At 39.9% G+C, this 144,179-nt stretch overlaps 2 protein-coding genes and 1 pseudogene across 2 annotated transcripts; 2 read left to right on the forward strand and 1 right to left on the reverse strand.

Annotated features, from left to right (window-relative positions):
- Positions 1-25,637: 25,637 nt before the first annotated feature.
- On the reverse strand, positions 25,638-27,638 carry LOC137280808 (serine/threonine-protein phosphatase 6 regulatory ankyrin repeat subunit C-like). The gene is made up of 2 exons (XM_067812012.1): positions 27,623-27,638; positions 25,638-26,443 (listed from the first exon to the last, which is right to left on the reverse strand). Exons 1-2 carry the CDS (start codon positions 27,636-27,638, stop codon positions 25,638-25,640), a joined length of 822 nt encoding a protein of 273 aa, XP_067668113.1.
- Positions 27,639-46,878: 19,240 nt separating this feature from the next.
- On the forward strand, positions 46,879-57,875 carry LOC137281333 (acetylcholinesterase-like). The gene is made up of 4 exons (XM_067812508.1): positions 46,879-47,172; positions 52,709-54,163; positions 54,548-54,735; positions 56,040-57,875. The coding sequence occupies exons 2-4, from the start codon at positions 52,716-52,718 to the stop codon at positions 56,144-56,146; spliced, it is 1,743 nt and encodes a 580-aa protein (XP_067668609.1). The 5' UTR covers positions 46,879-47,172; positions 52,709-52,715; the 3' UTR covers positions 56,147-57,875.
- Positions 57,876-61,401: 3,526 nt separating this feature from the next.
- On the forward strand, positions 61,402-117,472 carry LOC137280809 (uncharacterized; annotated as a pseudogene).
- Positions 117,473-144,179: the final 26,707 nt, after the last annotated feature.

A 144,179-nucleotide genomic window follows, 5' to 3' on the forward strand; every position in this document is an offset into this window, starting at 1 on the left:
ACTGAGGTATCGTGAGGAAGAACATGTTTCACATTTTGTTGAGCGTGGTCAGACCACTCCTTTTCTAAAAGCAGGTAACAACTGCTACCATCTTGAAACGTATTTCGTATTTTTCGGAAGCTGATGACATGCCGCTCTTTTGGGATATGTCTCTTGGCACCGATTGTTGATACGTTGACAAATAATTGTATCGTGAGCAGACCATCCGTCAGCTGAGAGTGAGTGAGTTAATATTTAACGTCACATCGGCAATATTGCAGCCATATCGTGACGAGAACATTCTTGAAAAAAGAAAGTGATGTATATTTTAAAAATACTGTCGACAAAGGACAGTAAAACAACTAGAATGTCACAGTAGGAAATACAACTTGCGTGAAACGTTAAACCTAATATGACTATTCAGACAATACAATATAAAACAAGCTATAGATCACCGACAACTAAAGGTAGATCACCATACTAGGGGCCATGGGGACTTACAGTACTTCTGCTACTGCATGGTCCCTAGCTGGATTACACCATCCCCTCCGCTTCTGGTGATTGTATGCAAGATTGGCCACAAATTAATGTGACAATGTCAGCTGAGATGACTTCAAAATACAATTCGGCTTTGACATGAAGTTTGTCTACTATAAACTATTCATTGTGAAAAGCAAACGCTGAAACTAAAAGTTCCCTTCTTCACTCTCCAGAACCCGAAACAACCCAGATTAGATAGGAGCGAAGCCTCGTAGTCAAACAACACAGACAAATATGCTGTGTATTAGCTGCACGGGAAACCTAGTCCAGACTATCTCAGTCACATTACATCATTTGGATAACAACTGAAACTGAACCAATATACGCCTACAGGCACACACATATCGGCTGAAAAGGTAATGGCTAACCAAACAGATTCACAGAGCCATAGTGTCCTGTCTCCATGTCAACGGTGAAAAGGACTTGTCGAATCCACACGTTTCACTTTACTGTATTGGACGAGATGGCACTATGGATCGGTATTTATGTCCAGCATTGCCAGTAGGATAGACATCATTTCTGATTCCACCTGCATCATGAATGGAAACTCGATTACAGTAAAGGATTACACCTTTATAAAGACATGCAAGCATCTCATGACTGTGCTAAATAATTGTGGAGTATATTACAAGGACTCTACAAGAGATACATTGCGTGGGAAATGCTTAGGGGCAGTGTCTTTTGTCATCACAGTGCTTACTTTGGTACTCGGATGGTTTGAGGTTGTACGTATAGGATGGCTAGTCAACTGGAACAACCTGACTTCACCAAAGGAAGCAAGCAAAGTCATGTTTTTCATATCACATTTTTACACCGTATGTTTCCAAACTGTCGTTATTATGTCTTGGAGAAACTACGCAATGGCCTACATTGAAAAACTGGAGAGATCGAAAATCCGGCTGACAAGAAGAGCTCACATGACTCTAGGGGTGATTCTGGGCTTATGGGTTATGTCCGCCTTCTTTGTAGCAGTGTACGTCCCATACGACATCGTATCCAATATCAGAGATGATAAGCTTAACGTCAGGTTAGTGAGTTACCTCAGAATGGCGCCGTTTGTGCCAGGAACAATCTTATGGGATATTGGTTTGGTTCTCTACTGCCTCCATATGTCGCTTGTCTATGTACGACTTGGGGTCACGCTCAGCTTTCTAGCACTTGCTGCTTATCATATCGGAATGGAATTTGAATCAGTCAGGCAAAGGCTAAGAAGAAAACAGTACGACGTAGAGGTCCTGGAAATGATTCGTGAAGAATATGAAGACGCTGTCAGTGTGGTGGACACGATTGAAGCAATGTTTTCTTCAGGGACATTTGTTACTTACTTGTGTTGTATCCCGCTGCTTTGCTTCACCATATATAGTTTGCAGAAATGGGATCCCTCGGCAGATGGAGCAGTGATTTTTGCTAATTCTTTTTTTGGATCAGTGCTTCCTGCTGCGGTTATTACACTTGCTGGAGCGTACATCAATACAATGGTAAGTGTATAGTTACATTGTTGAACAATATTAACGATTTGATATTGTCCTCGACCTTTGTACATATGCCACCGTTTTGGCAAATTGGGCAACACATTGCTCGGTGGATTCTGACCCGGTTATGGGCCGCACAACTGCATATATTCTATTGTGACATTACGACAACGTCAACACTTTATGCCTGTGATCGTTGTAGTAATCACACCCCTCACAGTAGTTACACCCGATGCAGTACTAAATGGCATTTGGCATTGTAAATGAACACGTATATTTGACAACAAACGTATCATGTGGACCAGCCGTGAGTGAGTGAGGTATAATATATTGCCACTTTGGCAATATTTCAGTGTGACTACAGCAGTTATCGAGGTTTCAGTCAGCTACATGAGATTTGTATGATGACATACAATCAGCCATACACCATAAACAGTTGCAAGGCATAGATGATTACGAAGGGTCACTGTTGACGGGGAATCAACTATTGCAGTAACCATAGACTATTGCAACATAATATTTCGAAAAGTTATTGCAACAGTTCTTCTGACCCCACAGACACTCCGGGCTGCACAAAACAGTGGTTGTCGGACGAAAATGTTGAAGTTTTAGATTTTTTATTTGAGAATATAAGGGGACTATTAAAGGACAGAAAAAGACAAGACAACGTCATCAATATCCCCCGCAAGGGCAACATACATTTTGTGACTATTTGAAATAGCTATGACCATGTCACATGTGTTGGCGTGCATACAGAAATGTGGAAGAAGAATATCAAAAGTTCTGCTCTGGAAAAGAGCACTACCACCAAATTCAGTTAAAGTCAAACTTGTTGAGATGGGAAACGCAAAACATATATTAATCAGAGTTTGACAACTGTCAAGACGCCAATTTACCACCAGACCTACCTATGGGCTAAGTCTGTTGAAGAAATAGTGATATGGTTCCGCTCCGAAGATCACCGCCACCAAATTTAGTCAAAGTCAAACTTGTTACCATGAAAACGCCAAAAATAAAAATAGAAATATTCAGAAATCGAAAATTATCGAAAACACCACCAGATCGATCTATGTATCACGTCTGGCTAAAAATATTGAACGTAATTAAAGTGATCCACAAAAGACAAATGTCCACTCATGTCCATTTTAATACACCTCCTTCTGAAAGAAGTTGTCAAATATTGGGATACCCTGTCACACGTAGTCCTACAATCTTTGATCGGTATTGTACCCAGGCGAATACAGTCGTGTTATTGCAGGTCTCACAAAGTATTTCAGTGACACTTAAAATGTAACAGAACCATATCTCAATATATTCACGTAAGTAAAACTTCTATTGCTATCGTCATACATGAGATATTTGCCGAAACTTTCTCAATACTCCCTGGGAATATTATAACATACATTGTATACGTTCTCCTGCGATGAGTCTAATGCACCTGCACGTTCTTACAATACACTTTAGGGAATATGTACTCTCCACATCTTATATTGGTTATTTTCAGAGCACCTGCTTTGTGGATCTCCTGCATAGAATAAGAGTGTCAGTCATGGATGAAAAGTCATTTCGAGCAGTGAGTTACTGTAATGGTCATTTGTTACTAACTATGCTCAGAGGTACAGAAAGTGTTCTTGACTTTGCTATAAAAGATTTAATCCAGTAGAATACACATGATAGTAACACTGAAATTATATCTATATCCAATTGTACATATATATTATACCAACTACATTTTGAAGAACCACCATCTAATTCTGCACTACCATTATGTTCCACATAAAGAGTGTTCATGTTTTTTGTGATTTTCTTTTCTAACAGTTGGGGATGTTTACGTCGCAGGTGTTAACATCACAGGTTGGAATCACAGTTGTGGGCCTGTTCCTGGTAACCAAGGCAACAATACTTACAGTTAGTGGATTTAAATTGTTCTACGACTTACTAGCCACCAACACTTAAAATGTATATGTTACAATATCCAAGGGAGAGATTTTGCTTCCATTAAAAAAAATGAAGAAACTATAAAGGAAAGCAAGTACCTGCGCATAGTATAAAATTATGAAAAAAATGATGAAGCGTTATGGAAATAACCCTAAATAAACATGTAGCAATGCACTTGCACGGAATGTGATGTTAAGTATCGCACGTGACACGTTCACTTCGTGCACGGTGAACTCACCCACTTTCTGTATGTTTCACACACCTGCTCGAAAACTGACAAACGATTAATTATTCACTCACCTTCAAATGTGTGGACAACACGTTAACTTCACCTTAAACTTCGTCATCGTCATGCCACTGCTTACAGAAAATCAGCGTCTCAGCTCAATGAGTATGGTGGAGACTGGAATGGCCCCAAATGAGAAGTGTCCAGAGAATTTGGTGTCCGTGGAAAAACGATCTCATCTCTATGAAGACATTTTGAACATTACGGCAACACGAGAGATTTGCCTCGGACCGGCCTTCCACTAGTGACTTCATGTCAGCAAGACAACCACATTTGGCCGATCCATCTCAGGAATCGATTGGCTTAAGTCCAACCAGTTCCAGGACTGTACGGAAGCGCCTGAGGGAGCACAAGAACGGCAAGGACGGACAGCAATGCGTCCAATTTTGTCCCATCGTCACCGACAGGCACATTTTGCCTGGGGCAGACGGCATCAACGGCACAGGAGACAGGATTGGGATGGCGTTCTGTTCACTGACGGGTGGAAATTTCCTGTGGACATCACAGATGGCAGAGGACAGGAGTTCAGACGGCGATGCTGAATGGTATCCTGATGTATGCATTCTTCAACGCCGACAGTTTGCTAGCGAAAGCGTTATGGTATAGGTCACCATCACATTTCATTGCCCAACAGAGCTTGTCTTTCTCAGTGGTTATGTGACTGCGGTACAGAGGTGATATTACTGGGTCTCATGTGCAGTCGTTAATTCAAGGACAGAGACATAGCGTCACGCTTCAGCAAGATTATGCCCATCCACATGTCGTTTGTGTTGTGACTGATTTCCTGAGACAGAAGAACATTCCTGTACTCCCCGTACTAGCTGCCTTGCTCCCTGTTCCCACATTTTAGGATGAAATGGATGGAGAATAAAGCATTCACTATGCTGTCGTAAAACAAGACAGACATGGAACATCATATCCAAAGCTTTCTTCAGTAGGTTCGTGTCGTCTGTGCGTCGTCATCAACACCAAAGGTGGACACAAGCGTTGCTGAATGTGTGAACTGACTTGTAACACACATCTTTTCAAGGGATGGCTATTATTACGATTATATCCTGTAGCGATAGTGATGAAAAAGATGGAGCAAAGCACCACAAATCATGTTATTATCTTTTTGCATTAGAATAGGCATCACATAATGCAAAATTACTTTGTTTTGCTAGTATGTGTGGTTTGTACTAGAAGAATTACAAAATTGGACACATCTCATTACAGCATATCTGCACAAACGCCACTGAGTCATTGTCAGATGTACTCATGATCATAGTTCTGTGGTGCACGACGTGAAACGACACGCAGCTTGTCAACTGGAAAAGAGGTCGTTCACGTTATAAGTATGTGAACGACGCATTCAGATGTAAGCGTCATTAAACACCTCGGAATCGACGTCAGAACCGGCGCATTTGAACAGAGGCCTTATCGAGAAGCCGTCTAACTGCTCTCACACATACACTGTCTTGAAGGGTATGGTTCTCGCCGTAGGGTTCACTCTCTGGAACCGCTGTCTGTCGGTCTTGATGAGGTGTTTGGTTATTGGTGGGCGACCATTACAGGGACGATCTACAAGCTTGCTCGTGGTCGTTTTAGATGCCAAATGTTGTTTTCTTTCGACATATGGCTAAGACGCCTTATCTGTTTGTTTGTTTTGTTTTGTTTTTTGTTTTGGATTGGTGGGTTTTTTGTTTTCATATGCAGTTATTGGTCTACAAAAACACCTTGATACCTTGAATGCGTATGGTATGAAATGGAAATTGCAAGTTAGTTTACAAAAGAGCTAATATTGTGGTGTTTAGAAAACATGGTGGTCTACGAAAATATTAAAAAATGCTACTTTGGAAATGACTTAGTTAAAATAGTCCCACAGTGTAAATATCTTGGTGTCCTGTTTACATATAATCTAAACATGCAAAAATCTGTACAAAGTGTCTGTATTAAGGGTAAAGCTGCGCTATGTGAGCTACTGAGGTCAATGAAACCGCTCGGCAATCTATCTTATGAGCTGTATTTTAAAATATTCGATGCGAAGATAAAACCTATTTGTGTGTACGGCGCAGAATTGTGGGGCTACCAGAAGTTTCATGTTTTAGAACGAATACAAACAACAGCCTGCAAAAGATGCTTGAGAGTTCCAAATAATACACCAAATGCAATGGATACTGGTGATTGTGGCAGATTCCCAGTCCATGTAGAAACGTTTACAAGATGCATTAGATATTGGTTATCACTACTCCACATGTCAGATAATAGACTTCCCAAAAAGCTTACAATATGTTATTTTGTTTAGATATACAGAAAAGACTTCGCTGGGTGTCATTTATTAGAGAATCACTATTCAAGCTGGGTCTTGGATATGTATGGATATATCAAGAGGTTGGCCATTGCCCCTTGTTTTTGAATATGATAAAGATGAGGCTTAAAGATGTTTCCATACAAGAGTGGCATTCAGTTTTAACCGATAGTCCTAGATACGACAATTATTCTTTGTATAAAAACAATATGTTCCCAGAAAAATATGTTACAAAACTTTCAGCAATGAGGCGATACTTAGCTTTACTAAGAACTGGAGGCGCCCAATTACAGGTAGATATAGGATGTAGAAATAATATACCCTAAGGAGGATAGGATTTGTAAACTTTGCAACTTAAATGAAAAAGAAGATGAATTCCATGTTATTTTAAAATGCACACTGTATAATGAAATTAGACAACAAATTATTCCTCAGAAATACATCAAGAATTGTAATTTTGTAATGTTTTGTACACTTATGTCTGATTGTAAAAGTGAAACTGTGTGGAACGTATGTAAATTTTGTAAACACACCATTTCTATTAAATAGGAAAAGATTAAAGACCAAAAGTAAACTATATATGCCAAATGTGTTATATTTCCATTACCAATGTATATATGTATGATAGTATGTTTATTTGTATATGGGCCTGTGGCCGTGAATACAATAAACTGAATTTACTGTTTTGTTTTGGTTTGGTTGTTTTGCTTTTTTTTAGTTTTGTTTTTTGTTTTTTGGGTTTTTTTGTTTCTTTTTTTTTTTTTAAAAATTTAGTTAATTTTACTGGCCACGTGTGAATATATGCCATTTTTCTCTCAATATTCATCCACTTCACGTGGGGTTCTTCAGCTAGGTTGAAATCTGTTAATTGTGTACAGAGTCATTTCATACCAAATGAAAAAAAATATGTCACAATAGCTGTTGCGTCTGACTATTTACGAATCAAACATCTATCTCATAATTAATTTATCAGTACGGTAGGGAGTTTACTGGACCTTTGCACACCATGATTTACCTTGTTGTTAAGACGGGCCAATACTATTTCAAAGACAGCTATGATGTTGTTATCTGATTCAGATGGCTGAGGCTATGGTCAGATATGTTGTGTTTTAATGTTTAGGTAGCAGAGACCATCATGACACGTGATCTTGTTATCTGTTTCAGATGACCGGGACTGTCATCACGTATGTCGTTATTGTGGTGCAGTTATCGCCCTACCCGACTGGGTCTGCATTTCCAAATGGAACCACAACTTGTACTTGTTAGTGCAATCTGGACTCTCTGGTTCTGAACCTGATCTTTCATGAAAAGATCCCTGGTTTAAAAGCTACAGCAACGTTGTACGTAATTCATATCTTAATTCTATACACACATTGTTGATATGTCGCAGCACCTATGACTTAAACCCACGTTTAGACGTTTTTTAACATGTTTTAATATTTTGACTTTTTACATTCATGTTTTTGTATGATCGTTTTTCCCTTTATTTTCATATCATAGTTAGGTCTGTATGGATATGTTGACCTTTCATCTTCAAATCATGATAATTTCAACACAATATTCTTTCCACACTAAATATTTCTTACTCCTCGATAACTTGGACCTGATGTAATAACCGATCATATGGCTTCCTCTAGTGACAACTACTGCAAGATTAGTATCAGATGTCCTCCGATGATATGCCCCTTCTAAAATCCATGAGTTTACTTGGTAGCAAGCTCGACGTCTCGAGAATTTGGCGTCATGGGGAAAGGTTCACAGGTATGTCAAAAGTCGATTTCTTTTGTTCATGGCCATCGGCTGATGGCCGAGGTGGTCTTTGCCTCTAGAGATACAGCATAAACTTGATGTATTGAGACAAACACTTGATGTATTGGGTCAAAACCTTGATGTATGGGGACAAAACCTCGATGTACTCAGATATAACCTCGATGTATTGGGACAAAACCTTCATGTATTTTGATAAGACCTTGATGTATTGGGACAAAACCTTGATGTAATAGGGCAAAACCTTGATGTATCCGGACAAAATCCAATACATCAAATGAGACGAAATCACTTAAAGTCAAATTCAACAGTCAATAAAGAGGATGTTCAGGGATGTTACTAGATGTTAAGCATATGCTCGTTATTGAACACTTATGTATTTCTTTAGACTTTTCCGTGTCCACACTTGTTATTTTCGCAAGACCAAAGTACTTTGCCATGTTTGTTTTTGTGAATAAACTACAGTTTTGTCTGTTTGACCACATAGTAAATGAAATCCAGGCTTGGATGAATTTATTTGTTGTTAATGGTAACATACTAATACTGTACATGTGAAGATATGATATGTTGTGATGTTCCCCTTGTATGTACATGATAAATAATGTCATGCTGCTGTTGTGCATATGTCACGGACGTCGGTAATATCGGACAATTTATGTCCATTAAACCTTTTGTCTGTAGGCGTTCATAAAAGGAAGCTGTTCTTCTAAAAAGCTGGTGTGACTTTTCTGGGTTCACAGATTGTAAAGCTTGAATATGATGAAATTGCATTAGCGGATGATTGTCAACGAAACATACTGAGTTCAAACAACACACATTACTAAGTAATATATATGCGTAGTGAAAAATCTAACGCTCCCCCCAAAATCGTTCATGTCTGTATTAACGTAAAAAGCATTTGTGGTGATAATGTCAATGGCTGGAAACTCCAATGCACATTTCTGTCCGTATATGAGTTGTTTGTTCTCTTCAACCGATTGTCAGTGTCACGTGACACTTGTTCGAGCGTTGTACGACGCCATTGTGTCTTACTACAATTTTCGTAATGGTTTTTTTCTGTACATTCACAAGAGACCAACATAGTTCCCATTTTGGCCGATGTTAATGAAGTGGGTGGGTTTGGTTTTAACCCGCGTGTAGGAACGTACCAACAATATCACGGCGTTGGACACCAGAGATGGGCTTCACACACTGAACCCATGCTAGGAATCTAACCCAGGTCTTCAGTGTGACATGTTAAATAAATGTGGTGTCTCTTCTGTTAGACAGTTGAGTGGCTCTTGTAAATGTGACAGGTCGGATAGCCCCAGTTCCAAAACCAGGCACATGACCTGCAGTTTAGGTTTGTCGATGACGTAGGTGAAACAGATGTATCGCTAAAATAATGATGTTTCGGGGGTGTTTTCTACACCACTTTAATTTTCTGTTTTTAATTTAGTGGACAAACATGTTGACTGAATTTCGACTCCAGTTCTGCCAATTTGTATCAACATTGTATTTCCGCGTTGCTGGATCTTTCCAAAACCCTAAATCTAACCTCGTTTGTTGCTACAAAAAAATATATATGGGTTCGACTGTTCCCAGCTCTAATTACTCAAACGACGTGACTGACATTATTCAACTAATGATACTGTGTCTGCACTGCCTGTTTCGTGAACAAACAAAATCAACGTATCCCATCTACAATGCGTGTCACTGTGTATAAAGTGTAAAATGCTAATGGCTTTACTTTCAGATCATCAATTCAGGGACGGTCACTTTACGATCGTAACCGTTAAGATGTGCACCAAAATGTAAATATGAATTGTAGGTTCTGTATGTTTTTCTGAATTTAAGAAAAATGCCAATCGTTGCCACGAATACGGCGTCTTTGGCAACATAACAGCATGGTCCTTACCTTGTCGGAAGAGCGGAAGGTCGCGAGTTCGATCCCCGGTCGCATCATACTAAAAGACGTTAACATCATAACAATGTTATTTTAGTATTTGCTGGTCCCTTGCCTGGCGTCCGGCATTAATGGGTACAACAAGGATTAGTCGGTTTGGAATCAGTATAATGTGTCTGAGTGGGGTATTCTTGCGCACGATAGATCAGTGAGCTTACTCTATAAAACCAGCTTCACTCTGGACAGTTGAACTGTGACACTTACACGCGCACGTCGTCATACGTGCGAAATGACGTTAAGCCCATTTTAACGCTCACATCCTGTCGTTCACGCCTTGCGTATGGTTTTGGCTCAGGGCTTCATCCATGACACGGCCCAGAATATGTAGAGCTCATTTTGAAAATGAAAATGTTTGAAGCCACATCCGCTCTCTGGCTCGTACAGGGGTCACTGACCGTGAACTAGCAATGAACCTTACCAACCTGATTGTGAAGGGACCGCTGTCTTAGTAACAGATAGTTATACAAATCTTTTTTTAAGATTTTGACCCCGTAGGCCCGTCAATTGTGTTCTTCACTATTATGACTAGGTATTCACGTACGATCATTTAGGAATCAGAAAGTATAATGGCGTCTGCTTTATCACTTTATTTTCAAACCGTTGAACAGTACACCTGAACAAATCAAAACCAAAATGCCCTGTCTAAAACTATGGTTTTCGTTTCATTAGAAAACAAACAAACAAAAAACAGGCTCACTCCATGAATTTTTTGTGTGTGCAAGATATTCTTCCTCAAGAAGAACAAAACGTCGGAAAGTGGGAAAAAGCCAACGCAGATATATTTACTTGATGTGTATATTCGTGGCAGTGATAAAAACACTCCAAATACAGAGACACCTGTTTATTTTCCATATAAGTGATTTTCTTACCATCTTTCATTGATCAGGTAGTACTTCGTATTTGTGGAGAAAGCTTATATGAACAGCACCATCCTGCCACAGCCATTTCCGGACGAAGTATAAATTACGTACAACTACACAAAAGGGGCACGACTCTCTCTTTGAAAACACGTGTCAGGTATGATTTATCAGCGTGAATTTTGCATTTGGCTCACGATCACAGAAACGACAATCTAATAACGCTCTCTTCTCTCACATTCCAATGGCTTTTGTGACTATCCATGCAAAGTCGCATTGGTTCGGACTTGTATGGTGTCAGGGCTTGTGGGAAACTGCAGGATGACAATGACATAGGAAACGATAGTCCCTACCATCTGGAAAAGGAAATAAATAGTGACATGATATTTCAGAAGAAATCACATTATCCTCATTATGCGATCGAAGTCGCAATGTCGAATGATTTGGTAATAAATAATGAAAATTACCACTGACTGGATTAAGTGATCAGAGTTGGTGAAATGCATAATATGTCATATTTCTTATTTTCATCTTGCCAGTTACTGGATTGTCTGTTGAAGCCACGATTATTCGCAGCCTGTGGCCATACAGTTTGAAACCTGTGTACGAGACATAAAGCAAACACAAAACAGCCGAGAAAACAGAGAAACAGATAAATGATAAAACGTAGGCATGCTGCATTCAGCAATGATTATCATTGATGACGGGTTAACGAATTCAAGGCAGCTGAACCAATGATTGATATCGTGAGCAATAAACATATTCACCAGTGTCATAAACCTGTCATTGAAGGACAGTAGAAGCACTAGACTATCACATACATGAACATAAAACTAGCATATAAAATTTATGGTAATTAGAGGAGAGAGTACAATATAAAAGACGGGCTACAGATCACCAACGACTGAAGGTAGATCACCATGTTAGGGACCATGGGGACTTACACTACCTTTGCTACCTGCAGCCTAGGTGGATTTACACCATCCCTTCAGCCATTGGCGATAAAAGACAAATCTAGCCAGGAATTAAAAGCACACATATTCTTCGACTAAAACTGTGGCATGCTTAGATATTATTTAAATGTGTTGGGCTTTACGCACCCTCACAGGAGGACAATAATTGTACAATGCTTCAGCCCCCTTTCCAGGATACAGCCACTGACAATCTAAGCTACCAATTGAAACTAATAATAATAAAAGAGCATCTATTCAGTATTCAACACAGTCGAGCTTGCTTGACTGTGATTCTCTCATCACACGGGATGCAGAACGGAGGATGTTCACCTTTCAGCAAACAGTTATGAGTTGATCTGGTGTGGCCAATACGACATCGTCGCACGATGACCTCTTCACATTTGGACTGACAACCCAAGTGGGTATAACCAGTGAAAAGGTTTTACTGCATGTAAAAGTTTTAGACCCACTTGAGTGTCCCACTTCTTTAGCATCAGATCACGAATTTAAGATCTAATTATAGTTGCACAATCTGTTGATGGAGTAAGAAGTGGTGTCACAGATTTGTTGAGTGCCGCCTTGGCGGCAAGATCGACCGTCCTATTCCCAGAGATGACTACGTGGCTGGGTACCCAAAGAAAGACGTATTGGCCAGTAGCAGGACCATTATACAATTCAATAATGTCTATTAAAAGTGGATGTTTACACGATGTTTAATCGCCTGAGTCTGAATAGAGTATGTGGTGTTTACGTTTAGGGTGTCTTTGAATATATTTAAGAGCCGCTAAGATGGCATTTCCTTCAACTGTAAAAAATAGAAATGTTATCCGCTAATCTAGAAGATGTTGTACTCGATCCACTGACTATGACATATGCCACTGCGCCAATTTTATTTTCAAATTAATCAATGACATATTCTTCTTTGTATTGTAATTCGTTAGTTTCTGATTTTTTTAATGTAGTAAATGTTATGTCGACTTATGACCTAACCAAATGCCAAGGAGGAGACGGGAAGGAGCTATATTTTCCAGCTCAATGGAAGCAGAAATAAATGGTTTAAGTCTGTGCCCTAGAGGAGGAACAAGAGAGGACTTCTTGTATAAATCCTCATAAAGGGGGCTGATGACACAGTTATAGGCAGGGCTAGATTCATTCAAATATAACTTGGTATTGTATTGTAAGACAATTTCTTTACGGCGTTGGAGAAGGAAATTCCCCAGACGTCCATATGTAAATGTGTCATCAGACATGGTTTAGGCAGGTGAATCAGTAGCTGGTATATGTAGTGTATATTATCATCACCCGTTGCATTGTCATGATCTTGCTTAACAGCATATGCAGCTCATGCAACGAAAAAAACTCATCATAGTCTTCATCATTATTTCATTCGAACTTTTGTCTTTTCTTGTTGTTTCTGATAGCTCTGAAACTGAGGGACATAATTTGCCGATGCAAGCGTTTCGCCAATTTTATTTGCAATTTTAGTTTTGTCAGTCAGTACATTATCACCATCTTTAAGGGGATCTGCCACTCTCTTTTGAAGATTCTGTTCTGAAGTCAGTTTTACGCTGAACAATATTCTTAGTTTTGTCAGTCAATACATTATCACCATCTTTTTTGAAGATTCTTTTGTGAAGTCAGTTTTATGTTGAACAATATTCTTTGTGAGTTGACTTAGGCAAAGATTGTTCTCCGGATACCGATGAAGTCTGACTACAGGACTGTGACTTTAAAGAGCAACTGGGTGTTGACAGAAGATGTCAAGGTTTGAGTAGAGTAGGGGTGTGACAAAATGAGCATTATTTCAGTGGTGTCTTGTCTACCATAACTAAAAATCGTGGCCAGTTGTCGATTGAGTTGGGAAGCCGTTGGTCGTCATCATCACATCATCAAAGTTGACATTTGTTCCGTCTTTCTTGTTTGTTTGTTTGTTGGTTGTTTTTTTTATTGTTTTGGTTGTTTTTTTTGTTTTGTTTGGGTTTTTTCTTTCTTGAATGTTACTCTATAGGTAGTGTATAAGTTTCACCATCCCCACCACAGAGTATCGCAAGGACAATTCTAAACACAAGCGGGTCTCTGACTTGCAGCACCAAGCATACTCGGATGATATACTCCAGCAGAAAGAACTAAAACATGAACTCTTTCACCAGATTGGCCCATGAACCACCTTCTTCTTGACATAAGACTCTCGGCAAAGTTCATGATACAAATCAAATGTTGTTGCTTGAACTGAAGGTGCCAAATTTTGTGCAATTACATAAAGTCAGAGCACAGGGCCTGGTAAGACCACCCGATTGATAGAACCGGGCCCATTCTACCACCCTTCTATGTAGGTGAAGTCAGGGCCAAAGTGGTATTTTGGGCACAGGAACACTATTCGGAAAGACAATGACTGTTTGACTTACCGTAAGTACGGTTCCCTTGCTGATGGTGAAGAATCCAAGAGCTGTGATTCCCACGTCGGAGGTGGAGACCCGAGAGAGGAACGTTTGGTACTGCATACACACATTTAGATGCATAGAGACAGACATGTTTGTACCTAAACTATCCCCCCAAAAGCAACGCACAGGTGTTTCGTATTCTTAAAAGAAACTATTAATTATCTATCGTGTTCAAACAACCGTAAAAAAATGCAACAAAGGTGTTGATAACATGATTTTACACAGTTGCACAAGTAAAATGTCGATTTTACCTGAAAATATTGATTTTGATGATATTTCTTACAAGGACCAGGAAGGCATCGCGACAACGCAACAGAAACCACCTACCAATTGAAAGTGTGCAGCAAAGAGCATTTACTTTCTGGCAATAAAAGTCCAGATTACTTTCGGAAAATGTCATTCCTTTTGAGGGAGTTTCTACGTGAAATCAATACGTCACGTCTTGACTCGACACGGAACATCGCCATTGAGAGAATACATGTTGGAGATTAGAAATCTTCTGCTGCCAGGCGTCAGAATGTTAGTTTGGGCAAGATATTGTGGCTTGCAGCTCATTGCAACCAAAGAGGTATAACGAATAACCGTTCCCGTACAGGCAGACCTCGAGTTACCACTACACCCCAAGATCGGTACATTCGGGTACTACAGTTGCGTGGTCGTACTGAGAACACAGCAGCCTCCCTTGACTTCAGAGGATATTTGACTGTACAGAACCTTCTTCTAGACTGGTGTAGAATGTCAGGCATTAAAGTCTATTTGTGGACCAGTTATACATGTTTGAAAATACAACATCTTCGCAACAGATTTCTCGTCAATGCGTTTCTTTTTTGATAGCATATTTAGCATTTAAACATAGCAACACTGGCGTATATGTTAAGTTAGCTTTACAGTTTCATTATGTTTTATTGTCTTGCCAGTTATTTATGGAGGCCGGACTGGGATACGAAGCTGTCCAAATCTCAGATTCAGATAGTCCCCAGGTTTTTAAAGACCATCATTCTAGACACCTATGGTGGGTCTACGTATTTACATCAAAATTTGAGTGAGTGACCCTAATTTTATGCCGCACACAACAATGTTCCAGCTATATGGCAGCGTTCTGAAATAACCGAGTCTGAAACAGACAATTCAGTGATCAACAGCATGAGGATCGATCTGTGCAATTGGGAACCGATGAAATATGTCAACATATGTCAAGTCAGCAAGACTGATCACCTGATCCCGTCAGTCGCCTCTTACGACAAGCATAGTCGCCTTTTAGTGCAAGCATGGGTTGCTGAAGGACTATTCTACCCCGGACCTTCACGGGTCAAGGCAATATGTAAAGTAATTTTATGTAAAACGTGAAATCGTGACTCACATAGATATTTGATAGATCAGACATGAAAAGCCTTCATTTTATAAGGTTCGACCAGATGTGAACTCAAATACATGTTTAATGGTAAACTAACGTTCATCAATCAGATAAACAGCACATATGACTTGTACAAAAGAGCCACAACACAGGAGGGGCTTCCACTAAGTAATTTTACAAGGGCTACTTCATGGACTGTTTCAACGTACACGCTTTCCGATTCAAATCCACATCAGCATTCAGAAAATTCCAGTGAAATCATTCCTTCTCACAGCAAATGAGACAGTTAACATTTACTTACAGCCCTGGTGGTCATGTCATCACTCCAGTCTATTCCAACCTGATAAAGGACATCATCCATACCTTTTGACTGAAACAAAATATACTCGCCAAGTCGACAAAGGCAACAAAGAAACAATATTGTATGCATACTTTTCCAAACAGATGTTATGAAACATACGCAAATAATATTTGTTTTTTATAATTCAGCAGAATGCCAACTACCTAAGCTATTAATTACTTTTCTTCGAAATGGCTACTTGGCTAGAATTTGGAGAATCTCGTTCTATGGAACCGGGTATCATCTTTGGTGTCTTATGAAGACTTGGATCTGAGGCAGTTCAGCCAGAATCTAATGCTAAATCATGCATAGTTTAGTTATCATTCCTATCAATAATAATATTATTGCCGTATTCTCTTCCATTCATAGGGTACAGGTGATCTGACATTTGCATTATATAAAAGCGAGATGAAATCGGGAAAACCTTTGTACTTACTGCAGTGTTAATTAAGGTTCCAGCTATAGTAAGAATGGTGATGTAAATGCATGCCCCCATTAAAAACTCTATTTCAAGGGGAAGCCCCACTCTTGCCAGTTGTACTCTAAGCACTCCATAGAGGAACACGAATATATTCGGGAGAAGCAGACTGTAACAAAAGAAAGCAGGCCATGTCACAATCGAGTCCAGTACTTTTGTCAAAGACACTGTATGTTCATATTGCAGTCTTATGTCTTTGATTATGTCAATGGTGACGCAGTGACCAAGTTGTTTCAAGTCAGTCACGTTCCTCTTCAGCAGTTGAAACTCCTGTACAATGTGATATGAAGCAAGCAGGTAGAACATCAGTAGGGAGTACATACTGGTGATCGCAAACATGTTCAACAAGGTGTAGAGCAGTTTGACGATGTCCCAGATAAACATATCGGGGTTAAACGGGGCCATTCGACAAACTGTGATAGTGTCCATTTCATCTCCAGGCTTCAGACCTGACAAAGACATGTAGATATACGTAGAATATCCCACAGCAATGACCACAACAACCCCCAACATTATTTTGTAAATCTTGACCAATCTTCGCCCAACTGTTCCTTTAGCTTCATGCAACTTCTCAAGGAGCAAATCCCAGTTATTTCTCGCAGACATAATGCCGACAACATTCAGTACCAAGGTGAATAAAATGGTGAGGCAGTAAGTAACCTTTACAATCTCCGTTCCTGTACCTAATTTGTTCCATGATATGACGTAAAGTAGCCGTACAAAGTTGTACATGTGTAGGGATGTGATAAAACCGGAAAGAAACATCAACATGACTACAAGAACATTGCGACTTTTCTTTGATTTCGCCTTCCACTGATACTTCCATGTATATATCCCAGTAAAATCAAACACCGTTCGAAACATGGCAAACACATCTCTCAGTGGAACTTCCTGTATGCTAGCAATAGTTGTGGACGCCATTTTCCATCGACATACGACTGTACTGTATCTGTCACGGCACGTGCATGGAGTATATATGACACGCATGTCATCCTGACATTCCTCTTATTTGTAGAATTTAAATTAGAAAACATCTCAGGTGTACTAGATAATGACTGAAAGTCGATAGCCACACATTTGTGCTTGAGTATTGAAGCTCAATTATTAGGCTCGAGTGTGTTTGCCTTTCCAGGAGAAAGAATATATTACATAACAGTGTGTAATTCAATATTTACAACTTACTTTTACATTTCATTATAGTGTGTACACTGTGAGGACAACACTTAGGGTTAGTCTCGTTTAGACTGTTTATCAGCTCTTGATTGGAATTCATGATTCTGTTCTCAAGGTGATGAATTTGGCTAATTGTCATAATGAAATATAACGCTGTCGCCAAACACGGCAACTATTAACTTTTAGTGGTCGCAAAGTTTTAAAAAAATGCACTATTCCGCGAAAAAAGTGCTCGTTATTTCAAACGCAGCCAGCGTACACAGGTCCGTCAGTTCTCATGGCCATTGATGGTAGAGTAGTAGTACAAGAAATGGCCTCTCTCAGCAGAAGCATTGTTCGAAATATGTCAGGTGGTGACTCCCTTCTAACATTGCATTCGACATACATCTGTTTCCTGTATTGTACATGAATTGTACACGGGATTTTCGTTCACATTGTAAGTGGAATGCTCAACATGTGTGTTGAAAGGTTATTTTGAAAACCATTATAAGGAGTATATAGTAAATACGAACCATGCATAATGTTTGAGAATGGGTGCGGCAGGGTAGATTGATAATTTGTGTAGTTGGTTTAAATGAAGGTGATGTGAAGTAAAAGTTAAACCATAAATGTAAAACAATGTTGATGTACCCATGGCATCACGTTCAGTGAGTAAATTTCACGAAGCGGCTTAAGAATGTGCTTAGGCAGTGCGTAGGCCTACGAACGTTTCGAGAACAGCTGGCAAGGAGCACTGTGACCACATGCATCATGTGACCACATGCAAATCTAGATATTTAGGCTCAAAACATACAATAATATCACATTTAGGAATGTGTTGCCAATTACGATGCATGTGGTTTTTAGGAAAAAGACACCTAACAGGATTGAGCGGACAGACTCGCAAATTGGTTCACACACAGAATCATACACCACTTGCACAGATCGATACTCATGCTGTTGGTCACTGGATTGTCCGGGATTCCCTCACATACTGTCAACATATGGCTTAAATATTGTTAATTCCGAGGTAAGCCCAAACGTAAAGCCCAAATCAAGTTCGTTAAGAGGTAGCAAGGACAAATAACTCTAAATGAAAGTGAACAAATGTAGCACTTCCTGTATTTTGCGCTGCGCATTTATCAACGGAAGTCAATGCAATGCATCCTTGCAACCCCATTTATGAAAACAGAACAATTTTCTCTTCATCATCAGTTGCAACGTCAACAGTATTTTGAATCATATTATGTTGAGGAAAACATTTTAAAAATTACAATATTATTGCGAGTGCTGAACACTTTCAAACAGGACATTGTATATTCAACTCCGTCCTTGTAAAGAATAAGTGCATGAAATACATCTCTGATGTCACTGATGCCAAGTCACCATGTCCCAGTTCTTAGATATTGTTGGATTTGTTTTCTTCGTATAAGGCTCTTCAGTCACCATGAAGACGTTTTCTATCATATGATAACACTAAGTGAGTGGTAGTTATAGGCGCCGACTGTGTGTTGTTTCAAAATGCCAATCGCCATATTCGTAACCTTGAGAACTGAATAAAATGCTCTGATTTACAGCAAGTGAACGGATAAAAGTATATTTAAGTGCTGTTTACACAGTACACCCATTCTAATGAAGAATATAAGTAACTTGTAAACACTAAGCGTAGCATTGATCCCTTCAATATTAACCTCCTACTGATTTGAATCTGGAAGGCAAACACACATGGACATGATCACAACTTACACACAAAGCTGTGGCTTTCTATTTCAGTCATTATCAAAAACACATTGACAATACTTTTTGACGTTTTATTCATCCAAGATTGGACGCGTCTGGACTCCACATGTGTCATATACTCCATAAAGTGGTGCAGTTATAGTTAGTTAGCAAATGGATTCCACACCTGTAGTAAGCATGCGGGCCGTATCAGTGAACGATGTGTTTGCCATGTTTCGAACTTTTTCTGATTTTAGTGGGATTTATACGTGGAAGTATCAGTGGAAAGCAATGTCGAAGAAAAGACAAAAGTTGTTTGTAGTTCTGTTGATTTTTCATTCCTGGTTTAACATAGCCCTACAGCTCTTCAACTTTGTACGGCTACTTTACGTCATATCATGGAACAATGTAGCCACAGGTACGGAGATTGTAAAGGTTACGTACTGCCTTACATTTTTATTCACTTTAGGACTGAATATCGTTTGCACTACGTCTTCTAGAAACAACTGGGACTTGCTCCTTCAGAAGTTACAAAACGTCAAAGGAACTGTTGGGCAGAGATTGGTCAAGCTCTACAAAATCCTGCTTGGTTTTGCGTTGGTCATGGCTGTTGGACATTCGGCTTACGTCTGCATGTCACTGTCCAGGGTGAAGTCTGCAGATGACTTCGACATTCTCACAATATGTCGGATGTCCCCATTCACCCCAGACATGTTCACCTGGAACATCTTCACTCTGATGTATGTCTTCATGAACATGTTCCTGATTACCAGAGTGTTTTACCTACTAACGTTCTACTGTCTTGCTGCCTATCACATCGTACAGGAATTCACTCTTCTGAAACAGAAAGTGACTGACTTGCAACAGCCCAGACACCAAGCTACTCCAAGTATAATTAACGAACTGAGACAGCAGTATGACTACTCACTGTCTTTGACAAAAATGCTGGATTCTCTTCTCACCTGGCCAACATTCCTCGGTTACAGCATTATGCTGCCCACTGTATTTGTGTTCATATATGTACTACTCAGAGTACCATTGACGAAAGACGAGTTTCCCTCTGTGATAGAGGCTCTTGTCGTCACATGTATTTACATTGCCATTCCCACTGTAGCAGGGACCTACATCAACACTGCGGTAAGTATACACACGTATATTATATATGTCATCGCACATGGTAATGATACCTCTGTAAGCAGAGCACATATTATGACAATTATAATTATTATGATTATGATGTAATTCCTGCGGGTTCGAGGAACATAAACAAACTTCGAGGGTACATGAGCCCACGGACCCCTCGTGACCAGTGAACAACGTATTTATCTTACCGAACACTTGAATTTGAATTTTGAACTGTTTGAAGCACTGCTGAATGAGAGGCGAATCGCCATTTTGCAGAGTAAACAGGTAAACAGATTTAGAGTTATCTCCCTTCCATCGATTTTCAATCGCAAAACATCGATAATTTCCGTGCTTCATGCGTGATTCAATGTTATTCGAGACAAAGAAATAGTACCATGAAGCACCAGACGAGTTCGGAATTCCCAGCGGTGTACATTGAAAATAATACATCGCCTGTAAGCGGGGTACATTGAAAAAAATACATCACCTGTAAGCGGGGTACATTGAAAATAATAGAATAGCGCTTAGCCAATCATAAACGACATTAATGTGTGAGGTAAAATAATACTCTTTGTTCATTGCCATGGACACCTTTACCTTAAAATACCCCTAACCTTCTTTCTAGACACAGGTGACCATACAATTTCACCAAATATGTCAGCGTCATGGTCATATTGAACACTTTTTTTCACCATAACTCAGCCATCTGTATCCACCACTGACTGAAAGTTGGTTATTTGGAAGTGAGACGTAAAGGTCAATATGTAGTTTCTATAACTTTGGTTACTAGTTGATTCGATGTGAGTTCCGATTTGAAACCACTTAGTATAACCGTTTCGCTGCCTCGCCCTGACACAAACGCACGTTTATTGCCATAATGTGTAATAATAACACGTTTTTGTGACAACCGTGACTTATCGTGACTGAACCGTGGCAAATATTTTCACCGGGGAGCACTGTCAACTAAATCTCAAATAAAACGTCTTTCAAAGCAATCAGCAAATGAGCCGAATCAGCCCACCAGCAAAGAGTCATGAGGCAGTTGGATGGGAAGTGGCACTGGGAAATCTCCACTTTCATTATAGTGCATTAATCAGCACAAGGTAGTTGATGTTCCGCTGAATGTTAACAGATGAAAATATTACGTTTTTATTAGCTGGAGCTATTCCTCTTCGGAATAACGTTGTACTGTATTGTTAATCAAATATGAGATGACTATTGATTAAGTGTTCACATAATTCAACAACAGACACTGCTCAGAATTAGATCAACGTAGATGTAAGAAAGTTATAGCGATGATTAATACACTTTACCAGCGTCCATATATTCCCATCACAGGACTAAATCTGCATGTGCATATATCTTTCAGTCAAAAGGAACGGAAGATGCTCTTTATCAGATTGGAATAAACTGGGCTGATGGCAGGAGCTCCAGAGCTGTAAGTAATTATTATATTGAAAAATACTCACAGGCAAAAGTTATCGCTAATCTTGTCAATCAACCTTTGATTTGAAACATATACTACACATGCTAATATAGGAGAAGAAACTCCAAGTGGAGGGGAGGTTATCATCATAGAAAAGGCCTCCGACATCGGATCTGTAGGTGGGTGGTACGAATTCCACGGAATTCCACGGAACTCCGAAATTTTTTTAGTCGCTACATTTGCGCCCAACGTGGGAATGAGCATGTTAAAATCAAATTTGAGCAAAATACGCCTTGAGCAGTACCCAAATATGCGGTTCGGAGCATTTTGTGAACGGGGGACTATGTAGCAGGGCGCGGAGTCATCCCACATACGACATCCTTACCTTGTCAGCTTGCTGGCGGCGTTATAACGTCATTGGTCATGTGGACAAGGTGTCCGCCTTCGGATAAGAAGGTCCGTAGTTCGAATCCTAACACTGTTATGGCCGTTACGTACAGAAAACGATACACTACAAAACAGGCTGATCGCGAACAACTGGAGTTAGTTCACCATTATATGTACCAAACAGTATTACATGACTATGTCTCCACAATAGGTATATAACATTCAATGCATTTAAATGTATGAATTCAGTACCAGACGTTCCTGTTGCGTGTCTCAACTTCCGATGTGGGAATCACAGCACTTGGATTCTTTACCATCAGCAAGGGAACCGTACTTACGGTGAGCAGAAAAATAAAGAAAACCCAAAACTGTTATACATTCCAAGCACAGTATTGTCCTGTTACAATACACTACCACTCTGTTGCTTTCTGTCCGTGTGTGTTTTTCCTACAATACAGAGGTAGTTAACTAATGCACATGGGTCAGACAAACAGTGGCATATACTATCAGCAATTCCCAACGCTGTCGAGGTAATCATGTCCATCAGCAATTGCTGTTTGGGTTGAAATGGTCATAGGTTCACTGCAGTTTGTGTTTTGTTTTGTTTGGTTGGTTGTTGTTTTTTTTGTTTTCCCATTTATTTATTTATTTATTTATTTATTTATTTATTTATTTATTTATTTATTTATTTATTTATTTATTTATTTATTTTCGACCATGTGCCTGGTTTCCCATCTTCCCCAACACTTTTCACGCTGCATGACAGTCACGTCCTGAGCGAACAATGTTTGGCATTATGAAAATACGATCTATAATAGACATAAGGCCTTCAGGAATGGTGGGGTAGTCTACTGGTTAAATCCTTTACTCCTCATGCCGAAAGCCCTGGTTCGATTTCCCAGATGGGTACAATGTGTGAAGCCCATTTCTAGTATCCCCCACCTTGATCCCCTGGGATATTGCTAAACGCGGCGTGAAACCAAACTCACTCACTCATAATACATTCATTCGAATTTTGTGTTATTTGTTGCGGTCCCCATGACAACTGTGAATGAGATAAATGTAGTAGTTATGGTACCACGACGAAACTAGACAGTCATTTGTACCTAACACGACCCCACTGAGGGAAAGTCATCTTTTGTTACATAATTTTCGGATGTATGCTAAGATGAATCTCCATCATGACGCTATTTTTTTCCTTTTCAGATGGTTGGCACTATCGTGTCCTATGTCATTGTCATCCTGCAGTTCCCTGCCAGCTCCTACCAAGTCCGATCCAATGCAACATTACATCCATAGTCACAAAAGTCATTGGACTATGAGAAAACTGAGCGTTAGTGGTTTGTACCTTTCGGGGTCGTTCATATTGTGATGGTAGTCAAGCTGTCAAATAAAAGTTCTGCTTGGGTTCTCATGTGATCCTACACTTTTCTTGATACCAGATATATACGATATGATAGGTATTGCATGTGCCAGATTGTGGAAAAAGTTGTATTTGCCTCTTAGTCGCCGGAAAAAAGTATCACCATTTAGAATTTATGTTCTGTTGTACTCTGTTGTATGTTTCTATCAGTTGGTCATAACACTTTTGTTACAGCATGTTTGTATGCATGACATTTTTGTCTAGAAAACAGTAATGGGCAATATAAGCCGATGATTTTGATCGTGCAATTGTGTTGTTGTGACTATATTCCAGGTGATAGATATATATAGGCGAGCTAGCTATACCCTCTCATCTCACATTACATCTCAAGTTAAAAGAAAACCAGCACGAAGTGCGACGATCATTATACCCTGGGAACTCTACGCCTTAAAACTGATTTACTGTTGCTACCTGGTGGATCTTACAATCAATGTCTTTATTGTTACGATCACTACCCTTGTTATTTTGTAAGTTGTTCACTGGTTAGTAGAGGGACATGCACCCTCGATGTTTGTTTATGTTCAATCAGCCCTATGAATGCAGGAAACATACACAAGCATGGGGAGCCCTCAACCCACAGACCCAGAGGGACCTGTGAACAACCTATTTATGCACGCCTCAATGTTAATTCCGAACTGTTTGAAGCAAGGGACATTTCAGCCAGCCTGTGTAAATCAAACGATTCGAATTTTGCATCTTGCTGGGGGTTTTGTTCGTAGATATTGTCTTAGTTAAGTCGCCGCGGTGTAATTCCCTTTTTTAATATTCACAGACACTGCATTTCAACGTTTTGTCAATATGTATCTATTGGAATGCGAGGCAACTCTTTTCGCAGCCTTCACCTGATTTTGCAAACGGCACAATGAAAAAACAAGATCTCGAGTTATCTTCGTTCCATTGATTTGTATTAGCAAAATATTGTTGACTCAGTGTAAATCGAGATTAAGACGTACTATCATGAAGTACTGAGTGAGTTGCCATTGACAGCTGGGTACACTGCAATGTACCTTGCATGTAAGTAGGGTACAATGAAAATAACATAAGAGCGCTTAGCCAATCAGAGAATGGCACTCATGCGTGAGGTAAGATAAATTACCTTGGACTCCCTTCACTGTTTCATGTTGCCATGATGATGCCTATGTATTGATTTGTGAATTTCCCTGTTCTGGAATTCTGTTATTTACAGCACATTTCAATCGTTTGTTCATTTCTCAAATAGTTCATGTGTGGACTGATTCTCGGTTAACATTTTCCCCTCAACTTGGGAATCGGAAATATGATTTTCCGTTAAGTGACACTCACCTGTGTGTGATATAGTGTGTCAGGTGTCATATTAAGACTTGACACATGTGTTCATTCACGCTGCCATCAACGTTATACACATCCAAATATTTGAGAAAAATGTAAGGAGGTACTTGAAGGACATAAACGAGATGGGCACAAGGTAATCTTTTGTGTAATTAGTACAGACAAATGTCCTTCCACTGAGTACTGATATGTCCTGATCATTGGTTGCACAATTCAAGAAATGTTGGTCGCTGCGAATGATGACATATCTTTGTTTATACTAGTATTTTCTGGAAATATGTTTAAACTTGAAGTCCAAAATACATGTACAGTTCTTCCTTCTACTAAAACAGCTTTTCTACTGGTTTCAAAACAATATAGTTTTACTGGATAGTTAGCAGACTTGTATTCTGATGGGTTTGGGTGCCCGACCACCTTTTAATCTGTCAAAGTTAAGTGTCACACAACCTGTGTGCTTCATTCACCTCTGGGACAAAATCAGTTCTTGCACTGATCCATGGCCGTGGTGTTTCGCCACAGCAGAAGCTGTGAATCCATAACCGTTCCTTCCATCCCTATCCACAACGTTGCTCGAGAGGAGATACTTCACGATCTCCATATCACCTCCAGTACATGCATAATGAAGGATGTTGTTCCCAACGAAATCATGTAGCTTCAGATCACCACCCCTGTCAACAAGCAGATCAAACACGAGTTTGTGTCCTAGCTGTGCCGCCCACATGACAGGCGTCCTCAAGAACTTGTCGATGGAGTTGATATTGACAGGGGTCTGTGACAGGATATACTTCACTATATCTACATTTCCTCCGTAACATGCCGAGTGAAGGATGTTGTTACTGAAAGCATCTTTTAAAGTCAGATCAACTCCCTGGTTAACAAGAAACATGAACGCATCAACTCTTCCATACGATGCTGCCAACACCACTGGGGTCCTCTGGTACTCGTCTCTGCTGTTGATGCTGGCTTTGTGTTCTGAGATAATGTACTTCATGATTTTCACATCTCCTCCAACACTTGCATAGTGAAGGATGTTATTACCGCCAGCATCTAATATTGATATGTCAGCTCCTGTAGCAACAAACAATTCAAACATTTCACTGTTTCCTTCTTGTGCTGCGCACATGATTGCAGTCTTCCCGTTCTGTCCACGATGGTTTATGTCCTTATCGTCACTTGACAATATGTGCTTAAAAGCAGTCAGATTATTCTCTGCGTCATGGACGTTGTGTCCACCTTGGTCCTTGTCTGGGGATGGTGTCTGTGACTCTGTGGACAGAATGTACATTTAACAGCAAATTTACATCCAATACCTCGTGTCCACGGACTCACTTGTGAGCAGTCTTTAACCATGGCATTGGTACGATTTCACATGCACTCAAGCATCTGTTTCGTGAAGATGGGAATGGGAGTTTTAGTGGACGGTGGGTGTACTGATTGTGCACAGCTTTATGGTTACATCGTCACATCATATTTCTCTTGCTCTCTGTTGGCGTAATGTAATTTTCATTTAATCAATTCACTGTGCATATTCCACGACCTGTTGAGAACTAGTGATTTGGCCCTATTGATGAGAAATGTGAAATTGCGTTTGTCCTCACTTTGGCAGCGCACCAAATGCAGGAACGATTATTCATAAACAGATTTAAATTGTAATCGCACGCGCAACAAACTAGCCTGTGCCAGGGCTGTGTTGCTGACTGCCACCGCGGAGTATTCCTGTGCCACGTACTTCCGCTTTTAGTCATAATTTGTGAAGGTTGGATGCATGACATAGTCCTTTCCGCGAACACCTGTTTCACACACAAAGTTCCCTTTACACCCAACTGCTTTTGCTTCTGAGGATAGTTAATACTGGAGACGGTTTCACTAAGTTGGAATTACTCGTACCCTTTCTTGAATAAATATGTTATATTAAGGTTTTCCTTTGAATCGATGTTCTCTGTAAATCAACTGCACCAGCAATACCGACGTTAACATATGGTGCATTTCTTGTCTTGTTACTCGTGCTACAAACCTATACACACGCACTCACACGCATATTGACTTTGACGTTTAGTATATAGCTACTACAGGAGAGCAACACTCGCACTCACACGCATAATGACTTTGACTTTTAGTATATAGCTACTACAGGAGACCAACACATGATGACAAAGACCAAGGGAGGTATTCAGCCAAGTAGATAAAACGTTCGTTTATGCCCCCTCCCAAGTCTCAGACGGGTTGCCAACATCGGTACAATTCAACGTATGGATCCAGCTTTTGTCTTTTCCGCGCTGATATAGCGACTAATGTATACTAATGTTACTAGGAAACAAATAATGCATTACTCACCCATGATATACCTGCATGCACTGTCACTGGATCCTCTACCAGGGTATATACCTACCACAACAGCTTGGCTGACTAACATAGAGTTCAAACATTATACATGCATATGCGTACCTGGCTGCATGTGCATAGTAGTCTGGGTGTATTAAGAAAACGCTGATTGTGTATGGACAGTACTATACACTTTTTGAAAGCGCCCGTGCATTCAAAACATGTATGTACGGAAAACGGCCCATACATTATTCATACACATTGTGCTATTCTCTTCCATACATTTACTCTTCTCATTCTTGTAGCGATTGTTTACAGGCCTCTTTTATATGGCAGTACTGCTCCATGGTGTTAGGTAACAAATAAAGAGTGGGTATTTTATGCACACTGCGTGTGTGGAAGTTTAGTTTTATGACGTGTTAGCAATATTCGAGAACTACGGCGGGGGATACCAGAAATGAGTTTCAAATATTGCACCCATGTTGGGAATCGAATCTGGATCTCTGGCGTGAAAAGCGAACGCTGAAACCACTAGGATACCTCACCAGCACGAGAAACTGGTGCTGCTAACAGACCAAGACAGCCTTTCAGCAACGAATGTGATGACTGTTTTATGTCATTTTCAAAGGCAGTGTGCATAAAAAAATCCCATATGATTCTGGAAGATAACTGAAACATTGCTGACGATGTAGATTAGCAAAAAGATCACCGCAGGCAACACTGTGGGGTCTTCATTATAATATCAAAGCTTTTCTCTTTACATTTTTGTGACTCCCGCCTTAACATTTTACGCTCTGTCGGATACATAGTCACTCTGGCCTTAGACGCAACTGTAACACAAGCGCCTTGACAAAGGTTGTTCTAAGCAAGTGCACTTGAAGAACAAACTCTCTGTACTCTGATCATCTGACCCCGCAGCTCCGAAAGACTTATTGTATAATGTAAACAACAAAGCTTCATAGACTCAAACTAGTACTCGGAAGTCATTTTCTGTCTTTTCTTGATATGATGAAGCCTTGCTGCATCCGTCCGCACCATTTATTATACACATATATCTATCTGTTATTATATACATTCATACATTCATAAAAACACTAAAATACGCTACACACACACACACACACGTACACACACAGAGAGAGACACACAGACACACAGACACGTCTCTGTAGGAGCAAAATAGTCATTTGTGTCCGAGTTATATCCTTCAACAATCAAGACAAAATAATACAACTTTGCCAAGCAGGATCAGTAGAGTCGCTTCCCTTAGACTATAACTCGAGCAAGTAAACACGCTTCTTCAAACACAAAGGAACTTGAAGTGTCGTAAAACCTTCAGTTTTTAGACAGTGGGGGGTTCTGTCGAGCTCGTCGTTCAGTTTGTATCGATGATGTGAGCATCGAGCGCGATGCTTCGGTGATGCAATAACTGAATCAGTGAGTGAGTTTAGTTTTACGCCGCTCTTAACAATATTCCAGCGATATCACGGAAGGAGACACCAGATAATGGACGTGCACACATTGTAACCATGTAGGGAATCGAACCCAGGTCTTTGGTGTGACGAGCGAACGCTTTAACCACCAGGGACCAGGGTACCCTCCCCCCACCTTGCTGCACTGCTTTCAACGTTACGATACATGAGTTTTGTAATGTTTGTAAACATTACGCAGAACTGCCAGAGGGGAAGACCCAGTACTGGTAGTAGTTTGTAGAGCTGGTGTACGTTTGCCGAATAGGATGGGATCACTCATCAGCAGTAGGGACCCCGTGATCGGTAGTTTAACTTTTGTAGCCCGAACTTAGATTAGTTTTGACGAAGGGGGTCTCCTCAAAGGTCCGATTGTCAGTAAATGTGTCAATTCTTCCGCTACCCGGGGAATCTAGTATCGGGTGGAGGGGGTGGAAGATCCTAGTCAGACAGTCGCAGTTTATCTGATCCAGCACCACCGGCTAGGTCCTTGTAGTATGCACCTCTGCCACGTGATGTGCTTCTGGGATTGTTTGGAATTTTGTTTTGTCTTATTTGTTTGTTTGTTTGTCCCAGGTCGAAAAGTGTTTCTGCTCCGAAATGAACATCGTAACTCGATATTCGTCGAAGTATACTGGGCCGAACAACTCTTCATGCCTCTGAATAACATCATTCATGTAAACTTTGTATCAGCATTGAATAACAACATTTATGTAAACTTTGCATCAGCATTGAATAACAACATTCATGTAAACTTTGTATCAGCATTGAATAACAACATTCATGTAAACTTTGCATCAGCATTGAATAACAACATTCATGTAAACTTTGCATCAGCATTGAATAACAACATTCATGTAAACTTTGTATCAGCATTGAATAACAACATTCATGTAAACTTTGTATCAGCATTGAATAACAACATTTATGTAAACTTTGCATCAGCATTGAAAAACAACATTCATGTAAACTTTGTGTCAGCATTCAATAACAACATTCATGTAAAATTGCATCAGCATTGAATAACAACATTCATGTAAACTTTCCATCAGCATTGAATAACAACATTCATGTTAACTTTCCATCAGCATTGAATAACACCATTCATGTAAACTTTGCATCAGCATTGAATAACAACATTCATGTAAACTTTGTATCACCATTGAATAACAACATTCATGTAAACTTTGCATCAGCATTGAATAACAACATTCATGTTAACTTTCCATCAGCATTGAATAACACCATTCATGTAAACTTTGCATCAGCATTGAATAACAACATTCATGTAAACTTTGTATCAGCATTGAATAACAACATTCATGTAAACTTTGTATCAGCATTCAATAACAACATTCATGTAAAATTGCATCAGCATTGAATAACAACATTCATGTAAACTTTGCATCAGCATTGAATAACAACATTCATGTAAACTTTGTATCAGCATTGAATAACAACATTCATGTAAACATTGTATCAGCATTGAATAACAACATTCATGTAAACATTGTATCAGCATTGAATAACAACATTCATGTAAACTTTGTATCAGCATTCAATAACAACATTCATGTAAAATTGCATCAGCATTGAATAACAACATTCATGTAAACTTTGCATCAGCATTGAATAACAACATTCATGTAAACTTTGTATCAGCATTGAATAGCAACATTCATGTAAACATTGTATCAGCATTGAATAACAACATTCATGTAAACATTGTATCAGCATTGAATAACAACATTCATGTAAACTTTGTATCAGCATTGAATAACAACATTCATGTAAACATTGTATCAGCATTGAATAACAACATTCATGTAAACTTTGCATCAGCATTGAATAACAACATTCATGTAAACATTGTATCAGCATTGAATAACAACATTCATGTAAACTTTGTGTCAGCATTGAATAACAACATTCATGTAAACTTTGTGTCAGCATTTAAAAACAACATTTATGTAAACATTGTGTCAGCATTGAATAACAACATTCATGTAAACTTTGTATCAGCATTCAATAACAACATTCATGTAAAATTGCATCAGCATTGAATAACAACATTCATGTAAACATTGTATCAGCATTGAATAACAACATTCATGTAAACTTTGTATCAGCATTGAATAACAACATTCATGTAAACATTGTATCAGCATTGAATAACAACATTCATGTAAACTTTGCATCAGCATTGAATAACAACATTCATGTAAACATTGTATCAGCATTGAATAACAACATTCATGTAAACTTTGTGTCAGCATTGAATAACAACATTCATGTAAACTTTGTGTCAGCATTTAAAAACAACATTTATGTAAACATTGTGTCAGCATTGAATAACAACATTCATGTAAACTTTGTATCAGCATTCAATAACAACATTCATGTAAAATTGCATCAGCATTGAATAACAACATTCATGTAAACTTTGCATCAGCATTGAATAACAACATTCATGTAAACATTGTATCAGCATTGAATAACAACATTCATGTAAACTTTGTATCAGCATTGAATAACAACATTCATGTAAACATTGTATCAGCATTGAATAACAACATTCATGTAAACTTTGCATCAGCATTGAATAACAACATTCATGTAAACATTGTATCAGCATTGAATAACAACATTCATGTAAACTTTGTGTCAGCATTGAATAACAACATTCATGTAAACTTTGTGTCAGCATTTAAAAACAACATTCATGTAAACATTGCATCAGCATTGAATAACAACATTCATGCAAACTTTGCATCAGCATTGAATAACAACATTTATGTAAACATTGTATCAGCATTGAATAAAAACATTCATGTAGACTATGTATCAGCATTGAATAACAACATTCATGTAAACTTTGTATCAGCATTGAATAACAACATTCATGTAAACTTTGTATCAGCATTGAATAACAACATTCATGTAAACATTGTGTCAGCATTGAATAACAACATTCATGTAAACTTTGTATCAGCATTGAATAACAACATTCATATAAACTGTGTGTCAGCATTTAAAAACAACATTCATGTAAACATTGTATCAGCATTGAATAACAACATTCATGTGAACTTTGCATCAGCATTGAATAACAACATTTATGTAAACATTGTATCAGCATTGAATAAAAACATTCATGTAAACTATGTATCAGCATTGAATAACAACATTCATGTAAACTTTGTATCAGCATTGAATAACAACATTCATGTAAACATTGTATCAGCATTGAATAACAACATTCATGTAAACTCTGTGTCAGCATTGAATAACAACATTCATGTAAACATTGTATCAGCATTGAATAACAACATTCATGTTAACTTTCCATCAGCATTGAATAACAACATTCATGTTAACTTTCCATCAGCATTGAATAACAACATTCATGTAAACTTTGTGTCAGCATTGAATAACAACATTCATGTAAACATTGTGTCAGCATTGAATAACAACACTCATGTTAACTTTGTGTCAGCATTGAATAACAACATTCATGTAAACATTGTATCAGCATTGAATAACAACATTCATGTAATCTTTGTATCAGCATTGAATAACAACATTCATGTAATCTTTGTATCAGCATTGAATAACAACATTCATGTAAACTCTGTATCAGCATTGAATAACAACATTCATGTAATCTTTGTATCAGCATTGAATAACAACATTCATGTAAACTTTGTATCAGCATTGAATAACAACATTTATGTAAACTTTGTGTCAGCATTGAATAACAACATTCATGTAAACTTTGCATCAGCATTGAATAACAACATTCATGTAAACTTTGCATCAGCATTGAATAACAACATTCATGTAAAATTGCATCAGCATTGAATAACAACATTCATGTAAACTTTCCATCAGCATTGAATAACAACATTCATGTTAACTTTCCATCAGCATTGAATAACATCATTCATGTAAACTTTGCATCAGCATTGAATAACAACATTCATGTAAACTTTGTATCAGCATTGAATAACAACATTTATGTAAACTTTGTGTCAGCATTGAATAAAAACATTCATGTAGACTATGTATCAGCATTGAATAACAACATTCATGTAAACTTTGTATCAGCATTGAATAACAACATTCATGTAAACTTTGTATCAGCATTGAATAACAACATTCATGTAAACATTGTGTCAGCATTGAATAACAACATTCATGTAAACTTTGTATCAGCATTGAATAACAACATTCATGTAAACATTGTATCAGCATTGAATAACAACATTCATGTAAACTTTGTGTCAGCATTGAATAACAACATTCATGTAAACTTTGTGTCAGCATTTAAAAACAACATTCATGTAAACATTGCATCAGCATTGAATAACAACATTCATGTAAACTTTGCATCAGCATTGAATAACAACATTTATGTAAACATTGTATCAGCATTGAATAACAACATTCATGTAAACTATGTATCAGCATTGAATAACAACATTCATGTAAACTTTGTGTCAGCATTGAATAACAACATTCATGTAAACTTTGTATCAGTATTGAATAACAACATTCATGTAAACTTTGTGTCAGCATTGAATAACAACATTCATGTAAACATTGTGTCAGCATTGAATAACAACATTCATGTTAACTTTCCATCAGCATTGAATAACAACATTCATGTTAACTTTCCATCAGCATTGAATAACAACATTCATGTAAACTTTGTGTCAGCATTGAATAACAACATTCATGTAAACATTCTATCAGCATTGAATAACAACATTCATGTTAACTTTCCATCAGCATTGAATAACAACATTCATGTTAACTTTCCATCAGCATTGAATAACAACATTCATGTTAACTTTGTGTCAGCATTGAATAACAACATTCATGTAAACATTGTGTCAGCATTGAATAACAACATTCATGTAAACTTTGTATCAGCATTGAATAACAACATTCATGTAAACATTGCATCAGCATTGAATAACAACATTCATGTAATCTTTGTATCAGCATTGAATAACAACATTCATGTAATCTTTGTATCAGCATTGAATAACAACATTCATGTAAACTCTGTATCAGCATTGAATAACAACATTCATGTAATCTTTGTATCAGCATTGAATAACAACATTCATGTAAACTTTGTATCAGCATTGAATAACAACATTTATGTAAACTTTGTGTCAGCATTGAATAACAACATTCATGTAAACTTTGCATCAGCATTGAATAACAACATTCATGTAAACTTTGCATCAGCATTGAATAACAACATTCATGTAAAATTGCATCAGCATTGAATAACAACATTCATGTAAACTTTCCATCAGCATTGAATAACAACATTCATGTTAACTTTCCATCAGCATTGAATAACATCATTCATGTAAACTTTGCATCAGCATTGAATAACAACATTCATGTAAACTTTGTATCAGCATTGAATAACAACATTCATGTAAACTTTGTATCAGCATTCAATAACAACATTCATGTAAAATTGCATCAGCATTGAATAACAACATTCATGTAAACTTTGCATCAGCATTGAATAACAACATTCATGTAAACTTTGTATCAGCATTGAATAACAACATTCATGTAAACATTGTATCAGCATTGAATAACAACATTCATGTAAACATTGTATCAGCATTGAATAACAACATTCATGTAAACTTTGTATCAGCATTCAATAACAACATTCATGTAAAATTGCATCAGCATTGAATAACAACATTCATGTAAACTTTGCATCAGCATTGAATAACAACATTCATGTAAACTTTGTATCAGCATTGAATAGCAACATTCATGTAAACATTGTATCAGCATTGAATAACAACATTCATGTAAACATTGTATCAGCATTGAATAACAACATTCATGTAAACTTTGTATCAGCATTGAATAACAACATTCATGTAAACATTGTATCAGCATTGAATAACAACATTCATGTAAACTTTGCATCAGCATTGAATAACAACATTCATGTAAACATTGTATCAGCATTGAATAACAACATTCATGTAAACTTTGTGTCAGCATTGAATAACAACATTCATGTAAACTTTGTGTCAGCATTTAAAAACAACATTTATGTAAACATTGTGTCAGCATTGAATAACAACATTCATGTAAACTTTGTATCAGCATTCAATAACAACATTCATGTAAAATTGCATCAGCATTGAATAACAACATTCATGTAAACATTGTATCAGCATTGAATAACAACATTCATGTAAACTTTGTATCAGCATTGAATAACAACATTCATGTAAACATTGTATCAGCATTGAATAACAACATTCATGTAAACTTTGCATCAGCATTGAATAACAACATTCATGTAAACATTGTATCAGCATTGAATAACAACATTCATGTAAACTTTGTGTCAGCATTGAATAACAACATTCATGTAAACTTTGTGTCAGCATTTAAAAACAACATTTATGTAAACATTGTGTCAGCATTGAATAACAACATTCATGTAAACTTTGTATCAGCATTCAATAACAACATTCATGTAAAATTGCATCAGCATTGAATAACAACATTCATGTAAACTTTGCATCAGCATTGAATAACAACATTCATGTAAACATTGTATCAGCATTGAATAACAACATTCATGTAAACTTTGTATCAGCATTGAATAACAACATTCATGTAAACATTGTATCAGCATTGAATAACAACATTCATGTAAACTTTGCATCAGCATTGAATAACAACATTCATGTAAACATTGTATCAGCATTGAATAACAACATTCATGTAAACTTTGTGTCAGCATTGAATAACAACATTCATGTAAACTTTGTGTCAGCATTTAAAAACAACATTCATGTAAACATTGCATCAGCATTGAATAACAACATTCATGCAAACTTTGCATCAGCATTGAATAACAACATTTATGTAAACATTGTATCAGCATTGAATAAAAACATTCATGTAGACTATGTATCAGCATTGAATAACAACATTCATGTAAACTTTGTATCAGCATTGAATAACAACATTCATGTAAACTTTGTATCAGCATTGAATAACAACATTCATGTAAACATTGTGTCAGCATTGAATAACAACATTCATGTAAACTTTGTATCAGCATTGAATAACAACATTCATATAAACTGTGTGTCAGCATTTAAAAACAACATTCATGTAAACATTGCATCAGCATTGAATAACAACATTCATGTGAACTTTGCATCAGCATTGAATAACAACATTTATGTAAACATTGTATCAGCATTGAATAAAAACATTCATGTAAACTATGTATCAGCATTGAATAACAACATTCATGTAAACTTTGTATCAGCATTGAATAACAACATTCATGTAAACATTGTATCAGCATTGAATAACAACATTCATGTAAACTCTGTGTCAGCATTGAATAACAACATTCATGTAAACATTGTATCAGCATTGAATAACAACATTCATGTTAACTTTCCATCAGCATTGAATAACAACATTCATGTTAACTTTCCATCAGCATTGAATAACAACATTCATGTAAACTTTGTGTCAGCATTGAATAACAACATTCATGTAAACATTGTGTCAGCATTGAATAACAACACTCATGTTAACTTTGTGTCAGCATTGAATAACAACATTCATGTAAACATTGTATCAGCATTGAATAACAACATTCATGTAATCTTTGTATCAGCATTGAATAACAACATTCATGTAATCTTTGTATCAGCATTGAATAACAACATTCATGTAAACTCTGTATCAGCATTGAATAACAACATTCATGTAATCTTTGTATCAGCATTGAATAACAACATTCATGTAAACTTTGTATCAGCATTGAATAACAACATTTATGTAAACTTTGTGTCAGCATTGAATAACAACATTCATGTAAACTTTGCATCAGCATTGAATAACAACATTCATGTAAACTTTGCATCAGCATTGAATAACAACATTCATGTAAAATTGCATCAGCATTGAATAACAACATTCATGTAAACTTTCCATCAGCATTGAATAACAACATTCATGTTAACTTTCCATCAGCATTGAATAACATCATTCATGTAAACTTTGCATCAGCATTGAATAACAACATTCATGTAAACTTTGTATCAGCATTGAATAACAACATTTATGTAAACTTTGTGTCAGCATTGAATAAAAACATTCATGTAGACTATGTATCAGCATTGAATAACAACATTCATGTAAACTTTGTATCAGCATTGAATAACAACATTCATGTAAACTTTGTATCAGCATTGAATAACAACATTCATGTAAACATTGTGTCAGCATTGAATAACAACATTCATGTAAACTTTGTATCAGCATTGAATAACAACATTCATGTAAACATTGTATCAGCATTGAATAACAACATTCATGTAAACTTTGTGTCAGCATTGAATAACAACATTCATGTAAACTTTGTGTCAGCATTTAAAAACAACATTCATGTAAACATTGCATCAGCATTGAATAACAACATTCATGTAAACTTTGCATCAGCATTGAATAACAACATTTATGTAAACATTGTATCAGCATTGAATAACAACATTCATGTAAACTATGTATCAGCATTGAATAACAACATTCATGTAAACTTTGTGTCAGCATTGAATAACAACATTCATGTAAACTTTGTATCAGTATTGAATAACAACATTCATGTAAACTTTGTGTCAGCATTGAATAACAACATTCATGTAAACATTGTGTCAGCATTGAATAACAACATTCATGTTAACTTTCCATCAGCATTGAATAACAACATTCATGTTAACTTTCCATCAGCATTGAATAACAACATTCATGTAAACTTTGTGTCAGCATTGAATAACAACATTCATGTAAACATTCTATCAGCATTGAATAACAACATTCATGTTAACTTTCCATCAGCATTGAATAACAACATTCATGTTAACTTTCCATCAGCATTGAATAACAACATTCATGTTAACTTTGTGTCAGCATTGAATAACAACATTCATGTAAACATTGTGTCAGCATTGAATAACAACATTCATGTAAACTTTGTATCAGCATTGAATAACAACATTCATGTAAACATTGCATCAGCATTGAATAACAACATTCATGTAATCTTTGTATCAGCATTGAATAACAACATTCATGTAATCTTTGTATCAGCATTGAATAACAACATTCATGTAAACTCTGTATCAGCATTGAATAACAACATTCATGTAATCTTTGTATCAGCATTGAATAACAACATTCATGTAAACTTTGTATCAGCATTGAATAACAACATTTATGTAAACTTTGTGTCAGCATTGAATAACAACATTCATGTAAACTTTGCATCAGCATTGAATAACAACATTCATGTAAACTTTGCATCAGCATTGAATAACAACATTCATGTAAAATTGCATCAGCATTGAATAACAACATTCATGTAAACTTTCCATCAGCATTGAATAACAACATTCATGTTAACTTTCCATCAGCATTGAATAACATCATTCATGTAAACTTTGCATCAGCATTGAATAACAACATTCATGTAAACTTTGTATCAGCATTGAATAACAACATTCATGTAATCTTTGTATCAGCATTGAATAACAACATTCATGTAAACTCTGTATGAGCATTGAATAACAACATTCATGTAATCTTTGTATCAGCATTGAATAACAACATTCATGTAAACTTTGTATCAGCATTGAATAACAACATTTATGTAAACTTTGTGTCAGCATTGAATAACAACATTCATGTTAACTTTCCATCAGCATTGAATAACAACATTCATGTTAACTTTCCATCAGCATTGAATAACAACATTCATGTAAACTTTGTGTCAGCATTGAATAACAACATTCATGTAAACATTCTATCAGCATTGAATAACAACATTCATGTTAACTTTCCATCAGCATTGAATAACAACATTCATGTTAACTTTCCATCAGCATTGAATAACAACATTCATGTTAACTTTGTGTCAGCATTGAATAACAACATTCATGTAAACATTGTGTCAGCATTGAATAACAACATTCATGTAAACTTTGTATCAGCATTGAATAACAACATTCATGTAAACATTGCATCAGCATTGAATAACAACATTCATGTAATCTTTGTATCAGCATTGAATAACAACATTCATGTAATCTTTGTATCAGCATTGAATAACAACATTCATGTAAACTCTGTATCAGCATTGAATAACAACATTCATGTAATCTTTGTATCAGCATTGAATAACAACATTCATGTAAACTTTGTATCAGCATTGAATAACAACATTTATGTAAACTTTGTGTCAGCATTGAATAACAACATTCATGTAAACTTTGCATCAGCATTGAATAACAACATTCATGTAAACTTTGCATCAGCATTGAATAACAACATTCATGTAAAATTGCATCAGCATTGAATAACAACATTCATGTAAACTTTCCATCAGCATTGAATAACAACATTCATGTTAACTTTCCATCAGCATTGAATAACATCATTCATGTAAACTTTGCATCAGCATTGAATAACAACATTCATGTAAACTTTGTATCAGCATTGAATAACAACATTCATGTAATCTTTGTATCAGCATTGAATAACAACATTCATGTAAACTCTGTATGAGCATTGAATAACAACATTCATGTAATCTTTGTATCAGCATTGAATAACAACATTCATGTAAACTTTGTATCAGCATTGAATAACAACATTTATGTAAACTTTGTGTCAGCATTGAATAACAACATTCATGTAAACTTTGTGTCAGCATTGAATAACAACATTCATGTAAACATTGTGTCAGCATTGAATAACAACATTCATGTAAACATTGTATCAGCATTGAATAACAACATTCATGTAAACATTGTGTCAGCATTGAATAACAACATTCATGTAAACTTTGTATCAGCAGGGTTCCGACACAAAGTGATGGAGAAATATATGATCACATGGTAGAATGACCTACGTTTTTACCTATGTGTTTAATCTTCATTCAACGTCGAAGTACGTCTGTCTGTCTGCTCAATTAGAACAGTACGAAAATACTTTTGTATCCTGTGTATTAATGTACATATTGAGGTAAAAGGTTAAATATTATCTGTCTTTGTTACTCGCCCTTTTGGGTTACTCCAGTATGGCATTTTACGACAATATTTACACTAGTGTAATGTCGCTTAATGTAAGACGGTTCCAAGTTGTGACGTCACAATACTAATGCCGATGTCGCAATTTTACTAGACCTTGCTTGAGTCGCAGAAAGCTGCGAGTTCTCACACTGAAGGCAATTTCGCCACAGTTTTTGTTCATTTATGTTGGTGAGTAATAAACAGAATACTAAACTCGCTTCCTCGAAATACCATTTTTATTAAACTTGTTAAGGATTTTGGTCATTAACAAAATCTTTAACCCGTTTAATAAAAATGTCGTTTAGTATCCTCTATGTCTGTATGCTCAGTTGACCTAGTATACAATTGACTGTGCTTCAGCAGAGATTTCATATGGACGTGGAAATGGCCCTATCGCCTGTATAATTCACGGAGTATGATTGTTAATGTGATGTGACGGGCAGTACACTTAGTTCGTTCTAAAGTGCTTTCAGTGCTGAAAGACGTGTATAAAGGGAAGGGTTATTTCGCACTGTTACTGTCACCCCAACTGTTGGGCAGTGGACATATAAAATACAGGACTAAGTCGTGATCACTGAATTGTTGTATGTCTCCTTACATGCTTTACAGACGGATTTACAGCAGGATTATATTGAATCGTTGTATGTCTCCTTGATTATATTGAATCCTTGTATGTCTCCTTACATGCTTTACAGACAGATTTATAGCAGGATTATATTGAGTTGTTGTATGTCTCCTTACATGCTTTACAGACGGATTTACAGCAGGATTATGTTGAATTGCTGTATGTCTCCTTACATGCTTTACAGACGGATTTACAGCAGGATTATGTTGAATTGTTGTATGTCTCCTTACATGCTTTACAGACGGATTTACAGCAGGATTACATTGAATTGTTGTATGTCTCCTTACATGCTTTACAGACGGATTTACAGCAGGATTATGTTGAATTGTTGTATGTCTCCTTGCATGCTTTACAGACAGATTTACAGCAGGATTATATTGAATTGCTGTATGTCTCCTTGCATGCTTTACAGACGGATTTACAGCAGGATTATGTTGAATTGCTGTATGTCTCCTTGCATGCTTTACTGGATTATATGGACATATAAAATCACAAAGCACACTGAGTCTCTACTACATGAACACACATTCCACCTGTGGCAGTATCCAAGCGGTTAAAGTATTCACCTTGGTAAAGTTTCCCCAAAGTGGGTCAATTTGTAAAGTGTCCAGTTCAGTGATTTTATTTGATTGGATGTCATCCTTTCCCGCGTTAATCGAATGTGATATATGAGACCGAGAGTCATATTATTGCTAGAATACTGCTGAGAGCTGCCTTAAAGCACTCAATCAAGCCAAACTTCTCCACAAATCATTATTACATTTCTCTCTTTATACTATCAGTCTTCAGGTGAGTTACCACATACGGCTGCATCAAACACTATTAAATGTCTGCAGGGCACATTTGCTTCCAAAATTGACGAGGAAGGAACAGTTTTTTATTTGTTTCTCTCAGAAATACAGTTTGGAATGTTTAGCACATGTTGATGAGTTGTAGATTCAGTCACACTTACAGACACTCATTCTTATAGTGGACAAATGGATGATCCTGACGCGGCCAAGTCAACATTATTTTTTTTAATGCGGCTGTAAAAAGTTGTTACGCGTACAAATAAAAGTGAGGCACCGATGCCCGAGAAACATTTCACTTTTTTCATTTAGTCTATTTTGCATTCATCCTGTTTTTGTACCATATTAGCACTGTTTTTATTTACATACTAGTTTTATACTCGTAAGTGTGAATAGATAGATAGATAGACAGACAGACAGACAGACAGACAGACAGACAGACAGACAGACAGACAGACAGACAGACAGACAGACAGACAGACAGACAGACAGACAGACAGACAGACAGACAGACAGACAGACAGATAGATAGATAGATAGATAGATAGACAGACAGATAGATTATTTGCATTTAAGGCCATTAGACCTACAGTACAAAATAGTAGGTTATATAGATGCGTTACCCGATATGTATATAATATGGGTCAAAGAAGCAAATTTTACTGGCAGTAATTTAAGAGAATACACTTAGTATAGATACATCACAAGGTCGTGGATTATGTTACATGTTTGAGGATGTACAGAGACACTGGATGGAGATAAGTGTCCGGCTGTATATAACATGGGCACCACCTTCGACAGCTTTTTGTAAATAGCATGTATTTATGGTGACTTGCTTTAGTAACGATATGGCCGAATTTGTATTGATATGTAATGTTGACTCGCTCGCTATAAAACTGAGAAAACTCCTATTGCTTGGTAAAGGGCTTCTTGAACGAACACTTAGACCTCTAGTCTAACCATCTAACCATCATAAATTAGACAGGTACATCAGGTAGATGATTTTTATCCTTTCAGTGAGTGATTTTCAGTGATTTATTGATATACCAACACTGTTGTGTCGACCATTGGTGTATCTAATGTGCAGTTATCTCAAAGTTGTTCAATTGATAAGTTAATCTCGAATCTTGTCCCAATTGAAGTACCCCTTCATCTTCAGCACAATCGCCTTTGAGTGCAGGATCAACCTTGATATTCCCTTTTATAGCAAATGAAATCTGATTCATCGGAATCAAGACTAGCTATTATCTTAAATTTGAATTAAATATTAAAATCTTCATTCATCGTGGTCAGAAAAGAATTATTTCTAGTCACATCACGTCGAACCTTATATTTGGGATTACACTGTCTCAGTATAATACAGATTCTGGTTCGTGTGTGTGCAATCTGTATGATTAACACACGCCTGCGAAAAGAAATGGACCATTTTCGACCGTACTGGTTGTTTTGGCATGTCTGTATTGACCACCCGAGGGCCGAAATCCATATCAGGCGGATTGTACGGCTATTACTCATGCAAACGCTCGAAAATCCATTAGGCAGAGCCTAGTCTATTTTAGAGTTCCGTCCCCTGTGTCGTCTGCTCTGGAATATTGCTAAGAGCGGCACAATTAACGTCTGATGGGGTACAAGGTGTTCCAGTGACCTGGAGCTGTCGGGATCAAGCCCACCTGTGACCGGGTGTAGAATTCTTAGTGTCAACTTTTTGTGCAGGCTGCCACAAACCCTATTGTACAGTACACAATAGTACACAACGCTACAAAATCTTTTCACGCCTCGCTTCATACATTTAGGCTCGGGATCGAAATCTACAAGCTCCGACCGTCTGGTCCAACGTCCATGCGCCTAAATCATAAACGTCTCAACTTCCGAGGTTCGCACGCCCATGTGTTCCCTTTTCAGTCTGTATCTCTCTCTCTCAGTCACATTACCACAAAATAAAACCCAAAACCATGACTGCCCCCCACCCCCCCACGCCCCCCCACACACACCCACACACACACCCACACACACACCCACACACACTCCTACCACCGCTCATAATACATATGCACAATACAAACAACTATGCCATACACATGGGCGGATCCCTCCTTTTAAAAAAGGAGAGGTTGCGCTTTTGTCATTTTTATCTTCAAAAGGGGAGGGGGGAGGGGGGGGAGTTGATTGGGAATCAGAACATGACTTCATATCAACTTTATCAGTGGCGGATCCAGCAAAACCCCACTCCTCCCTGGATCCGCCACTGATACATACGCACAACACACACACACACACACACACACACACACACACAAATTCCTACTTCCCTGCTTTTGAAAGTTTGGTCATTTATGAAAAGGATTAGAGTGGCTTTTGAAATATAATAAAAATATGATGATTTATTTATACTTCTGGTAGTGTGCAAAAAAGACGCAATATGATTCGATAGCAGAAAATTGTGTTCGAAGATACCTACTGTAAACATATTGTGTTGGTTATCACATGATATGTGGTGTGTTTCGTGATCACTGTTTAACTGTTGACAGGATTATACCGAAATGCATTAGATTTGACAGAAAGAATCGTGACGCCCTTAAAAAAATAGATGCAGTGTCAAAAAATTGGCTCACAAATTTAGTATCGTGTGTGTCCACTGTTGTCCTTGATGCAGACTTGACATCGATGACGCACAGACACAAAGTGATTGAAGAAAGCTTGGGGAATGTTGTTCCACGTCTGATCCAACATTCAGCTAACATTAATGGCTGATTTTGGGGCCATGACGTAGGCAAAATGTATATTGAAATTAACATATTTTCCACCAGATTTAGAGTCTAGAGAATAATCTGCTGTTCTTCATTTCTCAAGTGTCCAAAACATGCAAAAAGAAAAAGTTCATTGTGCACAAAGTGCACATGCCACATACGATGTGTGATATCAGGTTTCATGGAAAGTGCTTAGGTACATGTTTGTTTAGGGTCAGTTAGGTTTTGGGATAAAATATCAGTCAAAAAGACTGAGATCACTTTTTCAAATGGATGTGAGTATAGAGTGACATCCCTCAAAATGTGACATTGTACTTGTACCAAAACGATAATAACACATAATTTTGTTGTATATCTCAGCTTTAGTACAATCCAGATCATACAAATTATTAAGTAATGTGTTTCTAGCAAGAACATGATAACCCACTTGAAATAATGAAAGAGTGTAAAAGTAGCATTTTAAACACTTAAATGTCAAGAAATGTTAAAATCAGTTCCTGGAGAAGTTTCTTCATTGTCGGGATCATGGGTCCATTCATCAAGTCTGCTCTGGGTGGAGATTACTCTCAAAACATCTCCACCAGACATCACATGTCCTGCCAGGATTTTGTGACTTGTCATGTTCTTGCCAAAAGGGTGCAGCTCTGCACACTGCCAAGTTAGGGGAGACAAATCATGCTCATATAGTAATACTGGACCTTGGAGACCACTAAATAAAATTATCTGGAAAAAGCACGACGTGTGGGTTGTACTTTACCCCGACCCCTTCTTCTTCTTCAGAGTGGGGGAACTGGTAACCACTGTGTTGATGTAAAATTGTCCTTTCCTTGTTTCCGTATATTGTTTATTTTGACACGATTAAAAGTTAAATCTTAATCAAGCCAGGGAGACTATACCGTTTTAGATTATCCTTGATCAAACATAGTTTGTTATGTGTATGTTATGTATAGTTTTGTTATCGTTTTGCTTTCTATATCAAGTATCAACACGATTATAAGTATTTTCTGTGAAGAAAAAGTATTCTTGCAATATATTGCAAAGCGTATCGCAATATATGCTTCCACATCGGAATATCTCGCCATATGAAAATTCTCTGCAATGCCCGTCCCTAGTAAATTATGAGAACGCATTAAATATCTATTACACTTAGTTCTAACTACTGTTTCAGCGGTAGGGAGACAGGAAACGTGGAAAAGAGACTTTATGGGGAGAAATTGGTGCCGAAATGAGCAATGAGTCCAAAGCTATTTATCTGAAACAGACAACAGTTCTTTACTAATTACTGTGTTGTGAAACTGTATTACAAAGGACACTTTCTAAACGTCCATTTTGAAATTTAGCTTCATAACAAAAGACCAGTGACGCAAAATTCTAAAACTGAAACTATTTAGTATGACGGTCACTGTAAAGGGAAATGGGTAGGAGGGGTCGTCTCCAAAGCAAAATCAGGACGGGTGTCGCAAACGGTGGTTGGCTTGGGTTGGGGTGATAGAGATATATCACCTAACATAAGATGTTTCTTCTGGCGAAAAAGACTAGGGAAGTAAAGGGTATGTCACAACAACTGACCAAAATATTAACACATGTTGTAGCCAGCCATGTCGACCCTCGGGTGATCATGACACTATCATATTTTGGGACACGATGGCTGATTTAAGCATTTCTATCACACGCTTTTGTATAGCTAAGCATAAACATTATGACAGAGAGACATGTAAGATGTTCAGCAAACATAAAAAAACAAAAAACATGAAATTCTCTGAGATGACCCCTGGTGCCTCTAGGCAGCACGTGCATTCCATTCCAGGTGAGTCGACGGCCCATCGTCATGCTTGGCTGAGCGACGTAATTGTCATCTGTAATCTGATCTATTGCTTTCAGCGATTGTTCGTAGTTTTGAAATAAATTTTAACCCGATTTTACGAGTAAACCTGGTTTTTTTTCTAGATATCCTACTACGCATCCCACTCAACGCCCAATAAGGCCAGTATGGGTTATTTCGACATATGCTATTTGAATTTGTGTACATTTTATAGATACATAGCAACAGACTAAAAACATTTTTCTCCATTTCCGACTTAAGGTCCCACCTACCCCCGTCGGCGACGTTGGCTACAGACAGAAGCCGACGTTTAACCCTAAACTAAATGCTAAGGAAGCTAGCATCCATGAACATCTTGCCTTTCGATTCAGTATATATTCAGGTGTTATGACAGCCATAGACGATGCCATAAGTCTTCCAGTCTTACCAACGTTGCTTGCTTTATATAGAGAGACCCATAAGAAACAAATATCTAGTAAACACGCTACAGGTCATGTGGACGTATAGACACAGTAAATAACTCCACAGGTAGCACTCCCGCTTTCTGTGAACCCATTCAAGACTAATTAGATTTTGCTGCACATTTTGCCACGTCAAACATTGAGTGAAACTTTCTTTTGTTAAGTTCCGAATGCTTAAAACTGATTCCTTACGATGCATTAAGATTTGAGAGCCTGTTGAATTTTAAACGCCACATAGTGTGACTCACCTGCTTAACAACAATAACGATGAAATGTGAAAAAACGGAAGACGTTTCACCTTTTGTTGTGTCATTCGTCAACTGAATATTAAATTTCAGAACGCAGTGGCGAGTTCAGTGGGAAACTGTGTCAGTGGCGATGAAAAGTAGTAACCGGTAGCCGTCGCTAGCCTCTTGTGTCATTCGTAGACGGAGTATTTAAGTTCAATTCGTTCAATAGTGAATTCAAGCGGAACTGTTAGGGAATCGTCAGACGTATATCACATAACGTGAACGGTGTTAAGTCAGCGCGGCGGCTGAGAATACACGGGAACCGGTGTGCTGGGCACATTACACAGTTCTCCTCGGTTTCGTAATTCTGTGAAGGTATGATTTGTCTTTATCTGTTCCATAAATGTTAACATTGCGTAACACACATTTTATAACTTAAGTAATCTTAAAAATATAATGAACATTTCAAGTAATTTGCTATTGTGCCAAGCTAACGTTGTTTGTTTGTTTGGTTTGGTTTGTTTGTTTGGAGTTTTTTCTTGTTTTTGGTGTTTGTTTCTTTTTTGTTGGTTCTGTTTTGTTTTGGGGTTTGTTTTGCGTCCGCAAAGAATTTGACGGCTTTGCTTGAATGATTTCGTAAATACGTAGCTATATTATGAAATGATTCGAACAGAATCGATTGTCTAAGTCATTTCCGATGGTAAATGAAAAAAAATATCATATCCCGTACAGATGGGTGTATTTACCATATCGTAAAATGTATTTTTTCTCAAATTGCTCGTTAAATTTAGTCTTCGTTGACAATTCCGGTTTGAACATTGAACTATCATATCCCAAACTCAGATCACTGCAATAACATATATTATTATGACTACAACCGAGACACCTTTCGAATTCTGTAAATCTAGTAGCGGGCAGGGGGTTAATATTGGTGGAGGGTGCACACAACACAACGCTACCGGTGGTTACAGTTTGCAGTCATTTATTCCCATTAAAATGAACGTTTGAGATCACCCTGAAAACACACATACATGTAACTACATATTTGAGCGTAGCATACAATACATGGCATACATATAGATGTATTACACTTTCAATATATTCACGGAATACAGCTAGCCCCGAAAATGCACTAGCACAAATGCATTTTAAATATAAATTAAACATGAAAACTATTCATACGTACAGATATACCTATCACACATACACCTGAGGAATACTTATAAGGTCCTATAAAGTACACCTACCACTGTGTGGCAAGGAGTGAATACAACCTCTCATGCAGTCGTGTAGTCGCAGATCATTCTAAGAAAATTAAAACACAACCTTCATAATACTAACAGTGGTATATAAGATACGTTATGATAAAATCAACAAATCTCACCACTTCATATCACATTCACACGATTATACATTCACACCATGTGTTAATTGTGTCTAGTTAGTTTTAAACTGGTAGAGACCAACTGTATATGCCATATTTAATGTAAAAAGGTAATTGATATTCAATAACGTAATTTACACAAATTTCACTGAAATTCCACATCCAACCGACTGTACTGATAGTTGGAGAACAATAGAAGATTGAGTCATACACGGAAGCATTAATATAACACTTCTGTAAGGAGTACACTATGTACAACACCATACACTATGTACAACACCATACACTATGTACAACACCATACACTATGTACAACACCATACACTATGTACAACACCATACACTAAGTACAACACCATACACTATGTACAACACCATACACTATGTACAACACCATAAATGCATATACAACACATGTACCAACGTAGTAAATAAGCTACTCATTAATTTCCAGAATTGTTCCACAAATAATCCAATATATTGATCTGATCCTCTTTAAATGATCTGTGTCGGCTGTCAAAAAATCTATGTGTAAAACAAATGTTTAAAACTTAGCAGGCAATAGGTGGCAAGCTGGCCAGAGAAACTGAGACAGGACAAAAGAAGCATGTGCAGAGTGTAAGTGCATGGGTCAGAACCTGGCCTGACCCAGTACAGTGGCTATTGCTAATTTGAGTGATTGTGGGTGCATACATAGTGAGTGAGTGAGTTTATTTTACGCCGTACTCAGCAATATTACAGCTATTTGGCGGTGGTCTGTAAATAATCCAGTTTGGACCAGACAATCCAGTGGTCAACAACATGAGCATCTATCTGCGCAATTGGGAACCGATGACATGTGTCAACCAAGTCAGCGAGCCTGACCACCCGATCCCGTTAGTCGCCTCTTAAGACAAGCACAGTCGCCTTTTGTGGCAAGCATGGGTTGCTGAAGGCCTATTCTACTCCCGGACCGTCTCGTGTCGGGTGAATGCATATATTTAACTGAGAGTGTACGTTTTATTTTATTTGTAAACAAAAAAGCTGACACATATAAACTATATAATAACTATATACAAGTACGTAAAATTGAAACGTATAAACTATGAAAACAATAATGATTAAACCTTGACTTAGCCACGCAAACTCGGAGTCGGATTTCTTTTAAAATGACGGTTATGGATAGACTGTTAGAGAGTAAATACATGTCTGTAGGTTCATTAAATTATTCATTGTAACTAAGAATTGAGTTATTTTCTACGGATTGTCTGATCTGGTTAAATCCACGTTGGACAGGTAAAATTTTGAAATTTCCAGCCCTGATGTCTGGCTGTTTGTTGAAATTGCTTTCATCAATGAACAGACTAAATCTATCGTGAGTGATCGAAACGTTTCGACTATCAAATTTCATGATTTGTTTCCATAAATGTCACGGAAACATTTTATTTCATCACCAGTGTAGCGAGGCTTCTTTCACTCTTTGGCTCACTCGCTCACTCACTCATTCAACGCCCGTGAGTCTGGGCCAGACAATCCAGTGATCAACATCATGAATATCGATCTACCCAATTAGGATCCGATGACATGTTTCAATCAGACCCCCCTTACCTCCCGATCCCGTTAGTCGCCTCTTACCATAAGCATATGGGTTACTGAGGGTCGTATCTAACCCGGCTCTTCGCGGATTATCAGTTTTTATAGAAATCATGGGACATTATTAGCGCTATATATATGAAGATTTGTTTATGATTTTGTGTTTAATGACTTTCGTGACTTGAACAATGAACCTCAAGATCAGTATTACGCCGACTTGCCTTTCACAAAATCGGAAGGGACTGCGTCATGTTTTATCGCACCTACTTGAAAGACGTTTGGACGTGGAACTAAACCATGGGCTACCGATCAGATGCTGCTAGAATATTGCTAAAAGATACGTAAAACCGTACTCGGAGCGAAAATGTTCGTATCAAGGACACCGACGATATAGCCTGCTGACATACCGTGCCACCCGCCTGAAAACGAGAGGCCCGACGGAGCCGTTGTCACGTTCTCAGTGAGAAACGTGTCGTTGACGAAGCTGGGCTAACAATGAGTGACAACGAGGGTTTACGTGTGTCACATGGTGACGCCGAGAGAGTGCGGAAGGTGAGGAAGGATGTATTACCGCAGATGGTGAAAGCTCTTGGAATAGGCGGGCCGTGACAGTGCGGATGTGTATGACAGTCATCGTTGGGTCACTGTCATGCGAATATTTCGCTTTAAGCTGCTCGTAATTCTCAAGACTCCATCATGAAGAAGTTTGGGTTGTCCTTGTTGGAACTGTACAAAGTGTGGGAATTCTGTAATGTAATTGGAACGGGGTTTATTATAAGCCATTCAACACTGAACTGTAATGTCGGAGGTCGTCTATCTGATCACACATCTCAGGATGAAATTAAAACAGCTGTAATGTCCCTGGAAAAATAATACTCATCCGTTCTTTAAATGTGCCATATTTATCATTCCGCATTTAGAAATGTTTGTTTAATATTGCATTTATTGTATTGTATTTTGGATAAAGGTGTGTTTACAAGTAACCGGAATATTGGTCTAATTGTTCCACCATATTATGGAATATTCAGCAGTTGAACCACATAACTCTGGGGGAATGTCTTTACTAAATGTAATGGGGAAGTTATGTACGTCTAGTCTGGCAGCAAGGCTATGACGTTGGCTCATGAGACAGGTAATATGTGAGTCACAGTCGGGTTTTAGCGAGGATTATTCAAGTTTTTTATCACATATTTGTGTTACAATCTCTGTGTCAGAAATATTTCAGAAACCCGAAACATCGTTTTTCTCTCTTTGCAGCCTTCAGGCCTTTTCACCTCGTAGACAGACATACATTATGCATGCAGACACCTACTATGCGTCAGGTGGTGTTCTCCCTGTACCATGTACTGGTGTCGATTAATGTGTTTGGAATCTAGTACATACCCTAGGGCATGTTTTGTAATGCTTAGGGTTTATGCTGACAGTTTTAAAAATGTGTGTCAAGGGCTAGGTTATTGCTATTTTACGTCTTTTTGTCATACGTCTGGATCTCCCAGGACATGTGGACATGCTGACATTATTTCATAGCTGCAACAACGGTGTAAAGATACGCTCCTGGATTGGCATTATGACATTAACATTTCACATTAACACAGTGTAACGTCCGAGTTGCAGTCACTGTCAAGTCCATAAATGGACATATCTTCACTTGCCTGCAAGAACATAATCAGATGAATGTTGTTCTGCAAGTTTCGTTGTCATTTACATGTTTGAATATTCAGCAGTGTCGGAATGAAAAGCTGCTAGAAACGCTGTAGCCTGCCCCAAGTGTCAGCTACAACACACTGTAGCCTGCCCGAAGTGTCAGCTACAACACGCTGTAGCCTGCCCCAAGTGTCAGCTACAACACGCTGTAGCCTGCCCCAAGTGTCAGCTACAACACGCTGTAGCCTGCCCCAAGTGTTAGCTACTACACGCTGTAGCCTGCCCCAAGTGTCAGCTACAACACGCTGTAGCCTGCCCCAAGTGTCGGCTACTACACGCTGTAGCCTGCCCCAAGTGTCAGCTACAACACGCTGTAGCCTGCCCCAAGTGTCGGCTACTACACGCTGTAGCCTGCCCCAAGTGTCAGCTACAACACGCTGTAGCCTGCCCCAAGTGTCGGCTACAACACGCTGTAGCCTGCCCCAAGTGTCAGCTACAACACGCTGTAGCCTGCCCCAAGTGTCGGCTACTACACGCTGTAGCCTGCCCCAAGTGTCGGCTACAACACGCTGTAGCCTGCCCCAAGTGTCAGCTACAACACGCTGTAGCCTGCCCCAAGTGTCACATACAACACGCTGTAGCCTGCCCCAAATGTCAGCTACAACACGCTGTAGCCTGCCCCAAGTGTTACCTACAACACGCTGTAGCCTGCCCCAAATGTCAGCTACAACACGCTGTAGCCTGCCCCAAGTGTTACCTACAACACGCGGAAGTACTTATTAGTACTTATTATACAGAAAGTCGTCAGACAAATGCACAAAAGCACAGCTGTCCTCATATATCATATTTGCACACAAGCGCTTTAGCATTTGATGCATGAAACTCGCTCAGTTTATCTGCATAGTGTTTGCTGTTGCAGGTTTCCTCCCCCACCCCCACCTCTCTCTCTCTCTCTCTCTCTCTCTGTATATATATGTATGCACGTGTGCGTGTGTGTAATGTGCGTGTGTACCTTTTGATGGAAAGGATACCTACATATCCTGGCTTAAAACTAAACTCAATATGTCCAGTTTGAAGTTTGATTTTGTTTTATTTCATTTATTGGATGTATCACAGTTCATGGTTGTACAAATAGCCTGTCAAGTGACTACGAATACGAGATGTCATTCAAATCCATTGCCTTTGGGAGCACGCACTCACACACTAACTCACATTGCATTTGGAATCATTCACTCACATTGCCTTGGGATCACTCACTCCCTCACACCTCGCGTACTCACTCACTTATTTTTAATTCGTTTCGTTTCGCAGACAAAGCATGACGCAGATACTTTTATGCATCCTGGTCTCCCTCCTCACAACACAGGGAGCTTCTGGACAGCAAGTTAACACCACGCATGGCACAATTGTGGGTCTTAGATCTACCGTCCTTGGCAAGACCGTCGACACATATTATGGTATTCCATATGCCAAGCCGCCCATAGGTGATCTGAGGTTCAAGCACCCACAGCCATTGGACCCCTGGGGATCGAAGGACGCACGTTCAATGAAACCGTCTTGCTATCAACCAATTGAAATTGCTGACGGAATGCCATGGAGATCATTTCCCCCCAACTTCAGTGAGGACTGTCTCTACATCAATGCATGGGCACCAGCCAATGTTCCAGCAGGTACAAAACTTACAACCATGGTATGGATCTATGGTGGAGCGTTTCTGACCGGATCCATCAACATGGCTTTGTACAATGGACAATACCTTGCCGCTGAGAAAAACGTCATCGTAATGGCTATGAACTATCGTGTAGGAGCTCATGGATTTCTATATCTTGGGCCTGACACGTTTCCTGGCAACCAAGGACTTATGGACCAGGCTCTTGCCCTGCAGTGGATTCACAGCAATGTTGAAAGATTCGGTGGGGACTCAAGCATGATCACCTTGTTTGGAGAAAGTGCAGGTGCAGCTTCGGTTGGTCTTCATTTGTTATCCCCAGTCTCGCGTAATTTCTTCACGCGAGCCATTCTTCAAAGTGCGGTTCCGAATGCATTTTGGACATCCAGTACACCTTCGAAGGCTATTGGCAACACTAGAAGTCTCGCAAAGCTGTGGAACTGTAACGCTAAATCCGATGCTGACATTTTCCAATGCATCCGAGATATACCGCCAGAAACGATAATAAACAACCAGGGCCTCCTACAGTTCCGTCCTGTCGTGGATGGTCATTTCTTACCAGATTCTCCAGCATCACTCGTTGAAAAAGGGCAAATTAAGCAAGCGGAAATCCTTCTGGGAGTGAACAAAAATGAAGGCACCGAATTCCTCCTGGACCTATTTCCTTCAATGTTTTCAGCATCTACAGCTCAAGTTAATATCAGCAGAGCACAGTTCCAGGAGATTGTAACAGCCGTTACTATGGAAGGGCCACCTGCTGTTGTCCAAGCTGTTATAGCTCAGTATGCCGATATTCACGTCCCTTCTCTACATCCAAACTACGCCGAGACTGCTGACAACGCCTTTGGAGACGGTTACTTCAAATGTCCAGCTACCAATTTAGCTGCTTCGCATTCAGCAAATAACAGCGTTTACTTGTATTCCTTTGAGCACATGATCCCATCGTTACCAGTACCACAATGGATGGGAGTTCCTCATTCGTACGAGATAGAATCAGTGTTTGGGCATCCACTCGGGGATGCCTTTACTTCGACAGATGTGGATAAGTCGATAAGCCGGAACATGATGACTTACTGGGTGAATTTTGCGAAGACTGGGTAAGTACCTTATATTGTAGATATGAAAGAAATCGTGATGTATAATTGAGTGAGTGTCGTCATGTATGCTAAGGGATATGGTGCGCTGGATTGCCTTATAAGGTTGCCAAGAGGTAATAAGGTCGAGCGCTTTTATAACGCATCCCTTAACTACACATTCTCTGTGAAATTGTAATGTGGGTGTTACGGGCAGTATATGTCTCATATCCCATCAGTAACAATCATCGTGCTTTTACGGGCAGTATACGCCTCATATCACATCAGTAACAATCTTGTATCAGCTTTTACTATCTCATCGGGACCACATAGGTCCAGTAGCTGTTTCTCAGTTGCACAGTCTCACTTTGTGATGTAAGTGTAGTGTAGTGAAACCATTTTTTTCAGAAACCCCAACCTCCCTGAAACAACAAACTACCAATGGCCGACCTACAACTGGATGGATGAGCGTTTCTTGGTCTTCTCATCGTCCGGACTTTCCACGAAGCAGGGCATGAGAAAGCCGCAGTGTGTATTCTGGAACACTCTCGTGCCACTGATCATGAAGAGCGAGGACCCCGCTACAGGTTCGGGCAGTAAGTCTCATTTATCTTCTAAAACAGACTGCCAGAGCGGACATCGCTTGTGTGAGATCAAACGATGTCTACACTGATATCGCGGCAACTGAATTGTCGAAACATCACTTAATGACCTCACATTGCTTTGATATCACAGACCTCACATTGCTTTGATATCACAGATGACAAAGCTATTTACTTTGCAAAGCTGATGCTATAATTACAATGTTATGATGTCATTAGCTAATGACGTCACAATGCTATGGCGTAACTGAAAGCACTGCTCAAGAGGTATATTGACAGTTTGGTGTTCAAACAAATTCAGTCTTTTACTGATAACAGCTGAAAAATGATTTTGATGATAACGAGTCTTCTGAAATCAAACTAATCAACTCGTGTGGACATATTTGATATCAGAGGACACTTGGCGGAGACACGTCTATATTTTGTGTGTGCCATAGACTTATGTGATGCTCAGGGAGTCAGACTGCTAAACCATATAGACGCATTGTTCACTTGACGAAATGGCGTTGATCCTATTGAAGAATATCAGTGCTATTGTTTAAGAAAATAATATGATCTAAGTTGCTGCAATCTTGATCTCGGACTTTGTGTACTCCTCCGATAAGTGAAAACTGCCACCACTCCCGTTGCTGATAGGTATGAATACACAAAGCAGTTTAGAAAGTGGTCAAATGCAGCACATATTGGGATTACACTTTTTTTTTAGACTTTGTGAGTTGTTCTCTCACACTACAGGTGTGTCCCTGATTGGACTCGACCCAACAAAAGCAACAGAATCTGTACTTAGCTAAGAATGTGTAAACCCAAATAAAACATATGTTAGAAGTGGGTTCCGCATGTCATCGTGAATTTACTTATCGTATTTACTTGTTCAATAGAACGTTGGTATTTTCATTTGTGACTCAGTATTTTTGCAAGTTAATGGGGGAAACCAGAACGAGAAAAGCGTTGATAAAACCTCAATAACGACGAAATCAAGGTTGAAAGTACACAAGTTAACCCCTATCTATAAAGTTAGAAGGTACATATAGCAGAAGCTGAACAATTATAGACAGACACAAAATGTCAATACTTTGACAGTGGATCATGTACTTTTGCATGTAGATTATGATATCTTTGTCAATTCAATTCAATTCTTTATTGCATGAAAGGTCGTACATGAAAGAGGTACGTGTCAACAGTGAAAAAACTATATCATAAACTCCTGGCTTAATTAATTGGTGGTTGTGCTCGGTAATGAAATTAAAATGGACTGCCTGGAAGCCAAACCTAGAACATTTCTGGTTCTTTTGTTTCAGCAACAACTGAGAACGTGGTTTACAGGTGTCACACCAATGGAAGCAGGGCGTCATTTGCTGTGAGCACGTGGCTCATTGCTGTACTTGCAGCATTAGTGGGTGTATAGACATGGAGCGATATACACAATGTATTCACAGAATGATGACAAAATATTCCCAGAACAGGACCCTCCTCTTACGTAATCATGGGATATTACAGAACTTTGTTTTGTTACATTTTGCTTCTCAGAGAAGGGTTCAATTGAAAACTGTTAAATACATACCGAACAACAAAATAAACCTTTTTGTCATGTTTTAAGCAGATTACACAAACATGCACGCTTACCTTTATTTTCGAAACTTGCGTTTCTTTTGCTGTTCAGTATATACGGCAAGAAGTCTGTGTGTCACAATGTGTCATGTGTTGTCATGAGAAGCTTATACACAATCGATGACTACCTCAAATATATCCGAAATTCAAGTGACATGAATTATACTACACGATTCAAAAGAGAACATTGTGACCGCTGCTATTTGATAATAGAATATGTTATATTGTGCTATTTGTGAATAGATGGACTCGGCTAGACTACATTCATTTTGCACCAACAAAGATACTTTATGCTTGGGTACGTAACCATGGTATGTACACGCGTGTTGCACGTAGACTCTTTAATAATAAACAATGTTCTCTGAACAAATATACATTTTACTTACATGTTTATATCTCGTAGATTATTTTCATGTACGTATGTATCCGCACCAGTGCATACATCTTTTCAACAACGTGGTTCATTTAGGAGCCAACTAAAAACCCATCTTTTCCTAGCCACATACTAGTTTCTCCACTTTGTTTGCACAGGGCCACTGAGCAGCACTGTTTGGACATTAGGTGCTTAACAAATAGATTACTATTAATATTATTATTATTACTACTACATTCACTTGTATGATTTCTAACACCTATTGTTTGTGTACGTCATTTTTAAATATTGGATATTTCTCCAGCCGAACATCCTGTCGTTTCGGATATGTTTCTTCACATACTGCATGTTAGTCTATGACTTAAGGATGTGATATGACGATTAAGATTAGGATTTCTAACGTGATCACTAAAAAACTGGTGTCTTGTACAAGGATATTTTAAACTTTATGTATAAGATTGCATATTTTTTTCTTCTCGTGCTCATTTTTTTTCAAAAGTAGCGAGGGCGGTAGGACTTTATTTTTGATTTTTGATAGAAAAAGTGAGGAGGGAAGAACACATTTTTTTTTTCTCACAGAAATACGACTTGGAAAGTTTAGCACGTGTCAATGAGTTGTAGATTGAGTCACACTCGTTGTTGCAAACTCATTCGTATAGTGGACAAATCGATGATCGGGACGCGGCAAAGTCATTTTTTTAAATGGCAATAAAAGTTGTTGCGCGCACAAATAAACGTGAGGCGCCGATGCTCGCGAAATATTTCACATATTTGCTTTAGCCTAACCAGTGACGGAAATGCTCTCTGCTTCCCACCGAATTATATTCATGCACAAGCAACGCTATTTGACAATTGTTTAAAAGAAAACCTGAAATAATGCCAGACTTGGATTTGACAATATATCAGTAGTATGTTCGCGCTGACACATATATATTCATGTATTAAATGTCTTTTGTTTCATATTTTTGTGGGGCGGTGGGGTACCGTGAAAGCGTTGCTCGTCACGCTGAAGTCACGGGTCCTATTCACTACCTGGGTACAATATGTGGAGCCCATTTTTGGTGTCCCCCAATGTTATATTGCTGGAATATTCCTAAATGTGGTGTAAAACAAAACTCACACACGTTGGTGTAAAATAAATAATAGCACTCTAGTTTCAGTTTCTGGTTTTCTTTACGGACAGAATGATCAAACTGTTCCGCTTTCATGTTACATTGGAGAATGGCAGACGCAATATCACCCGAAACGACGTTCGTCGATATTCCTCGATGGAGGGTTTGGTTCCACAAGGAAGGTTTCACTCATGCCTACATGTAGGTCACATATCTGCTTTATCAATGAAAAATTAGTTTACGATGCCCGGGTGGGTTGAAAATTAATTCCGAACGGAGACCTGGAATCATCATTGGTTTTGATTCTGACATTGGAGGAACCCGCTGACTTATCAAAGATAAATGTGATGTAACACAGAGGTGGGCGAAAATTTCTTGCATCTGAAACTCACTGATGGCTCGATGGCCCCGCCTCGGCCGGCGACCATTGAAAAATTAGGTATATGTGATCAAAGCATTTGTCCACTTCTCCTTTGAATCAATGTGTTCACTGCCGCTTCCTCTTGGAGGAAAGTTTGGCCGCGTCCAGGTCTTCCCCGTTGAAAGTTTGCTAAAGTCCTATTCATACGCGGGAAAGTTTTGACTTCAAGCTTTCAAAAACAGACTCATGAGCTTGATATATATTTAACATTCACGACCTTAGTAAAGCTACCAAGACATTGTCCGCCACTACTCGGATAGTTCCCGTTCGTAGACCGTTAGATATGTGGGGGACATTTCATGATTTCACACAATAATGACCGATGCAATTCCCAGTTGCATTTGTCCCATACAATCACACTGACTGTTCTTACATTCAGTCCTCAGGAGTGCAACTGCTGGAGTAGGATATTCTCAATTTTATATGCATGTGGGAATGGCCTCCTCGCTATTACTATATTACCAGAGTATGACCAGCATACCAGATTGCGATGTGTCATCTGGTTCGCGTGAGTCGGACCGGACGGTTAATATGCTTTCACAAACATAATGCTTTCAGTGCTAAGGATTATCTTTCTCACGGCCCTCAAAAGACCAGTTCTAACCCGGGTCTCGTATATTGTAGAGGGGTGTATAAAGGGAAGGGTTTCGTCTCATACTGTTACTCTATTCCCATTTATTCGGCAGTGGGTCATATGAATATATGACGGTTTCATTGAATGGACGGGTGTTTAATGGTGGGGATACTTTTGTGTCACCGGCAAATGTTCACCATTGTATGTATCTAGCATTACGACAGGTCACATTAAGTCTCTCTTATCCAAAGCCCGTGCCTCATACTCTACATAGGTTCAGTTTGTAAAGTGTGTTACTAGTACCCATGCCACCTCGAGAGAAAGGTCAGCTACTCACATTCCAAAGCTGCGCCTAAAGAATACAATTTCTGTCAGCTCCAAGATGTATTTACTGATCCACCTGCCTTTCTCGACTGGAGGCCCTTGAAAGAATACAGTCACAGCCATCTATACCTGGTGGTGGGTGAGCGAGTGAGTTAAATGTAAAATCACTCTGGCGGTATTTCAGTCATATCGTGACTATGAGAGTTGTATAATAAATACAAACTTTAACAATATATATATATATATATATCTTTCCGACGAAGGACACTAAAACATATATGCTATAAACCTACACTTGCATGGAATCATCTAGTCGGTCGTACAGACCCTGAAGCAAATGTGTCCAAGAAAGCCCATGCAAGTCTAGAGAATGTGACACATAAAGTCTCAGGGCTCCATTTCATTATATTACTGTTTTTTAACTATGAATTCTTTTCAGTAAAATATGTTCATTTCAGAGACTAGTTGTTAGTCTAGCAATCGTGAAACGATATTTCTACAGGATACAATATAAAAATGAGCTTTAGATCGCCAAAACCTGAAGGTAGATCACTATTCGTGGGAACAGGGGGAATATACTGCATTTGTTACCTGGGTGCATCCTAGATGGATTAACACCATCCCTTCAGTCGCTTGCGATATTGGGGAACTGTAACCAAAATATTCTGCGTTTAGAACCAGTGTTAAATAAAATGGACTTACTATACTTCATCAGGCTATGGTTGTAAGGAGAGACTAAAATATTAACAACGGACAAACTAACATTGCCACGTGAACGAAAAAACACAATTGAGAATGTTTTGTATGTCAAAACCCTCTGCCTCTGGGGAAACGCCATATAACTCTGCTGTAGTGACACACACCGAGTCGATGACTCAACAATTCTCCACTATTCAGTTTTGCTTGGATGGCGTGTCGTGTTACACAGTTCTCGTTTCCTTTCTCACAAACAGTGATCTATATGTGCGACGTTCTTTCTTTCAAGGACTAAGTAGCACATTCACAGCATTAAGTATTTATTTCAAAAGATCCTCGTGAGATTACGGCGAGAGAAAACACAGTGATAATTGATAGTGCATGTAGTCTTATGATATCTACAGTATTAATAGCACTTACAAACAGTAAATTGGTCCTCCCAGTTTTGTATTTTCCTTTTGTTGTGAACATTTAATTATTAACTCCCGTACGCTGCATTAGCATTAAGCTTGTCTAATTCTTAGTGTTATATAGCATGATCGGCTTTATCTATTCACCCGTACTCTTCATTTTGTATGCAAATGACTGTTACCTGTCTCTGGAGGACGTATTTCCTGTGAAATTAGCAGATGACGCAGTTGTTGCCCAGACAGAGCTGGTGGGTCTGCACTCAAGTGTATCGATACGCTGAGAGCTCTTTATGCGTGTACAAGTGATCTGTTTGATTGGCATTTTAGAAGTATGGACTTCCGAAGTATGTCGTAATGGGAAATTAAGATTATTTATGGATAACAACTTCAGGAGTTACAACGGCATAAGCATTCATACTGAAATGTCGCATCATATACAATAGAAGAAGTTGTTATCCTTAAGAAATAGAGATGCTGCGTTTGTAAATACATGCTCTCTCTGCATTTGCGTTCGATCTTATCAACCAATACTGAAATGGTGAACTACTGTGCATCTGGAAACTGTCGTTCGTCCAAGTACAAACCACGACTTGGAACTGACAATCTGAGTTTGCACCGGTTTATTCCGATCCAGTCATCAGAGGAAAACGGATGCAGTTTTTTTGCACGCCACAAGCATAACAAAATGTCAGGTATGACACCTGCTTGTCTGTGTAATTACATAATGTGACTGAGACATACCTCAAGTGCACGAGCCATAAATCAATGTAAACTAGTGGGCAAAATAAAGTGAACACCCTTATTAATGATCAATAAATCAAAGCAAAACATACTCAGCTTTTACGTTTTAATGAAGCATTTAATGAATCCAGCAGATGGGACAATGCACCAACAATATCTATGAGAAACTCATCACAGATGAAGAGCACTGGTAATGGACAGATGGTTAGGAATAGCACAGTTCATACATGTAACAAGTCAATCATAGAATATCTCACTCATTACATGTGTTTGGTCACGCATACACACCTAGTAGACACACACACACACACGCACAAACACACACACACACACAAACGTGAGCGCGGAGACATAGCAGCAATACAAGCCCATCGGCTGTCAGCGATGTCGTCAACCAACGAATGACGTCCTTCAAAATCCCATTCCACTCGTTCCTCAGAGCGTCTGCAAGTTCTTATCGGTTCACTGTGGGTCGTGGTCGTATTCTCACCTGGCGATCCCACAAGTCTATGGGGTTTAAGTCGGATGAGAGTTCTGGCCAAGAACTTCGATATTCTGAGCTTTCAAGAAGTTCTGGACCACTTGCGCTGTGTGGGGCCTTGCGGTATCGTGCTGCAGAAGTGTTCACCGTTGTTGCTGGCGAAGAAATGGTATTGTCACGGGTTGACAAATGTCATCTCTGTGTCTCTGAGCGTTCACGTTTCCACGCACTACGACCAGTCGTGTACACTGATCCCCGCAAATTCCTCCCCATACTATCCCACTGCACACAGTTCGGCGCTAGTCTTTCTACCTTACGACGGTATATTCGCATCACTATGGACCTTGTTCAATCAACTTTCGTCTGTAACAAACATTTGCTGCCAAATTCGTTCCAGGCAGCGACGTATAGTCCTTGCTGACTGTAACCTACGACAACGATGTTCCTGGGTCGATGCCTTTCCATTCAGAGGTCGTCGACCTCTGATACCTGTTATAACTAGATTTCGTAGCACGGTATGTTACCACTGTTTCCGTTGCCGTGATGACCCGATTGCGCAGATGATGAGTACGCAGACGGCGGTCTTCCCGCGGGATCGTCACACGTGGTCTGCCTGGTCGTGGCCAGTCTTGGGAGCTGCCAGTTTGCCTGTAACGCTGGAACAGCCTAATGATGGTACCATGTGTACAGTTCAGGGCCCTTGCAATATGGCTGTTGTTGGCGCCCATCTACCTCTTACCTCTGGCGCTCTTTCTCTTGGGCTCATAGCCGTGACATTATTTCGGTGTTGTTGGTTTTTTTTGTCAGCTGAGATGGGGGGCGGTGGGGTAGCCTAATGGTTAAAGCGTTCGCTCGTCACGCCGAAGACCGGGTTCGATTCCCCACATGGGTACTATGTGTGAAGCCCATTTTCTGGTGTACACCGCCGTGATATTGCTGGAATATTGCTAAAAAGCGGCGTAAAACTAAACTCACTCGCTCACTCACTCAGCTGAGATGTGTGACCACTAGATCTTATAATACTTCTCCACAAACATTTAGCATCTCCGAGATGCACGTTTCGCTATTTTTGGCAAATGTGCATGCTTCTTCACAGCCAACATGTTGCGTTTGGGCGCACGATTAGTCTGTGTGGGAGCGAACCGTTTTGTCCTATCAGGATTTTCCAACTTGGAAAACTCAACCAAAAACTCAACAAAATAAGCGTTCACTTTCGTTTGTCCATGGGTTTATTCTGTTTATGGGTATATCCCGATAGGTGCTAAGTTCAAAGTACACATGGCCAGTGATTGAAGTTGTGCATATGATATTGTTCTTAAAATAAATAAAGCAATCAATACAACAGCTGCTTATCACAATCAACATTTTTTTGGTTCCACATGTGTACAGACATGTGTTAACATATTTCAACAATTGTTTTTAACAACGACACTTCAACGAAATCTCAAAGCTTTAGATGACGACACTGTATTACCTTCCATTGGTGAAAACATTATTTGTTGATTTCGAAGTAACCTTTCAAACTGATCCCGAGGTACTTATACTATACAGAATGTCACCTAACTGGGGTGTCTTGTAAACCTTATTTTGTCTTATTTAATTCAATTTGATCTCCAAGATACACGTTCAAGACCTTAGATGACGATAGTGTTTTTTTTTCAATTTGTGGATACATTATTTGTAGTTTAGGAGTAAATTGTGCCAACATACATTATACAGAATTTCACCCAAATTAGATGCTTTGTAAAGCTCATTTTGTCTTATCTAATTCAACCCGATTACCAATGTACCTCACGTGACCACCTCCAGCTGCTAACGCTGCCCGACCCCACCTGGATACAGATCGAATCAGTCGTTGGATGTTTCGTTGTGGAATCTTTCTCCATTCCTCCTGCAGCGTGTGGAACAACTGTTGAAGATTATGTGGTGGATTACGACGTAATTATCGATGGTAGGATTATCGATCTGATCCGAAAGGTGTTTGGGTTTAGATTCGGGGATCTAGAGGACCAGGGGAGGGTATTGATGTTGTAGGTAGTCCACGGTGGCACGTGTTGTGTGGGGCCTGGCGGAAGAGCTGCCGTTGACGGTCAACAAGGTGAAGGACGTGCGGACGGAGAATCTGGTTGATGTATCGACTGGCCGTCAAATTGCCTTGGACAAGCACATGTTCCGGGCGGTACGGTGGCAGTCACGTAGGTGGGTTATCCGGATGTACCAATCTTGGGCAGGTGTGGTAACTCTTGGACTTCCTGATCATTTGTTGATGTCGATCCCACAGAACGCTGAAGATCCTTGCCACGTCACTCTTTGGCTGGCCAGCTTGCCATCGTCCAATTGCCTGATTTCGATCGGCAGCGTTGGGACGTTGCTTTGCACGTGATAAACAATCATTGTGCCTGATATTCGTGCTGAATGACATCCACACATGACAATCCTGATTGATAAAGCCGTTCAAAATCATTTTTAGTTGCGTTTGGTCAACCATAATCTTCTAAAACATTCCAGAAACAATGTTTGAGTTAACATATATGTACAAAATTGTATCATTTATGAATTACATTTTGCGTTTCTTTGGGTTTTTTTAAAGTGTAGTTTCCAGTTGTTTTTCTGATAATTTCTCAGGCGTGCACTTCAATTCCATGAAATGCATGTTCTCGGACAGAAAAATCTTGGTAAATCACGCAAAACATAGCGGGTGACTGCTGACGCAGAAGTTCAACTCGGTGTTGAGAGACTTCGGGGAACAGACTCAATGGGTAGCCGTATTCCACTGCAAGGACAGAGATTCGTTCCAGGAATGCTTGACTATAACGGGAACGGGTGAAGAAACAGCTCGCCGAAACTAAGCATGCCAAGCTTGTGTGACAACCGACCAATATTTAGTAATGTTTTAGTAATGTTTCCGTAATGTTTCCGAAAAAAAACGCCGTAGCCAAGCTCCGTAAAAATAATTACACTTTGTGTGTGATTGTAGGTAGCGTAGTTGACACTGCTGTTGTTTAATTGTTTATGTAATTCAAACCAAAACAAGCCCAACCACAACCGTCACCAACATCCCACGGGGTGATCGACCCTCATATTATGTTATAATTAAAATTATATTTTCCAACAATATATATTATGTCTGAGCGAATAACATTCGTTAACGATGCATGCCACGCCTTAGTGGTTTCCGGATTAGCAATAGGATACACTCGGTTGACTAAAATGATTATCAAACAGTCGACTATAAAACTCGACTTCGACCTGCAGGACATGGCCATGCTTACTATGAACATTGGTATGGTGATGGCCACCAAAGACGTCCTTGTAAAACAAGGTATTGTACCTGAATATATTTTAAGCTAATATATATAATGTGGCCGCGATAGCAATGATGCTCGAGTGGGGCTCTTGAGACTGCCCGGGCATTTTCCGGGACTAATTATCCATTTTCTCAATTACGAGAGTCAAACGCGGCTGAGGTAGAAGAGCTAAAACGACACAACCGACTAAACCGACTCTGCAGGCCGCACAGGCTGAATACGTTAATTCACGCATGAAGAGACTAGATTTTATCAATAATCACCCTGTTCGAACGTTCAAGGACGTCGACGAAGCTATGAAAGAATACAACGTGTTAACAGGTAAACAACTAGAACCATTAGGTAATGCACCAACGATTTCTCAGTATTACACACCTTCCGAGGGGCAGAGGGATCGTGAGTTGGCCTTTGTGGCACTGGGTTTAGCAGCGACAGTGTTACTTGTGAAACAACTGGACTAATTACGCAAATTATTATATCAAAGATGAGACCAGCACCGTATATATCGTTGTCAATGTGTTCTTATTGCAAAAAACTGAAATTTGTGGTAAAAAAGCCGTATTGAGGGTTATTGTTGTTTTCACCGTAATGATGATTAAGCTAACAGGACATGTTCATTGTGAGTGAGTTTAGTTTAACGCCGCACTCAGCAATATGTCAGCTATATGGCGGCGGTCTGTGAATAATCGAGTCTGGACCAGACAATCCAGTGCCCAACAGCATGAGCATCGATCTGCGCAATTGGGAACAGATGCCATGTGCCAACCATGTCAGAGAGCCTGACCACCCGATCCCGTTAGTCGCCTCTTACGACAAGCATAGTCGCCTCATATTGCAAGCATGTGCTTGTAGGGTACAGGAGTCAAAGGTCATTACTGATTATGTAGGTTTTTAAAATTTTATTATTTTTTTTATGGCTGTGGTATCATTTGTAATTCCTCACGTACGAATCTTCTACGCGGTCCGTCTTTCAACCAGCATATAGGTTAGGTTCCACATCTTTTATGTCCACTCGATCTATATATAAAACTAAACTCACTCACTCTAATTTCACGTCGGTTTTCTTCAGTAATGCATCCCACGAGAGCCCAGGACTTGAATAATACCATGCCGGGTCCAACCCGTAATGCTTCGAACACGTTTTTTCTGAATATCTCGTATATATCGGTCTGTTTTCAAATACAAATCATGGTAATCACCTAGAATCTTATAACCCTGTTTTCCCCATACGTTTTTCGCGTGATGGTCATCGTCTTGTGTGATAGACGCGTCGGATAGCTTGCTATAGAAGCGGTCAATAGGAGGTAACTGTGCTTCGTTGAACTTACACCAGTCATCCATATATTCATACGGTTAGATACTCTTCTGTGTGACGACTGGTTATAGCCAAACCGTTCGGTGTTAGTAGCCTTGACCAAACTGTATAGAGACGACAACAGAAACTGAGCACTATCTGTGAATCTCAACCCATTTACCGAAAAGGATATATATCTTTCCATATTGTTGGGGATACGAGTCATGTTGCCTTCAACCTTTGAAACAGCTTGCATAATCAAGCATGAATCATACCCGCGAAGATTGTGAAACACCACTGGGATGTGAATAGGGGTGTATTCTCAGCTCCAAGTTACATTCAGTGTGAGTTGCACCTCTGTTTTTACCATTAATGTGACAGTGAATCACCACACTGAGTCACCATTCAGAGTTTCACCGCACACGTGATAGTGTGTCGCCCCACACGCAGAGGGCGGGGCGATACAGTGGGGGGACTGGCAGGGTATATCAGTGTATATCAGTGTATATCGCTGCACGCTTCTCTCGTATACACGAGGACTGGACAGACTGCATCTTCTTCACAAGCGACATCATGTATTCACAAACCAACAAACCCTCAATATTTGGATTCGTGTATGTAATAGATAGTGATATTTCTGTACAGTCAGGCCTTACTGGAATAGGTCTCCTGGAGACCAGACTGCATGTGCTATTAGGAGAACACCCTGACGCAACTATTGTACTTTTTGGTGACTTTAATGCACGGGTTGGTGACAAACAATATTTTATTGAGCACGACTCAACAGACTATATACCCATTGATGACATCGACTGTACAAATGGTACTTTTAACATCCCAAGAAATTCTAAAGATAAGATAATAAACCCAGAGGGAGCTAAATTGTTAGAAATGTGTCGCAATTTCAATCTACATTTTCTAAATGGTCGAGCTGGTAATAATGTTAGTGAGAATCTACATTTATTGGTCACCGAGGCAGCAGTGTTGTTGACTATTGTATTGTGTCAACTTGTGTCTATAAATACTTGACCCGGGAAGGTCCCGGGGTAGAACAGGCCTTCAGCAATCTTTATGCTTCAGCAACCTTTATGCTTGTCGTAAGAGGCGACAAACGGGATCGGGTGGTCAGGCTCGCTGACTTGGTTGACACATCGGTACCCAATCGCGCCGATCGATGATCATGCTGTTGATCACTGGATTGTCTGGTCCAGATACTAAACTCACTCACTCACTATAACTACTTCGTTTGATGAAGATCTGACTCTGATCATTTGCCCGTCACAGTTAACATAGCAACATCACATGACAGATCACGTGACAACATAGTGCACGAGCAAGCACGTGCGAATACTCACAACATCGGGTCAGGGAGATGGGATGACGAGAGAAAGGGTTAGTTTGTACAATTTATTAAAGACAATGTCGAACATTTTGGCCACTAATTCTATTACTGTATACATAATAACGTGATGATGCTATCAAAGCCCTGAATGATATTGTAATGAAGGGACAGCATGCACTGAGAGACACACACAGACATGTTACACGAGCCTATAGGTCAACCCTACACCTTACACGTATTCAGCCATCCTGTTTCGACCAGCAATGTGAAGAAGCTAAACGGCTGAAATATAATGTACTAAATAAATTCAGGAAAACGAATGTTAAAAACCATTGTAAACAATGCCTACACGCCAAAATATAATTTCACAGTTTATGTCGTGAAAAAGAACATGAAGAAAATATTATGAATGAAATAGTTGAGGCTGCCAAAAGGAAAGGTTGTCGATATTTTTGGAAATCGATTAAAATATTGCTTGTGTACAGAAAACACCAACCAAACTATAACAGCAGATGAATGATATAACTATTTTAGGGAACTCCTTGATCATGAAACCGTAATTGGCGATGGCATGTTACAGATTGCTTCAGCTGTCATAATGCCAATGAATGTGATGACTGTACAGTTGCCGATGAACTACTTGATAGTAGTATTAATGATAACGAGATTCCTTGTGCCATTAAAAGTCTGAATGATGGGAAAGATGGGGCAACCGTAGAAGTATTGAAAGAAGTCAGTAATTTGGTTTTTTAACCTTATATAAGATGTTTGTTTAACCATGTTTTGGAGACAGGCCTGTTTCCCGATGCGTGGAATATTGGCTTAATCGTGCCATTGTGCAAATCAGGGGATAAGAAAGTCCCCAGTCACTACAGGGGTATAGCCCTGATGAACACTGTAAATAAGATATTGTCTACTGTGATAGATAATTGCGTCAAACTCTGGATCTCGAGTCATAAACTATTATCAGAGAGTCAGGCAGGTTTCAGAGAAGAATACTCTACTCTTGATCATATTTGCACCTTGAACAGTCTTGCACACAAATATCTGCGCAAGAAGGGAGGAAAATGTTAATGTTTTTGTGGATTTCCGAAAGGCATTCGATCGCGACTCTGTGAATACATCCAAACTCATTTATGTTATGATGCAGTCTGGTATACAAGCTTCAACGTTTATTAAAGGTCACTACAAAAAATCAGACATAATTAAAATACAATTATCAATTATTCGTGACATATAATATACATTGCTGCTTGCAAAAAAATAAATATGGACAATTATAAGCGTACAATGGAGATTCAAAAGTGCAATATTTTGTACTTGGGCTTACCTCCCTCGAAACGAAGCCCTCGGGAGACCGATCCCAGTCATGGCGGGTGGGGGTGCACTCGGCTTCCGACTGGCTGGTTCACTTGCTAATACGTTGAGGGCACATTGTGTGTACAGAAAGATGACCTGTTTGATGATCATTTTAGAAGTATGGCGAGTCACAAGAAAGTAAGATTCTATATGGATAACAACTTGTTTTATTGTACTTGATGCGTCGTTTCAGTATGGATTCATATATCGTTGTCAAAAAAATCATGTGCAATAGAAGAAATTGTTATGCATAAAGAATGTATATAGAGATGTTGGTTTTGTTGATACATGTTCTCGGAATTTGTGTCCGATCCAATCACAAATCATCTCTGTAGAGCTGGTAAACCACTGCGCGGCTGGAAACTGTCATTCGTCCAAGTACAAAGCAGGACTTGAAACTGACACCAGTTTCTGTCAGATCCAGTCATCTGATAAAAATGGATGCAGTTTGTTTGCAGGTAGACATATAGGTGTCAATGAATCAGACATTGAGCTTTCTCTGTGACAGAGGCTGCTTACCACAATCAACAAGTTTGTTTTTTTATGTAACGAGTAGATTATTTACTTGTTTGTGTACACAACCAAGATTAGACTACTGCTCACGACCTCATACTCCGGGCAGGCATTCTGTTTCAAGCTCCGCGAAGATATTTACTGCGCATGGGTTATGGGCGCAGCGCAGCACAGCTGTTGAAACCACTTTTTCCCCCAACGCTGCAAGATAAAAGCTGCAAGGTTTTCTAAACGTCCGTATCATCACCTTACCACCTTTGGTCATTGTAACCTCACAGAGGATGAATACCATATACTTCTAGAATGCCCTAATCATATTTAAAGGGGCACTGATGCGGAGCAATTTCCGTGCTTGTTCCTTTTGTTGTTGTTTTTCTCTGGTGTGTACCCGGATGATATCCCGGAATTCTTAGCTGGTTCGTGACCTCTGCTGTGCAGCCCGTACGCGCAATTTAGAGTTAAATTATGGGCAGATCAACTATGGTGAAGTCAGTTTCACTTCGTTACAAATGTATTATGAATACAAATAAAACACTTTGAAGGTTAATCATCTGCCAATGGAAGAAGTGGTAAAAAACGATTAGGACGGAAAAATATCGAAGCCAAGGTACGTCTTTATATTTTGTCTCATAACCCTTATTAGTTTATTGTCATATTTGTATGAATTTGAAAATTAATAAAAGAACACACGGTCTACTTATACTTATGGTACATTTCTAACATGACTGTAAGATTTAAACATTGTATAGACTGCCAGTGTCGATCCTGTATCACACACGCCCTATGCGCGATCTAGTGTGTGTTTTCTGTCATACAGATTCTCCTGAATGCTACAACAAATAAATTAAAACGAAATGCAAATACTGAATTTAAAACAGACTAATGTTATAGCAACAATGTCAGGCTACTGCCTTGTTCAGGAATGTATCCACCAATATCCACATAAAAGAACGATATTCCATTCATCTGTAGCTGGTAAATAATCCTGCTCTAAGCCGTGTGTCTTACAAAAGTCTAATTTGCGAAAAAGTGAAACATCGTTTCAGGTCTTACACATTGGTGAAAACCTGATAAACCTCTCATTGGTCACCCAAGAGAGCACACCTGGCAACTAATTGTATGATGTCCGCCATTCTAAGTAATTTAGTTAACCAATAAATAGCAATCAATCAACGCAATGATGGTTAATTCTTTGAAGGGAGGATGTTGTTTTTACACTCGCGCTTTATGACAGGGTGTAGTCAGTATAGATTAGTACATCTACACACACTACCGTGTGACAAATCTGCTGTGGAAGTAATTAATCAGTGTGGTATCGGTTAATCCTTTGATCGATGTTTGTTTTTGTAACTCAGCTGATAAACCCTCTTGCATCACTTACATGTACATATTACATAACATACAATACATTTGCCACTGCAGACCTTAATTTATAATGTTGAGTATTTACTCCAGACAGGAGAAATGCCAAATGGGAACCTTTGTTGAGTAATCTGAGTGGTGTTACCACCAATTATACCTGTTATAAATTCATTAAAAGACCAAGTGAATGGTTAAGAATGAAGATTTTATGGATATCAACTTCTTTATGAGAGAACACAACGTTTCGGAGTTAATGCTTACTCCTTCATCAGGTGATTGAGAAAGGGATACAGAGGTGTATTTATATGTACAGGTAAAACAATAACAAAGTAACAAGTGGAATGAGTTAACGAAAGCTAGTATAAACAAGCACTGATAGGAAGCCGATAGTTAAGATAACAATGATGGAAGCCAACGGTAATGCATTACAGTTGATTGGATATGTATACATAACATGATTGGGGATAAGGATGGAAGCCAATGGTGATACATTACGCATGATAGGATGATGTACATAACACACGATAGGGGGTGAGCATGTATACATGAGGGTTGGTGATGTACAAACACAAGTATGTACTCGGGTAGATAGGCTATACATGAATTACATAGATAGAATGTACACAGGTAGATGAGATTAATTTATCAATAAGTCCCAGGCACTTGGTAGGTACACTCCTTGGTCGCGGCTGATGGCTGGTGTAATCATTTTGACGTAAGAAAATTTTCAGATTTCTCTGCCAATGGCAAAGTCGTTGTTTTTAGTTCATGAATTGAAATAATTCAACTGTGTGTCTTTATTGTCATATATAATAATTTAGGATAGCTACCATAGCTACCAAAATTTACGCATGATTTTTGCTATGACAGTTTGGCCAACCCCCAAAACTATATAAAAATAAAGCTTTGCAATCTTTCGGACTTATATGAAACAACTAGCTTACTACGTGCCTGTAGACGTCATATTTTCACATGACATGATTAAATATGGAGGTAAAACACATAAATAGGATCAAATTGGTTAAATCTTCCAGTCTTCCAGGCATCAGAAAAAACTACACTGCTGGGATATTTTGTTACAATCAGATAAGGAAAACCATGGATATTTTTAAATAATGGCATATGATGGGCAGCCGGCCTCCTGACTGTTTAGGGTGAAGAAATTCTGCTAGTGTAGACAAGGAGCCCAGTCCCTTTGTCCGTCACGGTCGAGGGAGCGGGTGTTGACCAACTTGCATCTTGGTTTCGTAATTACACCGTTGGTGAGAAACATTCGCTCCGCATCAGTGCCCCTTTAAGATATACATACCTACCCCTCTATCTGTATAGACAACCATCAAAAGAAATGTTTACTGCTGTTTTAGCAACGAATGACGTGCAATTACTGTTCAAGATAGCACTATTACTGTACCATATAAATCGCAATAAATCACATCGCCAATAGCTCTGTAGTACAATTAACATTGCCTATCTGTGGTATACTATTTACGTCGTATTGCGTGGTAGCGCTGTCACTATGTACATGTCAATATATTTACACTGTACTGTTGGCCTCCGGGCCATATATTACCCGTGAAGGTCCTGGGGTAGAATAGGCCTTCAGCAACCCATGCTTGCCATGAAAGGCGACTATGCTTGTCGTAAGACGCGACTAACGGGATCGGGTGGTCAGGCTCGCAGACTTGTTTGACACATGTCATCGGTTCCCAATTGCACAATCGATGCTCATGTTGTTGATCACTGGATTGTCTGATCCAGACTCGATTATTTACAGACCACCGCCATAAAGGTGGAATATTGCTGAGAGCGGCGTAAAACTATACTCACTCTCTCACTCACTCACCGGGCCATATATACCAATAAAATCTGTCTGTCTGTCTGTCTATTTAATGATAGATTCGAAGTCGGCGTAGATGACATATGGCACCGGCATTTGATTTTTGTGGTTGATAAGTTTCAAGATATTGTTGTTTTCTCTCGGGCATATCTATTCGCAGGGCTGTCTCCCCTATAAGTGGGCAATCTATCCTGTGCGAATCGAACAGATCAGCCTTTGAAAACCCATGAAGACACCTTTCACGAAAGTGTTTCTTTTCCCTGTGTTTCGATTGATGGATTGTACAACAGTCGGCTAAAAAACGCAATCAATGTGTAGTGATATTTTTCACCTTGTTGGACCATAAATATATTGATCTTTTTACGACCACCCTTATACAATAAAGGACTTATCCTGTGTGCTATTACGTTGATGCCTTCGTGTCCGAATACGTTGATGGCTAAGTCTGGATTCTGTTGTTCTATGTTTTTTTTTATGAGAGATACGGGTGGATTCGTCTATACCTTCCCAGTTGAGCCCGTTATCTTCTACGTAACTGTAAAGTCTATCGGAATGTTTTTCAGCTGGAAATTTAGCAGATCTTATCACTACCCTTATACAATTGTTGCCTCGGTTTTAAACGTCAACCATGGCTTGTTTTCCTTGAAATACTCAGACGCGGGTAAGTACGTTCCACCTCTCAACGGTGTATAATTTGCTACATCCAGACAGACCATGTTAATCTTGTCAACAACCCAACCAGACCCATATTATTGTAACGTTATAGGGTTTCTCGCATTTTTTCTATAGATAGTTGATAGTGTCTGGTTGCGTTGTAACTTCTTGATTACCTCTGACGCACAAATTGGTGTATTCAGTTGTTCCATTCGCCTTTGTTTCTCTTGTGTCATCTTAGACGTGAGTTGAAATTTAATACCTCTTACATCTTTCAGTTCATTTGCTTTGTCAAATATCAGTGCTTTTTTAATCTTCAATGTCTATGTTTCTTTGAACTTCCAACCTCTCAAATATTTACCTACAGCATGCTCAGTAGGCATGAATTGTAACTCTGTAGGTTATTGCTCTTTCAGTAATTCAATGAGCGCAGATTTCCTCATACGAGAGTAACCTCGCACTCCACGTGCTTGCTTTGTTAGTTCTTTCACAGTAGGTGTCTTTTGCTAAACAGCTGTTGTAAAAAATATAGGAATGTGCAATCTCAGGATATACCCGTTAAACTGAGCACATGTGAGCTGGTCCGCAGTAGAGCAATTGGTAGCGAAACTGACCCCCAGGTATACCGTACGTAGCGCACCCGTGTATTTGTGACTTCGTATCTGACGTTGCCTCTGTGATCCCCTTGCAACTTTTGTACAGCGAGGAACTTGAGACCCTTGCACATTCCGTGAAGCAAAGGAGCGAGTGGGGCACTCTCATGGTGAGAGAAATTCACCAAGGCAGTCTTCCTCGGGAGAAGTGCGCAGATATCTTTCTAACTCAATTAAAATCTTTCTGCCTTTTTTTTGAGTGTCAGCTAGGTTAGGTAATTAGATTAGTTACCTGTATTTGCACCTGTAGAATTAGTTTAGTATAGGTATTGTGGTTACTTATATCTTAAGGGGAGGAATAAAGTTTTGCAAAACAAACTGTTCTTCTGTTGTGGTTACTTTGGTATGTGACATTTTGGTGGCAGCGGTGGGATAATTGGATTATTTGTCAGTATCAAAGTGAACCCGAGTTGTGTTCTGTAGCGCATTTGATGTTGCGTTGTTGATTGTACATCGCTGGAGACTCATTGTGTCCATTAAGAGGGGAGAGAACATCCGGCACCACATCTGCCTTGAGTGTATGATTTGGAATCAAGGGTAGAGGGTGTATTGTGGTTATTGGTCAGTTAAGGCCATTGGTTTGTCGTGAAACATTTTGAGCATTGGGATATATGGGAAATCACCCCCGGTTTTATTTTTCTTGTTAGGATCCCTATTTCTGTCAGACAGTTTGACTTTGTGTGCACCCTGCTTTGCTCTCATACAGACAATTATGGACATTGACAAACGTATCAAACTGGGTCAGAGTTTAGGGTATGAGAAAGATGGTTTGAGAGTGTTTGTGAAAGAGCAAATTGAGAATGTGAAAGAAAAAGACAGACTCGAACGAGAGGAAAGAACTAGGGAGCGGAAAATTAAAAAGTTAGAACTGGAGGAAAGAAAGGAGAAAGAAAGGTTAGAATGGGAACGAGAGAGAGAAAGATTAGAATTAGAGAAAGAAAAGTGTAAAATACAGTCAAATGAAAGAAAAGAGTAGGGCAGGAAATCAAGAACGGCAGGTAGGAGAGAATAGATCAGCAGCCATTGCCAAGATGCCTAAAATGCCTCCATTTGACGACCACAATGACAACATTGATGCATATCTGCAAAGGTTTGAACGTGTAGCTACATTACAAGGCTGGGACCTGCCCCACTGGGCAGCTTAGCTGTGTACTCTGCTAAAAGGTAAGGCTTTAGAAGAATACTCCCGATTAAATGCCTCTGAGGCTGAAAATTACAATGCAGTTAAAACTGCATTAAGTAAACGTTATGAAATGACTGAGGATGGATTCCATCAGAAATTTAGGACAGCTAAAACTGAAACAGGTGAGATTTTCACACAATTTGTAGTTCGAATTGAGAACTATTTCAACAGATGGATTGACCTGAGCACAAAGACGTTCGAAGGTGTGAGAGATTTGCTGCTGCGTGAACAGATTTTGAATGTGACTGGAAGGGATCTGGGTATATTATTGAGAGAGAGAAAGCCAAAAGACGCTATGGAAAGGGCCAGACTAGCAGAGCAATTTATAAAAGCTAGAGGTACGAGTCATGGAAGATACAATAGACCAGTTATTCCAGGTCAAACTGACAAGCAGGTTTCCAAAGGCAAAATAGTCGAGGGTAGCGCATCAGGTAAATATGGTACTTGTTCCAAACAATTTGTTCCTATTAAGGAAAGAACATAATACAACTGCAATCAAACTGGGCATTTGGCAGCACAGTGCAGGAAACCCAAGTTAAAGTGGCGAGTATCCAAGTGAGTGAAGACAATAAAAACATGTCTGTAATACATCCAGATAATACAAAAGTAGAGCCCTGCATACATGAAGTTCTAGATGGTGATGCAGCAACTTCTGGGGAGGTTAGTGAAGCAGATGTAGCCTCAGGGAGTGTGCTTACCAAAGATCACATGTCATTTTATCAGGGAAAGGTAAACGGCACTCCAGTAGATGTGCTTAGAGACACGGGATGTAACGGTGTAACAGTGAGGAGCTCAATGGCAAGAGATGCATGTTTGGACTTCAGAAACACAATCTTGTAAATGAGCAGATAGTATGATCTTGACACTTCCGGTAGCATGGATTACGGTAAATACACCCCTTTACACTTGTATAGTAAGAGCAGCATGTGTGGACACACCAATCTGTGACTTAATATTAAGCAGTATTCCTGGAGTTAGAGAGCCAGGAGATCCAGACTTGGTGTGGGATAAGAAGAACATCAAAACAGTAGGTGCTGTAGAGACAAGGGGCCATAGAAGAGTACGCCAAGAAAACATGGATCCCTTGAAGACACTGGAAGCTGTTGGGTTGACACTGAGTCGAGGTGAGTTCGTGTCCCTACGACATAAGGATTCAAGTCTGAACAAAATAAAAAAATTAGTGGAAGAAGGTAAGATTAGGGAGACCCGACATAGTACTTCCTCTTACTTTGTGGAGAATTATATGTTGTATAGGAAGCATACTTCCAATAAAACGGACAATGGTAAACAAGTTGTACAGGCGGTAGTACCAGTCAGACTGCGCACACAGGTAATGAAGGTATGTCATGAAGCACTGGTGGGTGGACATCTTGGAATCAAGAAGACTCGAGATAGGGTAATCTCACAGTTTTATTGGTCAGGAGTAATTGGTGATGTCAGAAAACATGTTCAGTCTTGTGATATTTGTCAACGTACCATGCCGAAGGGAAAGGTAAGGAAAATACCACTGGGACAAATGCCATTAATTGAAGTGCCATTTGAGAGGGTAGCTGTTGATTTGATTGGTCCATTGTATCGTGTCACAGACAAGGGTAATAGGTACATACTGACGGTGGTTGATTATGCAATACGATACCCAGAAGCAGTAGCTTTACCCAGAGTAGAGACTGAATATGTTGCCGAAGCTTTGTTCGAGATATTCAGTAGGGTTGGTATCCCCAAGGAGATATTAACAGACATGGGAGCCCAGTTCACTTCAGGCGTGATGAAGGAGGTAAGTAGACTATTGTCCATGCATCAGCTTACTACTTCCCCTTATCATCCAATGTGCAATGGCCTGGTAGAGAAGTTCAGTGGAACCCTGAAGACGATGCTGAAACGGATGTGTGCAGAACGGCCAAATGACTGGGACAGGTTTGTACCTGCTTTGTTATTTGCTTACCGAGAGGTACCTCAAGAGAGTTTGGGTTTTGCCCAGTTTGAACTCTTATATGGACGCACTGTGAGAGGACCAGTGCAGATTCTAAGAGAAATCTGGACACGAGATATACCAAATCCAGAGGTAAGAACCACATATGAGTATGTGCTAGATCTTCAAAACCGTCTTGAGGAGACTATTCACGTAGCACAGCAAGAACTGCAACAGAAAGCATGTAAATACAAAAAGTTCTTTGATGTGAAGTCCAAGCCAAGACAAATGAAGGTTGGTGAGTATTAGTTCTGTTGCCCACTCATTCAATCAAACTGTTGCTGCAGTGGAAAGGGCCATATGAAATACTGGATACCTTTGGCATTGGCAATTACGGAATACAGGTAGGTAACAAGATTAAAACCTATCATGCCAATCTACTGAAAAGGTACATTGAGAGAGAGGAGGTCAAGGACACAGCTGTATGTGACGTCAGCATAGCTCATCTTGTGCATGTCAGTGCTGGTCTGGTGGATGTCAAGGCTGAAGAGGTGAGTACTTTAGACATAGCTTCACCTACTTTAGTTTCTAAGGAAACGTATCAGGATGTATACATTTCTGAAGATTTGACAGAGGAGCAACAAAATGAGGTGAGGGAGCTCAAAAGTGAATTTAAAATGTACTGAGTGATTTACCAGGGAAGGTACATTATGTGGAATATAAGATCAAGCTGACATGTAATGAGCCTATACGATCCAAGCCCTATCCACTTCCTCATCACATGAGAGATGCTGTAGCCAAGGAGATACAGCTAATGTTAGACATGGGGGTGATAGAACCGTGTCAGTCACCATATGCATCCCCCATTGTACTTGTGAAGAAGCCTGACTCGACTTGCAGATTTTGTACCGATTTTCGCAAACTGAATCAGGTGACCGTATTTGATGCCGAACCAATTCCATTAGCTGATTCCATCTTTGCAAGGTTACGGAACTGTAAATATCTTACCAAACTTGATGTAAGCAAAGCATATTGGCAGATTCCAATGGAAGAGAGTAGCAAAGAACTGACAGCATATATAACTCCTGATGAATTATACCAATGGAAGGTGATGCCATTTGGAGTAGATAATGCACCTGCAGTATTTTTCCGACTGATGAGGCAAGTATTGCACAACATACCAAATACAGACAACTTCATAGACAACATCATAGAAGGAACTGAGGACTGGTATGGTATTGTATGGTATGGTATTGTATGGTATGGTACGACATGGCAAGTCTGAGAGCAATATTTACAAGGTTAAGACAATTCCTTCTTACAGTTCGACCTTCAATGGTAAAAGTGGAATGTAAACATCTGGACTTTTTAGGGCACAAGGTGGGTAGTGGTCTTATTCAACCAGATGGTAAGAATGTAGAAAAAATCCTAAATGTGGAGCGACCTCAAACCAAGAAACAAGTGAGAGCGTTGTTGGGACTGACCGGGTACTACCGGAAATTTATCCCAAACTATGCAGTTATAGCAGTTCCGCTAACTGATCTCACAAAGAAAGTAAAGCTAAACAAGGTAATATGGACAAAAAGCCAGGAATTAGTTTTCACAACGTTGAGAACCCATATGTCAAGTTTTCCTATCTTGAAACTGCCCGACTTGCAGACACCATTCTTGGTAAGAACAGACGCTTCTGATGTTGGAATCGGAGCTGTACTGCTACAAGAACAGGAAGGTGAGCGATTTCCAATATTGTTTGTGAGTCGGAAGTTAGTAGATCGTGAGAGAGCGTATTCTACAATAGAAAGGAGTGTTTTGGCTATTCTGTGGGCAATACAGAAGTTAGAAAGATATATGTATGGGAGAGAATTCATCTTGGAGACTGACCATAAACCCTTAATATGGATGACCAAAGCAAAACCGACCAATGGACGAGTAATGAGGTGGGCCCTAACTTTGCAATCCTATAGCTACAGATTTCTAACTGGTGCAATCACAGGAAGTGAGAATGTTGGGGGCTGATCTCTTGGGCCGGTGTTCACCCTAGTCATACTATGTGTATGGCAGTATGTAAATAATGTACTCTTTGCATCTCCAGATTATTTGTCAGCAGTTATTTCTTATGTATTATTGTGCCATTGTCTATTTAGACAATTGTGTTTTATGATATTTATGCATTAACACAAACTTAAATGTGACTTGAGTGTAATATGTAATTGTACTTGTGTACAATTATTTGAAGAGGGGGAGTGATGTCAAGATCACAGATGATTTTATTTATATAATTAGTTTATGGTACTGTAAATAGATGTAGTATGGTATTGTTAGAGTGGGTTATAAATCGTTGGGGGGGTTGTTGTTAGATTATATTCGGTAATACTATGGGAACAGGGTTATGTTCAGGGAAGCGTGACCAGGTATGGCCACAGAGCTGGGGAGTTAATTCATAAACAATAGAGAGGTGTTGAGTAGCTTGGGTATGGGAGGTCAGTATAAATAGTGAGGAAGGGTAGTAATCTGCACAGTCAGCCAGAATCACCACTGTGTTCACCTGCATGGGTTCAACTTTCGTATGGGATTGCATCTCACGCTGGCTGGCGTAAGTTTTTATTATCATTATTACTTTTGTATTTATTGATTGAGTAGATGTAGCAAGAAATTGTTTAACTGATGTAGTATTTCTAGATGTATGTGTACATTGTAACATTATATAGCCACAAAGCCAGTCAAAATTTGAATATTACCGTTCCACAAAAACTGTTCCACTTTCACATTTGGTAATGGGAGTAAAGTACATGTATAAAGTATGAGACATTGACACATGTCTTAATGAGTATCTGTAGTTACTTATATTGTATTGTAGTGTCCCGGAACTGGCCGGTTATCCTTAAAGTAAAGAGAGGGGAATTATCTCCGCCTGTAAGGAGACAGACAAGAGTCTTGCCTTTTGTATAAGGAGCATGTATCTCCTAGTAATGTGCGATGTGGATGGCACAGCCATCAAACATTACACAGGCCCCTTAAACTCCGTGAGGGAAACCATCGCCTGAGTGTGAGGGATACCACACAAATACAATTGACGTCATCAAGTGGAACCAAAGTGCACTGACATTCTGATTACATCATATAGAGAAAGTGTTCTCTCTGAGTGGCAAATTCCTTTGTTGTTATTTAGTTCAATTGTTTAGTTTCCAATTGGGATTATATGTAATCATTATCTATATTAGTGAGGGTATTAGGATTTTAGTGTATTTAGTAGTAGTAGTGTTATTATAACTTTAGCAATGTAAATGGTAGACAGAACGGTATATGCAGCTAGGTTAGGTAATTAGATTAGTTAGTTGTATTTGCACCTGTAGAATTAGTTTAGTATAGGTAGTGGGGTTACTTATATCTTAAGGGGAGGAATAAAGTTTTGCAAAACAAACTGTTCTTCTGTTGTGGTCCCTTTGGTATGTGACAAGAATAATAGGTAATATACTTGATAGTTAATCCTATCCGTCAGCACTGGTGGTCACAGCAATGATGGTCGTACGCGATAAGGCTGGTAAACCTCTGAGATTTGACGTCTGCCACTGACGGCTGAGTCACTGTGAAGTTTACAAGATCCGAGAACAAATGTAATGACGTCATGATTACGTATTTGACGTCACCGGCTTCAGACCGCCTGTCAAAGTTTATGCCAGAGACAGATTTATGTCTTGTCCGACTGGTTAGAGAACACAAGATGGCTCTTATAATATTGTTTCTGTCCATGATGGAGATCCAGTTCCCAGTCCTACCTGCTGACATACCACCATGGCGAAGCGGTTTACACGCAATGCCACACCACCCTATGCCACCCACGTGTGTTGATGTTAGTTTGATCCAGCCACCCGACAGGCACACATGTATTACTCGTTATTTTGTAGTTTCTTTGAACGTAGGACCTGGTAAATCTTGAGTAGCTTGTACTGAGTACCCCATAAACAGGGAACTAAGGCACTATAAGCAAACGAATCATGTTAGAAGTGGGGCGCCCCTTTCAGAGTGTTGGGATTAGGGCGTCCATGTCGAAGGTGAGGCATCTGTTTGAGAGTGTTATGCTTTGTGAGCCTTGTTAAGGGTGGGGCATGCCTTTTACAGTCTTAGATAACCATGCTATGGTGGGGCACCGTCTTTTGGGGTTTTAGGGCTAGGGAGCAATGTTTAGGGTGGGGTATTCCCTGTAGAGTCTTAGGGGTAGGTAGACATGTTAGGATGGGGCACCCCCCTTCTGGTGCATTGCGAGTTGGAAGCCATGTTAGGGTTGGGCACCCATTTAGTGTCTTAGGGTTTGGGAGCCATATTAGAGAGGGTCATTCCCCTTACCGCCTTAGGGTTACAGAACCATGTCAGGGTGGGGCACCCCGTTATAGTCTTACAGCTAGGAAGCCAATTTTGGTGGGGCTCCTGTTTAGAGCCTAACCTTTAGGGACCTAACCTTAGAGTCCTGGGGTTAGGGAGCTATGTTACGGTGGGGCACCGCTCTTAGTGTTAGTTGATTTAGGGTGGGCCACCCCTGTGGTGTCTTAGGGTAAAGGAGCCAGGTTAGGTTTGGGCACCCCCTTTAGAGTATTAGGGTTACGGAGCCATGTTATTGTGGGTACCCCTTTTGGAGTCATTGGGTTAGGAAGCCATGTAAGTTTGGGACACCACCTTTAGATTGTTAGGGTGGGGCACCTCTTTTAGAGCCTTAGAGTCAGGGAGCCATGTTAGGGTGGGACACCCCTTTTTAGAGTATTAGGGTTAGGGAGCCATGTAAGGGGTGGGGTACGCCTTGAGAGTATGAGTGTTTTGAAGCTATGTTGAAGTCTGTGGTTACAGAGCCTTGTTCAGGGTGGGGCACCCCTTTCACAGCATGAGGCTTTACAAAACATGTTAAGGGTGGGGCACACGTTTTTAGGGTGTGAAGGTAAGAAATCATGTTAGGATGGGCACCCCCCTTGACGCGTTTTGAACGATGAATGTGTATGCAGAGGTAGCATGTCCGACCAGTCCCAGTACATTTGGACAGCTTCTACACAGCACACCTGTGGAATGCCCATGGCACATCACACACAACAGAATGGGTGATTTTAACCCTGAATACAAACAACATGTTGATTAAATAACTCATGTTTGTTGATTTTCATTTGTGAATACCAGCACCAAAGTCAGATTGTTTTTAGGGTGAGTGAGAAAACTGATTGTCTTTGTAACCCCTGATAAAGAGGATTATGTGAATTAGAGAAATAATGCGTTTTACTGTTCTGAATTGAACTGTACTGTGCTGCACTCTGTTGTGTTGTGGTGAACTGAACCGTGCTATGCAGAACTCTTCTGAAGTTCACTGATCTGTAGTGTACTGTATTGTACTGAACTGAAGATACACTGTACTGAACGTAAATGTTCTGTACTAAGCTGTACTGACCATTGCTGTACTGTTCTGTACAGTAGTAGCTGATCACTCAGTGAGTCAGTCAATCAATCAGTCAGTCAAGCAATGATTCGATGATTTTAAATTGTAAAAATTGTAATTATTTTTCATGTGTAATGTTTTATTACAACTTGTATGCTTCATACTGTTTCTGTGTAATTTCAGACCAGAAAGAGACATGGTGACGGCAATGCTGACATACAGGGTGTTGAGCCCGAATAGAAGACATGGGGTGTTGCCTCAAAATATCACATATGGATCACTAGCATCTGTGGTGGTGATCCTGGTGATCATAAACTGTATGTGCAGTTTCAGGGGTTTCTTGTCTACGTTTGTCACATTTCTTGGCAGAACACAGCAAGGGTAGAGTAAGATCGCAGGGTGCAGTCTTTCACTCACCATATCAGTCACTGGATTGTCTAGTCCACACCTGATTTTGTCAGTTCTATACTGAAATGCACCCAAGGGTAGAGTTGGGGTTTGTGTTAGGGTTAGGTACACTGTCATTTACATCACAGCAAGGGTCGAGTTAGATCACAGTGTGCAGAGTTTTTCACTCACCATATCAATCACTTGGTTGTCTAGTTCACACCTGATTTTGTCAGTTCTATACTGAAATGCACCCAAGGGTAGAGTTGAGGTTTGTGTTAAGGTTGGGTTCACTGTCATTTACATCACAGCAAGGGTCGAGTTAGATCACAGTGTGCAGTTTTTCACTCACCATATCAATCACTTGATTGTCTAGTTCACACCTGATAATTTATGACTGCTAATAACCAAACGTTTATCAGTCAAGTGAAACTTGATTTGATCTGCAGGTTTGACTTAATTACATACAGAAAAATGGTGCACTCAAGACTGAAATTTCAACCACTATTCAGTTACCTTAAAACTTCTTTTAATGCTGTGCATATTAGGAATAACAACAAACACTTGTTTGTCTGTATGGTTGTTTGTTTTCTGCACTCAGTAATATTTTCAGCTATATCATGAGAGTAAATATGGAAGTCTGGACCAGACAACTCAGTGACTGAGATCCTGAGCTAATCTACACAAGTTGGGCATAATGGATTGCATTACACAGAAACACACCTGTTCCACTTTGTTCTTACAACCAGCAAATGACGCTGGAGAACTTCAAGTCTATCACAACACTGGCATGGAAGAGATGTATTGATTGTGCATTTTCTTCAAATGGTCAAGTGGTTGACTCTGGATATATCCTAGTATGGGTGGATCTTGATAGCCTTCACAGTGACCATACACACCACAGACCATTCAAATATTGAATTGCTAATACAGAGTTTCTAAAGGGTTCCATATCTTTACGGTAGTTTGTGTAGCTTCAAGGAGATTTGTATGTGGTTTTGTACATAGTGGATGGTCTACATAGGGTGAATGGTCTCTGTAGGGTGACAGACAGGGACACACCAGCCACATGTTGTCCTGGGAGAGAAATATATTGTGGTATGGGTAGAGTTCTCAAGAAAGGAAATGACATTAGTAAGTACATTACATATTGGTGGGGTGGAGTTCAGAAATAAGAGCATTAAAATATTTGTTTGGTGGTGTTTATTGGACGTTAAAGTTAGTCCCTTGAGTTGGGACAATAAGCTTGCACACTCACTACGATGACTTTAACAGGTGATGATGATGATGTTCAGGTAGGACAAGGGAAAAATTCAACAAATAGGTGCACATTACTTTTCTTCTAAAGAATACGCCAACCGTGATATTCTCTTCATCTTCACATCTTAAATTATATGGGAAAACTCGTAAGTTTGCACAGGACAAGATGCCACGGTCTCACGAAGCCACATCTTACCATGCCATGCCACACCCTACTATCCCATTTCACAGCATGCCATGCCACACCCCACTATCCCACTTCACAGCATGCCATATCCCAGGATATCTCAACCCCACCATGCCACAGTCTCAGACTTAGGCTTCGTGGGTTTGGGAACGCATCTTTTTCAGATATTTCTCTGACGCTTCAGTCACTTTGCCCTGCTCGTCACACTATGCATACACGAGCAGCCATGTCATCACGCATTTCATGAAACCTGCTATGTAGTACCTGCACAGGGCAGTTTCTGTCATATAGAAGATTTGGTCGGGTGTGAAGATAGTAACAGACTTCGTTTTTATTTTCCATGTATTGATCGCATTGATATAATATAACATTCGAGTATATGTGGCCGCTGAAACCATGTTCAAAATTGTGCAACATTATCCTTCTCCCCCTCCATGAACACAATGTAGGAAAACTATTCTGAATGTTGCTACACCCTCACAATTATATCAACTAGCTCCTGGCTCCTGGACACCAGTTAATTCCGGGATTTGCCTCTAGTAAATGGTTCAGGCGAACGACTGGCCACTTTTCAGTAATTTGTATGCCGTGTCCATGAATTAAAAAGCCCGTCATGGATGAAATGGTTTGGTTTAGTTTGGTCGCTGTTCAAGGTCTCACACAGCAATGTTCTTGCTTTATGCGGCGGTCTGTGAATGATCCAGACAATCCAGTGATCAACAGCATGAATCTTAATGTATGTAGTTGGGATACGGAGACATGTGACAACCATGTGAGAAAGAGCCTGACCACCCGATCAATTCTAAGCCCAGATTTTCAGGGGGTTGTCATGGACAGACGGACGCACGCACGCACGCACGCAGACACGCACAGAGACCAAATACATGTATAGCTTATAAATTCCAATCATCTTGATATAATAAAGCATGTGTGGTTGTTTTGCCAATGACACAATGTACATAGCATGTCCAACGTTGTCCAACATGTTGCAACATTGGCCGGAGTCAAGCGACCATTCTGCCTTACCGCCCATGAGATACGAGATTTATTCATCCCCTCCGTTACAACAATGTAGTTAGAATTTCAATGTAAACCTCGAAAGGAGAGGAGCCAGTGTTGAGTAGCCAACAGGTCTTTACATGTATGCTTACGGACCGTTCATACGTTGTGGGTAAGTGCGTGTGCGTGTGTGTGTGCGTGTGCGTGTGTGCGTGCGTGCGTGTGTGTGCGTGGGCGTGCGCGCGCGTGTGTGCGTGTGTGTGTGCGTGTGTGTGTCTGAGGAAGAAAGTGATGTTCTCGGGCGTTTATTCTTATTGGAAATGTGTGAGAGGTATAATCCCTTTCTTGCAAATCCTGATGATGATGATAGGTATCAATGTAGCATTTGATCTGGGCCTCAATGGGTTGCACTTTAAACAAATTGTTAAGAAACTGCAAAAGTACGCCCTTCAAGAAATATCACAGGTAACATGTCACATTTACCAACAACACCACACATAATAAAAAAATAAGGTGAGTAATTACCTTGAACATCGATGAACTACCGCATACTTGTGTTTGTGATTCATCTGTGATCAAGAATTGTAACGAAGCATGAGGTTGATACTCAAATTTTGGTAAGGCTTAAACATTTCTGCAATGCTTAAGCCTACAATCACCCAGATTAGTGTACATTGTATATACATTCCATATATCTTTAAAACGTGTCATTGGACCACGTGTTTCATGCTTCTAAAAGTGCTGTTTGTGTGATGCGTAAGATTAAAGTGTATGAAAATATTACACACAACGTAGATGCAGATTAAAAGCTAATTCTGACATTGATTTGACATATGGCAGACAGAGGTTTGAGTGAGTGAGTTTTAGTTTTACGCCGCACTCGTGAACGGGGCATCAAAGATTATTACCTGGATGGTTTTACTAGAGAGCTAACCTTCTGAGAAACCATACCGCGTTTTATTATGCCGAGCGCCAGGCACGGCAATAGCAAGTAATATCACTTTAGTGTTATGTGATGAAGTTTGGGATGATGAATGCATTGATAACAACAGACTTGAGCTGCTGATAAAGACACTGATTTTTATGTTACTGTTAAAGGTTCACCTGAATGATGTCTTTGGTGTGCCACACTTATCATGTGAATGGCCTTGGGTCAGTTCTCCTGTCACCATGTAGCTGCTGCACTTCTCTTTGGGTAAGTTTCAATGACAGACAGACAGAGGGCTAACTGTCGATATGGATGTTGTGGCTTAGTGTGTTGTGGGCGCAGTCTGTTTGATAACATTTTAGACTGATGAATTGCTCGCCCACACAAAATCGAATAACTGCAACAGAACCACATTTTGCACAGTCACAGACCAACTCTGATTTCTTGTCTCATAAGTTTGTTGATAACCTGGCTGTTAGAACACATTATTGATATATTACTATATTGCAGAAATTGTATATACATGTAGATAGAACTCCCCTTGGAGCTATAGTGAGAGAGTTTAGTTGTACGCCGCACTTGGCAATATTGGCGGTGGTTGTAAATGACCGAGTCTGCACCAGACAATCCAGTGATCAATAGCATGAACATCGATCTGCGCAATTGGGAACTGATGACGTGTCAACTAAGTCAGCGAGCCTGACCACCCGATCCCGTTAGTCGCCTTTTACCACAATATCAGAATATTTGCAGGTGGTTGGTTTGAGGTTTTCCGGGTTTCCTTGTTTGTTTCGTTTCTTTTTTTATTTTTGTGCATGGTAATGTAATTGTTATTAACTCCAATCTGTTCTCAAAAGTGTATTCACCAACATTTACAACTGTTTTATAATTCGTTTGTTTCTTGTAATACCAGGGGCGGTGGGGTTTTCCTTCATCTAATCAGCTTCTAAAATGCCTTTCACAAAAGTGATCATGTACATGTATTTTGGAATCAGCATATTTTGAGCTCGCTCACTCACTCACTCACTCACTCACTCACTCACTCACTCACTCACTCACTCACTCACTCACTCACTCACAGGCCAGGGCGTTTCCGGAGCATCATCACCGACTCCGCGAAGACGGTCACATACCGCCAGGTACCCGCTGTTGCTATTGGCGACTTCATCGTGTGCGCAGACTGCATCGCAGTGGACATATACAACATCATTTTAGACGCTTTGCCCCCAAAACCTCGATATCCAAATACCAGAGGTGAGAACTGTTCCTTCACGTTTTCTAACGTTTAGGTGCCTGTAAAGTCTAGGTGTCTGTAACGTGTAGGTCACTGTAACGTCAAGGTGTCTGTAACGTTAAGGTGTCTGTAACGTTAAGATCACTGTAACGTTAAGGTGTCTGTAAGCTCACTGTAACGTTAAGGTGTCTGTAACGTTAAGGTGTCTGTAACGTTAAGGTGTCTGTAACGTTAAGCGACCGACCGATGGCTCGAAGAGTAAGTGGCTGGGTTGGGGTTAAGCTGCTTTAAGTAATATTCGAACAATATTCCTGCCTGCACTGTCTTTCTGTTCAATCAAGAATTGACTATAAATTATTGGGGTTTTTTTTGTGTGTGTGTACAAACCTTCAAAGACGCAGTTCCGGAATGCTTAGAATTGCCCCTAACGCCCCAGAAAGCCAACTCGTCATGAAATTGCTCTTCATGGCTCGTTTTGGAAGGAAACCCTTTGCTTGTTCTACCCCTCTACTTTGGAACTCTCTCCATAAAACCATTAAATCAGCAGTTGACTTTAATTCTCTCAAACGCTTACTCAAAACGGACCTGTTTTCACTGTATTGTGACATGCCACTATTACCTCATTGTATATATTATATGTATCCATTCACTGTGTTAGCACTTTGAACATGTGGAAAGGCCGCATTATACATTCACATTTATTAATATTATTTTTATTGTTACCATGGTGACACCGGAAATGGGCTTCAAACATTGTACCCACGCGGGGAGTCAATTTGCTCCAAGAATACTAGAGATAAATAAATTGGTAAAACTAGCAAATTTCACAAACATTAAGAACTATTAACCGGATATCTTGCATAGTGAGTAATGCCGACAGGAAAAATAATATACGCCGGCTTAGGAGATTACATTCATTCATCGATTAAAATCACCCCAGTGTCAGTGAGGCTGGAATATATTTTAGCAAGCGGCATATGTCACTTGTCAGCTGTCTTGAAAAGACTTAATTTCATAAAACGTTTAACCTTTTTTAAACTTACACATAAATCAGTCACGAACAAGTATCAATTTCATGAAAGTGTACGGTATCTGTCATCATGTTTTCCGTGTATTTCGTTGTGTCCAGCCTCCTAGGTTCGAATCCCGTACCGTATGGAATATGCTGTTGAAAGCAGCGGAAATCCAAGTTCTGCAGCCATGGTATACAATCAGCTTGCCCCAAAAACATGCTGTAAAACTGAACTTGAACAAAAAAAACTGAAACTCAAGACACAATACACAATAATGATTCAGTGCATCTCACCTAGTAAACATTTATCGTTTTTATATTTGGCATAAATGAAATTTTCCCTCTATGAAAGGATCCACGTAACGTCACAGCATATTTTGTTACAGAAACTTAACACAATTCCTGCTTATTCCGTTCCCTTACGCCAAAGTGACGCGATACAGTATTTCCTTCAAAGAGATGGTCTCCCAGCAATATTTGACCTACATTTGCGTGTTTGATGTTAAACTAGGATCTCTTTCCCCGATCTATTTTGATTGATCTGTTTCTATTAAAGGAAAAGTTTTTTACGACTTGGTTGCCATAGATGTGTAACTGATATGAAATGACAACAAAAAATGAACTAAAAGACGGAAGTAGGACATGAGGCTGCTGGGAAAAAAGTAGGCCCAAAGACAATAGCGGTTAACGCCCTTGATCGTCACGCAGAAGTTAAGATCTCCACGTATGTACAATGTGTGAAGCCATTTCTGGTGTCCCTCGTGATATTGATGGAATATTGCTTAAAGCGTCGTAAAACCTATTCATTTATTGGGTCACAAGGGTATTTGGACAATGTCAATTGTCCTCGAACATTGCATTATGCACATTCTGATATGAATTCCAGGACTCTTCGACCCAAGAACTTATCAGTCTCAGTTCGTCCACCTGTTAACTGCCTTTCAAGAACTGAATTCTGTTGAATTCTCAGCATAAACCTCTCTGATTCTATGACAACTTTGTCAGGATACCAAGTCTTCTAAACCCACCCAACGGACACGGGCACATCATAAATATTCATTATTTTATCATAACAGTTACATAATGTTTAGACCCGTGAAGGTCCGCGGTAGAATAGGCCTTCATCAACCCATGTTTGCCATAAAAGGCGACTGTGCTTGTCACAGCTTGAAATGCCGATGACGTCATATTTATGTTTATTTTCTGACCAACAATATGTCAATTCACATGGGCGTGTGAACATTTTCCCCGACGTTTTCCCTTCACAGAGACAACAGAATCCGACATTTCTATCGCAGTCTCAACACCTGCACAAGGTAATGCCATGTTTAGTTTAAATGCCTCTCCCCCCGCCCCCCTCCCGGAATATGTGGATTAATGTGATTTCATTCCCCGAACTGAGTGGTGATCCTGTGCATAAAGCTTAGGTCATAACCAGGTAAAGTTGAGCAACCATGGGCACAGGCAGTGCACGGATGGGTCACCGGCAGCTTAATTCCTGAGAGTTTCTAGGACTTCAGTCCTGTCCCACAACCAAGCACATGACACATGTGCCCCTGTTCACCCAGCAGAAAATGGGTACCCGGTGGGATAAGTAACCTTCTAGCGCCTAACAGGCAGCTTGGGTTATCCGGGGTAATAATCTGCCTGCTTTGACTGTTAACGCTATGAGCATTCACCCCGTGAGTGGAGTTTGGCGCATTATAAATTTCTGCGATTCAGGGGGTTATGTGTGTGTTTTGGGCATGACGTATCTTCGGATTATATTCTTTAAAAGCCTGATCCAGCTAAGTAACGTTAAAACTATTACAAATCTGGATGTGTTAATTATATTCCTCAACTTCAGCAGCTACAATCCACACCACTTCGTCTACGACCGTCACTACACAAGATCCGACTGCAACATCAAAACAATCAGGCACCCCACCAACCACGATGACAGCAGCAGCTCCGACCGATCGGACGTCATGTGAGTAGGACGACAGTTTATTAACTCACTTCCGAAAGTATCCCCACTATGGCTGAGAAAAGAACGGTTGGTGGGTTATCCGTGTAGGATAACACATGATCCTCGAACATTATGACGAAGTAAGGATGCTTTCCCGAGGGAATGCCCAAGGGACGACCATTGATCCACAGGTGTCCCATACACACACACGCACGCACGCACGCACGCACGCACGCACACACACACACACGTATGCGCAGACACGCTCGTACGCATGCAGAAGCAGGCACGTAATTTTAGTAATAAGAAAGGGAGGACACACTCTATATTATGAATGGCGATTTCTATTTTTATGATGCGACGTCAGATTCCTCTACCGTTGTCAAGCTACACTGGAAACACCGCATCGCAGACTTTCTTAATAGTCATCTGATCTGACATGTCAATCAACGGGTTAACGAACGCAGAATTCAACCCCATCGTCAGATAGTCGTAATTGTGCTTTGATGCTGACGTCGACAACATTATACCCCTTGAACTCCTGCGTTGTTGCCAACAACGTTGCGTTTTATAGTGTCCCCGGGGCCATGACGTCATTGCATTGTCTCGTTCCAGCACCACTAACAAGTAACGACATCTCATCGACGACCAACAAAGAAGCGTCTTCATTATCAACCATCACTATGAATAAAGCTTCAAACATGACAACAACGTCTGTGACTATGTTACCGTCTGCAGCAATGACAGCAGCTACAAGAGTTACGACAACGACAACCACTCCAAGTACACGTTTTCATTCAGAACATCTATCAATTACGTGTGTACTACTTTATTTTCTAAGGTTATTTTTACATTTGCGTGATGCACAAACCTGGTTCTAATATATGTCAAGTGTATGCCTATAAAGAATTTAATATCTCCTTATGTAAACTTGGACAGTGCGGAATGTCATAATATGCAATCCAGAAAACGTTCAAAGAACATGTGGAATTTACAATTTCGGATAATTATATGACGGCTTTAGGGGAGTTATGTCCCTTTGTTGTATGAGGATCCGATATCGTACATCATACTTTCCCCTTTTATAGTTCTGATATTTCATTGTACCTTTCCCTACCGGTACCAAAAGAGGCAATAAATTCGATTCTGTGTTATTTTTGTCTAACTCTGGATGAGTCGATGTAAAGGTATCGCGGTAGACTCACTTCAGTTAGTTCAGCCAGCTAAATGTCGTGTTCCTAGCATGTTTTGCAGTATGCGAAAATATACGTGAACACGACAGTTAATTTTCGGTTGTCCCCACTCTAGCACCCGTGCCCAAACAACACAGTAAGAGGTGACTTAATGAGTCGGGTGGTGAGGTTCGTCGATGTGGTTGATATCGCGGCATCATCCACGACGGTGAGGATCGGTGCTCGTGATGTCGATCATTCGTATATCTTGCCCTGTGTTTAACCTTCTGTAGCCGAACATGTTGCCGATGTGGAAGAAAACAACCATAATACAAAACAAAAACAAATCCCCCAAAACGACAATAACACGCACGCACGCACGCACGCACACACACACACACACACCGAAACTGCAACAAAACAAAATAAAAGAAACAAACGTGAAAACAAACAAAAACAAAATCCCTAACCCCACCCTCCTATAAAAAGTTTTAAAAATGGATAAAAAAGAGCTAAAAATCACTAAAAAGAAGAAACATATGAAAAATAAACGACGTTCTTCTCCTGTTTTCAGCTGTCTATATGAACAGCACGACGACCTCTATCGGTGCCGTCGACGCAGTGATGACATGCGCAGTTAGATCTGCCAACGTTTGGAACCATCTCCTCGTTACACACGATACCCCAACCGAGGTTGTTCCGATTGTCACACTTAATCCGAATGGGAGTTATTCGATTGCTAAGGAAGAAGTCAAATCGAATTTGATTGTCACAGTCGACGCAAGAGACGAGAGTGTAATTTTGACCTTGACATTCAAAAACGTCACGGGTAGTGACGAGGGGAACTACGCCTGCAAGTTGTTCACTACCGTGGATATTTACACTGCGCATGTGCTGTTGGAGATCATTAGTAAGTAGTAAGTGCACGTGTTTTGAAAACATTTTCCAGTCTTTTTCAAGATCCAGTGTTAGCCAGGACCGCCTGCACAAAGCGATCTCAGGACTACGTTAAAGAACTCCCATACACGGTGGCTTAAGATAGTCATAGCGCTAAGATCGCTTTCTTCTGGTGGGCCCAGATCTAGATGTCATAACTGGTGAGCTGAGTGAGGTCAGTTGAGTGAACGGGGCATCAAAGATTATTGCCTGGATGGTTTTACTAGAGAGTTAACCATCTGAGAAACCATACCGCGTTTTATTATGCCGAGGGCCAGGCACGCAATAGCAAGTACCATCACTTCAGTGTTACGTGAGTGAGTGAGTTTAGTTGTTCGCAACACTCAGCAATATTCCAGCTATATGGCGGCGGTCTATAAATAATCGAGTCTGGACCAGACAATTCAGTGATTAACAACATGAGCATCGATCTGCACAATTGGGAACCGTTGACATGTGACAACCAAGTCAGCAAACCTGACCACCCGATCCCGTTAGTCGCCTCTTAAGACAAGCATAGTCGCCTCGGGACCTTCACGGGTTTAGTGTTACGTGTGATCGAGTGAAAGAGTGATTGAGAATTCAACGTTATTGTGTGAGTTGGCGGGTTGATGGATAGCTGTCTGGTTGGCAGAGTGAGTGGGTGGGTGGCTCAGTAGATGGGATGAGTGAGGGAGTGAGAGGTGAGTTGTTTGACCGAGTAAATGAACAATGGAGGGAGAGGAAAAGTGTGCACAGTTTTGTTTACTGGTTCTTACTTTATCCTTTCATAGATATTTTATTCAGATGGTATTTGGTAGTTACAATGGCCAGGGAGGGCGGGATAGACTAGTGGTTCGATTCTTGTACAATGTATGAAGTCTTGAAATTCCTGACACATTGTTCAAAGCGGCGTAAAACCATATTCACTCACTCAAGCCATCATCGGCCGAGTTGGTCATATCTTTAGGATCTGAACAACTAAGAAACTACTCAATGTGGACCGCCGTATCCTGTGTATGAGAGCAGAAAGTCATGGTTCTGACCTAATCCGTGTCATCCGAAAATTGTCGCTCTCTCACTCCTTTTTACCGACTGAAATTGTATTTTTCTCCCGACTGGCATTCCGACACAGCCTCATCTTAGTCTTCCTGTCGAGCTGATTGCAAACCGGAAAACCAAAGAACCAATCAGCTGCGTTGGCAACGTGGGTTACCCAGAGGGCTTTCTGTTTCTGCAAATGAAGTCCAAATCTTCACCCCATTTCATCACATTTCCGGCCCACGTGACCTACGACCGCCATGAATGTCACGAAAGTCCAGCTGATTGGTTTCTCCCCAACGCTGGAAGCCAATGGAACTATCATTCGTTGTGCTATAGAAAATAGTCGTCTGCTGTCCGGTGACGATGATGTGTCCGCTGCTACCGTCATGGTGGTACTGCCAGGTAATACCTTTGTCCTGTTCAAACCTAGATATCGGTCCGATTCTAGATTAGACAAAGCGTAGAAACAGCCTCGTAGAGAACGATTTCACGTTGCTGGAACGTCGTGATCATGTTAGGGTGACGTTGTAACAGCGTTATGGCACTGCGTCCATGCAACGTTGTCCTGTGGACGTCCAGTAATCTTGTTCCAACATCGTGGCCAATCGCTGTAGAACGTCATTTTCACTTAGCCACAGAGTTGGGGAACGATGTATTTTACAAGGAGGGGAACGTCGTTTACAAAAACAGTAGGGGATAATGAACGTTCAATTTGGATAGGCAGAGTAAAGTTATCAAACGTTTCAAGGACAGACATCTTATGAATGCACCACCATTTCCCTCTACTACCACCCTTAAACAAATGGTAATTCACTCTCAAAACATTCAATAATATCATGTTAACATTGACTGACTCTGATAAAGCTCCTAAATATTTTTAATCGTAAAAAAAGAAAATAATGATCCCCTACTTTTTAAAAGAGTATAATAGCAGCAGTGATATATCAGAATGCAGATGCTGGCACGCATGTGTTGTACATAAATTGGAATCTACTTCACACCTGCAAAACAGATCATACCAAGCGGAAAGGGCCCGAATCATCCCTCGTAGGTTTATGTATTAATACACTAATCACAGAAACCGCTCAATCCTGAAACTGCTGGCCACGTTCACTGTAAACAACCAAGGGAAGTAACTCCATACCCCTGTAAAACAATATGGTTTCAGAAATTTCTACACACGCATTGAACCGTAAACGATACAGTTTTTAACTGGGCAAGCACAGACCCTCCTGTGGAACAATGCCCCCAAATCCCCATTGATTACGACCCATGAAAAAAAAAATCACGTCATCGTATCCAGTGCTCATGATGTCAGTCACTGGATTGTCTGGTATAGCTGGCATGTTGCCGAGTACGGCGTTAGACAACAAACACAACAGTCCTATGATTGTCACACGACGTCAAGAGAGACACAAATCGTTTGCGCAGCACTCCCATAGCACGTTATAAACAAATACGTGTCTATGAAATCAATATCTGGCTAGACCTTCCAAGTAGATGCTTGTCGCTATGGACGAGTTAATGATGCACAGAGACGCTGTAATCCGCCTGTCTAATTCCATCAACTGAGTCAACGGGCATGTGTGTTTTAGCAATTGAATCCTTTCCGTGGTGTTTGTTCGTATATTCGCTCTACACGAATGTTTGGAGAAGAGAATGATATAGAAAATAATCTTGGTTATCAATGATTTTTGAGTGGTCTTTTCGTACATGTTTCGCAGTCAGGGTGCCCTTGACGCCAAATGGAATCCGTTTTGACCGGTTGACAAGACAGGTTGTCTTCACGCAGTGACGTTTTATATTAACGGGAGTAAGTGTTGGGAAGGACATCCTCGAGTGTATGCACAGGATAACCTCTAGGGCGATATAAACTTCCAACGGTCGAGGCCTCCGAAAGCTTTGGAATATCGTGGGGGATAGGCGGTAAGTTGCTTACAAATTGAAGAGTGTGGATATTCCAGAGGCACCAACATTTTTCAGCTCCAAATAGTTACATTGCCTGGTAAAAAAAACAAAAAAACCCAAAAAACAGTATTAAATTTCACGGTCGACAATTAAGATCATGGCTAATAGATTATGCAGCCGTGAGTTAAACACGTGAGGATCTGGGTTATGACTGGCCTTCAACACCCCACGCTTGCCGCAAGAGGCGTCGCGCGGTCAGGCTCACGCTCTCGTGGCTGATTCAGATCAGCGTGCCCCAGTTATGTACATTGATGCTCAAGGTGTTGATCACTGAATAATCTGACCCAGACTCGCATATTTATAGACAGCTGTAAATTATTCAATAAGCAGTTGAATTTCTTTTATCTGACTGGTTATCGATAGGGGTTTTCTTGAGGATTTCTTCCCATCGGCCAATCAGTACTAGCGTACTATTTACCCGCTACTAATTATAGTTACGTCATAGCTTCGACGTAAGTACAGATTAAACGGAAAATTACAGATTTTGAGAAGACAGAATTGTTATCAATCGCAACGCCATAGAATCACTAACACTATGGTAGTAATATTATCACATAATCGCATGCTAACAATTTCAGAAATCCGTACTCTCACCGAAAACGTCATACAGACGTAATTTGGGGTGGAAAATCGTAAGAAACGCGAAAAAATTCGTTTGCGTAAACACCTGCTTCTTTTCACAACAAAGTCGCCTAAATTACAATCATAAATACCCCACTTAACATATATGTGTTAATGACCCAGTTCTAGCGAACACGTGATCTCACAGCCCTTTTCTTGCTTTAGAGGTGATTTTTTTGTTTCGCTCGTTCGATGAATAGACGTGCATGGATATTAGCCTATCCTTAGCGTGATACTGCCACGCCCAAGTAATTATGTAATTTTAGTCATTTAGTCATTTTAGTTCTCACTACACGAGGCTGTTTAGCTATGGCTATGAGATTAGATTTGTTTGGAGTTAAAGGTTGTAGTTGGCTATGTTCCAGCTGCATGAGCCCGTGATTTAACATGGCGCGTTAGGGTAGCTCAGTGGGTAAAGCGTTCGCTCGTCACGCCGAAGATCCGGGTTCGATTCCCAACATGGGTACAATGTGTGAATACCATTTCTGGTGTGCCCACCTTGATATTGCATGAATATTGCTGAAAGCTGCCCAAAACTATATTCACTCACTCACTGCGATTTAATCTAACAGGAAATGCACACTATAACTCAGCATTATCAGGACAGGAGGATGTAAAATGGAAGCTGTTTTCATGATTTATTAATTAACTGTTCATTAGTTACTTAGTGAGTTGGAATTTCCGCCGTCGTACCAATATTCAAACAACATCATGACGGGGAACACCAGTAATCGGATTCACACCTTGTACCCATGTCGGGAATCGAACACGGGTCTGACGAGTGAACGTTTTAACTAACAGTCTACAGTCTACAGTCTACAATACTCCTGAACCATTTGATATGATACTGTGGCACTGTACTAGTCTAACTGGCGTCCAATTATCCGACATACTTTATTCATCGTCATACAAACTCGGATATCGGAACTACCAAAAGTAAACATTACCAGACGCGCTATGTGTACAAGACAATCAGCGGAACCAACTCAAGCTGTAGGAAAAAAAGGTCAATAATATTCAATATGAATATACCAATTTGCGGATCAAGAGAGACGGGGGAGCTTTGTTGGCCCCCATCTTACAAAGAAGTTCCTAGACATGGAGAAGCAGACACATTAGCAAAAATCATCCAGCCAAAGGGGAAATAAGTCTATGCCCCCCAGCAAACTGGCGATAAAAAACAAATTGAAGGCATCAAATGACATGCCAAAGAGCATAAGATCGGCAGATGGTTACACTAAATGCAACTTCAAACTCACAAATAGCGGTAATCAAGTTTAAATGAAATTGAAATTTTGAGAGTTACGGGGAGCTATCAAACGTTTTGAGCCTAAAAAAATTCTGACCTGCGCATGATAAAAATAACTGGACGATCTTGAAGAATGGTTTATATATAAAAGTGATACTGACATGTACACGTCGCAGGTTTCCGGTCACGTGGCGTCTTTATTGCATGTACTCAGCGATCTAAGAAATAGCCAGTGGTCAGCTGTCCAAAGTCCACCTGACTGTCAATCTGGCCAGCAATATAGTGATAAATCTGTGCCATCTGACTAGATGAAAATCTCAGATAAATTGATGAGGTCACTTATTAAAGATATTAAAAGATCGTCCGCCAAATTCCGTGATATTTATGATCTATTGTCACACGAAGATCGCTATATTTAAAAAGGTTTTACTAATCCTAGACAAGTATTAGATGCACCTGCGCAGTAAACATATATTTGACAAGTAGGCGGGGCAGGGAATATAGACGAATACACTTGGTTGGTACAGGTACACGAGGTAGATCAGGGAATAAGTATGTGCAATACATGCTGAACTCGTGGCGTGAACTCAATGTCGCTTCTGTTTAACACGTGTCCCGCAGACACGATTCGCAAGAGGACATTGACTTTGTCAAGTTGTAGACGACAACCTGTTTCACCCATTTTTGCAAATGGAATGTTCTGGAGGGCCTTCGCAAACTGGGGTCATTTGTCAGGTAGTGTCTCATCTAATACTGGTTCATCAGTAGCGTTGCGCAAGGGAGAGTAGGAACCATCAAAATACAAATGCAACGGTTAACAGCTTCAGCTGCCAAACATCACACCGATTCTGACCGATGAACATTCAGGTTTTGTTATTTACCGCCACCAGTGAAGTAGGATGTGGGTGGCGACACTTATACCTTCCAAGCCCTCTTGGACAGTGATTTTTCAAAATTAATTCATACCCTGAAGGTATGAGTCCCAGCATATGCCATGATAACCATGACGGCGGAATCAGTTTATTAACAGGAGCCATGCAGTTGGAAACGCTGGACCGCGGCGTTAAACAACAAACAAACAAACAAACAAAAGAAAACGAAGCACACAGCTAAACAATCTCATAAGAGGACAACTAATTATGATATATTTACTATGGGCGTGGCAGTATCACGGAAAGCTAATGTCTATATACGCCCATTCATTGAACGAGCAGCAACACCACGCGATTGACATGTCCCCAAGTTCCGTCGATTCATAGTACACCGAAGTCAGGCCGTGGACGACAACTGACGCTTACCCTTAATACTCCGTAAGCATTGTTGCAACTGTTTAGCAATATGGCTGATGATTTTTATGTTATTGTCCATCTACTTGGTATTATGTCCATCTTCTTGTCATTATCATCAGTAATACACCATGTCGTAAACATCATATTATTAATAATATGTCGCCAGTAATCCCTGGTTAAATCCCCGTCGTCCAATTATATGAATTATCATACTCGGCATACATCATGGATACTGCTCCGTCAGCAGGTTGTGCATCTTCTCATCTCGGGGATGGGGGTGGGGGGTTGAGTAGCCGAGCTGTTAAAGTGTTCCCTTGTCACGCCGAAGATCCGGGTTCGATTCCTCATGCATACAATATGTCTGGGCATTTTCTGGTGTTATCCTCCGTGATGTAATAGTTTAAAAAGCCGCTTAGAACTTATCTCACTTTTCTGGTGTTATCCACCGTGATAGTGATGTGATATTTTAAAAAGTGGCTTAGAACTAATCTCACTCACTTCTCATCTTATATGAACGTAGTCCCGGGTTCGATTCCCGTGAGGGATACAGTACCCGTATCCGTTGTCCCACGAGTATTGGTAATATGCGGCGTAAAACTCAAATACGTATCAAATACGCAGTAGACAATAGTGTCATATAAAAGCTGATTTGCTGATTTAAATTAATGTTGCCGTGTGAACGGTGCTATTTCTCTCTGAAAAGTTTGTAATTAAAATTTAAGGGAATGTTAACCTACTGAACTTCAATGTAACTGTTACATGGGATTTAAAGCCACAATGGCACACCACACTTCTCTAAAATATACAGTGGATTTCTCTCATTAATACCTAACCCCCCTACTCAGACCTACATAACAATAGTAAACGTACTAAGGCAGCGTTGCATAAAGTCGACTCTCGCGTCCTCTTCCGGATGAACATTATTTAAGCAAACCCTATAGAGTTATGAGACCCGTGAAGGTCCCGGGGTAGAATAGGTCTTCAGCAACCCATGCTTGCCATTAAAGGCGAGTAAGCTTGTCGGATGAGGCGACTTACCGGATCGGGTGGTCAGGCTCGCTGACTTGGTTGACACATGTCATCGGTTTCTAAGTTGCGTAGATCGATGCTCGTGCTGTTGTTCACTGGATTGTCTGGTTCAGAGTCGATTATTTACAGGCCGCCGCCATATAGCTCAGTGCTGCGTAAAACTAGACTCGCTCACTGAAATTTCAAGTTTGTGTCTTGAAATAACAAGGCACGTAAACATATTCCGGAGTAAGTGATTATTTTCAAATTTCAAGCTAGTGTCCTGAAATTTGCATGTAGCATCTTGTAATTTCAAAGTCCCTTTCACTATCTTAAAAGTTTAAGAACGGTATGGCCCCTAAGCCTTCCGCCCTTCCACTCAAGCCAGAAATACGCCAAAGAAAAGAAGAAAATACAGACATGACTTTTTTATTTGTAATATCCTTTGTCATAGCATGCATTTGACTTTATTCCAGCAAAACAAGGTTTATCCGCACGAAGCGCACATACAATCTCTAAAGTCTCTATCATCAATTGTGACTCCATTGTTTGGACCCAATACAGTTAAAGTCACATACTTCATTGCATGGGTATTTAAACTCTGATGGAACTCAGCTTATTTACAAGGATTGTGTAAGAATCATCTATCGTAATTTTCAGAATTTTGACTTCTTTCGAAAATGTTCGACCCGTTATAGCAATATTCATACAGATGAATTTTTTATTAGTCTTCAGTAGACTCTTGATGCATGAAATCACCGCATTAAGATAAAGGCGCATCTGTAGTCGTTTTTTGAGATAAAGAAATCTGACACAGATGTCTTATTTAGAGGACTTCCTGGTGTTCTATCTTACCACGCAGTGATTGAGGTTAGTTCTACGCCGCACTCAGTAATATTACAGCTGTATGGCTGTAAAAAATCGAGTCTGGACCAGGCAATCCAATGATCGACAGCATGAGCTTCGACCTGCGCAACTGGGAACCAGTGACACGTGTCAACCAAGACAGCAAACCTGAACACCCGTCCTGCTAGTCCTAGTCGCCTCTTACGACAAGCATAGTCTTCTTTTGTGGCAAGCATGGTTTGCTGAAGAGATATTCTACAGCGGATCTTTACGGCTCTTATAAGGCACGATCTCCTCGAGGGTAGACTAACGTTTAGTATAAAAATTTTAATTATATATAATTTTGGTGGTAACAAACAAATCTATTTAAACTGACACCTGTTTAAATGGAGATTCAGAACCTGAGGTAATAGAGGCTTGTTTCATTTCGGGCTTTCGCATTGCAGAGAGGCCTTGGTGTTGGGGAAAATACTATGTTCCAGGGTATGACGCCGGAGATGCCGTGTAGCAGCTACATATTAGTAAAATATTGATGAAGATAGAAGGTAGTGACGAAATAAAGAAAACTCACGTTGTAATAAGGAGAGAGATGGAGAAGAAATGAGTATAAAGATCTGGACACCAATCAATAAAACGTTATTAGTTGGTCCATTATAAACACTATTAATTATCTTAACCAGTTGTAAACAGCTAATGAGAGATTCTTTGTCAGGCGATGCACATGTGCTCAAAGCGTGCTGTGCATGTGACGAATGAACGTGATGTACTGAATGTATGGAGGATTTATCTGTGCCTTGAACCGCATCCTTCTTACACGAGGATGAGTGAGTGAGTTTGGTTTTACGTCGCTTTTAGCAATATTCCAGCAATATCACGGCGGGGGACACCAGAAAATGGGCCTCATACATTGTACCCATGTGGGGAATCGAACCCTTGTCTTCGGCGTGACGAGCGAACGCTTTAACCACTAGGCTACCCCACTGCCCTATACGAGGAGGAACAGTCAAGGAGCTTTGTCCCACAATATAGAACTCCTTTATCGTATGAATACTTGATACGTTGTACGAATACTTTTGATATTATTATTCCTCATCGGGAGATTTCTTCATCGGGATGAATGAGCAAGAATGATCTCTGAAACGCCGAATAGAGCATTACTAAGAAGTTGTTATCAATTAAACATATCATGTATTCACGTTCTTCTAACTTTTAAATGGCTATATATGGCATGAAGCGGGGCAGTGGGTTGGTTTGGCATCTAAAGCTTTAAACTTTGTTTTTTGTTCTTAAGATCAGGGTTTAGTACTCAAAATCTCAACTATCAACTTAAAATTCGCCAGTTAGTCAGTCTTTCAATCCACTACTAGTTCAGTGGATCAACTAATCGGTAGTCATTCGTACCAATTATGCAATTCAATCAATCAATCAATCAATCAATCAATCAGTCCGTGAGGTAATTTATCAATATCTTACCTGATCATTAACCCAAAGGTTCATTCACTCTACTAATAATTACATCAATCACTTAATGTATCGTTGAACCAATCATTCCACCGACGGTTCAATCAGTGACTTAAGGTATCAGTTAATGAATCATTCAACCGATCGTTCAATCAATCAGTTAACACATTGTTCAAGAAAATGGCATCAGGTAACCATTGCCACTCTTTCCAGACGACATCTGTGGTCAGACGGTCAACGGCAATATTCGTCACCCGTATTCCTGCAGCAAGTCCATCGTCTGCACCCACTCTGTCCCCTCCGTTGGACAATGTCCGGACCAACTCTGCTTTGACCCAAGCAGTGGAGAGTGTGGCCGAGTAGGTAAGCTGACCAGTCGGGAATACGTGTTAAGGTGATGCCTCTCCTTGTGTGCTGGCAGATGTTCAAGGCTTGTCTTTGTCCAACTTACAACGTTTCAGATACAGGACGACATAGAGTAAGGTAACCCGGTAATTGATAATATGACGAACGAAACCGAGTTTGGCAGCAAACAGCATCACCCTGTTTGTCGTATCTAGCCACATGCTTTGATGGAGATATTATATATTTGAGCGCTTATTTGCATTTACTTGTTGACATGGAGCTCCCAAAAATAAATAATGTCCACCATTTCGTCAGTTGTCATCTTAAGATATAGTATCCCAATTTACAAAAATACAGTGGTAACGTGAAGATTTCCGCATTCAATATTGCTGATTCAAATATCCTTTTGTATGATAGAACTACTACTACTACTGCTGCTGCTGCTGCTGCTGCTACGGATACTACTGCTACTGTTACATCATACACGAGTTGTATTTTGTTTCAGACACAGTTCAGTCTTAACGACCATAGACTAATGGCAGTTAGATGGTGAATCGGCTTGCCTCTTTTGCATGGACCGTTTCTCTAGTTTCGAGCCGATAGGTTGCGTGATGTGGACGATAGTTCGGAGTTGTACAACATTCAGTCACTAACACACGAGCTTCTGTTTCATGTCCCAGCGCTGTCACTACGCACTTCTACGGGCTCATTGAACAAAGGCCTCACCGCCATAGCATGTCGTCTGCTTCACCTAGGAACATGGGACATCCTGTCAGTGAGGAGGCAGACGACATCCGGTTACGACTATGACATCATGCACGTGCACAACAACGGAAGTGTCGACTGGCTAGATAGCAACCTCGAGTCTCGTGCCCTCAGCAAAGTGTTTATCTCCAAATATGAAGCAGAAGTCCTGATATGGATTTCGGTCCTCAAGTGTGGTGACGAGGGGCGCTATGTTTGTGAGACGTCTGGCATCCCAAACCGAACACAGGCACAGTCAACACTGAGTGTCATTTGTAAGTTCATTATGATCCTCTAACCTGATAACCGTGCGCGGAAATATTCATGAAGCGTCTTCTCTCAAACGCTGGCTTGTAATCTTTGACCAAATATCCACACAAACGTGTCATGACTGTTCGACCTTATTATCATGTAAGTAATAAGAGATCTAATAACGCGTCGAGATTGTCAACACAGCTCTACATGACACAAGATAGTTGTGAAGGAAGTTCAGCTTCAGTGTGAGTTTGGGATGTATTCGTTTCTGGTGCATGTCATATGAGGTCTTTGACTTCAAATTAGATTAAACGCTGCGTTTAGATATTCTGGTGAGGACGGGGCCGGCATATGTGAGTCTATGTGAAGAGTGTAGGGAGCTAGGCTTCAGTTTGAGTAACGTGTTTGCTTTACACATTTCGATTAAGGGGCGGTGGGGTAGCCTAGTGATTAAAGCGTTCTATCGTTAGGCCCATATGGGTACGATGAGTGTGAAGCCTACTTCTGTTGTTCTGCGCCGTAGAATATTGCGATATCATCATCGTCAGCATCATCGTCAGCATCATCGTCATCATCATCATCATCATCATCATCATCATCGCGACCTTCATCACCACCACCATCATCACCACTACCACCACCATCATCATCTTCATCGTCATCGTCATAGTCATCTTCACCTCCACCAGTAGGAGCAGCTCCAGTGCCACTGCATCTCCATCGATCACCTTTCATCTCTCACATCCTCTGTTCCACCCCTCATTTAAACCTCATCCCTAGAATCGCGCATGATGCAACGTGTAACTATCTCAATACCACACGGATCTATACACGACACCGTCGACTCAGACAGTCAGCTGTAATACTATCAGAGCGTTAAGACGAAGTTTATTACCTTTCCCTTACGTGACCAATAGCAGTCATGGCAATTCACATAAATCCCCTCCCTCGGTGTTTTTGTATTCAATGTGGATGCGAACAAATCAATCAAATCTCTAATATTTACTCCTGGTTTGTCGTTTGTCTGCATTCAAAGTATTTAACCTTTTCTGAGAAAGGTATTCGAAAGATCTGAGCGATTTTATGGCACTGTACAAACAGAGTAAAAGCTCGGGTTTCAGAACGATGTGTTGGTGCACTTATTAAAACTGAAACAGTTGGAAGCACGCATTTCCAAATACTGATTACAGCGCCTCACAGTCACGGTCCGAAGGTGTGGCTGTATTGAACAAATGTGCATTTGACGGTTTGGATCGTTCAAAACTTACATGATCTTAAAGAATATATACATTTTAATTACGTTTGAGGACCTTCTTGAACCCCTAACATCAATTTGTGTAAAGTTTCAATCAATTAACGACAGAAGACGAGTTGATCATGATTTGTACATTAGCTTTTACAATCAAAGACATACTGGCTAACCAGTAGTGAAAAAACAGTTGTAAGGAGCTAAGATAACTTTAGTCAGTAGCAACATGGCGTTCACGTTTGTGTCAGTTGCACATTATCTTTACGTTTGGGGATTGCTTTTGTATTGCATAAACCTGTATGATTCGCCTCGACGCTGCAACAACACGGAGAATGCAACATCAATTTGACGTCAGAAACATCGGTTTTTTTGCGGTAGTGAAGAAAATCATTATCGAGTCGATATCATAAAGTAAAATTCTCACGCGATTCAGTGCTGGAAAAACACCATACCTTTGTGATACTCAAGGAAAGGAGAGTAACGAAAGGTGTCTACATGCATGCGATTAGCAGTGGCCATGACCTTTTCAATAACTCAAGGGCAGTTAATCTTAGTTCTAACGGTAGATGGGAGTGGTTTCCCTTTGCATATTATGCCTTTGCCGTAAAATCTGCCATGCCCAAATACAATGCATCTTCTGTTGTGACAACACAGATCTCTACATACATTTCTTTCCGGTCAATGATTTTGTCTTATTTTATCATTAAAATAATCTAGAGTTGGACAACGTACACAAAATCTAAAATTGAATCTATGCAAGTATTCTTGAAACAGGAAAAATACACTTGCTGAGGTATGTGAAATTTGCGTAAAAAGTGATTTTAAGAAAAAGAAAAAATAATTATCAACAAAATAGCGTAAAGTAATTAACATACTGTGGATAAGCATTTCACAATACAGACCACACACACGGAATAATATTTATTTATTATATTTCCCTGTCATGCATTTTCCACAACACTCCCACAATCATGTCACCCTTTCACATCTTTACAAATCTAATGCTTGTGGGATATATTTGGGATTTTTCTCCAAATAACACCGACCAGCTTCCAAACTACATGTATGTCTCATTGACAGCCACTAACAAATCATGGTACATTTAGGTGTTATATCATAAGGAAAATGTATTTGTTTTCTATTAATTTCTAAGATTATTAGGTCAATAACTCAAAACCCAAATTTGTTAATGTATTTGTTTGAATTTCATTATTGTCATAAAACAAGATATTTCTGTGCTCGCAGTATCACATCCTTAGTTCATAATCAAATTAGAACGTAGACAAATTAGACAATAACCCACCCACGAGGTACGAGTGACTATTATATCATTTATCTCTTCCACGTTATCTCATTTCCTTCAAAGATTTGTGTTTTTTGTTTTTGTTTTTTTGTTGTTTTTTTTTTTGTTTTGTTTTTTAAGTTTTTGAGTTTTTGTATTTTTTTTCATCATGAAAATCCTGCAAGGTGCGATTAAGGAAGGAATGTCAGGTGTGCAGTAACCAGTTCCACGTTTTATTTGCGCTGCATGCTATGTGCACTTGCAGACAATTGTAGACAGGAGCCGAGTTTAAGAATTTTCTACCTCCAGAGTTCGATCTTAGTTAAGATCGCGATCTTAAATCCATGGTATCTTAAGATCGTCTTTGTGCAAGTGGATTAGGGCATGCAGTTGCAGTTGTATGGTGATTGTAAAGTTGATTGTACGGGCCTAAGATTGATTGTAACTGAGATTGCTTTGTGCAAGGGGGAAGTGTCGAGGCGAATCATACAGTTTTATGCAATATAAAGCAATATAAAGTAAAGGTAATTTTTTCAGTGAAACTGACACCAACTTGAACGCCATTTTGCTACTAAGTACAAGGATCTCTGCTCCTTACAATTGGTTCCGAACATTTGTAAGTTTTGATTGTAACTTATAACGATCTTAGCCTACAATCGCTTTGTGCAAGTGGATGTCGATTGTAGCCGAAGTCTAAAATCACGATCTTAAGGATTTACAATAACTGTAGCGCTAAGATCGTTTTGTGCAAGTGGGCCCTGAGTGTGGCGAAAAACAAGGAACCAACTAGCCTACCAAAGACATCTGTGTATAAGTTGCTAAATTTTAACAGATTAAGAGAATGTGCCACCTCCTGAAGACTCTTGATATAATATTATGATATGATATGATATGATATGATATGATATGATATGATATGATATGATATGATATGATATTATGATATGATATGATATTATCTAGTGTTACGCTTAGCTGCAAAGATTGAGTGAATATGATTTTACTGCACTTTTGCAACATTTCAACAATATCGGATGGACGACACCAGAAACATTATATCCCATGGGAATCAAACCCGGACTTCTGACAATACGCTTTAACCACTCGTCAACCCGACAGGTTCTTGTACACAGTGTACATGTAACAACTTAGATTGGTGAGTGAGTTTAATTTTACGCCGCTTTTGCAACATTTCAACAATATCGGATGGACGACACCAGAAACATTATATCCCATGGGAATCAAACCCGGACTTCTGATTATACGCGTTAACCACTCGTCAACCCGACAGGTTCTTGTACACAGTGTACATGTAACAACTTAGATTGGTGAGTGAGTTTAATTTTACGCCGCTTTTGCAACATTTCAACAATATCGGACGGACGACACCAGAAACATTATATCCCATGGGAATCAAACCCGGACTTCTGACAATACGCTTTAACCACTCGTCTACCCGACAGGTTCTTGTACACAGTGTACATGTAACAACTTAGATTGGTGAGTGAGTTTAATTTTACGCCGCTTTTGCAACATTTCAACAATATCGGATGGACGACACCAGAAACATTATATCCCATGGGAATCAAACCCGGACTTCTGATAATACACGTTAACCACTTGTCTAGCCGACAGTTTCTTGTACACAGTGTACATGTAACAACTTAGATTGGTGAGTGAGTTTAGTTTTACGCCGCTTTTGCAACATTTCAACAATATCGGACGGACGACACCAGAAACATTATATCCCATGGGAATCAAACCCGGACTTCTGATAATACGCGTTAACCACTCGTCTACCCGACAGTTTCTTGTACACAGTGTACATGTAACAACTTAGATTGGTGAGTGAGTTTAATTTTACGCCGCTTTTGCAACATTTCAACAATATCGGATGGACGACACCAGAAACATTATATCCCATGGGAATCAAACCCGGACTTCTGATAATACGCGTTAACCACTCGTCTACCCGACAGTTTCTTGTACACAGTGTACATGTAACAACTTAGATTGGTGAGTGAGTTTAGTTTTACGCCGCTTTTGCAACATTTCAACAATATCGGATGGACGACACCAGAAACATTATATCCCATGGGAATCAAACCCGGACTTCTGATAATACGCGTTAACCGCTCGTCTACCCGACAGTTTCTTGTACACAGTGTACATGTAACAAATTTGATGGGTGAGTGAGTTTAGTTTTACGCCACTTTTGCAATATTTCAGCAATACCAAGGAGGGAGACACCAGAAATGGACTTCACAGATTGAACCCATGTAGGGAATCGAACCTGAGTCTTCCGAACGCTTTAACCACCAGGCTACCCCACCGCCTCTACAACTGATGATAAAAAATGGTATAATGCTTTTTCGGGTTTTTTCAGCTTATCCGGAAGAGCCTGTTTTGACGGTTCCTGCTCAGGTCGTAGAGAATGACCTCTCCCAACACGAAATCACTTGCAAGGCAGAAGCTGGTTACCCTGCTGGAAGGCTTGTTTTAAAGTTTCGCCTAAAGAATGAGACGGACTTTCAGCGAGTTGAGTTTGACAGTACGGAAATAAAATCTCACGCTTGTCGTACACAGATAGAGGGGAAGTACGTTATGACAAGCAACTCCACCCTGAACGAAACTTTGGTCATGTGTGAGGTGGAGTCCAATTTGACTGAAGCCAAGTCGGTTACAGAGATGTTATTCATTATACCAGGTAAGCTAAAGGTGTGGTCAGGTGAGTTAAAGTGAGGGGAGGTAAGGTGAGTATGGTGTGGTTTGGTTTAATGATGCGTTTAGTGTTACTTCACATGTCAACGATGTGTAGTTTGTTTGGTTGGTTATGTAACGCCACACTCAACAATATTCCAGGTACATGGTGGCGGTTTGTGAATAATCGAATTTTGAACAGTAAACCCGGTGATCAACAGCATGAACATCGAGTTTGTTTGGTTCGTTGTATTACGCTGCACTCAGCAATATTCCAGCTACATGGCGGCGGTTGTTAAAAATCGAATCTTCACCAAGAAAACCAGTGATCAACAGCATGGACATCGATCTGTGAATCAATTGGTGTACCATGACCTGTCCCAACCAAGTTAACGAACCTGACCACACGATCCCTTCAGTCGTCTCTAAGACAAGCATGCGGTGCTGAAGACTAATTCTAGCCCGGATCTTCATAGGTATTGTGTATTGGAAACATGCAATTAAAGACCACAACCATTTTGTGTCTTTCAGAGAACTATTGTGGAAACGAGAACAATACATCGCTGGAACATCCATTTGACTGTCGTTACTACATCCAGTGCCCTGGCGGAGGGATATATGTGTCGAAGTGCAGCGTCGGACTTTGTTTTAATCCAGTCAACAAACAATGTGATTTGCCTGAACCCACGGAAAAGAAAGGTAAAAACACATTTCTTTCGGTAACACATCAACATATTAATGCCACAGAGAGAGTTGGGGTGTGGGGAAGGGTGTCCCATTCCATGGGTGCAGAGAACCCGAATGATCTTTGGCCATACGCAGGGGTCCCGGCTATGATCAAATACAAGAGGTTCTGTGAAGCGGACCTGAGAGAATTCTAATGGATGCCTAAGTGGCCTTTTCGCTTTTATTCCAATAATTATGCCGCAATATGCCCGTTGAATGACAGAGTGATGATATATTCACGCAATGTTGGGCAGTATGGTAGCCTAGTGGTTAAAGCGATCGCTTGCCAAGCCGAAAACCTGGTTGGAGTCCCACATGGTTACAAAAAGTGAAGCCGTTTTCTGTTGAACCCCCCCCCATGCTAAAAGCGGCATAAAACCACATTCAGTCACCCAGTGTATTCGTGCCATAGATCGTTATTCACAATTCTCGTCATACGACTTGTATATTGATCACAACAAACAAACAAGACTTGAATATACAATGCCTTTCAGAAAGTAATAATTTGCAACGTGTCATATTTGTTAGAACACATTCTTTTCCCACTAAAGCACGGATATTTGTTGTGTATTGAGTATCACACTCTCAGAGTAAGGTCCCAGTCGCCAGCACACAAAGTCAGCAATCTAACTCGGCGGGCGTGAATTCGATTCCCACATGGGACTCTTGCCTCAAGAGCACGATGACCTGTACCTTACTGAGAAAGTGTAATCGCAAATATAATATAGCACACGCTAAACAAGCCTTGACTGAATCAGGGTCCAATATCGCCACTGGCCCGCTGGCTCGTGGCTAGTAAATCCACACACTCGTATCTCTCCGACTTGTTAAGTATATGAGGAAACACGTCTCCGAGGTTTTGGAAGACAATGTAAAACAATAAAACCCCGAGGGATTTCCCGGGGAACCCGATGGTATCTACCAAAACCGAGGAGAAGTGTTTTCTCTAACATATATACCGTCAATGATGGGTAATTACAATGATCAGTTAATGACGTAAGATAACAATAACAGAAGCGCGCGTAAAATCAATTTAATGACAGTAACTATAAGTAGATAATTTAACCCCCTCGTCAGCCGGGGGGCCGTGCGGTAGTGCGTCTGCCTACGCATGAGGGACTTGCAGTTCCAATCCCGCATCGGAGAGTCTTCGGATTGTGACTTTAATCTTGAACGATAATTTTCAATTGATTTCAAACACGCATGTATCATTTGAATGTTTGTGTTCATATAACGTTAGGGAAAGTGAACCCCGGGATGCGGTTGTTCTGTGAAAACAAGAGATGACCTAATATATAGCTAGAAGCACACTTTAGGGTTATATGTAATAATACAATTTAAAACCATGCAAGATTATGACTTGGTAATAATGTCCACTGCATAAACAGCTTAATGCTGAAACTTGTCTCTACATTCAAATTTAGGGCTAATGAATTATTTTGTCTGCTAGTAACTTTTCAGGCATAGCTAGACCGACTGGCCAGCAAAAGTTGCTGAACAGACACATGCATCATGAACGACACTGAACAAGAACGAAGCTTCAACATGCCCTGCCCCATTTCATCAAATATAGGGCGATGAGGTACCCTAGTGGTTAAAGCGTTCGCTTGTCACGCCGAAGACCCGGGTTCGATTCTCCACATGGGTACTATGTGTGAAGTCCATTTTCTGGTGTCCTGCGTCGTGATGTTGCTGGAATATTGCTAAAAAGCGGCGTAAAACTAAACTCAATCACTCATCAAATATAATTAATCACATGTCTTTTTCATACATCCCCAAGGTGCTGTACGTCTTCCTGAAGAAAGGCATAGTCTGCAAAAGAGGTTAAAACATGTTTCTCCAACAATGCTTGTAATTAGTCTTCGACGGCGGGAGGGACTGTTTAATTGCCACGGACAAATCCGAATAAGTCCGACTGTCAAGGCGCATATTAATTATCCCTCGTCCATCATGGGAAACTTGACAGCGCAACATGCAAATGAGTGCACTGCTGAAATGTGTTGTCTTTAAGTCATTTTTTTTCAAAAGTCCTTGTTAATGGAAGATGTTCTTTCTATCCGTTCATAATTCGTTACTGTATATCCTTTGGTGTCCGTGCCTTTCCCAATCAATTAAAGTCTGTCCGAACAAGAAAGAAGAAGTGTCCTGGCATTGATCGAAGAGACAGCATTGATCGGAAGACGCTTTTAGAACCTTGCGACGAATCGTAATTTCTCGCGTGTTTCCGCTCAACAACTGGAAATGGTGGTCAGGCTAAATGATGCAGGTCATCGTATCCCAATTGCGTCTATCTTTGCTCATGGTATTAGTCACTGGTTCTCTTCTACAAATCCAATCAATTACATACCGATGTCATATAGCTAAATAACAAACAGACCGTAATGTTCTCTCAAATCAACTAGATCTGCCGTGTAACGTTCTGCGCAACGTTGGGTCATCGCTATCGTTCGTCGAGTTTACCTCTGTGATATAGGTGTACATGTACTGATATTTTGTGATATTGGTATAGAGCATCGGTCCACCCGAAAGAAATGTCGGAAAGAAATGCAGCATATATATTTGTAACTGCAAACCGTGAATAATTCTGTCACATTGTTTACATATTAGAAAAAAAATGAATTTTTTATTGTACAAAGTCAAACGTTTACGGCTCATTGTCAATTATGTTTTTACGAAAATGTTCAGCACTATTTCTTTGAATGTTCTTTGTACAATCAGCATTGAAAGGTCATGCTTAAAGCTATTCAAGATGTATGTGGTAGTAATTTTGTGATTACATTATCTGTTATTTCAAACGGCATTGCAGATCTGACAAATCATGAAAATGAAATTACATTAAAAATGTGCATCAATGCATATGCAAATCTACAGGATTCTAGTGGTCTTATCCTTAAACACCTTTTGTATTATAACATTTCTCTCTGTTACCCTTCAATCTGTCTCTGTTTCTGATAATGAGTGATCAGTTAGTGATTGCAAATATCTTTGGAAAGGGACCTTATAAGTTGAAAGAACTTGTCCCTCATCCTTTTCACATTTCATCCTTTTCACATTTCATCCTTTTCACATTGTGAATAAAATACGTTTAAACTATGTTTTTACCACCCACAAACCTATGTTGACAAATTGAGTCCGTCGAGCAATCACAGGGCTTTGTACTTAACACCATATTTTGATCATTAGGCTTTGTCAGACTTAAGGAAAGATGACAATATATGGCTGGACAACTTCTTTATTGCTACGAGAGAGACGTTTCGGTGCAGGTTCTAACACCGTTATCAAGCCAGTGATGAACAGCATGAAGAAGGGGAACATATATACAAATCAGAGGGTATGTTTGTACGGTTTAATTGGAAAGCCAATCTAGAAAGCCAGACACAATAACAACGCTCTTTGATAAGAGCGTAACAAACAAAGCCTGCAAAATACACAAAAGGGTAGTGAAGCCTGCGGCATACATAGGCTGAGAACAGCCAATAAGGAGGATGTTTACTGAGTATATAGTATGCAGGAGGTATGTAAAAACCTTGGTCACGGTTGAGTGATGGCTGGAGTCTTTTGATGTGGATAAATTCTTGGACTTTCCTGAGCTTAAAGTCTTTGAGGTTAGTTGTTAGGGTTTGGGTTCTGTCCCACTGTGGTCGGGATTGTCTTTGATATGATCTGATAGGGCTGATTTTGAGTCAAGTATTGATACTGAGGTCTGGTCTTCTTTGAATCGGGTTTTTAGGGGTCTCCTACGTAGGTTTGCCCACGATGATATGGGACGCGGTAAACTGTTCCGAGTGATTGTTGTTTCTGGCTGGTAGGTGGTTTGCCACTCGCTTTGATGGTGTTCAGGATGGTCTTCTTGTGTCTTTTTAAGACGACATCTATATTGGCTTGTTTTAGGAGTCTCTGGACATTGTGGCTGACACAGTATGAGAGGTTGATGACAAAGGGTGCAGGCTGTTGGTTTCCTCTTGTTTTAGTTGAAGTTCTGCTTAGGTTGTTGCACAAGCCGTACGGGGTAGTTGTGCTGTATGAAGACTTATTTTAGGTGTTGGAGTTCGGTGGTGAGGTGTTGCTTGGTTGAGCAGACATTGTGGACTCGTCGTACAAGGGTGGAGATGATTCCTTTCTTGACTCATGGATGGCTGGAAGCGAAGTGAAGGTACTGGTCTTCGTGGGTTGGTTCCCGGTATACTGTAGTACTTAGTTTATTGCTAGTGTCCTTCAGAAGGACACTGGTTTGGCATTTGCTCCCATCAAATCACATTTACACAACTGGAACACATTTTAAGAAGCGCCACAACCAATTTATCCCACCCACTCACATTTGTTGCGCTGAAAGAAAGGTCAAATTACAAGGATGTATAACAAATACGAACAAAACTCGGTTTTATTATCCAATCAAATATTGCAAGCACTATTACACACAAGTGCATTTTTTTCAGATAAGATAAAATTATACTATTTACATAAAATTCGAATTAAAACCGAACAAAGGGAAGCAATCTAAAACTTTAATGCATACGTATTATTCAAATTAGCCCAGCTCAGAGAGATTTAATTACATTGCAAAAAAGTAAGGAACTTTTAATTTTCGTTTCTGGGGCTTAGTCTTGTCTGTGAATTAAGCACAATAGATTGGCAAATCCCCGTGCAAGCGTCTCCGACAGGACGCAACCAGAAGATCCATACACCCACGGTGCTTTGGGGTTTAATGACAACTGCGCAGGCCTCTGGGCTGGAGAGAATACGAATATTTTATTAAGCAGATAAAAATGTCTTACATGGATTGAAGGGCTCCCTGTTTCTCAGACTCTAGCACGGTAGGAATGAGATTCCTGCTGAGTTTAGATTAGGATTTTCGGCACTCGCGAAAACTGAAGTAATTCATCAATAGTATCTTCTTTGATCAGGGGTCGACAGCCATGGTGAGACGTTTGATTCGATTTTTATTTTATGGGTGTCCTTGAGGATATTAATATTCGATAATTCCTATAGAAGTGTTACCCCGAGACGAGTCGGGGACTGTGGTAATTCTGGCTATTATATAGTCTGTGAGTCCAGATTTTGTGTATGCTATTCATTATAACAAGACGGTTTGGTTAACGTTGGTCATCGAAAGATTCCAGGAAGTGGGTTAACATTGGTCAGTTTAAGGTAGTTGAATTTTTCTTTTCGGGATTGAAATATACTGGACAAAAATAGTTAGGGATATGTGTACACTTTGAAATTATGAATAATAATCTGTTTATTCATTGATACACTGATGAAATATCAATCATAAAAATAACAATGTCCCTAACTTATTTTGTCCAGTATAATTCATCCCGGTGGTCATGTAGATAACGCTGACGCCAGGGTCGATTCCAGACCTGATACAGAAGGCGTAACGCAAATTAGTTATTTCACCACAGTGGGTGAGTGTAATTTTATGCCGCTTTCAGAAGCATTCCAACAATATCACGACAGGGACATCAATGGGCTTCACACGTTGTACTGGTATCCATCTGGGGAATCGAACCCGGGTCTGTGACGTAATAAGCGAACGCCGCATTAACCACTGGGCTACCCCACCACCCGTGTTCTCACAACATATCGGTATAACAGACTGACTTTAGCCTTGTGGTTAAAGCGTTCGGAAGACTCAGGTTCGATTCCCCAAATGGGTTCAATGTGTGAAGCCCATTTCTGGTGTCCCTCGCAGTGATATTGCTGGAATATTGCTAAAACGGCGTAAAACTAAACTCATTCACTCACTCACTCACTCACTCACTCAAATCGTCAACGGTACCTGATGTATTGTGTCCAGATTTTATCATGCGTAAAAAGGTACTATTGAGTATGTGAGTAGATCTCTGAAACTCGGCGGTGGCACCATTTCCTTTGCGAAATGGAATCGTATCCTGTTCAGCCAATGACACTTGCACACACTCTTCACATAGGATAGAATGATTCGAATGAGCTAACAGAACCAAGATGTTGAATCAACTAAACTCAGAAAGAAAACGAATCTGCCACCGAGGCATTTTCCACACCCCAGGTTTGCGTGCTTTTGTCCTAATCGGCAAGAGCAGCACAGCTCGGCATTTTTAGCCAAATTGAGAATACACACTTTGCGGTCTTGTCGTCCCAACTACACTATTACCTTAAGGTAACTTTAGAGTTCGTTCCAGTAAATGTCGCAAGGAAAATAAGAGCACGATTTAGAATTTATGTTTACCGAAGAAAATGAGTTTTTCGAGATGTTATAAGAATGCGGATATAAACTAGGCATTTTTTCATCGATTTCTGCCAAGTTGGACGACCCAGTTCCATGTTTTGCCTAATTTACAGGTGCTTCAGTGTATCAATCCTAGCCTTTTTGAGCTTCAAGTTAAATTGTTTTACTGGACAAAAATGCATTTTTGGTTTTCATCGTGCTGGGTTGACAGTGTTATGAGGATGACACAATGAATGTCTTGCTCCAAATCAGTATAGTGTGTTCGTGTGAGGTGACTGTATGTACCCAACAGCAAAACAAACGCACGTGTGGTAAATCTCATTAAAAGTAAGCGTTCATGTTTATGTCTTCTATTTCAAAACTTGACAAAAAAGCCAGAGTTGTGTTTTATGGTGAGTGAGTGAGTGAGTCTAGTTTTACGCCACGTGTAGCATTATCATAGCACCTCCCTCTCCTCCTCCCCTACCCCGTGTAAATATGGTAACTGTGGACATACACAAATACACAATATATGTAGCATAATACTATTAATCGCACGCGACTAAAAGGCGACTATGCTCGTCGCAAGAGGCGACTAACGGGATCGGGTGGTCAGGCTTGCTGATTTGGTTGACACATGTCATCGGTTCCCAATTGCGCAGATCGATGCTCATGTTGTTGTTCACTGGATTGTCTGGTCCAGACTCGATTATTTGCAGACCACCGCCATATAGCTTAAATATTGTCAAGTTCGGCGTAAAACTAAACTCACTCACTCACTCACACCCACACACGTTTCTTACATTTACCCCCATATATACGGGTAAGTGTTAGAAACCACACGGCGTTAATCTCATTTCACACCACCTGCTTTCTCCTTGAATCATCTTATCTCTCTCGTGAAGATCCGGGTTAGAATTGTTCCTCAGCAATCCATGCTTGTCGTGAAAGGTGACAAACGGGATGGGGTGGTCAAGTTTGCTGACATGGTTCACATGTCATATCTCAGTTGCGTCCATCGATGCAAATGATGTAGATCACTGAATCTTCTGATCCGAACCCGATTACTTACAGACCGCCTCTACAATATTGCTGAGTGACGTTTAAAGCAAAGAAAAACAATTTGTATTGTCACACACACATTGCATTTTGAAGAAATTTGTGATGTATTATCTAGAAATGTGCATGTAATAGTTTCTAAATGCCTGTCGATAATGGTTCAGTTTCAGAAAGTACTAATATTTCCCCTTTGCCGCGTTAAACAAGAAACAAATCACATTCCGACCACACTTCACCATAGCTTCAAGGGGAGATCAGCAATCTTTGAATAATATGAAACCCCCCCAAAATAAGCATTAAAATTTAATGTATATTTCTGCTGAAAACATTACCTTTTACCTATTCCGTTTCAACTTTGCATTGCATCACTGTGTCTTATAATAAGAAATAAATAACCATTAAAAGGTTGGTTCATATTTGTACTGAAAACATTGCTTTTTTCCTATCCCGTTTGTATCGCATCACTGTTGTATATAATAATGAAAAATAACCATCAAATACTTGGTTTCGTATTTCTGTTGAAACCATTAATTTTTCCTGTCCTTTTTCCGCTGAATGCTGTGACCTGTGATAATTAAAAATGGCAATAAAACATCTGGTTCATATTTGTGCCGAAAACATTACTAATCCATTTTCCTATCCCGTTTGCATTGCCTCACTGTTACTTATGGTATTTGTGCGGAAAATATTACCTTTTCGTATTCCATTTGCACTGCATCACTGTATCTTACGATAACAAAAACTACCCCTAGATTACTAGGTTTATATTTCTACTGAAAACATTACCTTTTCCCTATTCCGTCTTTATCACTGTAACTTATGGCTTCAGCTGTACTAAGTACTTGGGAATGAAATGATGTTTTGTTTATTCCAGATGACCCCTCCCACCCGTGTTATCCCAATCGCCATGGGGAGTACCTGTCCCACCCCTTCATCTGTAACAAGTTCTACTGGTGTGTGGGGGGTCGGGAGGAGGTGCAACACTGTCAGCAGGGCACCTTGTACCTCGGGGAGGGGCAGTGTACGTTCGACGTGGAAGAGTCCCATTGCTACAACGCTCTCAATACAACCGTTCCAGCTGTGTGACATGTATAGGCAGTGTCTGTCGTAACTACTGCTAGACACATATCAGATGATCCTGCGCACTAAACACATTTGTGACAAGAGAGGCGGTACAACGAATGGGCGAGTACACTTGGCTGCTACAGGTAGCTTGACGATTATGCACGTGCAATACATGCTAACCGTGATATGAGATCAACACCGCATATTCCTTCGAATGATAAGACTGCAATTTCAGGCATAAGATACTGATATTCCACGCTTACCTTTAGTTAAGACGAAGGCAAATAGATGATTGGGGCATTGACAAGCATTTTAGATATTCAGCAATTTTGTCAAAGAAAACTCATAAAAATGTCATTTGCTTCGTGAAATGGATCGGTGGCCCTAAACATATTTGCTCAGTACATTGTGTTGATTCAATTCGTTGGGATTGTACCTGTTCCCACATCGAGTGTGCTATAACAATTCATGCGTGAAACGCACGGGGAAAATGAACTCCTCGATATTTATCATACAACCTAGCTCCCCCTTGTTTCAAGTGGATCGTTCTGTGGGGCGTTCCCAAGTATGCAAATTGGGGTCATTTGTCAGGTCGTGGATCATCTTATATGTGTTTACCATTATACGAACGCATTGTGGCTTTGTAGATCAGGACTCAGTACGATAAAACGAACGAACAAACAAACAAACAAACAAAAGAAAACAAAGCAGATCCCCCCAATAAAACCCCAAAACAACAAAAACAAAAACAACAAAACAAAACCAAAAAAGAAAAAAAAAAATAATCCCAAAACAAAAAGAAAAAAACAAACAAAAAAAACCCCAAAAAACTGAAATGGCCTCACAAAATCTGGGAACCAGTATTTACGAGCTCTGTAGCAGTGCAAGAGCGGTATCAACAATGTAATGCGATTCCTATTGACTGGTGTGTAGTGTATACCAACTGGTCTTGTAACTCCGCTTGGTTTCTACAACTGAATAACAGATTTCTGTGCGGAATACTGATTCACTGATTACCGTAGATAGACAATATTGTTTTAATTCATATACCATGTCCACAGCCTAAAATATTCTATCAGTTCGAGAAACTGAAAACTATCAGTTCAAGAATATATCGGCCCGGACAACTGGCTGACGTCTGTTGAAACATTGTGTGTAGGGATTGAATAAAGTTCTATGCCGTTTGTAGCCATCTTCCCGGTGGAAGGGGCACAGTGCATGGACATCAGACATACAGCCCGGACCCAGGGTGTGACGCCTCCATCAGTCGGATATTTTTATCGTCGTGAAAATGAGAAGAATATTATTCGTGAACAATACGTCATATGACTGACCCGTTAATCGTCGAATATATATTGTTCTCTTGTTTGATATTTAACTCGGACACATGATAAATCTTCAAATGAAACTCACGAACACATGGTAACTTATACTTCTATGCAACCTATGTCTCCGGCGTGACTAGCGAACCTCTAGGCATCTCACCATCCCATCGAAACAAGCCGAGTTCCTATTATTTTTTTTAACTGAACGATTAATATTACTTTTGATCAGTACTGTGTATTTCAACTTCAGTGAAACTTCAATAACAGCACGATACACCCTCGAGGACAACACCCATTGAAACTATGATCTGCACCCGTTGTTCGAGATGGTACAACGAAATGGAGGTTTGAACCGTATTGATTTTCGTTTTTAAATCGTTCTAATCGCAGCAAATCAGCCCGCTCTTTGAACTCATTATATCAACGACAAATATCTGTAGACGACGTTCACGATACGACGTCAATGCAGTCGCTCATCAACAACAATAAATCAGAATTATCCAAAAATATACCAAATGTTGAATAAATAACTAACAAGTAATGCTCAGTCTTTTTAATTATTTGCCAATCCCGGAACAGCATGCGCAGTCGTGGGCGCGGTCCTGTTTTAGATTAGCTAATAAAGAAACATACACGGAACAATTTGCTTTTGGTTAGCCAATCAAACATGTAATCACCTGCAATATATTGATGTGTAGTTCCTCTTTAGTTTTCTTGTGGTTGTCGGTGTTGTTGTTGTATGGTACTAGATGCCTTTGGTTCGGGTCAGGTCACCATTTCACCTCCAAACATGAAGCATAGTTTCCAGGAGAACAGCATTATTTAAAGAAGATTCATGCTAAATTATCTACAGAAACTAATATTACTCAGTTAAAACGATTCTGAAATTAAATTAGATAATTCTGCCCGAAAGTTCTACAGGGAAAAACTTCCGGCAAAAAAATCTGCATGAAAAATAATGACCTCAGAAATTCTGCTGGAAGAATGTCGTCAGAAATTTCTGCGGAAATGCATTTCAGAGTCAGTTTGTGAACTTATGAACACGCGCATGTGATATTTTTAGTTCATCACCTTGAGATCTTTCCAGTGAGATATCTTTGTAGCTTGTTTCCTTCAGTGTGTGAAGTTAGTTGTCAAGTGGTGCTTGGAGTTGCATCCCTTGGGCACACCGGAAACATGTGTTCGGATCAAGGTTCGGAGTTGCAAACAGTTTAGACTTGTGTTATTTCAACCTTTACTCACACGCAGTCGCCCTGTGATACACCTTGAATACAGGTATAATCGTACTAAACTACAACATACCATATGTTCACCACGATCTTTGCAAATGACGATACGTAATGAAAAATGAGTAACCGAAAATACAGCAATGAAAATTATACGTACCATAATGATACATTACTAAACTGTAATGGGGGGATTCCAAGTGAGAGATCTGAGTTGCCTGAAATAGTTGTCATACAAATAGTATCATACCCTTGCTCTCTGGTGTGTATTCAACTGACAGTTACCAATTATCGATTAGTTATTGATGTGGGACCACAAATTTAAAAGACGATCACATATTTGTTTTTACGATGCCAAATTATATCATATGTATAGACTGCTATTTATGTTGCCACTATGTTATTGTCCGTGTTCAGGGCTCCGGGGTGGCCTTGTGGTTAAAGCGTTTGCTTGTCATGCCGAAGACCTGGTTCGATTCCCTACATGGGTACAATGTGTATACAAATTTCTCTTGTATCATGCGTGATGTTGTTGAACTATCGCTTAATGCGCTTGAAAACCACACTTATTATTGACAATATCCACGGTTTTTCACGATCATTGATGATTGTGATACAATATAATGTTCACTGGCTTAAAGAAATGTTGCACTTGGCCTAAATTTTCGAAGCTCTCTTAGCGCTAAGATTGTCGTAAGGTAATTTTAATGAATGGCACTTACGACTATCTTAGCGCTAAGAGAGCTTCGAAAATATAGGTCCTGGATTGTATCAATTTCATGTAAAACGTGCTCCTCTGAAAGTCAGTTGTATTTAAATGTGTACAAAACTAATACAGTTAAGTTGTTTCAATAATTAGTTACGGCCATGTATATTCTAGGTTTAGCTTTATATCATTTGCGTCTTTTGTATTAAATATTCAGACCATTTGAAGATTTCCTTATTTCAAATCAGCATCATTTGCCTTTGGCACTGGTAAGTGAGTATAAGTGAGTAATTAATAGGTAACGAAGTAGAAGTATATTTTCTATCTTGCAATTGATTTGGTTTAAAATAATTTAGTTAAGTTATAAAGACCAGAAAGGATGAAGAGAGGATGAGTGCACTTTGGTTCTTTGATGTATTTTAGATGCGACCCCAAGTCTCTGAAAGATATCTGTTGCTAATGCACACGGGCATATGATTAAAAAAAAAAGATAATCATCACAAACAAATAAATTTAATCAGTCTACTTGCTTATTAATCACAGCAGTTTTTGGTTTGACAATGTTTGAATTGAAGTAGATTGTCTCTACGACACTTGTAACGTGTTATTTGGAAATTGGCCTATGGCTTTCTGGATGAAGTATTGTCTCTGGGATTGAATTTTCACGCCGTTTTGACCATCGTCACGCCTCGTCAGTTAGATGAGGCAGGAAAGTCCTCAGTGATACTCATTTACCTCTGTTGAATACGACCGGTGTGGTTGCCGAGTCTTTAAAGCGTCACGCAGTCATGCAGAAGACCCAGGTTCGATTCCCCACATGGGTACAATTCGTAAATTTCTGGTGACCCCTGCCGTGATGATGCTGCAATATTGCGAAAAGCGGGGTAAAACAAATCTCACTCACTTACTCACTCACTCTGTTGAAAAAAAAGAACGCTCTCGCGGTGCTGACTATTACTGTGAATAGGATTCGAACCCACGACCACTGGATTCTGTTACGCCTAAGAGGGGCCTTGTTTGTTGTGCTACACTTCTAGTTTTGTCATCCAATATCACCACGAGATACATATTTGTATACCTGAAGTCATGTTTTATTTGAAATATCCCTTGTGTTTCAAAGGCAATTACAGTAATTTTACTGTCCGTATTTATGTCCCAAGGTTCTTAAAACAAACTATCATTAAAATATTGTGACAGTTCACTATTTGTTACGAGGGATGAGTACAAAGACAGGAACAGCCAGGTACACGAGAAACACGTGCACAAGAGCCAACAGATTTATTGATTCATTTATATTTTATTATACCTGTTATTATTATACCTATATTATGCCGTTTCCATCCTTCCTCTTACGCCTGGCTATTCCTCTCTTTTGTATTTCCCAACTCGTGAGAAAGAGTGAACTGTGTCAATATTTTAATGATAGATTGTTAAACAGCTTTTTAATTTTAGAGTATTAAGTCTTTGAAAAAATATTCTGCTGTTTTGATCAGAATCAGCGTTTCAATGAGTCTTATATGTTTAAAGGTTTTCGAGTTTTGCAATTTTGAGCCAAACGGACTGTAATTTACTACAGGTATACAAAGTTTAGTCCATTCATAACTGTCACTCGATGCATTTCGGGAGAGGTGAGTTAGCGTGAGTGAGTGAGTTTAGTGTTACGCCGCACTCAGCAACATTCCAGCTATATGGCGGCGGTCTGTAAATAATCGAGTCTGGACGAGACAATCCAGTGATCAACAACATGAGCATCGATCTGCGCAATTGGGAACCGATGACATGTGTCAACCAAATCAGCAAGCCTGACCACTCGATCCCGCCTCTTACAATAAGCATAGTTACCTTTTATGGCAAGCATGGGTTGCTGAAGATCTAGTCTACCCCGGGACCTTCACGGGTCAGGTCAACTAGTCTAATGGTTAAAGCGTTCGCTCGTCAAGGAGACCCGGGTTCTATTTCCCATATGGGAATAACAAATGAAGTCCATTTCTGGTGTCCGCTGTACATTGCAAAACCTTGGCTAAAAACGGAGTAACTGAACTCCGTCACTGTAACGCCTACTTGGCACATTTGTACAAAGAAATTCATTGCGACAACCCTGCTCCCACTTACGCAAAGACAGAAACAAAAACGAATTCAGATTGCGACAAAAATAATATCGGTATTTTTTTTTATTAGTATTGATACAAATTATTGAACAGGAATTCTTGTTTGATGGAAAGTGAAGAATAGTAATGCCAGAATTCCGCAATACAAAATCCCCTGTGCGAAATGACCCCCAGGGCGCATAGCAACGGGCACGGTAGTGCTTGCATGTCGGCCACCAGAGGTCGCCTCGAGGTATCATCTTCATTACCCGCATCATTGCGTGTGATTGATAGACATAGGGCGGAGACACTTTGCCCGAACATTCAGGCCTCGAGTCAGCTAAAAGCCACGTTCATTAGCTGTCACGTAGGACCTGTCCTCTAGTAGAGTCTGGTGGTCTTTTTCTGAAAGTAGGCGGTCATTGATTTTATTACCAGCTGCGAGAAAGCCGCGGTGTTGTGACTTTAAATGATACTTGTTCTTACCCTGCCTTCTGTTGGACATTAGTGAGTTAGTTAACGTCACGCCTTCCTAACCAATATACCAGCAACATCACTGCGAGGGACACCAGAAATGGGCTTCTCACACTGCACATATGTGGGAAATCGAACCGGGTCTTCGGCGTGACGAATGGACGCTTTAACCACTTGGTTTCTAGCCTTGATCACCCGACTGTAATACAAACCACCAATGGCAATTTGAGACTGCGATCGTTTGTTACACACCTTGTACTTAAGTTGAATAAGATTCTGACATTACAAGGTTCAGTTAGCAAGGTCAAATTATAAGGATTCGCAATCTTAATTTCACGTTATTTTATTAACTTTTCAGTCTAAGTGAACTTATGTTCAGTATTTTTCGTTAAAGTCCACTACTGAGTCTAACAAAACCTTATGAAAAACCTCAGGTAACCTTTGAGATTGACCAATCAGAACAGAGCTTACCAAATCGCGAAAGTGCACATTCACACAGTCGCTGAAAATAGTGTTTTGGCAACATTCGAGGATGTTATCTCGCGGAAATAACCATGTCAACAGGAACCCCAGAGCGTATATACTGCAGGTCAAATAACCGTGTTATATGCGGACTTTTGTTTGTGCAGAGATCTGTGTCAGTGACCTGAATATTTTGAAAATACCTCCGATCCCTGTATAGTAGTAGGGGCAAGAGTAGCCTTTGTCTGACTGGTTAAATCTATTTAACCATCTTGCTATTGATTGGACGGACATTGGTCGCTCAAAGGTTACCTGACGCGACCTTCTACTGGGTTTTGTTAGACTCAGTGGTGGAGTGTAACGAAACACACTGAGACTAAGTTTACTTAGATTGTTAATTTTCGTGTTTAAAGTTGAAACTCATCTCTACAGTTTTACTGCACACAGACTATAAATAGATTTCTTTCACAAAGCATCGTCATGTAAAATCACAATAAATACTTGAACTTTGCGAGTTGCATGCCTTTTTATTGGAATGTATCTCGTAAGGATGGGAAAGACATATTAACTCGGTGTGAATATCGTAGCAAGAGTTGTATGATCCCCAGGGAGTTGAGATTGGAAATACAATGTACCATTAGAGATTGACTTCAAATGATCTGCATTGATATCAGAGCCTACCAGTCATTCATATCTGTAATCAATCGATCACTAAATAATCTTGAACCATGAGCTATTTTTTGTCCACACAAGGCACTAGTACCCAGTTTGAGAGACCATCAATGTATGCCTCACTTGTATCCCTTTAAAACGCTAATTTTCATTTACGTAGATTATGGGTGTATTTGAACAGATTTGAGACACATCGAAGACAATTAAATCTTATACATGTTTGTATGAGATGTGATGAGTCATCAGTTTTACTTATACAGCAAAACATGACACATGCATTAGATCTATCTGACAATAAATTGCGATTCTATAACACAATAGCAAGATAAACCCTCTGTACATATTCAAAAAGAGAGACATAAAGAAACGGATTTGCATTTCACATTTGTCGGTTTTAATAAAAATACATGGGAGACTAGATTGCTATTTTATTTGCAATGAATATGATATCTGTAGCTGCTCCTTGCTATTGCTTACTATGCATCGCCATTACGCTTTATGATAACGGTTAATACAGATTGGCTTCATACATACAAATACGTATGTAAGCAAAACAAATGGACTAGACAAATCACCCACATTCCATGTCGTATGTCAGTATTAACCAACTACTGAATTGTTATTGTAGCCCACACTCGCGTGTCATGCCAACTGTCAGTGACTGAGTTTGTTTTATTCCAACATAATCACAGCGGGGTACACCAGTAACAAGGCTTCGCGCAACACACCTACATGGAGAATCGAACCCGAGTCTTTGTCGTGATGAACGGACGCTTTAACCACTTGGCCACCCGACTGCTCCCTATAACTATCAGATAAAGATGGCGATGAAGTGGCCTTTTAATGAAATGGGTTTTGACGATTTATGAATATCTGGTAACAAAAGGGTTAAGCAAAACATTCACTTGTACGTTTAATCCGACTAAACATTTTCAAACGTCATAAAAACTGTAGGAAGCTAAAACAGCCCGAAACTCGACGAACTTAAAAAAACTGACGTCCGTGTAAAAGTGCATCATCATCGAGTGACCATTTCGTTATTGTTTATCACTTTTAGCCATCATCGAACCCATATATACTCTCTGTGGCCCTGAGAGTATTTTCAGAACGAATATCACACCATATGTCGTGACTCCTTTCGATGAACGCCCCCTATGGGCCGTGTATTAGTCAACATATTACTGCGCAAATCTCAAATCGGAAAACCGGTCAGTAAAATGCGGTGCACTCCCTGCTGCCGTGTCAAGCTAAGCAAACGCATAGTTACTCTGCGACTGAAACCATCACATCAGTCCCTTAATATAACTTCAATCTTAACTTAGCAAAAATTTACACCTAGAAGAGATTTGGTAAGATTGTGGTGTGGTGAACCCGTTTGTATTTGTAGGACAATAACCTGTTAATATTCTTTTGCATTCTTTTCTGTTGGTAACTTAGACTAATGCGTTTATAGTTGTTCATGTACTGGAATTATTTGATTCTTCGAGTCAGTTTGTTTCTGCACGTGACGCAGAACATGAAATTAAGATACATCACCCAGGTGATACATCATCCACAAAAGCGTTCGTAACGTTGCGACCTGTCGTAAGTCTATAGTTTGCCGTATGTTTAAGAAGGGACATGATGCTACGAATGCTGTGTGGATCACGACAAGAGTCTAAATTTTCGAAGCTCTCTTAGCGGCAAGATAGTCGTAAGTTAATGTTAATGTATCGCACTTACGACTATCTCAGCGCTAAGAGAGCTTCGAAAATCTGGGCCTATATACATAGGACCATAGCTCTTACTTTGCGACCTTATAAAATGGAGATTCGTATCTTACGAATAACCAGCCTCAGATATACGTAGACAAAGATTCTGTTGGGCAAAGGAAATGAAGGCTTTAAGAATGGAACATTGGAAATCAGTGATGACACCATGTACCCAAAAGGGCAGGGTCGATGGGGTAGGCGAGCTGTCCAAGTGTCCCTTCGTCAGGACGAAGGCTTTGGTTCATTTCCCAACAGAGTTACAATGTGTGAAGGCCAGTTCTTGTGTCATGTGCTGGGCTATATTGCTAACCGCGTCGTGAAACCTTATTCACTGACTCACTTCAATCGCACTCATATACTGCTCTGCAGCTGCAACAGCCATTCACACAATTTGCACAGAACTGGGCCACCTTTCACAAAGCACTAAGGTGATCGTAAGTCACTAAGGGAACCTTAGTGCAATGTTAAAGAATGGGTATTAAGGTTACCGAAGTAAAGGCTGCTTTGTGAAAGGAGCCCCATTTCTAATCCGCGTTTTCAAAGGGTTTTCATAAGTGTCCATTGTCACGCTGCTTACAACACAGAACCTATGATTATGGTTAGAAGATGTAGACTCAATCACAGTCACAATCTTGATTTAAGATATCTGTGAAAAATAAGATTTTGAAAAAAAATGTGATGAGATGTTTAATAACCATTTGTGATCACATAAACTGAAACGTGATTAATGAATGCGGTATTCGTGCTGACTCCACGTGTATGCATATTTGCAGACCTGTTATTTCGGACTAAGGTCATCGGGGCTATGTTGAACTGTCAGTTGCGGGCCGGTGAGTGACGACATGTATATGTGGGTACTACGTCATTTCCACTTCCCTTGGGATGCAGTCCACCTTCTCGATTCACTGCACGGATTTAATTCCTATCACTTCCTGATAAACACAACCCTTGCCTCGCAAACAAGAACGATGTGCTTTTGAAGGCTGGTGATAGATTTCTTTTTACCCCGACACCACGCACCTAAATCTTTTTAATATTTTCATTTTTGAATTAAAGTACTCTCAAGACAATCATCGCCATAATTGGTTTCATCATTTTCTAAAACGTATAAATGCAGATTGTAAAAAATATCGAGTAAATTTGTGGATGAAAGGAAACACGGAGGGAGCCTTAGATCAATGTTTAACGATATTAAACTTGACAATAAATCGATCCAAGGACGTCTTCGTTCTCTATGATGGATAATTGTTGATAAACTATGGTGGCGATACGTCACTCTCAGGAATCGATGACAGCTTCGATACGATTGACCACAACTGATGAATCCCAGGGTGGTTCACTTTTTCACATGTCAATCAATGTATGTATGATATTTGAATTTTAAAAAATATACTTAAATACCAACAGAGAGCTATTTTGTGTTTACTCATCTTTGAAACGCGTGTGGATTGTGCTTCGGGCGCTATAGTATTTTGAACCAAGGGAAAACAGGACTATAATTTTGGTGCTGAGTCAACGAGTACATTGCATTGTTATAGCTGAAGAACAAAAACATAAAGGATACACTGGGCGGAGATTGGTGAGTTTGTGCATAAGGAAAAAAAAAGAAACAAAATATGTTTCTGATGTGTAGTTTTTAAAAGCATCTTGAATACTAAGGAACATGTACAAATATCCCAAAACGAAAGATCCCCTAAAACAAAAAAACGGAACAAAAATAGCCCCATAAGAAACTGTACACCATTCCCCCAATTCCAAAATATCGTTCCCATTTGTGTAGTATTCAGTCGGGAACTTTCCTCTATGAATTTGGAAAACACGTGTTTGTGATAGCTTTCAAAACACAATCCCTGACTGATAGCGATGTGATAGGTGGATCGTCCCTGATGCATTTGATACAGGTATTGCAGTGTGTTTGGTGTCCGTTTTTGGGTTAGCAAAATCTTGCATTTTCCCATTTTTATCAAATTCAAATTGCCCTGTGGTGTATAAACAGGGCGTGGCCAGCAGTGTGCCACCAATTACATTAGCTGAAGTGTCTTTGTCACCTGTCAACAGCGGCCAACAACAGACACATAACCTTTGAATACAATTATCAAAAGCAATACATATTTGTCTTGTACAGACAGCAATGTGATGTTTGGTAGTTGTTTCCTCGCTTTACGACGGCATTTTGTTAAGTATCGAGTCTGTCAGTCATGTGATTGACATCATGAGCATTGACCGAAATACGTTTAGATACGGAAAACGTTTACATGCATCAACCAAGTCTGACCACTCGATCCCGTTCGTGTCCTCTTACATCTGTTTGCATCTTTTTGTGTGTGCATGTATAATTTGACACGTTGGGTGGACCCACGAGAGAAAGGAATTCTTTGCTATTTCGCGGCGTGAAATTTTCGACTTCCAATTCGAATCACAATGAACATCATGCACAAATAAAATGATTCCGAACTAAAAACAGATGAAGCGTTTGAACAATGGTGAGTTGTCTCCCTTAGCTGTTCGTAGCTGTGTGACTTGTGTGCACTTTAGTATAAACAGCCCTAACATTTCTAACATAGTATCAGGAGCCAAACTTGTACAAACACTTGGAAAAAACATGTTTCTCATCTTGTACGTGAATTAACAACGTGCACTTCGTCTTCAACTGCAGATATGAGTCTCATTGGCATTCTTGAACAACTAAAATGATTCAGAAAATAAATGAAGCGTTCGTATAATGCTGAGTTGTCTCCTTTAGCTCTGCACAGACAGTTGTGCGATTTGTGTGCATTTTACAAAATGCAGTCCTAAAAATTGTAACTTTAGCATGAGCTAAAACTTGGCAAAAACTTGTTTGTCAACTTGTCATGCAGCTGTGACATGAAGTAACAACGTGCAGTTCGTCTTCCACTGCAGACACATTCAAATGCGAGTCACAATATCTACCATGCACAATGAAAATAATTCAGAACCGAAAGTAGATGAAGCGGTGGTAAAATGATGAGTTGTCTCCCTTGGCAGTTAACATTAGCGGTCTCGTGTGTGTGGACTCAAGACCATACAGTGCTAAAGATTATGACAAAGTAGCATCCTCCATAACTTTCTTAGATTTGTCTACATCACATAAATTACTTGTACAAGTTCAAGCAATATATAACATTTTGTTTTTGTGCTTTTAGGCAAGAGCGTGAATGGCATAATTATACAAGCAGAAACATTGTACAACTGAATAATAGTGATTATAAGTTGACAGAATGGTGATGCAAAGGTTGATACAGTTCACTCTCTTGCATTGGAAAAGTAGCAACAATTTGATGCAAAATTGCTTGAAAAGGAGATTGATGTCTAACAATTTTGAAGCAAAATTCTGCACGAAAAGCATACCGAGTGATGGCAAATTATATTTGTATACAGTGATCAATGAGAACAATATTATACAGGTGTGACAAGTCAGACAACTAAACCATAACAGCTGCAGATACACAAGCTGTGTTCTGTGAAATATGACGGAGTTATCTCCCTTGCATCAGGTATTGGGCTACTTCTGTCTCACAACTGAGGCCTTGAATATGTATTTTGCTAACAATGACCGATTCGTGCAGGTCATAATGTGGACAGATTTCCATTCATTGGACAGACAATGGGGAATGTTCAGCAGTTGGGATCGAAGATCATCACATTGAGGGCAAGTAATAAGAAAATAAATGTCATCCTCAAGTACTTTTGGGCATAGTCAAACAGGACTTGAACATCCTTTCTCTCTTTCTCTCTTCTCTAGCAATTCTGACCACGGAATCATAATTTGTACATCTGAATCTGGTTAAAGCTGTTCTATATCTGTCTAGTTGCACCACACTAGAATACAACTCCATTTCAAATGAAGATTTCTGTTGGCAAATAAAGAGATAACTTGGCGCTTTCTTTCATGTTTGCTGACCAATTTTGAGGTGAGGTGAGGTGAGGTGAGGTAAGCCTTGAGGCTGAGAGACTGTCAGGGGAGATAATTAAGAAGGACAAAAGCCAATCAGCGAAGTCCATACTAACACATGTATTTTTTTGAATTAGATTCACAACTAAGGCAAGTAAACCTTCCATGGATGTAAAGGGTGGGGGAACCGGAACGGTCCTGCAATGACTGTCAGAGTTGGTGTCTGGCGAGAGGTGGGGTGGGGTGGGGTGGGGTGGGGTGGGGTGGGGTGGGAGTGGGGTTAGGTCGTGGGCCTCAGTATGTTGTACGGTCAGTTTGTGATAAGCTTCCTGGATGAATCTTCTCTGGAGGTTCATTTCTCGTCCATGCCTCTGTTCCTTCACCGACTCCCAGCTTCAAGGGCAGTAGACTTGGCATCAGACATATTTTCTCGAACCTGCAATTGAGGCACCGGGAGAAACTTACAAGCTCACATTAAACAAAATGGTCAAAGACAAACGGAAACTACTACAGCAGGAAGATCGTGGAAAGTACCGGTTTTGTATCCTTTCAAAAATAAATCCTATATTCAGCATAAGATTTGTCAAACATTTAACAACAAAATTCTGTTTGTTTTCACCAATCTTTTTGAATGATGTGCAGAAAGTGAACGAGTTAGAATTTAATGTAACAGAAGAAATTTCATCCAAATCAGCCCTGACCAGAGATGACAAACATTGAGAAACCAACAGGTGAATAAACGTTTCTTCACGTTCACCTTTCCTTGTCCTAGAGAGATACAAATGCTGGTAGTTGCTTGGGGAACATTAAGAAAGAACAGTGCTTAGGAACATACTACAATAATATATAAAGTATCTGTACAAAGTCACCTACTTACTAAAGCAGAATAATTACAACGAGAGGTGTAACATTTACCATCATTAAGGCACCTTTGTCAGATACGACAAGAAATGCAAGGAATTCAACTGAGTGTGGCCTACCATTACTGAACGTTCCTGATGTTAAGAAACCCAGCTCTGTACAGTCCTGTTCATTACTGTGCACGGCGTGAGAAATGCTGAACAGAGTGTACTGTGTTAGATGCACCTTCCTAAACAGGACATAAATGGGTAATATTCATAAGGGACAATGGACCTTGTATGGTCTGTGCCACGAACTGAAACAAACCCTAACGAAGCGCTCGTAAAATAACTTGGGCCCTGACCCAAAAATTAAGTAAAACGTTTTGGGAATGAGAGAACATATATGATATGTGGTCTGTGTTTAAATTGTTGGGTTATACGTTGAAAGGCACGGTCGCTCATGTATTATACACAGCAGAGCATAAGAAGTTTCCTGTCTGCATCCTCTCCACGAAAACCATTTGGCATGGAGGCACGAAAACGGGTGACACTGTCTTCCAGGAAAGAGGTACAGCAGGTGGCCTTGCAAAACATGGCAATGTTAGAACAACGTCAGTCATACGGGCGTTATGAAAAAATAAAATGTGGAGCGAAAGACACTAATGTACTTACCTCCAGATTCATGTGACAGCAGTGGCTGACCAGCGACGGCGTAGCAAAGTGACTACAAGCCGTTCATTACTTGGATTGTGCAGTGTAGGCCGCCATGATCAGCTGACGGAGGTAAACATTGCCATGTGGCTTGTGATTGGTCGTTGCGGCATGCTGCTTCCGGGTTACCGGGTGCGTGTGAATGCAGGTGACAGTGCCTACTCCAGCTGTGTGTTAACGTGAAAAGTGGAAATGTGCAGAAATGAATTGGAGCTGTGATGAAAGAAAAAGTGAATAGATTGTAAAATATGGGTGTATGTAGAGAAAATAAATAGAATTTCTGCACAATTAATGGTGGAGGGGCTGAACAGAGGTAAAGTGTATTTGAGAAACGCGAAGGTGGTAGTCGTGCGTGGGTGAGTGGAGGCGATAGTACTACGTGACCATATATGGGAGTACGAATGAAGTGAAGGCAGTGTGGTCAAGTTTGATAGCTGATGTTTGGTTGGTTGCGAAAGCATCGTAAAGAAGATGGTTGTGGCGAAGTGATTCCGATGCGTGTGAGAGGGAGTGGTCTGGGTGAGGATGTGGCCGAAGACGATTGGTTGGTCGGTCGGCATTGTTTGCGATGTTATTGACAGCAACCGCAGCGGGCAGATGGTGCAACGGCGTCCGAAAGTGCCCTCGAGAAAATGAAAAAGGGCACGGATGGCCATGTCTTCTGGCACCGATCTCGATGGTTCTAGTCAGGGATGCCGATTTGGTGCCGGGGCCGAGAATTTGGACCACGACGTCGGGCTGTGGAATTTTCGGACCCTAAGATGATCCAGGAAAGCGCAGTCACACCATGGAATCGGTGGTAAACACGACAGCTTCCGGGTCAGAGTTCTTTATAATTATGCATCCGACCCAAAAACTATTGAAAATATTTTTTCGGTTCTTGTTGTGATTGCGACAATAACACTCCTGAATGCAATTTGGACAAGTATTTTTTAATCATTCAAGAACCACGAGTGTGTCCAGTTTATAATTGCTTTCTCTTTTCAAGAAGCAATACAACTGAAGCCCATATTCTAAACGATGTACACTGTTTGGGGAGATCTGTTACACCTATGTTGGAAATGAAGGGAAAACTGAATGTAAGTGAGCGCTACGATGACATAACCCGTTCTTTTCATCAACCACAATCAAGGAACATTCATGAGAGTTAATGAAACTTTAAATACACGAGGGGCATTAACTGGCCCTAATTAAGAAATGCCAATGTGTGCGTTAGTAAAATTAGACAAACTATTATGGCATGAATGGTGTTTTTGATGTTGTTATGAATGGTTTGACAGGCAATTTAGAACGTCAATCTGTCACCTGTGCAATCGAATGACTAACAGGCAATGTAAGAGTCATACAAGCGTAATTCTGACCTGGCCGGAAGCTACGCAAACCTCTACTGGACTGCAGAGGCGTTGTGCCGAGTGCGAATATTAAGCTGACGGTTGTAGAGGGATTGATTGAATATTTTGAGTTAAATATGATCTGTTTACAGAAAACCAGTTTGGGATGAAGTAGGATGTTTGCAAAACGTTGCTCAGACCAAGGATGTATAGTATATCACCGTCATACGTGGCCTGGTTCGTTCAACAAACTGACTTCAGAGCCCCTGTTTTTTAGCACAGACTTCGTCGTTTCCAAGAACAAATCAACAAATCAACTATTGTTGCGACGATTGGAGTTGGATAAGATAGATAAAAACTACATACAGGCGCAGGTCACCGTGGTATGCTTACCTGAAGCTGCACCTGATCCTGAACCCGAACTTAACCCCAACCTCAAACAACCTAAACCTCAATCTAACTAAACCTGAACCTAACCATAACAATCACCTACCTACCTACCTACCTACCTACCTACCTACCTACCTACCTACCTACCTACCTACCTACCTACCTACCTACCTACCTACCTACCTACCTACCTACCTACCTACAAGGTCTCTTGAGATTCAAGGCTACACAGACACTGGCTTGATGGACTCACCGACTGATTGAAGCGGACCATAAATGTGTGGAAAATAGCCGTATGTGGTCTCATGAAATTATATTTTCTACGTTTGAAGGATGAATTAGTATGAATTTGTTTTCTCCTAACGGTGTGTAACGAGAGTTAGCTGCCTATGGGGGTGGCACTGTTAAGGGTATATAAGGGTTACTCAAATTAGCCATTCCCGCAGAAATATATCACGTATTTTCCTCAATACGTTTGTATTTCATAATGAAACAATGTTGATATGTTGCAGGTGTTGATTGCTCTGATGATAAATGTAAGATGTGCATGTTTTGTGTCTGCATCTCGGCTGGAGAGCCGTGATAATACTTACAAGTTTGTATATCGAAATGAAGCAAATATACCATTGCATACCATGGTACACCATTGTTGAGCTGAAGAGCCGTGAGAATACTTTTATTTATGTACTGAGTGAGTGAGTGAGTGAGTGAGTGAGTGAGTGAGTGAGTGAGTGAGTTTGGTTTTACGCCGCTTTTAGCAATATTCAAGCAATATCACGGCGGGGGACACCAGAAAATGGATTTATTTACTGAAATGAATGACTTACAATATATCTGTGTATATATTAGGCTAGGAGCCGTCATGCTGTTCATGCATTAACATGTATGATGCTCTATACGCTGCGGGTAGAAGAGCCTTTATAACACGATATATTCATACAGAGTTATATATCCATCACTAATTGCATATGCCTTGGAGGCTGAAGAGCCATTATAATACGGTTACTTTGAAACTTGTCTTGTGGCTGTTGAAGAGCCATTATAATGCTATTTGTGAGAGAGGAATATATATGACACACACTTTATTTACTCATTGGTATTGTTGATGATAGCATGTTGTCCTGTTTGAACGACATTATCAAAATAAATCGTAAGGTAAGGTGTATTCCTACACGTGTAAAGTACCATATACCTAAGGTGAACATAGTCTGCTGTACACCCTCCAGTACGGGTTGTTGGTGCATACGCTGAGGAAACACGGTTCCTGAGTTTTCTTCATGGAAGTTTATCTCTGGTTTTACGTGTCGGGCTTCAGCAAAGGACTGTTAGGTTATGCTAAACACGTATAATCCTTTGTTTGGGTGAAACACTTGTCAGTGCGATTGTGGCAAGCGTATTTTAGTGTAAATATATTATTTTAGTCTTATTCTCTTAATTATTTTCCTTCTCACCTTTTTAGCTGTATTATTATGAGGCAGGTTAAGGGTTAAGCTTTACAGCTTGGCCACACCGATTAATTGCCCAAGCCATGACGCTTCTCAGTTGATTGGTCTCACTAATTCCCTGCACAATGACACTCATTCTGCACTGAATCTTTGCCACCTAAAGACAGCTGAGACAGACGGTGTAAGATGAAGGTTACTATTCATTTAATTAAAGTAACATTGCATTTAATCCTTGCTGTATCTTCATAATAACAGAATGTCTATTTACTACCATTCAAATAAGCATTACATTGTATAGCATGTAAAGTGCGCTGAAGTAATTACGTTATTTTTTACTATCCTAAGCTATAAACAAACACAAATAAGTATTACTGATATATTTTTATGTTTACTATCCTTTCACTTTATGTGTGAGACGAGAGAATGTGTTTTAATATAAGCTGCTATGTTGTAAATATAAGTGTAATTATCCATGTGTGGAAGCAGTTTTATGTTCCTGAATGTATCCCAAGCTCTACTTCACATTACCTTGTATATTACTTATCATTTGATAGTATCTATAACAGATAAGTCCCAGTCAGTAATACCGGTGCTGTGCCTGATTGTGTACACCCTTGTACCACCCACAGGGTATGTGTATATGTTTATTTTATACCGCTTTTGCATATAGTATTATCATGCAATGGATGACGACTCATGTATACGTTGTTATTATATTATCATAACTAATGCGTAATGATGTACCGTAATGCACTGCATTGTGTTGTATGTATTATCATTACGATATGCGTAATGATGTAATATTTAATGTATGATTATAATGTTCTTTATGTGTAATAAGTAACGTTATTCAAACTTTGAATTACTGCATTATTCTCGGTATTTATCCCTATGTATTTACCCGTGCATGGAATTATATGTGTGTCGTGAATTATGTGTGACATATTACTATCGTATTGTATTCATTGTTGCAGGGTGTCACTTACCAATCATATCATCCAGGCGGAAATAAACAGTCTCGCACCCAGCTAAGTGTTGGTAGTTGTTTTACCCCACATTGACCCTGCTATATTTGGAGCCCCCAGGTAGGATTGTTTTGGGCATGGATGAAGTGGGCAGCTTCTTGTAACACGCTGGGACACTGCACACCTGAGATCGGTGCTTACGTCATTATCCGATGATGTGCAGTGATAGGATGCTGTGACCTTGACATTCTCAGAGCGCCTGCGACTCTTTTGTGACACTTTATGTGTATAGTGATTTATGTTTTCATGTTCATGTATTGGATTGATGAATTTCATGGACACCTCACGTGAGTTCTACTATATATAGACTTTGTGTTGTATATATCTGGTGTACTTTTCATGTAATATATATTTATTGTTCGAGCTAAGTCATTGTGTAATTTAACTTTTCATCTTTTTGCATTTAACATGTGATTTACATTTATGTAACTCAGGTTACCTAATGACTGCCGGCTTATACGTTCAGTGTGTTACCTTAATCGTTGGTACCAACACTTTGAACTTATCATGTAACTGTTTTTGTGGATTTATACTTGTAGTTAATTTCATTTAAGACTACTTTAGTTTATTTAGATTTAGTTATGTTTTACTAAGGTCTAGATTTTGATTATCATAGTGTGATGTAATAGCACGTAGTATTTCATTTATGCTCATAGGTTTTATTTGTGGTTTATCTTAAGTCATTTGTGTTTAGTGTAGCCAGTATTTGCCCTATGTCTTATGTGGAGTAGTATTCACGTATTCACGTATTCACGTATTCACGTATTCACGTATTCACGTATTCACGTATTCACGTATTCACGTATCACGGATCACGGATCACGGATCACGGATCACGGATGTGTTTTGTTGTTATTGAGTGTAACGGTGTTATGTAGGAGAAGCCTACGCGCTTGGTTAGAGTGACTGATGCAAGTATCTGAAAACTCAACACCCTCCCCACTTATTTGGACAAGACGAAAACTGCATTTTCCATCAAGTTTATCAGCCACACCATACCACCTTGACAAACGTTCATTCTGTGTTCATATAAGGAAAAACACACACAACTTAGCTTGAGTTGTTATCATTGTGCGTTGCTATTGCTATTACTGTGTTGGTGTTGGTGGTGGTGTTCTTGTTCTTGTCGTTGTTGCTGCTGCTGCTGCTGCTGCTGCTGCTGCTGCTGCTGCTGCTGCTGATGATGATGATGATGATGATGATGATGATGTTGATGGTGGTGTTGTTGTTATAAGTTGGTGGTGTTGTTGTTGTTGTTGTTGTTGTTGGTGGTGGTGGTGGTGGTGGTGGTGCTGCTGCTGCTGCTGCTGCTGCTGTTGTTCTTGGTGGTGGTGGTCTGTTGTTTAACGCCGCACTAACACTCAGCACCATGGCGACTATAGGGTGGCGTTCTGGACACACAGTGCAGTAGTCAGCTGCATGCATGAAAGGCAGACTGACTGACTGACTGACTGACTGACTGACTGACTGACTGACTGACTGACTCACTGACTCACTGACTCACTGACTCACTGACTGTGGGTTAGTCTGTTGTACAGACCCTGAAGCAAATATATCCAAGAAGGCCTATGCAAGTCTAGTGACAAGTCTAGATTCCAGTGGTTTCAATGAAGAAAGTCTCAGGGCTCCATTTCATTATATTATTATGTCTTAACGATGACCATTTTTTCAGCAAAATATGTTTATTACAGAGGCTAGTTTTTAGTCCAGCTGTGCGTGTGACCATGTCTTAAAGTGTCGGACACCATACACACATTGTCATCCACTCAATACGTCAGCCCAGCCCAGCCCAGCCCAGCCCAGCCCAGCCCAGCCCAGCCCAGCCCAGCCCGCATTGCTGCCTGGTCTAGTATCCAAGGTAACATGCACTGTGTCTGTAACATCACTCGGGCATCTGGACGACCGATGCGGTAACAAGATGTACAGACAAACATACTAAAGTCAAGAAGCAACTTGATATTTCTTTCTTTCTTTCTTTCTTTCTTTCTTTCTTTCCTTAAAGCTTCCTTCCTTCCTTCGATGATCTTAATCTTGAGTATGAGGGGTAAAGAAACGTAGGAAACTAGGACCGATTTGCGAAAATATCATTTACAAAATGATGATGATGATGATATCATGTTATTGATCACCGAATTGCCTGATACAAACTCAAATATTTCCAAACCGTAGTCGTATAGGTGGATAGGTGCTGAATGCGGTATGAAACAACAGTGCAAAATTCAAAGAGGGGTGGGGGGAGAAAACACTCTTATCACATTGCAGGCTGGCTGACCGACCGTGTGGCGGGGGCTATCTAAATGTGTTAGAATAGGCCTTCAGTAACCCATGCTTGCCATAAGAGGCAACCATGCCTGTGGTAAGAGGCGACTAAATGGATCGGGAGGTCAGGCTTGCTGACTTGGTTGACATATGTCATCGGTTGCCAATTGTGTAGGTCGATGCTAATGTTGTTGATCATTGGATTGTCTGGACCACATTCGATAATTTACAGACCGCCACCATATAGATGATGGAATGTTGTAGAGTGCGGCGTAACACTTAACTCACTCACTCACTCACTCACTCACTCACTCACTCACTCACTCACTCACTCACTCACTCACTCACTCACTCACTCACTCACTCACTCACTCACTCGAAATGTGTACATTGTTGGACTTAACGCCCTGCCCTGCCCTGCCCTGCCCTGCCCTGCCCTGCCCTGCCCTGCCCTGCCCTGCCCTGCCCTGCCCTGCCCTGCCCTGCCCTGCCCTGCCCTAAATACTAAACCATAACGCTTATTAAGGCAGACAGATTTTATTGACGCAAGGCACGTGGACTGTAAAAGCTTAACACTGACTCACTGCCGTTACCTGTTATAGCTGTACAACATCGAATTAGTCCTGTTGGGTGGTGATGGCGAGATTGAAAAAAAGTTGTTTCTTACACGGAATACTACATACACGTATCCACCAAGAGAGCGTTGAGTGTTTGGCAGGTTCGAAGCTGGTTGATCGTGTCTTCTATTACATTTTCTTCTCTGGCTCAACAGAGGCAGTGCTACCTAACTGAAGCGGCCTACAAATATCTAAAAACCAGCCGTTCACGGACACTCATGCTGACGACGTGCTTTCAAGTGTGATCCAAAGTAAGTGGTACTTTCCACGGGTTTACTTTTACATATACAACATTCATCAAGGTATAGAAGCATTTTCTCTGTGGTTTAATATGTCTATGAAGCAATACTTTCATCAAAATGTCTTGAGCGTTTCCATGTACGTCTGTCAACTTCACAAAGAGTGAACAATATTCATAGTCATTTTTAAATTGGTGGTGAATGGCAAAACAGGTGGCGTATTATCACTTATTTTGGCTCTGCCCTCAAATGAGGAATTAGTTTCATCAAACATTTCTGACCACTGGTAAAACATCTGCCGCAGAGACGACATTGCAAAGTGGCTGTGAGGCGGGGAATGATTTGAAAACCAGGGTCGGTGTAAAGGAACATTAGCAGTATTCCAGCAATATGACGGCGGGGAACGCCAGGAATGGTTTTAACCATGTTGACAATGGAAACCCGGCATTCGGCGTGAAAAGCTAACGCTTTAACCACTAAGCTACCCATACAGGCCAGTGCAACATCACTTGCTTTGTGGATGTTTGCCCCCAGAAAGTTTTACGTACCATTGTAACAATTCTGTACATACACGTGTACAAAAAATCAGAAAACATACCCCGCAGTATGAATGATAAGATATACGCAGGGTGAAATGAAAGGGTGGGGGTAGTTTGGGTAATGTGTCACACATTACTGATCTGATCGCCTGGTATCGCCCAACCCTCACAAACTAGCTGTATCCTGACGTGTGCTATGCCGCATAAATGTTATAGTACACATATATTCTTTCATTATTAGGTTTGTTTAATTCAGGCTTTCGGGAATCGTTCAATCATTGAGTTATTTCATATGAACTTATATGTATCAATATATATACACTAATTCCAATAAAGAAATTGACTGTGCATAGAACTTGGTTTTTTCACATACAATGAAAAATACTACACTGTAGTGCTACAGTGTAGTGCTAAATGCTTTAGTGTGTCTCTATTTTTCCGCTCCCATGACCAGTTCAACCCTCTTCAACCCTCCCCTCCCCTCCCCTCCCCTCTCCTCTCCTCCTCAATCAGAGAACCGAGCAAATATTTAAGTCATTTGAATGTTTCGAAAAGCAAGCTTGTGGTGAAGTCTTCAACTGGACGGACAACAGACGAGTGGAAGCCTGTGACGTCAGAACGGGCGATGATGACGTGATTACGTCTGTTAATTGAACTAGAAGGCCTGGGACGGTAAACAGTGGCGTGCTTTGTGCACAAATTCCAGTCAACCTGTAAAGATAGATACACTGTCCACGTTTGACGACGTTTCGGCGTCTGTTAAACTATGAACTGTTCTCCCCTGCACTTGGTGATTCTAAAGTACTCTGTGGCTGGGTATATTTTCTTTAGACATAAATTGATTGAATGAATACGACAGTAAGAAATGCAGAAAGATTCCAAACATGTTTGATGTTGTAACTGGTGAACACAAAAGCAACTATATTATATTTATTCAGGGTCTAACCTATTTCAAAATGCATTTGCGTGCATAGCACCAGTACAGGTCAATGTGAAGTTGCTTGAATTGTTTTCCAGAGTATATACCGCAATAACATGTAGAGCGGTGTTGGGCATTACCGCACTAGCAAACAACCGTTCACGCGGAATTATATTCAAGCACAGAGGCGTGTGCACCTCTACGGGATGCTCAAAGATTATTTATTCAGTCAAAATTCGGGCATGTGATGAATCTTACCGATAAGCACGTACGACGTGAATGCATAAGTTTTATACATACCTTTAAACATCTTTCTTGTGTACAAACAGGTTTTAAATACTACTCTATTCAAACATGAATGTATTTAATGGTTATATCGACTGAATGTAAGGCAGGCGTTTTCTGTACGCATTGTTAATCGTCAGTACTTATTACTTGACACATGACATGACATAACAGATGTTCACACTCTGTACATTTTTATGTCCAGACACTTGCATGATTTGCGTTGGAGCTGCGTTAATGTCTTGCAACTGAATGAAATGTTTGCGAGCACTGTGATTAGTTAGCCGTTTGTCGCCAGTGGCGTGTGTTCCACTTGTCGTTATCGAGCCATCAATAAACATGGTGTGTGAAAAGGTGTTTGTTTGTACCGTTTTGTATTTGACAGCATTTCATTGGTTTGTTTTTCTCGTAGTAAATTTGTAGTAAGAAATTATGAATGAAATAAGTAGTTCCACATTCCAATGGGGTCATGGTCGGATAACTGACCAATCAAATTCGTTTTAGGGTTTACTACGGGCGTGCAACATATGATTTTAATGCACTCGCTTATGTTTCACTGTATGGATAAAAAACCCAAATATTATCCTATCCCAAATCAGAAGACAGAATAATACCGGGTACGGTACCCAAAACGGGAATAGAGTCCAAAATGTTCAACCACTGTAGTTCCGATTCGCCCGATTACGGGTGCACATGCACGCTGTGCATCGCGGCACAGAGTACTGTACGTAATACACTTTGAACGTTTTTGAATGGCGTCAGTGCAACAGTTCCGATTCGAACATGGAAGAAAGCTTTCCAGGTTCACCTCCAGGACCATCCAGAGAACATAGCATAAATACAAATTTTGCATTGTGTATGGGAAAACAGGTCTTCGAATTTGGCTTTACTTGGGTTGATATGAAAGGCTTTTCGTAAATGGTTCAAGCGCAGCTGTTTGAATTTGGAACACACGAGGAGAAAGTGATGCTCATCCTCAAAACATAGCCTTCATCACACTGGAAACATAACCTATGATTTCTATCTATATTATAATACCGTAGTTTCAATACGTAAATGATGTGAACAACATCTAAACTGCGCGAGTGCTACTCTAAACTTTTTAATGTAAATCACATTCAAATACAATCCCCAGGATTGTGATATTTTGAAATAAGAATAAAATATAGATACATAGATTTGCTGCCATTTTGAAGTGCATTGTACCAATTCTGTTCAAGAATACATTTAAGCCGACTCACAAACTCAGTTAAAAACGAGGTAGCAGAATGAACAGATCGCTCTTCCCAAACAGATAGCTATCGGTGAAGATACGGGCAACAGACGACTAACGGGATCGTGTGGTCAGGCTCGCTGATTTGACTGTCATGTCATTCATCTTATCCCAATTGTTCAACATGTCAGTAATTAACTGGAGTGCCACAGTCATATTGCTGGAATATTGCTGTATGTGGTCTTACAAAGCAAACACAGAATCACACAGTCCACCACAAAGGACAAAATCTTGTACAGAGTTAAGACTCTATTTTATTCTTTTCAACTTTAAATACACACACAGATGCGATTGTTCAAACAAGTACGAAGAATCAAGAGGCATTACCCGAGCTCTGGCAATATTTTCTTTTTGGTCAGCACCCCTCTCTGAAAACAAAAAAAATACAAATTGATATTCTATGTTGTTAAAACTCTAGAGTACAGCAAACCTGTATTTTATTTCGAGCATCTGAACTGTTTATTTATTTCTTGTAAACAGATGTCATAGATTTACTAAAGATATATTCTCATATGCAGAACTGGATCTCACCGTAAATAACCGTTACGTTTCTTGTTTGCGAAAACAAGTATGTCACAACGTTACATAAATTTATGGAAAAATGTTATCACAGGCTGGCATGCCGCGAGCGAGACACACGTACGTAAGTATATTGACCACTGTCGACTTGTCGATTGCACATCCATACCTACGAACCGTGGTCAGGTGTGTGGGCATATTTGTGACGATGAAAACAATAATTAATGCATTTATTACAATTTATACATGGACGAATTGGAAGATGGTTAAAGTGTTACTGTGTTTCTTGAAAACTTGCTTTGTGTCAAGTGTATGGTGTTTGTGCTATGTATTACTGCCTGCAAACACTATAATTTATGCTGATTTCTTTTGTTAAGACAAATACACAAATAAACAATCGCTTTGAAACACTGATACAACCAGACCATTGATTTGTTGTCTACAGATTGTAATTATTACAATTTAAACGCCAATCAATTTACCTTGGACGCAGCCATGGAGACGGTCACGTGACCTAGTAATTAACAAGATGTATATGCTGTTGATGCAGTCGGGGTTTGTCTGGGGGAAATATGGACATTTGAAAATAATAATTACAGCAATACTTTGAGGGTTAATTTGGGTATGGAAAAGGGTGACTGATTAAGTCAAAATTCTTTCACAGTGGGCGTATGTGGCATGTCTTACTTTTTGGTCTCTGTAAAAGGTAAAAGATTAGTTACTATTTGACAATCTAAGCTGTGTATTCATTTCACTTGATGTGTCCAATGATAGGCTTATCAAGAAATATGTCTTAAATTTCAGAGTAGTCATGTAAAACGGAATTATCTCGAAAATACTTCAAAGCCATGTTTGACCCTTAAAGAACCTTGTGTTGCTTGGAAACGTCTTTGCTTGTATTAGTTACACTATTACTTGCACAGCTAACTGTGTGACAGACAGACAGACAGACCTACATACTCGGGTGCACACAAGCAGCTTGTTTTAAGGTGGTCCTCTTGTAACAGCTAATGTGGTGATATCGCCGTCAGACTGGCAAATTCTTAACAATCCAACTATTCATTATCTTCATGAAACATTTCATTGTTGTTTGGAGTCTGAACATCCACAGCACACATCGAGCGGGTCGGGATGTACAGGCCTTGGATGATGTACAGGACTCTGGTGCCAAAAGTACAGTAAAGTAAAGTATTGGAAGACTGGATGTACAGTCTGTCAGAACCGGAAGTAGATTTCGTCAGAACCGGAAGTAGATTTCGTCAGAACCGGAAGTAGAATTCATCAGAACCGGAAGTAGAACCGGAAGTAGAACCGGAAGTAGATTTCGTCAGAATCGGAAGTAGAATTCCTTAGAACCGGAAGTAGATTTCGTCAGAATCGAAAGGTAAATTTTTCAATACCGGAAGTAAACTTTTCAGAACCGGAAGTTGAATTTTCCAATACCAGAAGTAGAATTTATCAAAACCGGAACTTGAATTTGTCAGAACTGGAAATAGCTATTGTTAGGACTGGAAGTAGAACTTCTCAGTGCCAGAAGTAGAATTTACCCAGTACAGGCTGTAGAGATTGATACTACCAAATTACAAGCTGTCAGTACCAGATATACAGTCTGTCAGTACGGGATGACCAGACTGTAAGTACCGGATGGACATGCTGTTATACCAGATGCACAGAATATAACTACCGGAAGTACAGCTCGGCTCTCAATACCAGATGTA

Source organism: Haliotis asinina, chromosome 4, assembly GCF_037392515.1.
Source record: "Haliotis asinina isolate JCU_RB_2024 chromosome 4, JCU_Hal_asi_v2, whole genome shotgun sequence".
Taxonomy (NCBI): domain Eukaryota; kingdom Metazoa; phylum Mollusca; class Gastropoda; order Lepetellida; family Haliotidae; genus Haliotis; species Haliotis asinina.

What these genes read in the sequence shown, in the direction of transcription:
- LOC137281333 (XM_067812508.1), top strand. Translation starts at nt 52,716, where the DNA reads ATGACGCAGATACTTTTATGCATCCTGGTCTCCCTCCTCACAACACAG. An exon ending in GTGAATTTTGCGAAGACTGG is followed by an intron (nt 54,164 to 54,547) that starts GTAAGTACCTTA and finishes CATTTTTTTCAG; the next exon opens with AAACCCCAACCTCCCTGAAA. An exon ending in CCCCGCTACAGGTTCGGGCA is followed by an intron (nt 54,736 to 56,039) that starts GTAAGTCTCATT and finishes CTTTTGTTTCAG; the next exon opens with CAACAACTGAGAACGTGGTT.